This window comes from Hypanus sabinus, unplaced genomic scaffold (assembly GCF_030144855.1).
Source record: "Hypanus sabinus isolate sHypSab1 unplaced genomic scaffold, sHypSab1.hap1 scaffold_746, whole genome shotgun sequence".
In the NCBI taxonomy this organism is placed as follows: Eukaryota; Metazoa; Chordata; class Chondrichthyes; order Myliobatiformes; family Dasyatidae; genus Hypanus; species Hypanus sabinus.
Window position 1 is genome coordinate 42,569 of NW_026781597.1, and position 144,179 is coordinate 186,747.

At 45.3% G+C, this 144,179-nt stretch overlaps 1 protein-coding gene across 6 annotated transcripts; it reads left to right on the plus strand.

Moving 5' to 3' along the window:
- Nucleotides 1-17,906: 17,906 nt before the first annotated feature.
- On the plus strand, nt 17,907-112,432 carry LOC132390040 (NACHT, LRR and PYD domains-containing protein 3-like). Of its 6 annotated transcripts, none has more exons than XM_059962627.1 (11): nt 17,907-17,948; nt 82,151-82,318; nt 84,304-84,405; nt 86,727-87,374; nt 87,953-88,119; nt 89,669-89,840; nt 89,941-90,006; nt 93,462-95,196; nt 111,219-111,305; nt 111,463-111,633; nt 112,115-112,426. In XM_059962627.1, exons 3-11 carry the CDS (start codon nt 84,396-84,398, stop codon nt 112,284-112,286), a joined length of 3,228 nt encoding a protein of 1,075 aa, XP_059818610.1. In that variant the 5' UTR covers nt 17,907-17,948; nt 82,151-82,318; nt 84,304-84,395; the 3' UTR covers nt 112,287-112,426. The 6 variants fall into 6 exon arrangements, with proteins under 6 accessions (XP_059818610.1, XP_059818608.1, XP_059818612.1 ...); XM_059962625.1 differs by lacking the exon at nt 17,907-17,948 and adding an exon at nt 63,143-63,356; XM_059962629.1 differs by lacking the exon at nt 17,907-17,948 and adding an exon at nt 68,768-68,918 and having other exon boundaries at nt 87,959-88,119; nt 112,115-112,432.
- Nucleotides 112,433-144,179: the final 31,747 nt, after the last annotated feature.

Here is a 144,179-nt window from a genome sequence, read left to right on the forward strand (position 1 = left end):
CCACTTCCTCCAAACTAAGGGTGTAGCCATGGGCACCTGCATGGGTCCTAGCTATGCCTGTTTTTTTGTCGGCCATGTGGAGCAATCTATGTTCCAATCCTACACCGGTATCCATCCTCCTCTTTTCTTACGTTATATCGACGACTGCATCGGCGCTGCTTCCTGCACGCATGCTGAGCTCGTCAACTTCATTAACTTCGCCTCCGACTTTCACCCCACCCTCAATTTCAGCTGGTACATTTCCGACACCTCCCTCCCCTTTCTAGATCTTTCTGTTTCTATCTCTGGAGACAGCCTATCCACCGACGTCTACTACAAACCAACTAACTCCCACAACTACCTAGACTATTCCTCCTCCCACCCTGTCTCCGGTAAAAATGCTATCCCTTTCTCTCAATTCCTCCGCCCCCGCCGCATCCGCTCTTCGTCCACTATCAACTCTTCCCTCCACCGCGTCTCACGTATTTCACGCACCTCTGCCCTCACCCCATCCCACGGCCAGCCTACCAGGGATAGAGTCCCCCTGGTCCTCACCTATCACCCTACCAGCCTACAGATCCAACGCATAATCCTCCGTAACTTCCGCCACCTCCTACGTGATCCCACGACCAACCACATCTACCCGTCTCCCCCCACTCTCGGCTTTCCGCACGGATCGCTCCCTACGCGACTCCCTTGTCCATTCATCCCACCCATCCCTCCCCACGGACCTCCCTCCGGGCACTCATCTTTGCAAACGGAAGAAGTGCTACACCTGCCCCCACACATCTTCACTCACCACCCTCCCAGGCCCCAGAGAGTCCTTTCAGGTGAGGCACCACTTCACCTGCGAGTCAACTGGGGTGATATACAATATCCGGTGCTCCAGATGCGGCCATTTATACATCGGGGAGAACCGCCGCAGACTGGGAGACCGTTTTGCCAAACACCGGCTCAGTCCTCCAGCAGTGGCGGGATCTTCCTGTGGCCACACACTTCAATTCCACAGACCACTACCTCTCCGACATCTCTGTCCATGGCCTCTTCTACCGTCAATAAGAGGCCACACGCTGGTGATGGAGCTATGCCTTATCTTCCGCCTAGGCAACCTCCTTCCTGCCGGCATGAACATCCAATTCACCCACCCTTACCCCCATCCTTATATATTACTTTAGTCCGGTTCTCTTTCTCTCTCTTCCCCCCCCCTCACTATAATCTCTCCCCCAGCCCTACCTTTCTTTCTCTTTTATTTCCCATAATTCTGCACCTTCCCGTTATTCCATTTCCCTCCAGCCTATCACTTCCAAGCTTTCCACTATATTCCTCCCACCACTTCTTATCCACCCTCGACCATCCCATGTTACTTCACTCCTGATGAAGTGTTTCGGCCCAAAACGTCGTTGTTACCTCCTCACATGGATGCTGTCTGGCCTGCTGAGTTTTGTCAGCATTTTGTGTTTTTTTTTATATACTGAGCACGTTAGCTACCCAATAATATAAACAGAAGTTAGGTAAAGCCATACCATCTTCTTTTTCAGATTTTTGGTGGTAAACTTAGTTAAGTCTAGAACGTTTACCCTTCCATAAATAGGACAAATAATAGAATTTCTGGAGTACTAAAAACTTCAGAAATAAAATATTGAAATAGACTGAAGTTAGTATAAACATTTAGGAAGGATATACATTTTAATAACATGAATTCGACCCACTAGAGACATAGATAATGGTGACAATTGCGTCAAACTCCGTTTTGCAGAATTTAAAAGACTAGCAAAATTTTCACGGAAAATATCCTTGAAGTTCCTTGTGACTGTAATATCAAGGCAGGTCAATTTAAAAGGAAGGTCGTGAAATGCTAAAGCTTCTGCTTCTCTGTTAATTGGGAAGATTTGAGGCTTATGTAACTTAAGTTTGTAGCCAGAATGCTGGCTAAATTGATCAAGAAGTAAAAACATTGGGCACAAGGAAGTGGACGGATTTGATAGGAAATGTAACAGATCGTCAGCATTAAGAGAAACTTCATGCTCACCCCCCCCCCTCTGAATCCCCGTTAGTTCAGGACAAATTCAAAACGCAATCGCCAGGGGCTCTCGAGCCAAATCAAAAAGTAAGGGATTTAATGATATCCTTGACTGGTTCCATGTTGAAGACTAAAAGACAAGGATTGCTGATAGTAAAAACAGAATCGGCAGGACTTTATTATAACAATTTAATCCATGAATTTAAACTTTTTTCCGCTATCGAATTTTTCTAAAGCGGAAAAAAGGAAATTTCACTCTACACGATCAAACGTTTTCGCCGCTTCAAGGGAACTAACACGTTCTAGAGTCCCATTTGAGGGTGAATATAAAATATTAAATAAACACCGTATATTAAGAAAGGCAAGACGATTTTTAATAAAACCGGCTTGGTCTTCAGAAATAATAAAGGTAAAAGGTCTCCAATCTATGAGGCAAATCTTTAGCCAAAATTTTAAAATCAACATTTAACTAGGAATTCTGCCTGTACGAAGAACACTCTGTTGGATCTTTAGCTTTTTTAGTTGAAAGAATAATACATAACTCATGAAATGATGGTGGCAATTTTCCATGTTTAAACAAATCAGATAGAACTAAAATAACTGAGATGAAAAAAGTGAGGAAAATGATTTATAAAATTCTGCAGAGAACCCATCAGGTCAAGGAGATTTGCCCGATGGCAGTGCAGAAATGGCAGAGGATACTTCTTCTAGTGATATTCGCTCTTGAGTTTTGTTTTATCGTCAGAGGAGAGCGAAGGAATATTCAGACTATTTAACAGAAATATTATCATTTGAAGGTTCGGAATTAGAAAGTCAATAGCAATAGTTAAATAAATCGCGTATTTCCGAATAATTCGAAGTAATGATCCCATTTTCCATTCGAATCTTTGTACTATGTTGTTTAGATTTGGAGTGTCTTAATTGCTTAACTAAAAAAATTGCCGGATTTATCAACATGAATATGAAATCAGTTTTTGCTTTCAAGAAGTTGAGTGGAGATTAGATGAAACTCGCTTCTTGTACAGTGGATCTATTACTTTAATCTGAATGATAAAACCTAATCGGTCTAAACGAGTCTTTCTGTTATGATTGGCTGTATATGAAAATATTTGACCCCTAAAATATGCTTTCATAGCTTCGCAGACAATCTGGGATGAAATGTCAGATGACGTATTAGTGTTAAGAAAAAAATTATCTAGTCCTTCATAGATTTTACAATATCATCACCCGATAACAAAGTCGGATTAGAACGTCGCTGTTTATTTATTTGAGGAAGACTAGGAAAATTTATGGACAAGTTAACTGGGGCATGACCCTAAATCAATATACTCTGATAATCACAAGAGTGAACTGACGGAATCAGCTGGTTATCCATTAAAACTAATCAATTCCAGTAAAAGTATGGTGGACATGAGAAAAAAAGGAGTAATCTCTTTCAGTAGAATGGAAAAAGAGCGCTACACATCAGAGACACCATAGTTAGAAAGGAAAGAATGAATAGATAAATCAGATTTACTGGGTAATCTAGGAACAGAGGACGATCGATTTAAAACTGGATCTAACCAACAACAGAAGTCACCGCCCAATATAGGAAAATATAACTTATGATGAGGCAATAAAGGAAAAACAAAACGTTCAAAATTTTCACATCATCCAAATTAGGAGCAGACAGGTTACCAAATACTGCCCTAGTTTTAAACAATTTCCCAGAGATAATAATAACACGACCATTTGTGTCAGACACCTTACCATGGAGTTCGAAAGGAACATTTAGATTAATGAGGATAGAAACTGGCTTTGGCCGGGAAGGAAGAATGGAAAATCTGACCCACCCATCTTGACAAAAGACGAGAATTATCTTTTTAAATATTGTTATTAGTTTTAAACAAACATAAATGAAACATGAATACAAAATGTTTGAGAGTACATTCAGATATGTAATAATAATATGTAATAATAAACATATATAACCTCTCAAACCCAGAACAAAAATGAACAAAGGAGTAAAAAGAAAAAAAAAGAAAAAAAATCCCCAAAAAAGTGAAAATAAAACAAAAAAAAGCACTAACCAACATGGGCCATTGAATAATATTTACATATACAGTAGTGCCAATAACTCCGAACCTCCATCCATTCGATTAAGGATAATATAAGTAAGGTTTAGGAAAAGACAATTCAACTCATGTGAAAATGTTGAATCAAAGGTCTCCAAGTTTCTTCAAATTTAACTGAAGGTTCAAAAACCACACTTCTAATCTTTTCTAAACTCAAACAAGAAATAGTTTGAGAAAACCACTGAAATACAGTTGGAGGATTAATTTCTTTCCAATTCAATAATATAGATCTTCTAGCCATTAATGTAACAAATGCAATCATTCGTTGAGATGAAGCAGATAAACGATTTTTATCCGACATTGGTAAACCGAAAATTGCAGTGAGGATGTGGTTGAAAATTATTTTTTAAGACTTTTGAAATAATACTGAAGATATCTTTCTAATAATTTTGTAAACAAGGACAAGACCAGAACATATGAGTCAATGAAGCAACATCAGAATGACATCTATCACAGGTTGAGTTAAGATGAGAGTAAAATCGAGCCAGTTTATGCTTAGACATATGAGCTCTATGTACAACCTTAAATTGTATTAAGGCATGTTTAGCATAGATAGAGGACGAATTTACCAATAATAACTTTTTTTCCCATTGCTCAGAAGATATAAGACAATGCAACTCTTCTTGCCATTCCTTCTTAATTTTTTTCTGATACATCTAACTGTAAATTCATGATCATCTGATAAATGATGGCTACTAAAGCCTTTTGATAAGGATTAAGAGCTAAAATTCTATCTGTAATGTCCAATGGACATGCTTTCGAAAAAGACTGTAACTCATTATACAAAAAAATTCTAACTTGCAAATATCTAAAAAATGGGTTTCAGGTAAATTATATTTATTAGATAGATGTTCAAAGGACATAATGTTATCATCCAGAAACAGATCACGAAAACATGTTATACGTTTTGTTTTCCATAAAAGAAAAGCTTGATCCATAGATGAAGGCCGAAAAAAATAATTAGATATTATAGGACATGATAAAATAAATTTATTCAAACCAAAAAATTTACCAAATTGAAACCAAATTCGTAATGTATATCTGACTATAGGATTAGTTATCTGTTTATTCAATTTGAATAATGAAAAAGGAAGTGAAGATCCTAAGATTGAATTCAATGAAAAATCTTGCACAGATTTACATTCCAAATTTACCCATTGTGGGCAAGTAGCTATAGTCAATTCTTGTGTCCAGAATATTGAATACCGTATATTGACTGCCCAATAGTAAAATCTTAAGTTTGGTAAAGCCAAACCGCCCTCCTTCTTAGGCTTCTGTAAATATTTTTTACCCAATCTAGGGTTTTTGTTCTGCCACAAATAAGAAGATATTTTTGAGTCAATAGTATCAAAAAAGCTTTAGGAATAACAATGGGTAATGCTTGAAATAAAATTAAGAATTTAGGTAGTATCATCATCTTAATAGCATTAACTCTACCAACCAATGACAAAAATAGTTGAGACCACCTAATAGCAAGTTACTTAATTTGATCAATTAAAGGTAAAAAGTTAACCTTAAATAGATCTTTATGTTTTTTTAGTAATTTTAATGCCTAGGTAAGTAAAATAATCTATAACAATTTTATATGGTAAATGTTTATAAATTGGAACTTGCATATTTAATGGAAATAGTTCACTCTTGTTAAAATTCAATTTATAACCAGAAAAATTACTAAATTGAGCAAGCAAAGACGAAATAGCAGGGATAGATTTTTCCGGGTCAGATATATATAATAACAAATAATCAGCGTACAATGATACTTTATACATCCTCTCCCCACGGGTAATACCCAGAATATTAGGTGATTCCCGAATAGCTATAGCCAACGGTTCTAAAGCAATGTCAAATAGTAAAGAACTTAAAGGGCAACCTTGCCTCGTACCACGAAATAACTGAAAAAAGGGATCATTGATTATTGGTAAAAACCGAAGCTAAAGGTTTATGGTATATTAATTTAATCCATGATATAATTTTTGAACTAAAATTAAATTGTTGCATTGCAGTAAATAAATATGGCCATTCAACTCTGTCAAATGCTTTTTCAGCATCTAAAGATATAACACATTCTGGTATTTTAGATGAAGAAGTATAAATAATATTAATTAATTTTCTAACGTTAAAGGATGAATAGCGATTTTTAATAAATCCAGTCTGAAGACGAGAATTATCAAAACTTCGAATTTGAGCTTCCTGCAGAAAATAACAATATCAGCTTTACGTTGCTTAAGTTGTGAAAACACCTTCTTTCTTTTAACAGGATGGTTCAATCCCAATACATTTCAGTTCATTAACTTCAACGAACTAATTGTCATTTAATAGAACGTCAACAATGGTAGGCATAAAGAAGATCAATCATTCAAATAACTGTTCTGGAGCAAAGGTATGAGTCAAGGAGTCAGGACAGAAACGTGTCCTGAACAACAGAGAATAATAATAAAAACATAACAAACAATGAATAGTGTTGGCACTAGAGAACCCACCCCTCCCTTCAATTGCAAAGCAAGACACTTACCAAGAAACGCAGCAAGCTCTTCGAAAAGAAAGACACTCCAAAATCCGCCTTCCGGATTCATAACTTTGTCATCCATCAACTTGAGAACAGTGCACACCACAAATCAAAATTATACGTAATGAAAAACAATACCATCAAAAATATTAAGCTTAATAGAAATTAATACTACAGAATAGTTTACCGACGAGTAACGATGAAAAAAATACATAACTTAAAAAAAAAAACAGACTGAAAAAATAACGGAAAGTACTTAACGGCCATTTTCGAAAATAAATCAAACCGAGTCTGATATAGTAAAATGGCTGGGAGACCTTCAATATCTTTTGAGCCTCCATAACCTACTTAAAGTATTTGTGGTCCCCAGTCTAATGAGTTATTTCTAGATGGGCAGGGGTGCAGAGCGAGGGTCTTTATCCACGATTATTAAACTCTTTCGTAACATCTTTATACTCGGCGCGCATCTTCCACACTTGAAGAGCATAATCTTCAACGATGCGAATGTTGTTACCCCGAAGATCCAGTTTTGCCCTCCGGCCTGCTTCCATCATCAGGGGGCTTTTCACTTGTTATCGATGAAAGCAGCGAATCACTGTCCGTGGCCTCGAGCTGCCACCAGCTCTGATTGCAACGGGGGGAGGGGGTTGGAGACGTCTTGACTTCCTGATTTGCTTTCACCCATGACACCATAGTTGTCTCGCATATGCAAGTGAAGTACAAGAATGTCGTCCTTATGAACACATTACATGAGGTTGCAGAGGTCAGCGCTGAGGAGGACAGAAAACCAGCCATCATCCTTGACTACAATGCCAACAAAGGAGGAGTGGACAACTTTGACAAAGTAACAGTCTCATCCAGCTGCAAGAGGAGAACAGTCCGCTTGCTTCTCGCCATTATCCATAACATAATTGACATATCGACCTACAACGCCTTTGTCTTATGGAATGAGCTGAACACTAACTGGAGGGTAAGCAAGAAGAACAGTAGGAGGTTTTTTTGGAGGAGCTTGGAAAGGCCCTTTGGACTCATTTTATGCAAAGGCGACACCACCTTCCCGGCACAGCAGCCTCAGCAGCACTGGGAAGGGCAGTGCCGCGATCTGAAACTGGCCTTGATCAACAACAAGTCGCACAAGAAGACAAAACAAGGGGGCAATAGAGATGGAGATGGAACTTCTGTTCTGCAGAAAATGACTGTAATACAGGAACAACTTGCTGCAAATGTAGGAAACAAATATGCAAGGGTCACACACGCAAAGTATCCGAAAGTATCTCAACTGCTTTGCATGCCAGGACTAGTTTTTAAATAACATTTATTTTTCTATGTTTGTTAAATATTAGTTAATGTTGATTAGATAGTTAGTAGCTGTAATGACATAATATTATGAGGATATTTTATAATACAGCAGTGAGGATAGTGTTTGATGGTTGTAAGGGTTATAAATGGTTATATAATAAACCCCACAGTTGCAGAATGTTCTTTCCTTTTTCAGTTTCAACAATTATAATTAAATCGTTATGTCCGTCATGTTTTCATGTATTTGGTAAAAATAGGACATGATATTGTGTGATAGTAGATGCTTGTTCTCCATAAACGATTTTTTCTCTTAAAATACACTTTGCCTGCTGTCTGCAACATTAATTAATGATTGATCGTACATTTATTCATGCCAAATTGGCTATTTATACATTCTAAAATAACAGTGGTTCACATTTGGTACAGACATTTGTTTTGAGGGAATTCCTGCCCGGATCAAACTTGACCCAGACCCTACTGTGAAGGAATAGAATATGAACAATATGTAATGGTTAATTCAGCAAATTTTAGTGATTTAAAGCATTGATTTCGGTATGTTTTGCGTGCTAATAATGGCTTTATTTATTGAATATGTTGTTGTTGTCCTTTATCTATAGAATAAGTTGAATAAGTCCTCTGTTACTGTATCCAGATGGTTATTATGGATTGTCCCATCGGTAATTACTGCCCGGTAGTTATATAATTTGTTGCAACTTGACAATTGTATTGACAGTAAGTTGTTGTGCCTTTTTCTGTTTCTGAGTAGCTTGTAAAACCGCATGACCAGACACAGCCAATTACGCTCATTTCTCATTCGCTCAGAACTTTCAGACTATCCTGGTGGAGTTTAATATTGTAGCCTTCTGGAGTTGTTCTTTACTGATTGTATGGCGGTGAACAGTGAACTTCCGAAGCAATCGGTACCGGGACCGCTTCTTATCGCGTTGTACGTCAATGATTGAAGGAAGGATTTGGTTACTTTATAGCAGGATTTGAGACCCATGCAAAGGTAGATGGAAGAGCTGGCAGAATTGAGGAAACAGGGTGCTTGCAGAAGGAACTAGACAGACAGGAGAAGAGGCAAGGAATTATGAAGGAATATAATGTAGGAAAGTGTCCAGTCTTACTGTTTGGCAGAGGGAATAAAGGCGTGGACTATTTTGTAAATGGGAATAACATTTGAATTGAAAAATCAGAGCTGCAGAGAGACAGGAACATCTGCAGATTGATTCAGTGGTGAGGGAGCCAAATGCATGTTCCAATCCATTTTCCGAGAACCTGTATATAAAACCTACTCTTTCGCCATGGAACAAACTGCATAAGCTCTGTTTAGGCCTAGCCTATATTAACAAAGTAGAGAATCACTGAACCAAGCAGAGGTACAGATCCTTTTGGGAAGATTCCCTTCAGGAATATTTGCAGAACGGAGGGGAAGCCAAATGCAATGTTAGCATCCATTTCCGGAGAAATGGGATAGACAAACATCTCTTTAGCAAACCATTAATCTCAACAGTTTTCCTGCTTCCGGCGTCATAAGCCCGGTGCACCAATAGCATATCCGGGAAGGCCCTGCCTTTTGACTCGCTCTGAACTCCCGGAACTGGCGATGCAGTACTTGGTCACACAAAGTGCCCATGTCATTGGTAACTCAATGGCCAAACATTTCCAGCTGTTCACACACCCAGTTCAGAATGGTGAGGACTCCATCTGAGATGTCCCTAACGTTGTCGCCGACATAACCACCTGTCCGCACCACTAACGAATATCCGATCAGCGCAGCATGACTTTCATGCTGCCGCCCCCACCACCACCAGACACTCAAGGTCACCACACAACGCCCACTTCCCTTCTGAGTCACAGAGGTGATTAACCCGCCTCGAAACCCAGCGATGCGAACCAAAATGTTGAAGAAAATGGCCACATGGAAACTCTGCCTTGGCCCCTTCAGCCTTTTCTCATTCATGACTATCACAAAGTCTCCCGTGCCTGCGCCCTGGGTGTAATTCCCTATCTATATATCCTGTCCATCACCACTTCAGAGTCCCGAATGTTCTGGAGCTCGCCCAGTTCCACTCCACCTCCAGCTCTTTACGGACGGACAGACAGACAGACAGACAGACAGACAGACAGACATACTTTATTGATTCCGAAGGAAATTGGGTTTCGTTACAGTCGCGCCAACCAAGAATTGTGTAGAAATATAGCAATATAAATCCATAAATAATTAAATAACAATAAGTAAATTATGACAAGTGGAAATAAGTCCAGGGCCAGCCCATTGGCTCAGGGTGTCTGACACTCCGAGGGAGGAGTTGTAAAGTTTGATGGCCACAGGCAGGAATGACTTCCTATGATGTTCAGTGTTGGATCTCGGTGGAATGAGTCTCTGGCTGAATGTACTCCTGTGTCTAACCAGTGCGTTATAAAGTGGATGAGAGACATTGTCCAAGATGGCATGCAACTTGTACAGCATCCTCTTTTCAGACACCACCATCAGAGAGTCCGGTTCCACCCCTACAACATCACTGGCCTTACGAATCAGTTTGTTGATTTTGTTGGTGTCTGCTACACTCAGCCTGCTGTCCCAGCGCACAACAGCAAACATGATAGCACTGGCCACCACTAACTCGTAGAACATCCTCAGCATCGTCCGGCAGTGGTTAAAGGACATCAGTCTCCTCAGGAAATAGAGACGGCTCTGACCCTTCTTGTAGACAGCCTCAGTGTTCTTTGACCAGTTAAATTTATTACTGGAATACCAGATCACTTTTATGAATTCCTTGTAGTTTCCACAAGACTCGGTGATATTTTTTCTGGTAAAATCCTGGTTGCAAGATTGAACATTTGCAGTCAAAACAACAAAAACAACTGAAGAGTTTAATTAACAAGTATAAAGATCTACTCCCTGACATTCTAAGGCTGTGGAGCATGACGTAATTGTAGATTAAGCTGATTCCATTAAGCAACAACCTTACAGAATGAACCAAGACAAATAAAATTATTGAAAAAGTAAATTTAGTACATGCTACCTGCCGGCATAATTACGCCATCCACTTCAGACTGTTCGTTACTGTGCGAGAGATGGGAGTATGAGATTCTGTACTGACCACAGGAAAGTTGACTCAGTAACAAAGACAGATGCTTATCCCATCCCCAAAGTGGATGACTGTATTGACAGAGTAGGGAAGAGTAAATACCTTAGAAAGATTGATCTGCTGAAAGGTTACAGGTGTGTTCCTTTAACAGAAATGGCTGAAGAAATACCTGCATTTGTGGCACCATCTGGATTGTTTGAGTACAATGTTTTACCGTTTGGGATTAAAAAAAAATGCTTCAGGGACGATCCAAAGGATGCTGAATTCAGTGATTCAAGGTTTAGAAAATACAGGCTCTTATCTTGATGACTTGATTGTATGGAATGACACCTGGGAGGAGCATATCTCTGCAGTAGAGACTGTGCTGTCTTTACGACAGTTATTTAGTTTATAATATTTTCGCTTAGTAATTCATTTGATAGTATCTTCTAGTTAGAATTAGAAGTGTTTAAAGTATATTCATTGCATGTAAAATATATCGGCATGCGATGACATCACATCCGGTTTCGCCGCGTCTTGTGGGAAAGTACCGGTTTGAAATTAACGCGAGGGTGGGGGCTCACCACGAGGCACACCTGAGCAGAAGTTGTTTTGCAAGCATTAGAAATCACAGTGAGAGCAACACTGTAAGTTAATAGATAATCGATATAGTGAACTAAGGTGTTAATGCCGATCCTGTTAAAAGTAACGACGGTCGATAATGTTTATGCTTTCGTTAGTTAAAGAGTTGCGGATAGTTTGCATGGAAGTGTATTTAAAGTAGTCAATGGAGCAGATAAACTCTCCCTGTATGCTGCACCTTAATGTAATGTAGTTATAGTCACCTTTGCAAGTATTTACAATTGAAATGTGATATTAAGGAAGGAACAAATACTGTATCAATCTTGTATTGTTTTATCAACAGTTTTCACCATATGTTAATGTGAAGAGTGAACAGTAAATGGTTAATCATACTGCGATCTGGTTTCATTGACTGTGGTTTATCTCGACGTTGAATTCGGCGTTTTTAGTACACGCGAAGGAGAACGTTACAGAGACACAGTTTGAAACTGTCCAAGGCAAATATCACTGTAAACCTTGCTGAACGTGAATTTGGACACGCCACTGTCACGTATCTTGGCTATGTGGTAGGCCGGGGCCATCTGGCACCTGGGCAGGACAAGGTTTAGGCTGTTGTTGAGGTTCCCGCTACGACAGGCAAGAAAGCGTTAAGACAGATTTAAGGAATGGTTGGATAGTACCGTAAGTATTGTAAGAACTTCGCAGACATTGCTCTCTCCCTAAGGAATCTCCGAGGGAAGAGCGACATATTTCTGTGGACTGACCTTTCCCAAGAGGCATTTGACCGGCTGAAAACCTTCCTGTGTTATCAACCTGTGCTCAAAGCACCTGATTTCAATAAACCATTTTCAGTCGCGATAGACGCCAGAGATGAAGCTGCTTGAGCAATATTGTTGCGAAAGGACGATGATGAAATTGAACATCCGGTAGCTTATCTCTCAAAGTAATTTAATGTGCATCAGAAAAATTACTCCACTGTTGAAAAAGTGTTGCTGGTACTCGTTTTAATTTTAAAACATTTCGATGTCTACATATGCCCTGCCCAGGAACCACTTGTGATTTACACGGACCATTATCCATTGTTTATTGGGGGTCAAGGGATATGGGGAGAGGGCAGAAACGGGGTACTGATTGTGTACGATCAGCTATAATAACAGTGAATGGCGGTGCTGGCTAGAAGGGCCGAATGGCCTACTCCCTCACCTACTGTCTTTTGTCTATTGTCTATTGTTTCTGAGTCAAATGAAGGATAATAATAGAAGGGGACTTAACTGGAGTCTGATCTTGCACGAGCATGACAAGGAAATAAAACTGCTTCCAGTTCCTCGTGATGGTGAGGGCAGGAACAGGGAGATATGGGATCTCAATGTGTGGCTGAGGAGCTGGTGCGGCAAACAGTGTTTCAGATTCTTAGACCACTGGGATAAGGATGGGGTAAGGATGAATCGTACAAAAGGGATGGGTTGCACCTTAACAGGCGGGGGACCAGCATTCTGGCAGGCAGGTTTGCCACTGCAACACGGGTGAGTTTAAACTAATAAGTGGGCGGGGGGGGAGGAGGAGACGAACTAGAAATATAATAATGGAGTAAAAGGGAAACAGAATAAGAAATGTTAAGAAGGACAACAGATTTGATGGGACCGAAAGCTCAGGAAGGGATTGGAGAGTATGGCCAAGTGCAATAGGGACCGATTTGAGAAGCGAGAGGAGTAATGGATTAAAAGTATTGTACATGAATGCACGGTCTAAGAAATAAAGTAGAGAAGTTTGAAGCTCAGTTGGAAGCTGGTAAGTATGATGTTGTAGGAATAACAGAGACATGGCTGCAAGAGGTCCAGGACTGGGAAGTGAATACTTAAGGATATACATCCTATCGAAAGGCCAGACAGGTGGGCAGAAGGGGTGGGGTGGCTCTGCCGGTGAGCAATGAAATTCTGTACCTTGCGAGGGGTGACGTAGAATCCGGAGATGTGGAGTCAGTATGGACAGAACTGAGATATTGTAAGGGCAAAAAGACCCTAATGGGAGTTATCTACAGGCCCCCAAATAATAGCCTGGTTATAGGGTGCAAGTTGAAACAAGAGTTACAATTAGCATGTCGCAAAGGTTGTAATGGGGGATTTCAACGTGCAGGTAGACTGGGAAAATCAGGTTGTTACTGGACCCCGAGAAAGGAAGTGTTTGGAGTGCCTCCGAGATGGATTCTTAGAGCAGCTTGTACTGGAGCCGACCAGGGAGAAGACAATTCTCGATCTAATATTGTGTAATGAACAGGATTTGATAAGAGAAATCATGGTAAAGGAGCTATTAGGAGGTAGTAACTATAATATGGTGTTTTAATCCACAATTTGAGAGGTAGAAGGGAAAATCGGAGGTGTCAGTATTACAGTTGAACAAAGGGGTCTATGGAGCCAGGAGGAAGGAGTTAGCCAAAGTTGAATGGAAGGATACCCTCGCAGGGATGACAGTGGAACGACAATGGCAAGTGTTTCTGGGAATAATTCAGTAAGTGCAGGATCAGATCATTCCAAAGAGGAAGAATGTTTCTAAGGGGAGTAGGGGGCGACCGTGTCTGACAAGGAATCTCAAGGACAGTATAAAAATAAAAGAGAAGTATAACATAGCAAAGATGAGCGGGAAGCCAGAGGATTGGGAAACTTTTAAAGAGCAACAGAAGATTAACAAAAATGACAACACGGGGGGGGGGGGGGGAAGATGAGGTACGAAGGTAAGCTAGACAAGAATATAAAGGAGTGTAGTAGAATCTTCTTTAGGTATGTGAAGAGGAAAAATATATATAGTTAAGACAAAAGTTGGGCCCTCGAAGAAGTTGATACGGGGAGAAAAGATGAGGTACGAAGGTAAGCTGAACAAGGATATAAAAGAGGATAGTAGAATATCCTTTCGGTAAGCGAACAGGAAATATATATATAGTTAGGACCAAAGTTTGGCCCCTGAAGGCAGAAACGGGTGAATTTATTATTGTGAAAAAGAAAATGGCAGACGAGTTGAACTGGTACTTTCCATCTGTCTTCACCAGGGAGGACATAGACAATCTCCCGGATGTTATAGTGGCCAGAGGACCTAGGGTAACGGAGGAACTGAAGGATCATTTCCTGAGGATTGGAGGGTAGCTAATGCTATCCCACTTTCTATAAAAGGAGGGAGAGGGAAAACAGTGAATTATAGACCAGTTAGCCTGATATCAGTGGTGGGGAAGATGCTGGAGTGGAGTCAAATATAAAATATGAAATAGCGGCACATTTGGATAGCAGTAGCAGGATCGGTCCGAGGCTGCATGGATTTACGAAGGGGAAAGCATGCTTGACTGATCTTCTGGATTTTTTAATGATGTAACTACGAAAATGGACAAGGGAATGCCAGTGGATTTAGTGTACCTGGACATTCAGAAAACCTTTGATAAGATCCCATATAGGAGATTAGTCAGCAAAATTAGTGCACATAGTATTCGGGGTAGTGTACTAACATGGATAGAAAATTGTTCGGCAGACAGAAAATAAAGAGTAGGATTAACGGCTCCTTTACAGAATGGCATGCAACGTTTAGTGGGGTACAGTATGGCTCAGTGCTGGGACTGCAGCTATTTACAATATATGAATTAATGATTTAGATGAAGGGACTAAAAGTAACATCAGCAAATTTGCAGATGACAGAAAGCTGGGTGGAAGTGTGAAATATGAAGAGGATGTTATGAGAATGCAGGGTGACTTGGACAGTTTGGGTGAGTGGGCAGATGCATGACAGATGCAGTTTAATGTAGATAAATGCGAGGTTATCCACTTTGGTGGCAAGAACAGGAAAGAGGATTACTATCTGAATGGTGTCAATTTAGGAAAAGGGGACGTACAGCGAGATCTAGGTGTCCTTGCTCATCAGTCACTGAAAGTACGCGTGCAGGAACAGCAGGCAGTGAAGAAAGCTAATGGCATGTTGGTCTTCATAACAAGGGGAGTTGAGTATAGGATCAAAAAAATCCTTCCGTATTTGCACAGGGCCCTGGTGAGACCACACCTGCAGTTTGAGAACGGATATTCTTGCTATTGAAGGAGTGCAGCATAGGTTCACGGGGTTGATTCCCGGGCATGGCGGGACTGTCATTTGCTGAGAGATTGGAGCCGGCTGGCTTTGAAACTGGAATTTAGATAGATGAGTGTGTATCTGATTGAGACATATAAGATTATTAAGGGATTGGACACGCTAGAGGCAGGAGATATGTTCCCAATGTTGTGGTAGTCCAGCACCAAAGCCCACAGTTTAAGTATGACGGGTTCTATAAACGGTCTACTCCTGCAGCTATTGTCCATTGTCCATAAAACTGCACCCTCTGGCACCAACAAACATTCCATTCTCAAAATCACTGAGATCACATTTCTTCTGCATGGTGATGTTTCTTGGAGACAGAACGTACCCTATACTAATGAACAGTATAGTGAGAGAACCACTGATAAATCTGTGGGTTTAGGTAATGATTATCACCAAGAGCTGACTGAGCATTAATCAGGCTGTGTTCAGTATTTACAGAAGGCGTAACACAGCTGTAACAGAACCCGGGTCCGCTGAACTAGTTAAGAAGCTCTATATACTGAATTATAAACATCACAAAGGCATTCAGCCACTTTTATGAACAATTGAATGAGATTGTTAACGTATTGTGTTGATCGATGTTGGAACTGTACCGAATCGCTTTTAAATGAATTAATAATTCCCTTCATCTAACTAAATATATCGGCTTCCTTTGCATGTCCCGCGGGGAACCGGTGCAGTTGGCGGTGGTATTAGAAACGCCGCACTTTCAACCCAGCTCCGAATCATCAGCAAAGGCTCGGGAGGTGCGAGCTTCCCGCATCCCGAAACTATCCCCGGGATACTGCTTGCAGTAACAGGAAGCCTATCCGCCCACACTCGGGGCTTTACCAATCCCTGACCGAGGAAACTGAGGATTCGCATTGTTTATTCCTTCATTAGCTTGATCGACACTATCTGTCCATCATGGACGGCATTTCGTTTGGTGGTCAAAAGCATGGAACCACCCACATTGGAGATTACAGCCGGGGCGGGGTGGGTGTCGTGGGGGAAGGCGGTATAAGGAGTTGATGGTTCCATTATATAGTCGGTTGGTGAGGGCTGTTGTGGATCACCGTCTACAGTGCTGTTTCCCTTCTGTCCGATGTGAGAGGGTAGGTGGGAAACCGATAGAAGGTTTAGCAGACGCATATCTGCCCCGGTGAGTTTTTCTGTGAGGAATCTCTTGTGAACTTGACCTGCGGTGTTACGTAAAACAGGGGAGACCTGCTTGTATGTATTACAGTTTTTTTTTTAATTAGCAACGTACTTGATTGCATCCGCGGAAATTTGGTAAAATGGGTGGGAACTTCAATGAGACATAAATTGTCCCGAGGAGTTTGACAGGGACGTGGACAAAATAGTTCCTGTTGTGTGAGGATCTGAAACCAGGCACCGCAAGCTGAAGACAGTTGAGATGTTTTTTTCTCTCTCTCTCTCTCTGGGTCTAGTGTGTCATGGGAATGACCACCCTCAATATTCAGGAGAAGGAGAGTCTTTCAGTTAATATTGTAATCCTGCAGGGTAGTGACCCTTGATAAACAAATGAGTGAGATGTTACAGGTGAGAGGCAGGATTGATGAGCCGACATCACAGTCAGATCTGCGATGGTCACAGAGAATGCGGGATGCCAATGTAATTAAATCTCCCATCAGCAACTTCTGGCTGACAAAAAAACATATCAATGGGCATTGTACTGTGCACGTCCCGTAACTAATACTGCGGCCACTGATAGTATGTACGTGGTTTTCTACATCTGTAGCCCGTCCGTTTCAATGTTCGACATGTTACACGTCCAATGACGCCTCTCTGCACAATGCATTTGCAGCGTGGTTATTTCAGTTACTGTCGCTTTTCCGACAGATTGAACCAATGTCGCTTTTCTCATTCGATCTCTCTCACTAACAGGGCGTTTCTGCTCTCAGAACGGCCGCTCACTGATCCTCTTCCGCGTCATTCTCCGCAAAACTGCGACTGTTGAACGGGGCAGTCACAGGAGTTCAGCAGTTCCTGCGATAGTCAAACTGCACCCTAAGGCACCGACAAACCTTCCACTCTCAAAATCACTGAGATCACATTTCATCTCCATGGTGATGTTTGTTTGGAGACAGAACATACCCTGTAGCAAGGAACAGGACACGCAGAGACTCGCTGATAAAGCTGTGGGTTTAGTTAATGATTATCACCCGGAGCTGACTGAACATTAACCAGGGTGTGTTCATTTATTACAGAACCCGTAACACAGCCTCACTGGGGCAGGGTGGTAACTGAATCTTGAGCCGCGGTGCAAGGTAAGAAGCTCTTTTTACCGAAATGTAAACATCACGAAGGCTGTTAGCCACTTTTATGAGCAATTGAATGAGATTGATAGCGTATTGTGTTGATCGATATTAGAACTGTAGCGAATCACTTTTAAATGAATTAATAATTCTCTTCAGCCAATTTCATGCATCGACTTCCTGTGCATGTCCCGCGGGAAAGCGGTGTAGTTGGATGTATTATCGGAAACGCCGCACTTTCAACCCAGCTCCGATTCATCAGCAGAGGCTCGGGAGGTGCGAGTTTCCCGCGTCTCGGAACTGTCCCCGGGCTACTGCTTGCAACGGCAGGAGGCCGGTCTGTTCACACTCGGGGTTTTACCGATCCCCGACAGAGGGAACTGAGGATTCGCTTTGTTTATTCCATCGCAGGCGGGATCAACATTATCTGTCTAACCTTTACGAAATTTCGATAGGTAGCTACTGTGAGAAGGCGAAATTATGATAACTACTCACACTGCAGTTTATAGCGGAGTAGGGGACGGCGGGCAGGGGTGTAAAGATGTGATGGTTCCATAAAAGAGTCGGTTAGTGAGACCTGTTGTGGATCACTGCAAGCAGTGTTGATCCCCTTCTGTCAGAAGTGTGTAGGTCGGTGGGAGATCAAAAGAAGGTTTAGCAGAGAGAGGACTGCACCGTCTGAGTTGTCCTGTGAGGAAACGTCTGTGATCTTGGCTTTTTTTAGTGATTGAAAAGAATTCGACATGACCTACACGATGGTGTTTACATTGCAGTTTTCATTTAAACAATGTACTTGATTGTATCCGGAGTAGTTTGATAAAATCAGTGGGACATTTGATGAGAAATAAATTATCCTGCGGCGTTTTGATAGAGACGTCGATAAAATACTTCCTGGTCTGAGAGGAACTGAAAGCAGTTGAAGACAGTCTCCCTCACTCTCTTTCCCCCTTCCCCCTTCCTCTATCTACCCCACCCTCTCTCTCCCCTATGTCTACCCCTTCTCTCTCCGCCTCTCTCCCCACTATCCCCTCTCTCCCTCCCACTTTCTGCCCTCTCTCCCCTCCACAACTGGACAAAGTACTCCAGGTGTGGCCTAATTTAAGTTTTATAAAGCTGCATCATTACGTCGTGACTCTTAAACACTATCCCTCGACTTTTGAAATCTAACATCACATAAGCTTTCTTAACTACCCTATCTACCTGTGAGGCAACATTCAGGGATCTGTGTACATGTACCCCCAGATCTCTCTCCTCCTCCACACTACCAAGCATCTTGCCATTTACTTTGTACTCTGCCTTGGAGTTTGTCTTTCCAAAGCTTACCACCTCACACTTCTCCAGTTTGAACTCCATATGCCAATTCTCAGCCCATTGCTGCATCTTATCAATGTATCTCTGCAATCTTCAACAATCCTCTACACTGTCTACAACAACCTCTGTGTCGTCTTAAAACTTGCCAATCCACCATTCTAACACGACATCCAAGTCGTTAATAAAAATCACGAAAAGTAGAGGTCCCAGAACAGATCCTTGTGGGACACCACTAGTCACAACTCAAATCTGAATATACTCACTCCACCACGACCCTCTACGTTTTGCAGGCAATCCAATTCTGAATCCACTTGGCCAACCTTCGCTGGATTACTTGCCTTCTGACTATCTGAATAAGCCTACCGTGTGGAACCATGTAAAATGACTTACTAAAATCGTTGTAGATCACATCCACTTGTTAGACACGATCTGCCCTTCACAAAGCCATGCTGACTGTCCCTGATCAGACCATGATTCCCTAAATGCCTAAAGATCCTATCTCTAAGAATCTTTTCCAACATCTTTCCCACCACAGACGTAAGTCTCACTTGTCTATAATAACCCGGACTATCCCTACTAACTTTTTTGAACCAGTGGACAACTTTCGCATTCCTCCAATCCTCCGGTACCATTCCCGTGGACAACGAGGACATAATGATCCCAGCCGGAAGCTCAGCAATACGTTCCCTCGCATCGTGGAGCAGCCTGGGGAGTACCCCGTCAGTCCCCGGGGACTCATCCGTCCTAATGCCTTTTAACTCCAACACCTGCTCTCCCATAATATCAACATGCTCCAGAACATTAACCTCACTCATATTTTCATCACCGTTATCAAGTTCTCCCTCATTGGTGAATATCGAAGCGAGGTATTCATTGACGACCTCGCTCACTTCCACAACCTCCAGGCACATCTTTCCACTTTTATCTCTAATCAGTCCTACCTTCACTCTTGTCATCCTTTTGCTCTTCACATAATTGAAGAATGCCTTGGTGTCTTTCCTTACCCTACTCGCCAAGGCCTTGTCATGCTCCCTTCTTCCTATTCTCAACCCCTTCTTAAACTCCTTTCTTGCTACCCTATATTCCTCATGAGACACATCTGATTCTTGCTTCCTAAACTTCATGTATGCTGCCTTCTTCCACCTGACTAGATTTTCCATCTCACTATTTACCAATGGTTCCTTCACCTTCCAATTCTTTATCTTCCTCTCCGAGACAAATTTATCCCTAACATCCTACAAGAGATCCTAAAACATCGACCACATGTCTATTGTAAATTTCACTGCAAAAACATCATCCCAATTCACACCCGCAAGTTCTAGCCTTATAGTCTCATATATTGCCTTTCCCCAATTAAAAATGTTCCTGTCCTCTCTGATTCTCTGATCCTTTTCCATGATAATGTTAAAGGCCAGGAAGCGGGGATCACTGTCCCCCAGATGCTCACCCACTGACAGATCTGTGACCTGACCAGGTTCGTTACCTAACACAAGATCTATTATGGCATTCTGCTAGTCGGACTGTCAACATACTGTGCCAGGAATCCGTCCAGGACAAACTTAAAAAACTCTCTCCAATCTAAACCCTTGGAACTAATCAGGTGCCAATCCATATTAGGGAAGTTAAAGTTGCCCATGATAACAACCCTGTTACTTTTGCACCTTTCCAAAATCTGTCTCCCAATTTGCTCTTCTGTATCTCTGCTGCTACCATGGGGCCTATAGAATACCCCCAATAGAGTAACTGCTCTCTTCCTTTTCCTGACTTCCAACCATACTGACTAAAAAGAGGATCCTGTTACATTACCTACCCTTTCTATACATGTAATAGTATCCCTAACCAGTTATGCCACCCCTCCTCCCTTTTCTCCCTCCTCTCCATCAATTTTAAAGTACTGAAAACAAGGAATATTGAGAAAACATTTCTGCCCTTGTGCCAGCCAAATCTCTTTATTGGACACTACATCATAATTCCATGTATGTATCCAAGCTCTCAGTTCATCACCTTTGTTCCTGATGCTTCTTGCATTGAAGCAAACGCACTTTATCCCTTCTACCTTACTACCTTTACATCCATTTATTCTGCATCTCTTTCCTCAAATCCTCCTTATATGTTTGATCTGCCTTTACTCCATGCAGTTCTGTCACTGCTCGATCCCTCCGGGTCCCTCCCCCTTGCAAATTAGTTTAAACATCCAGAACAATGCCAGCAAACCTACCTGCAAGGATATTGCTCCCCTTTGTTACGTACCACGTAACTGGGTTTACAGACCAGCAGTAATATAAGAATGGGTTGGAGACTGGTGGTACCGAAATTTAAAGGTGATTATTAGTAAACTACACAATACAGTATTAAAAATGCAAATATACATATAAAACAGGTTAGCAATAACCATTTAACCATATAATAATCACAGCACGGAAACAGGCCATTTCGGCCCTCATAGTCCGTGCCGAACTCTTAATCTCATCTAGTCCCATCTACCCGCACTCAGCCCATAATCCTCCACTCCTTTCCTGTCCATATACCTATCCAATCTTACCTTAAATGACATAACTGAACTAGCCTCTACTACTTCTACAGGAAGCTCATTCCACACAGCTTTCACTCTCTGAGTAAAGAAATACACCTTCGTGTTTCCCGTAAATCCCTGCCCCCTAACTCTCAAATCATGTCCTCTCGTTTGAATCTCCCCTACTCTCAATGGAAACAGCCTATTCACGTCAACTCTATCTATCCCTCTCAAAATTTTAAGTACCTCGATCAAATCCCCCCTCAACCTTCTACGCTCCAATGAATAGAGACCTAACTTGTTCAACTTTTCTCTGTAACTTAAGTGCTGAAACCCAGGTAACATCCTAGTAAATCGTCTCTGCACTCTCTCTAATTTATTGATATCTTTCCTATAATTCGGTGACCAGAACTGCACACAATATTCTAAATTTGGACTTACCAATGCCTTGTACAATTTTAACATTGCATTCCAACTTCTGTACTCAAAGCTTTGATTTATAAAGGCCAGCGTTCCAAAAGCCTTCTTCACCACCCTATCTGCATGAGACTCCACCTTCAGGGAACTATGCACTGTTATTCCCAGATCTCTCTGTTCCACTGCATTCCTCAATGCCCTACCATTTACCCTGTATGTTCTATTTGGATTATTCCTGCCAAAATGTAGAACCTCACACTTCTCAGCATTAAACTCCATCTGCCAACTTTCAGCCCATCCCTCTAACCGGCATAAATCTCCCTGCAAGCTTTGAAAACCCACCTCATTATCCACAACACCTTCTACCTTAGTATCATCGACATACTTACTAATCCAATTTACCACCCCATCATCCAGATCATTTATGTATATTACAAACAACATAGGGCCCAAAACAGATCCCTGAGGCACCCCGCTAGTCACCGGCCTCCATCCCGATAAACAATTATCCACCACTACTCTCTGGCATCAACCATCTAGCCACTGTTGAATCCATTTTATTACTCCAGCATTAATACCTAACGACTGAACCTTCTTAACTAACCTTCCATGTGGAACTTTGTCAAAGGCTTTGCTGAATTCCATATAGACTACATCCACTGCCTTACCCTCGTCAACATTCCTCGTAACTTCTTCAAAAAATTCAATAAGGTTTGTCAAACATGACCTTCCACGCACAAATCCATCCTGGCTACTCCTAATCAGATCCTGTCTATCCAGATAATTATTAATACTATATCTAAGAATACTTTCCATTAACTTACCCACACTGATGCCACTTTGTGTGGAGGACTTGAGCGTCCGCATTTTTTGGTATCTGCGGGTGGTACCGAAACCAGTCCCCCACGGATAAGGAGGGCCGACTGTATAAATTTTGTAATTAAACATTGACACTGAATTGAACTGTCTATAGCAGGGGTGGGCAAACTTTTTGACTTCTGGGCCACAAAGGGTTCTAAAATTTGACAGGGGGGGCGGACCAGGAGCAGGTGGACGGAGTATTTTGGTAATACACCTCATAAGAGAAAATAAAATATCATGGGATATGTAGAAAACATGTGCTTTAATTTCAATTGAAAATGAACAATTGCATTACAACAAAATATCCGTCTTTGAAGTCCCATAGTATTTAGCTATTTATTGAAATGACTTTTAAAACACTGAAAATTAAATGAATAAAATACAGCTTTTTTAATAGTAACAGTTATTACTTTAAAGCACTGAAAATTCTGTTATCCTTCAAGATATTATTATCATCACTCTCCTCCTGACTGTCGTTATTTCAAAAACGGTAGGAGATGCAGGTCTACTTGTTCTGCTCCTTCTTATTCAATTGTCCCCTGTGCCAAAACTCAACAACGACCAGCACAAATACAGAACAGTGACAGCGCGCCAGTATGCGGAGCGCGTTATTTGATCTGGAGCGCATTTTTTTTTTATTTTGAGAATGTACGTGCATCTGCGCACTACTCATGTCCATCACTTAACAGAAATGACATTTAACATGTAAGGCTTATTGAAAAAAATATTTTCGAATGCATTTTTTACATAACACAACGAAGAAACTTATTTTTAATTTCAGTGGGAACAGTGTTGTTTGTCTCCCTTTTTTGCCAGCGCATCAAAGTCTGGATTTAGTTTTGTTGTGGCGATTCTCAGGATGGATCTGAGGTGTTGGTCAGTTGACTTGGATCTGTGGCTGGCTTTGTTGATGTTCATGACGCTGAACGCCTGTTCACACAAATAGGTCGAGCCGAACAGAGAGTAAAGCGCAAATGTGGAGTAATACGCTGCACCTCAACAAAGGTCAATGTATATAGAGTGCGTCATCTACTGGGAAAACGTCAGAATTGCGGGGGAAAACGTTAACAAGGTTTATTAATATAATTTCATGAAGTTCTGCGGGCCGGATTAAAAGGCTTAACGGGCCGCATATGGCCCGCGGGCCGTAGTTTGCCATGGCTGGTCTATAGTATATAAAAGTGTTGACACAGTGTCCTCGGCTTCAAAGTTTATTCCCTCATCCTACACCCCACCCCCCAAAAATAGTCACATGTTTCTTTCAGGAAAGGAGATTAAACTACATTGGTTAACTTTTAGGAAACAAACAGTTCTGCTATGAATGAGAGCTATCTGTTCTAATTTATTCAAATCAATTGCTCAAGTTGGTGGTAAACAACATACACTAGAAGAAAAATTATAGATTTTGTAACATTGGGTGTGAAGATTGTTAAACAGCCATACTGAAGCATAAAACTTCCTATTTGTGCTGTCTAGCTCATCTGTTGGCATTGATGTCAGAGGAGTGTCATGGGATTGCTGAATTGTGATGTCAGTTTACAAATAAAAGACTTCTTTGGGTTGTGGTTGCATAATTTTTTAAAAAAATGGATTACGATAAGAGGGCCAGGGATGTATTTTTGTTGGAGCAGGCTTTACTTGAAATAAGCTAAGAAATCAAGTAACTTGTGCAGCTCAAATAGGGTCAAAGGAATGGTGCCAAGTTAAATGTATTTAAAATAAGCTGTATTTATAACGTGAGTGAATTAATGTCACACAGGTGGAAAAATAGAGTATGACATGATATTCGCAGAAGTATGGTTTTGAGATAATCTGATGGGAACTGAATGTTTTGGGGTTCATCATATTTAGGAAGGTCAGTCCGAAAGCAAAGGATGGGGTTGATTAAAACAATGCATTTAGTGCCATAGTTCAATGGATGAGGATGTTGAATCACTTGGGGTAAATTGAAAGTTACATGGAAATAAATCACTGGAAATGTTAGCTAATAGTCTGCCCAATGGTGGCTACACAAGATAGTGCAAGTCAACAAATAATAGAACTTGTCGGAGAAGTACACGAACAACAGGCAGCAAATTTAATGTTGTAGCTTGAACAACTCAAATTAACAAAAGTGAATTTGAGGATGAGATGAATAAAAGGCCTTTTAGTATGATATTGTAGAACCAATTTTGGAATTAGTTGGATGTGGTCATTTGTATTAAGTGATGAGATCCTCCAAAGAAGATCATTACTTTAAATTTCATAGTTGGAGTGAATGAGAAAATGTTAGAAATTTGCTTTTAAAGGCTGTTAAAGATGAGCGGGAGTTGATCTTGGAAATTAAAGCAAAACTAAGATGAGCAATAATGAACATAGAAGTGTATAAATAATAATCAACAATGATAAAAAATGTCTAGGGGTAAATGAATTGTCATAAGAGAATATTGAGTTCAGTTCAGTTCATGTGTGCTGAGGTAGTTGCGGTTGTTATATTGCAATTTGTTGTCGAGAGAGAGAGCGAACGAGATGTAACAGCTGTAGCAGGCAAACCTTCCGTTGTCTTCTTATTCCTTCGTACCGTTGTGCTCATTCCGTTATGACCTCGACCAGACCGTTCTTCTGTGGTGGACACGTCACTCTGGCATGAGTGGACACACACATGCCCCCATCGGCCCTACCTTCACACTGTGAGCTTTATTGACCGATATCCTGATTCGGTCCTTGAAGCCCCCAACTTCCTGTGGGTGTCGGTCAGTGTCCACTGGTGTGTCTGAGGGGTGTCTCCCCACACCTGTCTTTTATCCCCAGTGACGGGGTATCAGCCATCCATCAACTCAAAATGACCATGTCCATCAAATCAGGCAACTCCTGCTTTCTCCTTAGGAATGTTAACGAGCAAAGTAAAGGCCTTGTAGTGAAAGGTAAACAATCCAGGAAGAAGCCATAATACATAAATCAAATGTGCGTCTCTCTCTCTCTTAACCGTAGCAGATGTCCCTGACTCTCTCTCTCTCTCTCTCTCTCTCTCTCTCTCTCTCTCTCTCTCTCTCTCTCCTGTAGCAGATGTGCCTGCCTCTGTCCTTCATCTCTCTCTCAATCTCATTACAGCATAGCAATAGGATTAGTTCATAATTCTCAAGGGGGGGCGGGAAAATGGTTAACTCTGCACCCCATTTCCATCAGGTCCGTTCAGCCCTCATAACACCTTCGAGTTCAGGTGCAACCTCTCCAATCTGTACAGGTCCCAATTTCCCCAGAAGAGATCGCAATGATCCAAAAATCTAAAACCCTGCCCCTGCACAAACTCCTAAGCCACGCATTCAACTGCCATCTCCTCCGATTCTTACCATCGCTATCACGTAGCACTGCCACCAATCCTGAGAACGCCACCCTTGAGGTCCTGTTCTTCAGCCTTCTGCCTAGTTCCCGAAACTTACACTTCAGGTCCTCTTCCCGCTTCCTGCCTATGTCGTTGGTACCGACATGTATCACGACTACTTGTTGCTTTCCCTCTCGTACCGGAATGTAGTGCACCCGGTCAGAGTCATCCTGGACCCCGGCACCCGGGAGCCAACAAGCCCTGCTGGTTTCCTTCTCACGTCCACAAAATCTCCTGTCTGCTCCCCTGACTATAGAGTCTCCAATGATGACAACTCTCCTTTTCTGGGTCTCACCTTTCTACACCACAGGGGCAGACTCAGTGCCAGAGGCCCTGCCGCGGTGGCTCACAGCTGGCAGGTCGTCCTCAACAACAGTATCCAGGACCCTGAAGTTATTATTCAGGGGAATGGCTGCAGTTGTGCTCTGCACTACCTGTCTACTCACCTTCGCTTTTCCCCCTCGGACTGCCACCCAACGAACTGCGTGCTGCAGCCTTTGTGTGACTAGCTTCCTGTAGCTCTCATCTATGTCTGCCTCATTCTCCCTTATAACCATATAATCATATAAACATATCACAATTACAGCACGGAAAAAGGCCATCTCGGCCATTCTAGTCCGTGCCGAAAGCTTACTCTGACCTAGTCACACTGACCCGAACTCAGCCCATAACCCTCCTTCCTTTTTCTGTCCATATACCTATCAAATTTTACTTTAAATGACAATACCGAACCTGCCTTTACCACTTCTACTGGAAGCTCGTTCCTCACAGCTACCACTCTCTCAGTAAAGAAATTCCCCTTGCGTTACCCCTATACATTTGCCAACTAACTCTCATCTCATGTCCTCTTGTTTCGAAGTTATGAGTCGAAGGTCATTGAGCTGCTGCTCCAGATTCCCCACATGGTATTCCATATCGCCTAGCCGCATGCACCTCTGGCAGATGTGACTCTGCGGGATAGGAGAGCTCCCCCAAGACTGCCACATCTCATAGGAGAGGCACATCACCGCCTCAGGAGGCATTTAAAAGACTAACTGGGAATAAGCTCGCCCACCGCCTCTTCACGTCGAAGCCTCTCGAGTCAAAGCCTCAAAGCTCCACTCCCTCACTGGCCCACTCACTTACCGGCCGCTTTCTCTGTTGCAACCTGTGCTTGTTAGTCTGCCTATCGCCTTCCCGGCAGCTTGAATCAGTCTGGCCATTCTCCTTCAGTCTCTCTCATGCACACGACATTTTCCCGTCCAGGACTGGCACTGGATGTTTGTCTGTTTGAATTTCGCACCATTCTCTGTAAATCGAGACAGTTGTGCGTAACAATCCCAGAGATAATCACACTAATCCGTCTGGAACTAACAACTGTCAAAGTCACTGAGATCACATCCTTCCCCAATCTGATGTTTGTTCTGAACAACACTTGGACCTCCTGACCATTTCTGCATGTTTTTATTAAAGTGACTGGGCTGGTGCCACGTGGTTTGTTGATCAGCATTAACCAGCTGGTGTACAGCTGCACTTCGTAAAATTACCACGGAGTTTATTTCCGAATTGGACAACCCACTCACCCCCATCTCGGTGCTATCTTGAATGTGATCTGGATCTATTTATTCATTCCCCTGTTTCCCACAACCGGATGACGTAGACAAGATTGTGAACTAAACATTGTCGTGGTGACAAGGGTGGGTTAATCTTAAGGGAACATAAAATCCGTGGAATCTATGCATACTAATCGCGAAGAACACAAGCATTTGAACATCGCACAGTATCGCACTTCCCTGCAACAGACGGGATGTTGTGGCTGAAAACAGCAGCTAAAACGTTTTTTTTTTAATTCTGTGTAATTTTGTGAGCAAAGGCGGTGTATATCTGGCAGTGATATTTAAAATAAAAATAAAAATCCTGTAGAAAATCTCACTGGCAGTTGTTAAAAAATTATGGAAGACTACACTCAGTGGGAAATTTTTATCTGCATCCTGTCCCTAATGATATGGTCACTGAGTGTATGTTCGGAGTTTACCGCGGCTGTACCCCGTCCAAATCCAATGCTCGGCGTTCACTGACGCTCTTCCGCACCCCGGCTTTGGGAGCGCAAGGCTATTTAAGTTACTGTCGCCTTCCTGTCGGATTTAATCAGTTTATCCAATCTCCTTGATGTCTCCCATTAACAAGGCGTTTTCACCCTCAGAACTGCTACTCATTGGATTTTCTTTCGTTTTGTCTTCGCACCATTCACTGTAAACCGAGCGAATTGTGCGTGAATTTCCAAGGAGATGATCAGTTTCCGTAATGCTCATGCTACCCTGTCTGGCGCCAGCGGTCATTCCACGGTTCAGGTCACTTAGACCACATTTATTCCAGATTCGGATGTTTGGCCTGAACAACACTGAACCTCTTGACCATATCTTCATGTTTTATCCTTTGAGTTGCTGCCACGCGATTAACAGATTCCCATTAATGAGCGGCTGTGTCTAATAACACGGCCATTCAGTGCATTTAGCATCTAGAATATGGGTGAGATTTGGTGCTGATTTTTGCGATTTTCATGTCTCTAACAACAGGTTGTCGCTGACAAGGCAGTTTGGGGTAACCTGGAGAGAGAGGCTGACACTGTTCCGTCTGAGCTGTGCCAGTGTGCGGCTGCGCTGTAATTAAAATGCTCGCGTCCCGGAGCCTTTGTTGCAGCGCAGATGGATTAACATTCAGCTGGAAAACAGTTCATGAAATCTGAGAGATTTTTCTTCGTTGCTCTATAATTTATCACATCCTTCCATTAATAGATAAAGACAAATGAATGTGTTTTTTGTCAGTCCATTCTAAATATTTATAGATGCGCATTACAAAAGGATCAGATCAGAGATGCAGCGCTTTCTTCAGGCCGTGTGAAAATTTCCGGCTCAGATGAATGGCTGATCCACACAGCGGCAAGAATAGTAATTAGTGGGAAAACGGAGAACGGACCATGTTAGATTCTATGCATATTAATCACATTTGAATATGATGCATCACTGTGCTTCTTTATGATACTTTATTTTGCTATCTTATTTTATATTATTAGCTAGCTTGCCTTCATATTTCACCTTTTCAGCTTATTCCTTTTAAAATAGTCTTGTTTTGATTATTAAAAGCTCCCCGGTTTTCGAGCTTCAACTATTTTTGCTATCTAGGATGACATCTTAAATCAGTATGTAGATAGTCTAATAAAAGCAGGAGCTGTACTGAAACTGGTGTTGGGTAATTATGCTAGCGAGATACCCGACCATTTGGTGGGTGAATGGTTAGGGTAGAACTCCTTAAGTTTAAGAGAGCTATAGTGAAGGAAAGTGTAGACTTTGTGGGACAGTAAAGAATTGGATCAGGGTAAATTACGAATTCAATAAGCAAGACCTATGGACAGTTAATGGGAGACAACTGTTTCTGGCAAGTCCACATCTGACATGTGGAGGGTGTTTAGAGTCCATTGGCACGGACTATAGGGCAGCGACATTCCTGTGTGAAGAAATGACGAGATTGGCAGCGTAAGAGAACCTTAAATGTGGAGAGAAGTGATGAGCTTAGTCAAGCAGGAAAAGGAAAAGTATGTAAAGCTTAGGAAGGTCGAATCAAACAGAGCCCTCCGGGATGTGTGTGATGCCCTTAATGAGTAACTTACATCAGTAGTTAGGGAGGATATGGAGATCAGTGCCGAGAGTACTAGTATGCTCGGGTATTTTGGAGTAAAGGAGGAGACAGCGTTGGGTCTCTTAAAGTGCATTAAGGCGTATGTGTCTCCAGGCCCTGATGAGTTACCGAGAGAGGCAAGGCCCCTATATTGGGGCCTTGACCAATATGCTTGTGTCCTGCCTAGCCACAAGCAAACTCCGGGAGAACTGGCGAGTACCTCATGTTGATCCGTAATTCAAGATATGATCTAGGGAATAATCCTGGTGAGCATTGAAACTGCCGAGATACAGTCTGCTATGAACCAAGTACTGATAAACGGGACCAGTGCAGACAGTGGGTGGATGGTCAGTACAGGTATGGCCGGCCAAAGGCCTGTTTCAGTGCTGTCTGATCCACCACTCCACTAATTTGAAGATCGTGGCACCACAAGGCATTGATTTCAAAACCCCACACTCCTCTCCAAATTAAAAGTAACCAGACGAAACCCCTTTGTCACCACTGCGAGTATCTGTTTCTGTTAAGGTAACATACAAAACTTATTGAATATTTTGAAGAAGTTACGAGGTATGTTGACGAGGGTAAGGCAGTGGATGTAGTCTATATGGAATTCAGCAAAGCCTTTGACAAAGTTCCACATGGAAGGTTAGTTAAGAAGGTTCAGTCGTTAGGTATTAATGCTGGAGTAATAAAATGGATTCAACAGTGGCTAGATGGGAGGTGCCAGAGAGTAGTGGTGGATAATTGTTTATCGGGATGGAGGCCGGTGACTAGCGGGGTGCCTCAGGGATCTGTTTTGGGCCCTATGTTGTTTGTAATATACATAAATGATCTGGATGATGGGGTGGTAAATTGGATTAGTAAGTATGCCGATGATACTAAGGTAGGAGGTGTTGTGGATAATGAGGTGGGTTTTCAAAGCTTGCAGGGAAATTTATGCCTCTTAGAAGAATGGGCCGAACGTCGGCTGCTGGAGTTTAATGCTGAGAAGTGTGAGATTCTACATTTTGGCAGGAATAATCCAAATAGGACATACAGGGTAAATGGTAGGGCATTGAGGAACGCAGTAGAACAGAGAGATCAAGGAATAACAGTACATAGTTCCCTGAAGGTGGAGTCTCATGTAGATAGGGTGGTGAAGAAGGCTTTTGGAACGCTGGCCTTTATAAATCAGAGCATTGAGTACAGAAGTTGGGATGTAATGTTAAAATTGTACAAGGCATGGGTAAGTCCAAATTTAGAATATTGCGTGCAGTTCTGGTCACCGAATTATAGGAAAGATATCAATAAATTAGAGAGAGTGCAGAGACGATTTACTAGGATGTTACCTGGGTTTCAGCAATTAAGTTACAGGGAAAGGTTGAACAAGTTCGGTCTCTATTCACTGGAGCGTAGAGGGTCGAGGGGGGATTTGATCGAGGTATTTAAAATCTTGAGAGGGATAGATAGAGTTGACGTGAATAGGCTGTTTCCATTGAGAGTAGGGGAGATTCAAAAGAGACGACATGATTTGAGAGTTAGGGGGCAGAAGTTTAAGGGAAACACGAGGGGGTATTTCTTTACTCAGAGAGTGATAGCTGTGTGGAATGAGCTTCCTGTAGAAGTTGGAGAGGCCAGTTCAGTTGTGTCATTTAAGGTAAAATTGGATAGGTATATGGACAGGAAAGGAGTGGAGGGTTATGGGCTGTGAGGGCAGGTGGGACTAGGTGAGATTAAGAGTTCGGCACGGACTAGGAGGGCCGAGATGGCCTGTTTCCGTGCTGTGATTGTTATATGATTGTATGGTTATACAGACTGGACGCTTCAGCTAAGCGACTGGCAATTGATAAAGTTTCTTTGTCTTCTTCCATTAATGTTGCTTCCTTACAGTAAAACTATGCCTCTCACTGTGTCAGAATCAGTGATTAAATCCGGCCCTAAACACTGTGCTTTCATCGCTGCACATTGTAACTTGAATCATCTCACTGAGGGTCTGATGGAGACTCAATCCCTGCCCTCAACAGATGCGATCACATCTTCCCTGCTTCTGACATTTAAAGTACCCTCACAATAGTTTTCCGATTCAGTCTGGTTATGGTAAAACCAACTCGTTTTCAGATCTGACAAACCATCTCTTCCCACTGCCTCTTCCACCTCTTTCCTCCACCTCCAGGGAAGCTGCATTTCCATAAGACCATCAGACCTACAGCCAATCAGGCACTGATTTTTCAATGCTGGAATCTTTCCTGTAATTCCATGGGCTCGTAGCTTGTTGAGCAGCCTCATGTGTAGCACCTTATCACAGGAATTTCGAAAATCCAAGTACACAAACTCAACCGCTTGACTCTCTCTGTCCTGCTTGTTACTTATTCAAATGGAAATAGAGAATATCTGCTACTAATTAAATATGCCAGACTGCGCCAGATGGGAGACCCAGAGAATTTAATGTTTCGAGTTATTCCATAACTCACTGATGATAAACGATTGACGTATGTGTAAAGTAAATGAGATTTCAGGCCAATTCACCAGTGGGAAATGGACTAAATTATTATTTTAAATAAATGAACTGACCCCTTGCTCGGGACATTGAACATCACGCGGAGCTTGACAGGAATGTGGAGAACACGTTTGCTGCTGTCGGGGTAGGTGAAGAAGGGGAAGATAGATGAGGTGATTTTTCTGAGGTGGAACTAGTGTACCTTTGAAATTCGCTTCCTCAAAGGACAAGAGTAACAGAGCTTTCTTTCAATTGGCGCTATCATCCTGCAATTTGTTTCCAGTAAGTGAGCAATAAACTGAAGGAGTAGGGCGTTCTTATCTTGCTGTCGATTTTGACTGGGGGATGGTAACCCTGGCACAGCCGCTCCCGGGTTGCCCATTACCCAAATGTTACAACTGCGGACGACTGTTAAAGAGGGCTCTTTAATAGGCCAACTTAAATTCAGTTCAAATCCAGGCTACGGGGGCACAGTTAAATCTGCAGAAAGGGGATGTCCACTGTTCAACAGAGAGCGCCTTTCCTTCTCCTGTCTCTGTGAAATAAACCCGCAGCGATCTTTGCCCTCAGCTGTTGCTGGAGTTTATAATGTGACAATAAACTGCTCCCAAGGTGAACAATACCTCAAAGCGACGTCACCAACGGAACGGAACCAGGATGCGGTTCATGATTCCTCTCTGCAGGTGGTAAAATTTCGCGCAGTGAAGTATCAATTCTGGTTCGGACCGCAAGTTATAAACACGCATTGAACCAAGGTGAGTCTTTGTGTGGTTTAACACAAGCGTTGTGCAAAAAGGTATGGTGTAACATGCTGAATAGGGTGACGTTCAGGTTTATGAGCGTGCTATCAACTGAAATTTGCTCAGGGTGTGTTTACTTACTGTTAGGGACAATAAAATTCAGATACTCGGATTCCCTGAAACCAGACCTCGGAGTTTTGCATCAGGTAGGAACATGGACTGTACACGGCAGTGTTATGGTGTTCTAATAAGCCCTCTTGTAACGGCAGTATTTTTCATATTTCTACCATATCAATATCATCATTGAAAGGCTCATTCAAGCAAAATGAGTCTTTGCGTTTTTCACTACAATTGTTGTGGAACAGGGTGTGGCGTTACGCGCTGAATAGGGTGAAGTTCAGCTTTATGAGCGTGTTATCAACTGAACGTTGCTTAGGGTGTGTTCACTTACTGTTAGGGGCAATAAAATTCAGATACTTGGATTTGCTGAAAACAGACTCAGGAGTCCAGCACCAGGTAGGAGCAAGAACTGTACTGGGCTGTGTTATGGTATTTTAATAAGCCCCCTTGTCACGGCATGTATTTCTTCCATTGCTACCATATCAATACTACCATTTGCTGCTTTAGAGGAAGCTGAAACTGGTGAGAACAGATGAAGTTAATTTTATAATGTTGAACTCTTTTGTAAGGAAAATAGAAGCAGAGTTTTTTTTTATTCCAATCTGTTTAATTCCGCAAAACACTGAACCTTCAGAGTCAAGGGAGTAAATTATTGTAGGCGGTGTCACTGAGATGGAACATAGTGAGGGGAAATGGTGGAACAGAACTGAGGGGGCGAAAGCCCTGTTAACTATTCAACATTGCTGCAGCGCACACGGACAAATAAGGGACCCAGTGAATTTAAAGTTTGGTGGTTTTTTTTTCCCCATCGTTTTCTGACGAGCAACGTTACATCTATTGGTAAAGTAAAGGCGATGTCGGGCAAATTCGCCAGCGGGAAATGATCACAATTTCATATGATTACTCCGGTGATGTTGTAACCAGTTTCCAGTAAGAGAAAATTAAACTGAAGGAGATGGGCGTCCTTATCTTGCTGTCGACTTTGACCGGTTGTAATCTCTATGCAGCTATGCTTATCTCGTCACAGTTGCTGCCCAATCGGCCCATTACCGTACTGGTCCAAACGCGGGCAACTCTTAAAATTGGTTCTTTATAAGCAGGCTAAGCTTGAAATCAGTGCGGCTAAAGTTAATGGGGACATGGTTAAATCTGGACAAAGTAAATGACCAGACTTCAGAAAAAAGTACTTCACAGGCATAATATTTCATCGGAGGTCACTGCTCCCTTCCGTCTGCTGTCAATGTCAAATAAACTCAAAGCGATCCCGGCACTGAACTGTCGTTTGAGTTGTTTAATAGGCATCCGTTAGTCTCGTGAGACTAGGATTTGTGCCTTGGAAGGTTTCCAGGGCGCAGGTCTGGGCAAGGTTGTATGGAAGACTGGCAGCTGCCCATGCTGCCAATCTCCCCTGTCCACGCCACCGATGTTGTCCAAGGGAAGGGCACTGGAACCAAGCAGCTTGGCACCGGTGTCGTGGCAGAGCAATGTGTGGTTAAGTGCCTTGCTCAAGGACACAGCACGCCGCCTTAGCTGAGGCTCGAACCAGTGATCTTCAGATCACTGGATGAACGCCTTAACCACCTGAGTTTGAAATCTCACAATAAACTGGTCCAAAAGCGACGACGCCGATAGAACCGGAACTCTTTGCAGGTTGTGCCATCTCTCAGGAGCAAGTGAAACTTTCTAGAGAAACGTAATCATTGCCAACAGCACTGCTGAATTGATTCTGTCTCGAGCTACATGTTAGAAAGACTCATTCACGCAAAAGAAAATAAAACTTACTCGAAACTACTCTCGCCTCTGCCTGTTCACGCCGATGCCTGTTGAGCCAAAACCGTCTCACTCTGACTCAGTTCAGTCTGCCGATGGCCGCTGTATGTGGCGGTCTTCATTTTAAACCTTAGGCGTGCTACGTCACGAGCCTGCGCTGTCTAGCCTCTTTTCCCCAATCAATTAGGAAAAATAGTTTCTGTCCGAGATATCTTTACTTCTTCACTCTCCGACACGTGCTTTGATTTAAAAACAAGGATTTAAAAGAGAGGTAAAAAGTGAACAGAGTGGACAAAACTGTTTTAGCGGGAGCATCTCTGTATCCAGGAAATAGAAATGAATAACGCAAAAGAATAAAAATAAAATAAAAGATTCGCCCTGTCCAAGGGAGTGCACTGTGCGGCAATGAAGCTCAAGTGCTGAACAATTCGGAACTAATTTTGAGCAGCGAATATCTAGAAGGTCCAACTACTATCAATTTAAGAGCCTTTCATTACCCTTTCTCGAACGATCACGATTTATGCACCGATAATCACTTTTACTATCTTTTCAGAACACTGGATGTCGTACCTTCCCATGAGAGAGCAGAGCAGAAGTCATAGGGGATTCGATAGTTCGGGGGACAGATAGGAGTATCTGTGGATGAGATCGATAATCCTGGATGGTCTGTTGCCTCCCTGGTGCCAGGGTCCACGATATCTCAGATCGAGTCCTCAGTATTCACAATAGGGCGGGGGAGCAGCCGGATGTCGTGGTCCATGTAGGGACCAATGACGTGGGTAGGAAGAGTGAGGATGTCCTGAAAGGTGAGTTTAAGTTTTTAGGCGACGTTAAAGGACAGGACCTCCAGAACTGCAAACACAGGTTTGCTACCAGTGCCACGTGCAGGCGGGATTAAAAATAATAAGATAGCGCAGATGATCACGTGGCTGAATATATGGTGGAGGAGGGAGGGCTTCAGATTTGTAGATCATTAGGCAGTTTTCCAGGGAAGGTGGGACCTGTTCCGGCGGGACAATTTACATCTGAAGTGGAGGCGGACATATATTTTTGCAGGTCGGTTTGCTAGACAGGCTCCAGTGGATTTAAACTGGATACAAGGGGCGAGGGGAACCAGAACGTAGGAACAGATTGTATAGGAGATGGAAGAAAAAAGAAGACAGTAAAGTTGTTTTCACCGTTAGTGATAAACAGAGAGTAAGAGGTGGAGAGTATCATAAATGCAACTACTTTAATGGTAGGAGAATTGTAAGAGAGATGGAAGAGCTTCGAGCATGGATTGAAACCTGGAAATATGATGTTGTAGCTATTAGTGAAACAAGGCTCCAGGAGGGGCGTGATTTGAAACTAAATATTCCTGGGTTTCGTTGCTTCAGGTGTGATAGAATCGGAGGGACAAGAGGGGGAGGTGTTGCATTGCTTGTCCGATAAAATATTACAGAGTCAGTCTGGCAGGATAGATTAGATGGCTCGTCTAGGGAGTCTATTTGGGTGGAATTGAAGAATAGGAAAGGTTTTGTAACACTTATAGGGGTGTACCATAGATCACCTAATGGGGAGAGAGAATTGGAGGAGGATGTCAGTATGGAGACAGCAGATATTTGTAGGAAACTCGGGTTTGTGATTGTGGATGATTTTAATTTTCCACAGAGAGACTGGGAATCCCATTCTGTAAACGGGCTGGATGGTTTGGAGTTTGTAAAATGTATGCAGGATATATTTTTTTTCAGTCATTACAATTCCATTCGTTTCAATATAATTATGGAGAGGCATTGGACTGGAACAAGGGTTGAGATTTTTGATTGGAGAAAGGCTAACTTTGGGGAGAAGGGAAAGGATTCAGAAGGAATCGATTGGGACAACTTGTTTTATGGGATGGTTGTAATAGAGAAATGGAGGTCATTTAATGGTAAAACGTTGAGGGTACCGAATTTTTATGTTCCTGTTAGGTTGAAAGGAAGGGTTAAAAGTTTGATAGAGCCATGATTTTCAAGGGATGTTGGAAACTTGGTTCGGAAAAAGAGGGAGATCTACAATAAATATAGGCTGCATGGAGAAAGTGAGGTGCCCGAGGAATATAATGAATGTAAAAAGAATCTTAAGAAAGAAATTAGAGAAGCTAAAATAAGATATGAGGTTGCTTTGGCAAGTAAGGTGAAAATAAATCCAAAGGGTTTCTGCAATTATATTAATAGCAAAAGGATAGTGAGGGATTAAATTGGTCCCTTAGAGAATCAGAGGGGACTGCTATGTGTGGTGCCGAATGAGATGGGGTGATTTTCAAATATTTCTTTTCTTCGGTATTCACTAAATAGAAGGATATTGAATTGTTTAACGTAAGGGAATCAGGTAGGGAAGTTATGGAAACTATGATGATTAAAGAAGAGGAAGTACTGGCAGTTTTAAGGAGTATAAAAGAGGGTAAGTCCCCGGGACATGACAGGGTGTTCACTAGAACCTTGAGGGGAGTTACTGTAGAAATAGCATGGGCTCTGACAGAAATATTTCAAATGTCATTAGAAACGAGGATTGGCGTACTGCTCATGGTGTTGCATTATTTAAATAGGGTTATAAGAGTAAACGTAGCAACTCTACCCCTGTATGTTTGCCGTCAGTGGTGGGTAAATTGATGGAAAGTATTCTTAGAGATCGTAAATATAATAAGCTGCATAGACAGGGTCTGATTAGGACCGGTCAACATGGAGTAGTGCGTGGAAGGTCATGTTGAAATATCATTGAAATTTTTGAAGCGCTTACTAGGAAAGTTGGCGAGGGTAAAGCTGTAGATGTTGTCTATATGGACTTCAGTAAGGCCTTTGACAAGGTTCCACATGAAAGGTTAGTTCGAAAGGTTCAATGGCTGGATGAGATATGTCAGCGAGGAATGGTGGGTAACTGTTTGCCAGGTTGGAGGCCGGTGACTAGTGGTGTGCCTCAGAAATCTGTATTTTGTACAATATTGTTTGTCATATACATTAATGATCTGTATGATGAGGTGGTAAATTGGATTAGTAAGTAGGCAGATGATAACAAGATAGGGGGCGTTGTTGATAATGAAGCAGGTTTTCGAAACTTGCAGAGAGATTTAGCTCAGCTGGAAGAGTGTGCTGGAAGATGGCGGATGGGGTTTACTGCTGATAACTGTGAGTTGCTACATGTTGGTAGGATTCATCAAAATAGGACATACGTGGTAAATGTTAGGGCATTGAAGAATGCAGTAGAACAATGATCTAGGAATAATAGTGCATAGTTCCCTGAAGGTGGAATCTCACGTGGATAGGTTGGTGAAGAAAACTTTTGGTATGCTGGTCCTGATAAATTAGATTACTAATTATAGGAGTTGGGATGTAATATTGAAATTGTACAAGACACTTGTAAGGACAAATTTGGAGTATTGTGTACAGCTCTGGTCACCGAATTACAGGAAAGATGTCAACAAAATAGAGAGAGTACAGAGAAGATTTACTAGAATGTTACTTAGGTTTCAGCACCTAAGTTACAGGGAAAGGTTGAACAAGAAAGGTCTTTATCCTTCGCAACGTAGAAGGTTGAGTGGGGGACCTGATAGAGGTATTTAAAGTTATGAGAGGTATAGATATAGTTGACTTCGATTGGCTTTTTTCCATTGAGATTAGGGGAGATTCAAACAAGGGGACATGAGTTGATAGTTAGGGGGCAAAGGTTTAGGGGTAAAACGAGGGGGAACTTCTTTACTCAGGTTGGTAGCTGTGTAGAACCAGCTTCCAGTAGAACTGGTAGAGCCGGGTTCGATATTGTCATTTAAAGTAAAATTGGATATGTATAACAGCAGGAAAGGAATGGAGGGTTATTGGCTGAGTGCAGGTCAGTGGGACTGTTGAGAGTAAGCGTTCGGCACGGACTCGAAGGGCCAAGATGACCTGTTTCCGTGCTGTAATTGTTATATTTTATATTATACGTGTGAGAAAGGATAAGATTTGGGCGAAATTGCGCAATTAATCGTTCAATAGATTGGACAGCATCTTGGACAGTCACTGTTCTGATACTGGCTCTTCCATAGTTTCTCTCTCCACACATCCAATCAGATGTACCGATTTTCCAGCCTTTTAATTTCAATTTTATATTGAATGCATCGTTTCTTTATTCAGTTACGGGATGTGGCCGTTGACATCTCTGTCAGCCAACCCCAGTTACCCTTGAGAATTTGGTTAATAGCTGCCATCTTGAACCGCTGCAAACTCTGGTGTGTAGGGATACTTAAAGTGCTGTTAAGGAGGGAATTTCATGATTCCGACCCAGCGAAAATGCAGGATCGGTGTTATGTTACCAAGTCAGAATGGTGAGTGACTTGGAGTTGATTTCCAACTATTGGTGTTAATCCTTTTATCCGGCTGGATATGTGGCGGACGATTGTACCGGGCAATATCTCATTTAAGAAAAAGATAATGATAATATCTGTTGAATTTAGCTGCTGGAGACTATGTGAAACGCATCCTCCCCACAGTAACTATGCAGCTTGTCACCGGCAGCACAGAGTCCGGGAAGAGCTTGTACTTGGACCATAATCCTGCGAAGGGGATCTCTGAAATACGGAGCAGTCAGAGATTGAGATTTGGCTCATGCATGAACTGCTACAGATGGGGCTGGATGTTCCTCCTGGACATTGGTTGGGGCAAATTACTGACTACACCACTCGGTGTGAGATATTGTGCAAGGAATCTGTGGTGGGTATTTGACGGATTCAGATGTTTCCCTGTGAGGTTGGTCCAGGGCTATGACTGTTTTCGACCCAATTAAAGTGGACCCAGTGTTCATCCACCCGGGTTTACGATGTTCTGAGGAAATGCTGCATGTGCTCCGGGCTCATATGTTTTTTTTTTTTTCCGAGATTTCTTTGGAAGCACTGATTGGCAATCTGAGGAGGGAATGAATTCCCATTTCTTCCTTCATCGAGAGAGACGGCGATTGAATGCACTGTTCCATTTTTACAACAGTAGAATTGGATCCTGTGGTTCAGTGTGCAAACCCTGCGTGGAAATTCCCCCTCAATGTCACTTGTCCGTCAGGCAGTGGAAGTCAAACGGAAAATCAAGATGCTGGAGATCTGCGCTAAAAAAATTAAAAATGTTTGAATTTTTTAACGAAATATTCTGAAACTGAACTTTGCTTCTCTACTGACGGCTGCTCCTTACTTGCTGAGCGTTTCTAATATTCCCTGTTTCTATTTATTAGATTCACCTTGGAAGGGTTTAAGTTTTCTGGAAATGGACCTGCGCAAAGGCTCTCGCTTTGTTGATAGTTTGTAGAGCTGTAGAGCGATCACATCTTATCACATTAAAATATCCCGATCACACAACGTAAAATGCTGGAGGTACTCAGCTGGTTGGGCAGTGTCTATGGGAAAGGGTACAGTCAACGTTTCTGGCCGAGACCCTTCATCAGGACTGGCCCGAAACGCCAGATATACTCTTTTGCATAGATGCTGCCTGGCCTGCTGAGTTCCTCAAGAGTTTTGTGTGTGTTGCTTGGATTTCCATTATCAGCAGATATTCCCATGTTTGAAATTATCCTGGTATCAATTTGCCGTTTTATTTTCTGGAAATGTGTTCAGTAAAGTGTTTCGCAACAAGACACAAGAATGGGAATTACAGGATTTGTGAATGAGCAGCACTTGCTGGCTCTGGACCTGTGCACAGTGGAGTTCAGAGTGACGGTGGTGGAGGGATGTATGGTTAAGTAAACCAACCGAATGCTGAAGATCCTGGTGACAGTAGACATGGAGAGGATTCGATACGGAGAGTCCAGAATCTGACAGCACAGTCTCAGAATAAAGATGCTTTCCTTTAAAACGGAGATAAGAAAAATAAAACTCTGTCAAAGCTTGGCTAATCTGTGGAATTTGATACTATGCAGCATCAGATGTAATGAGAGGAAGTCAGGAATGTGGCATTGGGGAGAAAAAGAATCAGCCGTGATTGATGTTGAAGCAGACTCGATGGACCGAATCACTTCATTCTGCTCCCATATCTTATGTCTTACCATGACAGAATGATGAGTCCTTCATATCCCGTATCAAGATGTGTTTTTTCGTGTGAGCGACTATTACAGATTTGTTCACTGAGATCATTTTATTTGACCTCAGCATTTAAATTTCAGTTAGATATGCATTTTGGAAGATTGAACAGAAATATTTTGTTTTCCTTCGTATTGTTAATGTGCTCCATTATCTCTCTGGTTAAAGTTAGACCTGCGGTGAGAGATTTATTGGAAGAAAAGTCCGCAACTGTAAGCCAACCACGACTGATAACGAGGGATCAGCGAACAGTGACAGCATCAACTGGAGAGAGACCTCTGACTCAGAGTTTCCATTGGTTCAGTCCGGAGAAAGTTTGGTGAGTCTCATTTACTCGAAACTCTGGCCCCTTACACATTACATATCTGGAAAAAGGAAGGTAAGGAATAGGCGGAATGGACTGAATGTGCCCGGAAATACCAGTTATGCCTCTGTGTGACCCAGTTGTATTCACTGCAGGTCTGGCAATGTGCTTTCAGAAGCCCAGCTCTTTAACGTCACTCACATACCCTCAGTGTTTGCTCATTTGAAGGTCTTGCACCATCTGAAGTAGCTTTTGGTCAGGTGTGACGTTTCACGTTTCGTCATAGTCATCTCAAAATACGTTGACAATTTCCTCTCTGTATGGGTCATGCTGTTGTGATTGTATAAATGTAGAATTGCCATGAACTGCAGCAACATGCCATTGATTCCTCTGACTCTTGCAATCTGCAATGACATACTTACCCTCGAATATATTGTCGTGTGGACCTCTGCTGAGAACGGACCTTTTTTAAAGCAAGATGTCCCAATCCTGCATTTTATTCAGTCCTCACTGGCAAATGGCAACCCGTAATTTACATTTACATACCTTGGCCTCGTCAAGTACTTTTCTACTAATTACGATGTCGGAACCTGTGAACGTAACATTAAACATAGGTGGAAATTCAAAGTTATTTTCACGTATACGAGGCACACTGGATTTCAGCAAAGCCTTTGACAAGGTGTCACGTGACAGCTTGGTCTCGATTATCAGGTCTCATGCTGTCCGCAGAGAGCAAGCTGGATGTATTCAAATTAGCTGCAAGGTGACAAGCTCGTCCTCCGCCTCTACTCGTCGAAGCCTCTCGAGTCAAAACCTCAAAGCTCCACTCCCTCACTGGCCGCTTTCCCTGTTGCTACCTGTGCTTATTAGACTGCCTATCGCCTTCCCGGCAGCTTGAATCAGTCTGGCCATTCTCATTGGGTTCTTTCATACACACGACATTCTCCCATCCAGGACTGACACTGGATGTTTGTCTGTTAGAATTTCGCACCATTCTCTGCCAATCGAGACAGTTGTGCGTGACAACCCCAGAGATAATCACAATAATCCGTCTGGAACCAACAATCATTCCACTGTCAAAGTCACTGAGATGACATTTTTCCCCAATCTGATGTTTGTTCTGAAGAGCAGCTGGAACTCCTGACCATTTCTGCATGTTTTTTTTAAAGTGAATGGGCTGCTGCCACGTGATTTGTTGATCAGCATTAAAGAGCTGGTGTCCAGGTGCACTTCGTAAAATACCACCGAGTTTATTTCCGAATTAGACAAACCAATCACCCCCATCTCGTGTGTTATCTTGAATGTGATCTGGATCTATTTATGGATGACGTAGACAAGATGGTGAACTAAACATTGTTGTGATGATAAGGGTGGGTAAATCTTAAGGGAACATAAGGTCCTTGGAATCTATGCATACCAACCGCGAAGAACACATACATTTGAACATGGCACAGTATCGCACTTCCCTGTAACAGACGGGATGTTAAGGCTGAAAAGAGCAGATAATTTTATTTTTATTCTGTGTAATTTTGTGAGCAAAGACGGTGTATATCTATCTTGCAGTGATATTCAAATTAAAAAAAAAAAATCCTGCAGTAAATCTCACTGGCAGTTCTTATAATTATGGACGTCTACACTCAATTGTTATCTACATCTTGTACTTACTGATATGGCCACTGAGTTTACCGCGGCTGTACCCCGTCCAAATCCAATGCTCAGCGTTCAGGGTGTGTTCACTTACATGAAATTCAGATGCTCGGATTCACTGAAACCAGACTCAGGGTGTCCAGCACCCAGGTTGGAGCAAGAACTGTACTGGACTGTGTTATGGTATTTCAATAAGCCCACTGGTCTCGGCAGTATTTCTAGTTTTACTACCATTTCAATACCATCATTTGCTGTTCCAGGGAATCCCAAAAAAGTGGAGATAGAGGAAGCTAATCTGATGAGTTGAACTCGTTTCAAAGGAAAATAGAGGCATTTTTTTCACTGTGTTTAATTCCACTGGACACAGATTCTGGACCGGAAAGCGAGTGAATGTTGCAGGCGGTCGCAGGGATGCGTCAGTGAGATCACAGTCCAGCTGTGATCATGGAAGAATGGCCGTAAAGCTCTGATAACATGTCCTGTTGTTAATTCACTATACCAGCAGCACACAGAAACCAAATAGATCTCATGTGTTTGTTTTTCATCACTCTATGAACGGTACATGTATTTGTAAAGTAAGGGCGAACCCTGTTGGTGTGTGTGTAAAGAAAATAGGACGCCAGTTAAATTCGACAGAGGGAAATGGCCATAATTTCAGATGACGGCTGCTGAGACATGGTAACTCGTTTCCAGTAAGTGAGCGAGAAGCTGAAGGAGACGGGCGTCCTTATCTTGACCGGTTGTTATCCATGGGAGATAGTTATCTCGGCACAATTGTTCCCCATTACTGCAATGGCCCAAATGGGGACAGCTGTTGAACAATGCCTCTTCACAAAGAGACTGACCTTGAAGCCCGTTCCTGACACCTGGGGCACAGTTAAATCTAGAGAAAGAGAATGTCCAGAGTTCAGAAGAAAATAATATACTCCAAATGCATAATATTTCATCGGAGCTCACGGCCCCCTTGCGTCTGCTGTCAATAAACACACAGCGATCCTGGCCGTGAGCTGTCGTTTGAGATGTTTAATAGGCATCCGTTAGTCTGGTGAGGCCATGATTTGTGCCTTGAAAGGTTTCCAGGGCGCAGGCCTGGGCAAGGTGTATGGAAGACTGGCAGCTGCCCATGTTGCAATTCTCCACTGTCCACGCCACCGATGTTGTCCAAGGGAAGAGCACTAGGGCCGATACAGCTTGGCACCGGTGTCCTCGCAGAGTGGTTAAGTCCCTTGCTCAAGAACACAACACGCTGCCTCAGCTGAGGCTCGAACTATCGACCTTCAGATCACCAGACCAAAGGCTTAACCACTTGAGTTTGTAATCTCACAATAAACTGGTCCAAACGCGACGACGCCGACAGAACCAGAAAACGATGGAGGTTGTGCTTTCACTCTGGAGCAAGTGAAAATTTCTAGAGAAACGTAATCATTGCCAACAGCACCGATGTATTGATTCTGCCTCTATGCACCTGAGGTGGGGGATAGAGGTATGTTAAATGCTTCTGACATTTAAAGTACCCTCACAATGGTTTTCAGATTCAGTCTGGTTATGGTAAAACCAACTCGTTTTCAGATCTGACAAACCATGTCTTCCCACTGCCTCTTCCACCTCTTTCCTCCACCTCCAGGGAAGCTGCATTTCCATAAGACCATCAGACCTACAGCCAATCAGGCACTGATTTTTCAATGCTAGAATCTTTCCTGCAATACCATGGACTCGTAGCTTGTTGAGCAGCCTCATGTGTAGCACCTTATCACAGGAATTTCGAAAATCCAAGTACACAAACTCAACCGCTTGTCTCTCTCTGTCCTGCTTGTTACTTATTCAAATGGAAATAGAGAATATCTGCTACTAATTAAATATGCCTGACTGCGCCAAATGGGAGACCCAGAGAATTTAATGTTTCGAGTTATTGCATAACTCACTGATGATAAACGATTGACGTATGTGTAAAGTAAATGAGATTTCAGGCCAATTCACCAGTGGGAAATGGACTCGAGTATTATTTTAGATAAATGAACTGACCCCTTGCTCGGGACATTGAACATCACGCGGAGCTTGACAGGAATGTGGAGAACACGTTTGCTGCTGTAGGGGTAGGTGAAACAGAGGAAGATAGATGAGGTGATTTTTCTGAGGTGGAACTAGTGTGCCTTTGAAATTCGCTTCCTCAAAGGACAAGAGAAACAGAGATTTCTTTCAATTGGCGCTATCATCCTGCAATTTGTTTCCAGTAAGTGAGCAATAAACTGAAGGAGTAGGGCGTTCTTATCTTGCTGTCGATTTTGACTGGGAGATGGTAACCCTGGCACAGCCGCTCCCGGGTTGCCCATTACCCAAATGTTACAACTGCGGACGACTGTTAAAGAGGGCTCTTTAATAGGCCAACTTAAATTCAGTTCAAATCCAGGCTACGGGGGCACAGTTAAATCTGCAGAAAGGGGATGTCCACTGTTCAACAGAGAGCGCCTTTCCTTCTCCTGTCTCTGTGAAATAAACCCGCAGCGATCTTTGCCCTCAGCTGTTGCTGGAGTTAATGATGTGACAATAAACTGCTCCCAAGGTGAACAATACCTCAAAGCGACGTCACCAACGGAACGGAACCAGGATGCGGTTCATGATTCCTCTCTGCAGGTGGTAAAATTTCGCGCAGTGAAGTATAAATTCTGGTTCGGACCGCAAGTTATAAACACGCATTGAACCAAGGTGAGTCTTTGTGTGGTTTAACACAAGCGTTGTGCAAAAAGGTATGGTGTAACATGCTGAATAGGGTGACGTTCAGGTTTATGAGCGTGCTATCAACTGAAATTTGCTCAGGGTGTGTTTACTTACTGTTAGGGACAATAAAATTCAGATACTCGGATTCCCTGAAACCAGACCTAGGAGTTCTGCATCAGGTAGGAACATGGACTGTACACGGCAGTGTTATGGTGTTCTAATAAGCCCTCTTGTAACGGCAGTATTTTTAATATTTCTACCATATCAATATCATCATTGAAAGGCTCATTCAAGCAAAATGAGTCTTTGCGTTTTTCACTACAATTGTTGTGGAACAGGGTGTGGCGTTACGCGCTGAATAGGGTGAAGTTCAGCTTTATGAGCGTGTTATCAACTGAACGTTGCTCAGGGTGTGTTCACTTACTGTTAGGGCCAATAAAATTCAGATACTTGGATTTGCTGAAAACAGACTCAGGAGTCCAGCACCAGGTAGGAGCAAGAACTGTACTGGGCTGTGTTATGGTATTTTAATAAGCCCCCTTGTCACGGCATGTATTTCTTGCATTGCTTCCATTTCAATACTACCATTTGCTGCTTTAGAGGAAGCTGAAACTGGTGAGAACAGATGAAGTTAATTTTATAATGTTGAACTCTTTTGTAAGGAACATAGAAGCAGAGTTTTTTTTATTCCACTCTGTTTAATTCCGCAAAACACTGAGCCTTCAGAGTCAAGGGAGTAAGTTATTGTAGGCGGTGTCACTGAGATGGAACATAGTGAGGGGAAATGGTGGAACAGAACTGAGGGGGCGAAAGCCCTGTTAACTATTCAACATTGCTGCAGCGCACACGGACAAATAAGGGACCCAGTGAATTTAATGTTTGGTGTTTTTTTTTCCCCCATCGTTTTCTGACGAGCAACGTTACGTCTATTGGTAAAGTAAAGGCGATGTCGGGCAAATTCGCCAGCGGGAAATGATCACAATTTCATATGATTACTCCGGTGATGTTGTAACCAGTTTCCAGTAAGAGAAAATTAAACTGAAGGAGATGGGCGTCCTTATCTTGCTGTCGACTTTGACCGGTTGTAATCTCTATGCAGCTATGCTTATCTCGTCACAGTTGCTGCCCAATCGGCCCATTACCGTACTGGTCCAAACGCGGGCAACTCTTAAAATTGGTTCTTTATAAGCAGGCTAAGCTTGAAATCAGTGCGGCTAAAGTTAATGGGGACATGGTTAAATCTGGACAAAATAAATGACCAGACTTCAGAAAAAAGTACTTCACAGGCATAATATTTCATTGGAGGTCACTGCTCCCTTCCGTCTGCTGTCAATGTCAAATAAACTCAAAGCGATCCCGGCACTGAACTGTCGTTTGAGTTATTTAATAGGCATCCGTTAGTCTCGTGAGACTAGGATTTGTGCCTTGGAAGGTTTCCAGGGCGCAGGTCTGGGCAAGGTTGTATGGAAGACTGGCAGCTGCCCATGCTGCCAATCTCCCCTGTCCACGCCACCGATGTTGTCCAAGGGAAGGGCACTGGAACCAAGCAGCTTGGCACCGGTGTCGTGGCAGAGCAATGTGTGGTTAAGTGCCTTGCTCAAGGACACAGCACGCCGCCTTAGCTGAGGCTCGAACCAGTGATCTTCAGATCACTGGATGAACGCCTTAACCACCTGAGCTTGTAATCTCACAATAAACTGGTCCAAAAGCGACGACGCCGATAGAACCGGAACTCTTTGCAGGTTGTGCCATCTCTCAGGAGCAAGTGAAACTTTCTAGAGAAACGTTATCATTGCCAACAGCACTGCTGAATTGATTCTGTCTCGAGCCGCATGTTAGAAAGACTCATTCACGCAAAAGAAAACAAAACTTACTCGAAATTACTCTCGCCTCTGCCTGTTCACGCCGATGCCTGTTGAGCCAAAACCGTCTCACTCTGACTCAGTTCAGTCTGCCGATGGCCGCTGTATGTGGCGGTCTTCATTTTAAACCTTAGGCGTGCTACGTCACGAGCCTGCGCTATCTAGCCTCTTTTCCCCAATCAATTAGGAAAAATAGTTTCTGTCCGAGATATCTTTACTTCTTCACTCTCTGACACTTGCTTTGATTTAAAAACACGGATTTAAAAGAGAGGTAAAATGTCAATAGAGTGGACAAAACTTTTTTAGCGGGAGCATCTCTGTATCCAGGAAATAGAAATGAATAACGCAAAAGAATAAAAATAAAATAAAAGATTCGCCCTGTCCAAGGGAGTGCACTGTGCGGCAATGAAGTTCAAGTGCTGAACAATACAGAACTAATTTTGAGCAGCGAATATCTAGAAGGTCCAACTACTATAAATTTAAGAACCTTTCATTACCCTTTCTCGAACGATCACGATTTATGCACCGATAATCACTTTTACTATCTTTTCAGAACACTGGATGTCGTACCTTCCCATGAGAGAGCAGAGCAGAAGTCATAGGGGATTCGATAGTTCGGGGGACAGATAGGAGTATCTGTGGATGAGATCGATAATCCTGGATGGTCTGTTGCCTCCCTGGTGCCAGGGTCCACGATATCTCAGATCGAGTCCTTAGTATTCGCAATAGGGCGGGGGAGCAGCCGGATGTCGTGGTCCATGTAGGGACCAATGACGTGGGTAGGAAGAGTGAGGATGTCCTGAAAGGTGAGTTTAAGTTTTTAGGCGACGATAAAGTACAGGACCTCCAGAACTGCAAACACAGGTTTGCTACCAGTGCCACGTGCAGGCGGGATTAAAAATAATAAGATAGCGCAGATGAACACGTGGCTGAATATATGGTGGAGGAGGGAGGGCTTCAGATTTGTAGATAATTAGGCAGTTTTCCAGGGAAGGTGGGACCTGCTCCGGCGGGACAATTTACATCTGAAGTGGAGGCGGACATATATTTTTGCAGGTCGGTTTGCTAGACAGGCTCCAGTGGATTTAAACTAGATACAAGGGGCGAGGGGTACCAGAACGTAGGAACAGATTGTATAGGAGATGGAAGAAAAAAGAAGACAGTAAAGTTGTTTGCACCGTTAGTGATAAAAAGAGAGTAAGAGGTGGAGAGTATCATAAATGCAACTACTTTAATGGTAGGAGAATTGTAAGAGAGATGGAAGAGCTTCGAGCATGGATTGAAACCTGGAAATATGATGTTGTAGCTATTAGTGAAACAAGGCTGCCGGAGGCGTGTTATTTGAAACTAAATATTCCTGGGTTTCGTTGCTTCAGGTGTGATAGAATCGGAGGGACAAGAGGGGGAGGTGTTGCATTGCTTGTCCGATAAAATATTACAGAGTCGGTCTGGCAGGATAGATTAGATGGCTCGTCTAGGGAGTCTATTTGGGTGGAATTGAAGAATAGGAAAGGTTTTGTAACACTTATAGGGGTGTACCATAGATCACCTAATGGGGAGAGAGAATTGGAGGAGCATATCAGTATGGAGACAGCAGATATTTGTAGGAAACTCGGGTTTGTGATTGTGGGTGATTTTAATTTTCCACAGAGAGACTGGGAATCCCATTCTGTAAACGGGCTGGATGGTTTGGAGTTTGTAAAATGTATGCAGGAGATATTTTTTTCAGTCATTACAATTCCATTCGTTTCAATATAATTGTGGAGAGGCATTGGACTGGAACAAGGGTTGAGATTTTTGATTGGAGAAAGGCTAACTTTGGGGAGAAGGGAAAGGATTCAGAAGGAATCGATTGGGACAACTTGTTTTATGGGATGGTTGTAATAGAGAAATGGAGGTCATTTAATGGTAAAACGTTGAGGGTACCGAATTTTTATGTTCCTGTTAGGTTGACAGGAAGGGTTAAAAGTTTGATAGAGCCATGATTTTCAAGGGATGTTGGAAACTTGGTTCGGAAAAAGAGGGAGATCTACAATAAATATAGGCTGCATGGAGTAAGTGAGGTGCCCGAGGAATATAATGAATGTAAAAAGAATCTTAAGAAAGAAATTAGAGAAGCTAAAAGAAGATATGAGGTTGCTTTGGCAAGTAAGGTGAAAATAAATCCAAAGGGTTTCTGCAATTATATTAATAGCAAAAGGATAGTGAGGGATTAAATTGGTCCCTTAGAGAATCAGAGGGGACTGCTATGTGTGGTGCCGAATGAGATGGGGGTGATTTTCAAATATTTCTTTTCTTCGGTATTCACTAAATAGAAGGATATTGAATTGTGTAACGTAAGGGAATCAGGTAGGGAAATTATGGAAACTATGATGATTAAAGAAGATGAAGTACTGGCAGTTTTAAGGAGTATAAAAGAGGGTAAGTCCCCGGGACATGACAGGGTCTTCACTAGAACCTTGAGGGGAGTTACTGTAGAAATAGCATGGGCTCTGACAGAAATATTTCAAATGTCATTAGAAACGAGGATTGGCGTACTGCTCATGGTGTTGGATTATTTAAATAGGGTTATAAGCGTAAACTTAGCAACTCTACCCTGTATGTTTGCCGTCAGTGGTGGGTAAATTGATGGAAAGTATTCTTAGAGATCGTAAATATAATAAGCTGCATAGACAGGGTCTGATTAGGACCGGTCAACATGGAGTAGTGCGTGGAAGGTCATGTTGAAATATCATTGAATTTTTTGAAGCGCTTACTAGGAAAGTTGGCGTGGATAAAGCTGTAGATGTTGTCTATATGGACTTCAGTAAGGCCGTTGACAAGGTTCCACATGGAAGGTTAGTTCGGAAGGTTCAATGGCTGGATGAGATATGTCAGCGAGGAATGGTGGGTAACTGTTTGCCAGGTTGGAGGCCGGTGACTAGTGGTGTGCCTCAGAAATCTGTATTTTGTACAATGTTGTTTGTCATATACATTAATGATCTGTATGATGAGGTGGTAAATTGGATTAGTAAGTATGCAGATGATAACAAGATAGGGGGCGTTGTTGACAATGAAGCAGGTTTTCGAAACTTGCAGAGAGATTTAGCTCAGCTGGAAGAGTGTGCTGGAAGATGGCGGATGGGGTTTACTGCTGATAACTGTGAGTTGCTACATGTTGGTAGGATTCATCAAAATAGGACATACGTGGTAAATGTTAGGGCATTGAAGAATGCAGTAGAACAATGATCTAGGAATAAAAGTGCATAGTTCCCTGAATGTGGAATCTCACGTGGATAGGGTGGTGAAGAAAGCTTTTGGTATGCTGGCCCTGATAAATTAGATTACTAATTATAGGAGTTGGGATGTAATATTGAAATTGTACAAGACACTTGTAGGGACAAATTTGGAGTATTGTGTACAGTTCTGGTCACCGAATTATAGGAAAGATGTCAACAAAATAGAGAGAGTACAGAGTAGATTTACTAGAATGTTACTTAGGTTTCAGCACCTAAGTTACAGGGAAAGGTTGAACAAGATAGGTCTTTATCCTTCGCAACGTAGAAGGTTGAGTGGGGGACCTGATAGAGGTATTTAAAGTTATGAGAGGTATAGATATAGTTGACTTCGATTGGCTTTTTTCCATTGAGATTAGGGGAGATTCAAACAAGGGGACATGAGTTGATAGTTAGGGGGCAAAGGTTTAGGGATAACACGAGGGGGAACTTCTTTACTCAGGTTGGTAGCTGTGTAGAACCAGCTTCCAGTAGAACTGGTAGACCCGGGTTCGATATTGTCATTTAAAGTAAAATTGGATATGTGTAACAGCAGGAAAGGAATGGAGAGTTATTGGCTGAATGCAGGTCAGTGGGACTGTTGAGAGTAAGCGTTCGGCACGGACTCGAAGGGCCAAGATGACCTGTTTCCGTGCTGTAATTGTTATATTTTATATTATACGTGTGAGAAAGGATAAGATTTGGGCGAAATTGCGCAATTAATCGTTCAATAGATTGGACAGCATCTTGGACAGTCACTGTTCTGATACTGGCTCTTCCATAGTTTCTCTCTCCACACATCCAATCAGATGTACCGATTTTCCAGCCTTTTAATTTAAATTTTATATTGAATACATCGTTTCTTTATTCAGTTACGGGATGTGGCCGTTGACATCTCTGTCAGCCAACCCCAGTTACCCTTGAGAATTTGGTTAATAGCTGCCATCTTGAACCGCTGCAAACTCTGGTGTGTAGGGATACTTAAAGTGCTGTTAAGGAGGGAATTTCATGATTCCGACCCAGCGAAAATGCAGGAACGGTGTTATGTTACCAAGTCAGAATGGTGAGTGACTTGGAGTTGATTTCCAACTATTTGTGTTAATCCTTTTATCCGGCTGGATATGTGGCGGACGATTGTGCCGGGCAATATCTCATTTAAGAAAAAGATAATGATAATATCTGTTGAATTTAGCTGCTGGAGACTATGTGAAACGCATCCTCCCCACAGTAACTATGCAGCTTGTCACCGGCAGCACAGAGTCCGGGAAGAGCTTGTGCTTGGACCATAATCCTGCGAAGGGGATTTCGGAAATACGAAGCAGTCAGAGATTGAGATTTGGCTCATGCATGAACTGCTACAGATGGGGCTGGATGTTCCTCCTGGACATTGGTTGGGGCAAATTACTGACTACACCACTCGGTGTGAGATATTGTGCAAGGAATCTGTGGTGGGTATTTGACGGATTCAGATGTTTCCCTGTGAGGTTGGTCCAGGGCTATGACTGTTTTCGACCCAATTAAAGTGGACCCTGTGTTCATCCACCCGGGTTTACGATGTTCTGAGGAAATGCTGCATGTGCTCCGGGCTCATATGTTTTTTTTTTCCGAGATTTCTTTGGAAGCACTGATTGGTAATCTGTGGAGGGAATGCATTCCCATTCCTTCCTTCATCGAGAGAGACGGCGATTGAATGCACTGTTCCATTTTTACAACAGGAGAATTGGATCCTGTGGTTCAGTGTGCAAACCCTGCGTGGAAATTCCCCCTCAATGTCACTTGTCCGTCAGGCAGTGGAAGTCAAACTGAAACTCAAGATGCTGGAGATCTGCGCTAAAAAAATTAAAAACGTTTGAATTTTTTAACGAAATATTCTGAAACTGAACTTTGTTTCTCTACTGACGGCTGCTCCTTACGTGCTGAGCGTTTCTAATATTCCCTGTTTCTATTTATTAGATTCACCTTGGAAGGGTTTAAGTTTTCTGGAAATGGACCTGCGCAAAGGCTCTCGCTTTGTTGATAGTTTGTAGAGCTGTATAGCGATCACAGCTTATCACATTAAAATATCCCGATCACACAACACAAAATGCTGGAGGTACTCAGCTAGCTGGGCAGTGTCTATGGGAAAGGGTACAGTCAACGTTTCTGGCCGAGACCCCTCATCAGGACTGGCCCGAAACGCCAGATATACTCTTTTGCATAGATGCTGCCTGGCCTGCTGAGTTCCTCAAGAGTTTTGTGTGTGTTGCTTGGATTTCCATTATCAGCAGATATTCCCATGTTTGAAATTATCCTGGTATCAATTTGCCGTTTTATTTTCTGGAAATGTGTTCAGTAAAGTGTTTCGCAACAAGACACAAGAATGGGAATTACAGGATTTATGAATGAGCAGCACTTGCTGGCTCTGGACCTGTGCTCAGTGGAGTTCAGAGTGACGGTGGTGGAGGGATGTATGGTTAAGTAAACCAACCGAATGCTGAAGATCCTGGTGACAGTAGACATGGAGAGGATGTTTCCTTGATACGGAGAGTCCAGGATCTGACAGCACAGTCTCAGAATAAAGATGCTTTCCTTTAAAACGGAGATAAGAAAAATAAAACTCTGTCAAAGCTTGGCTAATCTGTGGAATTTGATACTATGCAGCATCAGATGTAATGAGAGGAAGTCAGGAATGTGGCATTGGGGAGAAAAAGAATCAGCCGTGATTGATGTTGAAGCAGACTCGATGGACCGAATCACTTCATTCTGCTCCCATATCTTATGTCTTACCATGACAGAATGATGAGTCCTTCATATCCCGTATCAGGATGTGTGAAGTGTGAGGGACTATTACAGATTTGTTCACTGAGATCCTTTTATTTGACCTCAGCATTTAAATTTCAGTTAGATATGCACTTTGGAAGATTGAACAGAAATATTTTGTTTTCCTTCGTATTGTTAATGTGCTCCATTATCTCTCTGGTTAAAGTTAGACCTGCGGTGAGAGATTTATTGGAAGAAAAGTCCGCAACTGTAAGCCAACCACGACTGATAACGAGGGATCAGCGAACAGTGACAGCATCAACTGGAGCGAGACTTCTGACTCAGAGTTTCCATTGGTTCAGTCCGGAGAAAGTTCGGTGAGTCTCATTTACTCGAAACTCTGGCCCCTTACACATTACATATCTGGAAAAAGGAAGGTAAGAAATAGGCGGAATGGACTGAATGTGCCCGGAAATACCAGTTATGCCTCTGTGTGACCCAGTTGTAATCACTGCAGGTCTGGCAATGTGCTTTCAGAAGCCCAGCTCTTTAACGTCACTCACATACCCACAGTGTTTGCTCATTTGAAGGTCTTGCACCATCTGAAGTAGCTTTTGGTCAGGTGTGACGTTTCACATTTCGTCATAGTCATCTCAAAATACGTTGACAATTTCCTCTCTGTATGGGTCATGCTGTTGTGATTGTATAAATGTAGAATTGCCATGAACTGCAGCAACATGCCATTGATTCCTCTGACTCTTGCAATCTGCAATGACATACTTACCCTCGAATATATTGTCGTGTGGACCTCTGCTGAGAACGGACCTTTTTTAAAGCAAGATATTCCAATCCTGCATTTTATTCAGTCCTCACTGGCAAATGGCAACCCGTAATTTACATTTACATACCTTGGCCTCGTCAAGTACTTTTCTACTAATTACGATGTCGGAACCTGTGAACGTAACATTAAACATAGGTGGAAATTCAAAGTTATTTTCACGTATACGAGGCACACTGGATTTCAGCAAAGCCTTTGACAAGGTGTCACGTGACAGCTTGGTCTCGATTATCAGGTCTCATGCTGTCCGCAGAGAGCAAGCTGGATGTATTCAAATTAGCTGCAAGGTGACAAGCTCGTCCTCCGCCTCTACTCGTCGAAGCCTCTCGAGTCAAAGCCTCAAAGCTCCACTCCCTCACTGGCCGCTTTCCCTGTTGCTACCTGTGCTTATTAGACTGCCTATCGCCTTCCCGGCAGCTTGAATCAGTCTGGCCATTCTCATCCGGTTCTTTCATACACACGACATTCTCCCATCCAGGACTGACACTGGATGTTTGTCTGTTAGAATTTCGCACCATTCTCTGCCAATCGAGACAGTTGTGCGTGACAACCCCAGTGATAATCACAATAATCCGTCTGGAACCAACAATCATTCCACTGTCAAAGTCACTGAGATGACATTCTTCCCCAATCTGGTGTTTGTTCTGAAGAGCAGCTGGAACTCCTGACCATTTCTGCATGTTTTTATTAAAGTGACTGGGCTGGTGCCACGTGATTTGTTGATCAGCATTAACCAGCTGGTGTACAGCTGCACTTCGTAAAATTACCAGGGAGTTTATTTCCGAATTGGACAACCCACTCACCCCCATCTCGGTGCTATCTTGAATGTGATCTGGATCTATTTATTCATTCCCCTGTTTCCCACAACCGGATGACGTAGACAAGATTGTGAGCTAAACATTGTCGTGGTGACAAGGGTGGGTTAATCTTAAGGGAACATAAAATCCGTGGAATCTATGCATACTAATCGCGAAGAACACAAGCATTTGAACATCGCACAGTATCACACTTCCCTGCAACAGACGGGATGTTGTGGCTGAAAACAGCAGCTAAAACGTTTTTTTTTTAATTCTGTGTAATTTTGTGAGCAGACGGTGTATATCTGGCAGTGATATTTAAAATAAAAATGAAAATCCTGTAGTAAATCTCACTGGCAGTTGTTAAAAAATTATGGAAGACTACACTCAGTGGGAAATTTTTATCTGCATCCTGTCCCTAATGATATGGTCACTGAGTGTATGTTCGGAGTTTACCGCGGCTGTACCCCGTCCAAATCCAATGCTCGGCGTTCACTGACGCTCTTCCGCACCCCGGCTTTGGGAGCGCAAGGCTATTTATGTTACTGTCGCCATCCTGTCGGATTTAATCAGTTTATTCAATCTCCTTGATGTCTCCCATTAACAAGGCGTTTTCACCCTCAGAACTGCTACTCATTGGATTTTCTTTCGTTTTGTCTTCGCACCATTCACTGTAAACCGAGCGAATTGTGCGTGAATTTCCAAGGAGATGATCAGTTTCCGTAATGCTCATGCTACCCTGTCTGGCGCCAGCGGTCATTCCACGGTTAAGGACACTTAGATCACATTTATTCCAGATTCGGATGTTTGGCCTGAACAACAACTGAACCTCTTGACCATATCTTCATGTTTTATCCTCTGAGTTGCTGCCACGCGATTAACAGATTCCCATTAATGAGCGGCTGTGTCTAATAACACGGCCATTCAGTGCATTTAGCATCTAGAATATGGGTGAGATTTGGTGCTGATTTTTGCGATTTTCATGTCTCTAACACCAGGTTGTCGCTGACAAGGCAGTTTGGGGTAACCTGGAGAGAGAGGCTGACACTGTTCCGTCTGAGCTGTGCCAGTGTGCGGCTGCGCTGTAATTAAAATGCTCGCGTCACCGAGCCTTTGTTGCAGCGCAGATGGATTAACATTCAGCTGGAAAACAGTTCATGAAATCTGAGAGATTTTTCTTCGTTGCTCTATAATTTATCACATCCTTCCATTAATAGATGAAGACAAATGAATTTGTTTTTTGTCAGTCCATTCTAAATATTTATAGATGCGCATTACAAAAGGGATCAGATCAGAGATGCAGCGCTTTCTTCAGGCCGTGTGAGAATTTCCGGCTCAGATGAATGGCTGATCCACACAGCGGCAAGAATAGTAATTAGTGGGAAAACGGAGAACGGACCATGTTAGATTCTATGCATATTAATCACATTTGAATATGATGCATCACTGTGCTTCTTTATGATACTTTATTTTGCTATCTTATTTTATATTATTAGCTAGCTTGCCTTCATATTTCACCTTTTCAGCTTATTCCTTTTAAAATAGTCTTGTTTTGATTATTAAAAGCTCCCCGGTTTTCGAGCTTCAACTAGTTTTGCTATCTAGGATGACATCTTAAATCAGTATGTAGATAGTCTAATAAAAGCAGGAGCTGTACTGAAACTGGTGTTGGGTAATTATGCTAGCGAGATACCCGACCATTTGGTGGGTGAATGGTTAGGGCAGAACTCCTTAAGTTTAAGAGAGCTATAGTGAAGGAAAGTGTAGACTTTGTGGGAGAGTAAAGAATTGGATCAGGGTAAATTACGAATTCAATAAGCAAGAACTATGGAGAGTTAATGGGAGACAACTGTTTCTGGCAAGTCCACATCTGACATGTGGAGGGTGTTTAGAGTCCATTGGCACGGAGTATAGAGCAGCGGCATTCCTGTGTGAAGAAATGACGAGATTGGCAGCGTAAGAGAACCTTAAATGTGGAGAGAAGTGATGAGCTTAGTCAAGCAGGAAAAGGAAAAGTATGTAAAGCTTAGGAATGTCGAATCAAACAGAGCCCTCCGGGATGTGTGTGATGCCCTTAATGAGTAACTTACATCGGTAGTTAGGGAGGATATGGAGATCAATGCCGAGAGTACTCGTATGCTCGGGTATTTTGAAGTAAAGGAGGAGACAGCGTTGGGTCTCTTAAAATGCATTAAGGCGTATGTGTCTCCAGGCCCTGATGAGTTACCGAGAGAGGCAAGGCCACTATATTGGGGCCTTGACCAATATGCTTGTGTCCTGCCTAGCCACAAGCAAACTCCGGGAGAACTGGCGAGTACCTCATGTTGATCCGTAATTCAAGATATGATCTAGGGAATAATCCTGGTGAGCATTGAAACTGCCGAGATACAGTCTGCTATGAACCAAGTACTGATAAAGGGGACCAGTGCAGACAGTGGGTGGATGGTCAGTACAGGTATGGCCGGCCAAAGGTCTGTTTCAGTGCTGTCTGATCCATCACTCCACTAATTTAAAGATCGTGGCACCACAAGGCATTGATTTCAAAACCCCACACTGCTCTCCAATTTAAAAGTAACCAGACGAAACCCCTTTGTCACCACTGCGAGTATCTGTTTCTGTTAAGGTAACATACAAAACTTATTGAATATTTTGAAGAAGTTACGAGGAATGTTGACGAGGGTAAGGCAGTGGATGTAGTCTATATGGAATTCAGCAAAGCCTTTGACAAAGTTCCACATGGAAGGTTAGTTAAGAAGGTTCAGTCGTTAGGTATTAATGCTGGAGTAATAAAATGGATTCAACAGTCGCTAGATGGGAGATGCCAGAGAGTTGTGGTGGATAATTGTTTATCGGGATGGAGGCCGGTGACTAGCGGGGTGCCTCAGGGATGTGTTTTGGGCCCTATGTTGTTTGTAATATACATAAATGATCTGGATGAAGGGGTGGTAAATTGGATTAGTAAGTATGCCGATGATACTAATGTAGGAGGTGTTGTGGATAATGAGGTGGGTTTTCAAAGCTTGCAGAGAGATTTATGCCTCTTAGAAGAATGGGCTGAACGTTGGCTGATGGAGTTTAATGCTGAGAAGTGTGAGGTTCTACATTTTGGCAGGAATAATCCAAATAGAACATACAGGGTAAATGGTAGGGCATTGAGGAACGCAGTGGAACAGAGAGATCTAGGAATAACAGTACATAGTTCCCTGAAGGTGGAGTCTCATGTAGATAGGGTGGTGAAGAAGGTTTTTGGAACGCTGGCCTTTATAAATCAGAGCATTGAGTACAGAAGTTGGGATGTAATGTTAAAATTGTACAAAGCACTGGTAAGTCCAAATTTAGAATATTGCGTGCAGTTCTGGTCACCGAATTATAGGAAAGATATCAATAAATTAGAGAGAGTGCAGAGACGATTTACTAGGATGTTACCTGGGTTTCAGCAATTAAGTTACAGGGAAAGGTTGAACAAGTTAGGTCTCTATTCACTGGAGCGTAGAGTGTTGAGGGGGGATTTGATCGAGGTATTTAAAATTTTGAGAGGGATAGATAGAGTTGACTTGAATAGGCTGTTTCCATTGAGAGTAGGGGAGATTCAAAAGAGACGACATGATTTGAGAGTTAGGAGCAGAAGTTTAAGGGAAACACGAGGGGTATTTCTTTACTCAGATAGTGATAGCTGTGTGGAATGAGCTTCCTGTAGAAGTAGTAGAGGCCAGTTCAGTTGTGTCATTTAAGGTAAAATTGGATAGGTATATGGACAGGAAAGGAGTGGAGGGTTATGGGCTGTGCGGACAGGTGGGACTAGGTGAGATTAAGAGTTCGGCACGGACTAGGAGGGCCGAGATGGCCTGTTTCCGTGCTGTGATTGTTATATGGTTGTATGGTTATACAGACTGGACGCTTCAGCTAAGCGACTGGCAATTGATAAAGTTTCTTTGTCTTCTTCCATTAATGTTGCTTCCTTACAGTAAAACTATGCCTCTCACTGTGTCAGAATCAGTGATTAAATCCGGCCCTAAACACTGTGCTTTCATCGCTGCACATTGTAACTTGAATCATCTCACTGAGGGTCTGATGGAGACTCAATCCCTGCCCTCAACTGATGCGATCACATCTTCCCTGCTTCTGACATTTAAAGTACCCTCACAATGGTTTTCCGATTCAGCCTGGTTATGGTAAAACCAAATCGTTTTCAGATCTGACAAACCATCTCTTCCCACTGCCTCTTCCACCTCTTTCCTCCACCTCCAGGGAAGCTGCATTTCCATGAGACCATCAGACCTACAGCCAATCAGGCACTGATTTTTCAATGCTAGAATCTTTCCTGCAATACCATGGGCTCGTAGCTTGTTGAGCAGCCTCATGTGTAGCACCTTATCACAGGAATTTCGAAAATCCAAGTACACAAACTCAACCGCTTGACTCTCTCTGTCCTGCTTGTTACTCATTCAAATGGAAATAGAGAATATCTGCTACTAATTAAATATGCCAGACTGCGCCAAATGAGAGACCCAGAGAATTTAATGTTTCGAGTTATTCCATAACTCACTGATGATAAACGATTGACGTATGTGTAAAGTAAATGAGATTTCAGGCCAATTCACCAGTGGGAAATGGACTAAATTATTATTTTAGATAAATGAACTGACCCCTTGCTCGGGACATTGCACATCACGCGGAGCTTGACAGGAATGTGGAGAACACGTTTGCTGCTGTCGGGGTAGGTGAAACAGAGGAAGATAGATGAGGTGATTTTTCTGTGGTGGAACTAGTGTGCCTTTGTAATTCGCTTCCTCAAAGGACAAGAGAAACAGAGCTTTCTTTCAATTGGCGCTATCATCCTGCAATTTGTTTCCAGTAAGTGAGCAATAAACTGAAGGAGTAGGGCGTTCTTATCTTGCTGTCGATTTTGACTGGGAAATGGTAACCCTGGCACAGCCGCTCCCGGGTTGCCCATTACCCAAATGTTACAACTGTGGACGACTGTTAAAGAGGGCTCTTTAATAGGCCAACTTAAATTCAGTTCAAATCCAGGCTACGGGGGCACAGTTAAATCTGCAGAAAGGGGATGTCCACTGTTCAACAGAGAGCGCCTTTCCTTCTCCTGTCTCTGTGAAATAAACCCGCAGCGATCTTTGCCCTCAGCTGTTGCTGGAGTTTATGATGTGACAATAAACTGCTCCCAAGGTGAACAATACCTCAAAGCGACGTCACCAACGGAACGGAACCAGGATGCGGTTCATGATTCCTCTCTGCAGGTGGTAAAATTTCGCGCAGTGAAGTATCAATTCTGGTTCGGACCGCAAGTTATAAACATGCATTGAACCAAGGTGAGTCTTTGTGTGGTTTAACACAAGCGTTGTGCAAAAAGGTATGGTGTAACATGCTGAATAGGGTAACGTTCAGGTTTATGAGCGTGTTATCAACTGAAATTTTCTCAGGGTGTGTTTACTTACTGTTAGGGACAATAAAGTTCAGATACTCGGATTCCCTGAAACCAGACCTAGGAGTTCTGCATCAGGTAGGAACATGGACTGTACACGGCAGTGTTATGGTGTTCTAATAAGCCCTCTTGTAACGGCAGTATTTTTAATATTTCTACCATATCAATATCATCATTGAAAGGCTCATTCAAGCAAAATGAGTCTTTGCGTTTTTCACTACAATTGTTGTGGAACAGGGTGTGGCGTTCCGCGCTGAATAGGGTGAAGTTCAGCTTTATGAGCGTGTTATCAACTGAACGTTGCTTAGGGTGTGTTCACTTACTGTTAGGGCCAATAAAATTCAGATACTTGGATTTGCTGAAAACAGACTCAGGAGTCCAGCACCAGGTAGGAGCAAGAGATGTACTGGGCTGTTTTATGGTATTTTAATAAGCCCCCTTGTCACCGCATGTATTTCTTGCATTGCTACCATTTCAATACTACCATTTGCTGCTTTAGAGGAAGCTGAAACTGGTGAGAACAGATGAAGTTAATTTTATAATGTTGAACTCTTTTGTAAGGAAAATAGAAGCAGAGTTTTTTTTTATCCCAATCTGTTTAATTCCGCAAAACACTGAGCCTTCAGAGTCAAGGGAGTAAATTATTGTAGGCGGTGTCACTGAGATGGAACATAGTGGGGGGAAATGGTGGAAAGCCCTGTTAATTATTCAACATTGCTGCAGCGCACACGGACAAATAAGGGACCCAGTGAATTTAATGTTTGGTGTTTTTTTTTTTCCCATCGTTTTCTGACGAGCAACGTTACATCTATTGGTAAAGTAAAGGCGATGTCGGGCAAATTCGCCAGCGGGAAATGATCACTATTTCATATGATTACTCCGGTGATGTTGTAACCAGTTTCCAGTAAGAGAAAATTAAACTGAAGGAGATGGGCGTCCTTATCTTGCTGTCGACTTTGACCGGTTGTAATCTCTATGCAGCTATGCTTATCTCGTCACAGTTGCTGCCCAATCGGCCCATTACCGTACTGGTCCAAACGCGGGCAACACTTAAAATTGGTTCTTTATAAGCAGGCTAAGCTTGAAATCAGTGCGGCTAAAGTTAATGGGGACATGGTTAAATCTGGACAAAGTAAATGACCAGACTTCAGAAAAAAGTACTTCACAGGCATAATATTTCATCGGAGGTCACTGCTCCCTTCCGTCTGCTGTCAATGTCAAATAAACTCAAAGCGATCTCGGCACTGAACTGTCGTTTGAGTTGTTTAATAGGCACCCGTTAGTCTCGTGAGACTAGGATTTGTGCCTTGGAAGGTTTCCAGGGCGCACGTCTGGGCAAGGTTGTATGGAAGACTGGCAGCTGCCCATGCTGCCAATCTCCCCTGTCCACGCCACCGATGTTGTCCAAGGGAAGGGCACTGGAACCAAGCAGCTTGGCACCGGTGTCGTGGCAGAGCAATGTGTGGTTAAGTGCCTTGCTCAAGGACACAGCACGCCGCCTTAGCTGAGGCTCGAACCAGTGATCTTCAGATCACTGGATGAACGCCTTAACCACCTGAGTTTGTAATCTCACAATAAACTGGTCCAAAAGCGACGACGCCGATAGAACCGGAACTCTTTGCAGGTTGTGCCATCTCTCAGGAGCAAGTGAAACTTTCTAGAGAAACGTAATCATTGCCAACAGCACTGCTGAATTGATTCTGTCTCGAGCCACATGTTAGAAAGACTCATTCACGCAAAAGAAAACAAAACTTACTCGAAACTACTATCGCCTCTGCCTGTTCACGCCGATGCCTGTTGAGCCAAAACCGTCTCACTCTGACTCAGTTCAGTCTGCCGATGGCCGCTGTATGTGGCGGTCTTCATTTTAAACCGTAGGCGTGCTACGTCACGAGCCTGCGCTGTCTAGCCTCTTTTCCCCAATCAATTAGGAAAAATAGTTTCTGTCCGAGATATCTTTACTTCTTCACTCTCTGACACTTGCTTTGATTTAAAAACACGGATTTAAAAGAGAGGTAAAAAGTCAATAGAGTGGACAAAACTGTTTTAGCGGGAGCATCTCTGTATCCAGGAAATAGAAATGAATAACTCAAAAGAATAAAAATAAAATAAAAGATTCGCCCTGTCCAAGGGAGTGCACTGTGCGGCAATGAAGTTCAAGTGCTGAACAATACAGAACTAATTTTGAGCAGCGAATATCTAGAAGGTCGAACTGCTATAAATTTAAGAGCCTTTCATTACCCTTTCTCGAACGATCACGATTTATGCACCGATAATCACTTTTACTATCTTTTCAGAACACTGGATGTCGTACCTTCCCATGAGAGAGCAGAGCAGAAGTCATAGGGGATTCGATAGTTCGGGGGACAGATAGGAGTATCTGTGGATGAGATCGATAATCCTGGATGGTCTGTTGCCTCCCTGGTGCCAGGGTCCACGATATCTCAGATCGAGTCCTTAGTATTCGCAATAGGGCGGGGGAGCAGCCGGATGTCGTGGTCCATGTAGGGACCAATGACGTGGGTAGGAAGAGTGAGGATGTCCTGAAAGGTGAGTTTAAGTTTTTTGGCGACGTTAAAGGACAGGACCTCCAGAACTGCAAACACAGGTTTGCTACCAGTGCCACGTGCAGGCGGGATTAAAAATAATAAGATAGCGCAGATGAACACGTGGCTGAATATATGGTGGAGGAGGGAGGGCTTCAGATTTGTAGATAATTAGGTAGTTTTCCAGGGAAGGTGGGACCTGTTCCGGCGGGACAATTTACATCTGAAGTGGAGGCGGACATATATTTTTGCAGGTCGGTTTTCTAGACAGGCTCCAGTGGATTTAAACTAGATACAAGGGGCGAGGGGAACCAGAACGTAGGAACAGATTGTATAGGAGATGGAAGAAAAAAGAAGACAGTAAAGTTGTTTGCACCGTTAGTGATAAAAAGAGAGTAAGATTTGGAGAGTATCATAAATGCAACTACTATAATGGTAGGAGAATTGTAAGAGAGATGGAAGAGCTTCGAGCATGGAGTGAAACCTGGAAATATGATGTTGTAGCTATTAGTGAAACAAGGCTGCAGGAGGGGTGTGATTTGAAACTAAATATTCCTGGGTTTCGTTGCTTCAGGTGTGATAGAATCGGAGGGACAAGAGGAGGAGGTGTTGCATTGCTTGTCCGATAAAATATTACAGAGTCGGTCTGGCAGGATAGATTAGATGGCTCGTCTAGGGAGTCTATTTGGGTGGAATTGAAGAATAGGAAAGGTTTTGTAACACTTATAGGGGTGTACCAAAGATCACCTAATGGGGAGAGAGAATTGGAGGAGCATATCAGTATGGAGACAGCAGATATTTGTAGGAAACTCGGGTTTGTGATTGTGGGTGATTTTAATTTTCCACAGAGAGACTGGGAATCCCATTCTGTAAACGGGCTGGATGGTTTGGAGTTTGTAAAATGTATGCAGGATATATTTTTCAGTCATTACAATTCCATTCGTTTCAATATAATTATGGAGAGGCATTGGACTGGAACAAGGGTTGAGATTTTTGATTGGAGAAAGGCTAACTTTGGGGAGAAGGGAAAGGATTCAGAAGGAATCGATTGGGACAACTTGTTTTATGGGATGGTTGTAATAGAGAAATGGAGGTCATTTAATGGTAAAACGTTGAGGGTACCGAATTTTTATGTTCCTGTTAGGTTGAAAGGAAGGGTTAAAAGTTTGATAGAGCCATGATTTTCAAGGGATGTTGGAAACTTGGTTCGGAAAAAGAGGGAGATCTACAATAAATATAGGCTGCAGGGAATAAGTGAGGTGCCCGAGGAATATAATGAATGTAAAAAGAATCTTAAGAAAGAAATTAGAGAAGCTAAAAGAAGATATGAGGTTGCTTTGGCAAGTAAGGTGAAAATAAATCCAAAGGGTTTCTGCAATTATATTAATAGCAAAAGGATAGTGAGGGATTAAATTGGTCCCTTAGAGAATCAGAGGGGACTGCTATGTGTGGTGCCGAATGAGATGGGGGTGATTTTCAAATATTTCTTTTCTTCGGTATTCACTAAATAGAAGGATATTGAATTGTGTAACGTAAGGGAATCAGGTAGGGAAGTTATGGAAACTATGATGATTAAAGAAGATGAAGTACTGGCAGTTTTAAGGAGTATAAAAGAGGGTAAGTCCCCGGGACATGACAGGGTGTTCACTAGAACCTTGAGGGGAGTTACTGTAGAAATAGCATGGGCTCTGACAGAAATATTTCAAATGTCATTAGAAACGAGGATTGGCGTACTGCTCATGGTGTTGCATTATTTAAATAGGGTTATAAGAGTAAACGTAGCAACTCTACCCCTGTATGTTTGCCGTCAGTGGTGGGTAAATTGATGGAAAGTATTCTTAGAGATCGTAAATATAATAAGCTGCATAGACAGGGTCTGATTAGGACCGGTCAACAGGGAGTAGTGCGTGGAAGGTCATGTTGAAATATCATTGAATTTTTTGAAGCGCTTACTAGGAAAGTTGACGAGGGTAAAGCTGTAGATGTTGTCTATATGGACTTCAGTAAGGCCTTTGACAAGGTTCCACATGGAAGGTTAGTTCGAAAGGTTCAATGGCTGGATGAGATATGTCAGCGAGGAATGGTGGGTAACTGTTTGCCAGGTTGGAGGCCGGTGACTAGTGGTGTGCCTCAGAAATCTGTATTTTGTACAATGTTGTTTGTCATGTACATTAATGATCTGTATGATGAGGTGGTAAATTGGATTAGTAAGTATGCAGATGATAACAAGATAGGGGGCGTTGTTGATAATGAAGCAGGTTTTCGAAACTTGCAGAGAGATTTAGCTCAGCTGGAAGAGTGTGCTGGAAGATGGCGGATGGGGTTTACTGCTGATAACTGTGAGTTGCTACATGTTGGTAGGATTCATCAAAATAGGACATACGTGGTAAATGTTAGGGCATTGAAGAATGCAGTAGAACAATGATCTAGGAATAATAGTGCATAGTTCCCTGAAGGTGGAATCTCACGTGGATAGGTTGGTGAAGAAAACTTTTGGTATGCTGGTCCTGATAAATTAGATTACTAATTATAGGAGTTGGGATGTAATATTGAAATTGTACAAGACACTTGTAAGGACAAATTTGGAGTATTGTGTACAGCTCTGGTCACCGAATTACAGGAAAGATGTCAACAAAATAGAGAGAGTACAGAGAAGATTTACTAGAATGTTACTTAGGTTTCAGCACCTAAGTTACAGGGAAAGGTTGAACAAGAAAGGTCTTTATCCTTCGCAACGTAGAAGGTTGAGTGGGGGACCTGATAGAGGTATTTAAAGTTATGAGAGGTATAGATATAGTTGACTTCGATTGGCTTTTTCCCATTGAGATTAGGGGAGATTCAAACAAGGGGACATGAGTTGATAGTTAGGGGGCAAAGGTTTAGGGGTAAAACGAGGGGGAACTTCTTTACTCAGGTTGGTAGCTGTGTAGAACCAGCTTCCAGTAGAACTGGTAGAGCCGGGTTCGATATTGTCATTTACAGTAAAATTGGATATGTATAACAGCAGGAAAGGAATGGAGGGTTATTGGCTGAGTGCAGGTCAGTGGGACTGTTGAGAGTAAGCGTTCGGCACGGACTCGAAGGGCCAAGATGACCTGTTTTCGTGCTGTAATTGTTATATTTTATATTATACGTGTGAGAAAGGATAAGATTTGGGCGAAATTGCGCAATTAATCGTTCAATAGATTGGACAGCATCTTGGACAGTCACTGTTCTGATACTGGCTCTTCCATAGTTTCTCTCTCCACACATCCAATCAGATGTACCGATTTTCCAGCCTTTTAATTTCGATTTCATATTGAATGCATCGTTTCTTTATTCAGTTACGGGATGTGGCCGTTGACATCTCTGTCAGCCAACCCCAGTTACCCTTGAGAATTTGGTTAATAGCTGCCATCTTGAACCGCTGCAAACTCTGGTGTGTAGGGATACTTAAAGTGCTGTTAAGGAGGGAATTTCATGATTCCGACCCAGCGAAAATGCAGGAACGGTGTTATGTTACCAAGTCAGAATGGTGAGTGACTTGGAGTTGATTTCCAACTATTGGTGTTATTCCTTTTATCCGGCTGGATATGTGGCGGACGATTGTGCCGGGCAATATCTCATTTAAGAAAAAGATAATGATAATATCTGTTGAATTTAGCTGCTGGAGACTATGTGAAACGCATCCTCCCCACTGTAACTATGCAGCTTGTCACCGGCAGCACAGAGTCCGGGAAGAGCTTTTGCTTGGACCATAATCCTGCGAAGGGGATTTCGGAAATACGGAGCAGTCAGAGATTGAGATTTGGCTCATGCATGAACTGCTACAGATGGGGCTGGATGTTCCTCCTGGACATTGGTTGGGGCAAATTACTGACTACACCACTCGGTGTGAGATATTGTGCAAGGAATCTGTGGTGGGTATTTGACGGATTCAGATGTTTCCCTGTGAGGTTGGTCCAGGGCTATGACTGTTTTCGACCCAATTAAAGTGGACCCTGTGTTCATCCACCCGGGTTTACGATGTTCTGAGGAAATGCTGCATGTGCTCTGGGCTCATATGTTTTTTTTTTCCGAGATTTCTTTGGAAGCACTGATTGTAATCTGAGGAGGGAATGCATTCCCATTCCTTCCTTCATCGAGAGAGACGGCGATTGAATGCACTGTTCCATTTTTACAACAGGAGAATTGGATCCTGTGGTTCAGTGTGCAAACCCTGCGTGGAAATTCCCCCTCAATGTCACTTGTCCGTCAGGCAGTGGAAGTCAAACGGAAACTCAAGATGCTGGAGATCTGCGCTAAAAAAATTAAAAATGTTTGAATTTTTTAACGAAATATTCTGAAACTGAACTTTGCTTCTCTACTGACGGCTGCTCCTTACTTGCTGAGCGTTTCTAATATTCCCTGTTTCTATTTATTAGATTCACCTTGGATGGGTTTAAGTTTTCTGGAAATGGACCTGCGCAAAGGCTCTCGCTTTGTTGATAGTTTGTAGAGCTGTAGAGCGATCACAGCTTATCACATTAAAATATCCCGATCACACAACGCAAAATGCTGGAGGTAATCAGCTGGCTGGGCAATGTCTATGGGAAAGGGTACAGTCAACGTTTCTGGCCGAGACCCTTCATCAGGACCGGCCCGAAACGCCAGATATACTCTTTTGCATAGATGCTGCCTGGCCTGCTGAGTTCCTCAAGAGTTTTGTGTGTGTTGCTTGGATTTCCATTATCAGCAGATATTCCCATGTTTGAAATTATCCTGGTATCAATTTGCCGTTTTATTTTCTGGAAATGTGTTCAGTAAAGTGTTTCGCAACAAGACACAAGAATGGGAATTACAGGATTTGTGAATGAGCAGCACTTGCTGGCTCTGGACCTGTGCTCAGTGGAGTTCAGAGTGACGGTGGTGGAGGGATGTATGGTTAAGTAAACCAACCGAATGCTGAAGATCCTGGTGACAGTAGACATGGAGAGGATGTTTCCTTGATACGGAGAGTCCAGGATCTGACAGCACAGTCTCAGCATAAAGGTGCTTCCCTTTAAAACGGAGATAAGAAAAAAAAAACTCTGTCAAAGTTTGGCTAATCTGTGGAATTTGATACTATGCAGCATCAGATGTAATGAGAGGAAGTCAGGAATGTGGCATTGGGGAGAAAAAGAATCAGCCGTGATTGATGTTGCAGCAGACTCGATGGACCGAATCACTTCATTCTGCTCCCATATCTTATGTCTTACCATGACAGAATGATGAGTCCTTCATATCCCGTATCAGGATGTGTGACGTGTGAGAGACTATTACAGATTTGTTCACTGAGATCCTTTTATTTGACCTCAGCATTTAAATTTCAGTTAGATATGCATTTTGGAAGATTGAACAGAAATATTTTGTTTTCCTTCGTATTGTTAATGTGCTCCATTATCTCTCTGGTTAAAGTTAGACCTGCGGTGAGAGATTTATTGGAAGAAAAGTCCGCAACTGTAAGCCAACCACGACTGATAACGAGGGATCAGCGAACAGTGAGAGCAACAACTGGAGAGAGACCTCTGACTCAGAGTTTCCATTGGTTCAGTCCGGAGAAAGTTCGGTGAGTCTCATTTACTCGAAACTCTGGCCCCTTACACATTACATATCTGGAAAAAGGAAGGTAAGGAATAGGCAGAATGGACTGAATGTGCCCGGAAATACCAGTTATGCCTCTGTGTGACCCAGTTGTAATCACTGCAGGTCTGGCAATGTGCTTTCAGAAGCCCAGATCTTTAACGTCACTCACATACCCTCAGTGTTCGCTCATTTGAAGGTCTTGCACCATCTGAAGTAGCCTTTGGTCAGATGTGACGTTTCACGTTTCGTCATAGTCATCTCAAAATACGTTGACAATTTCCTCTCTGTATGGGTCATGCTGTTGTGATTGTATAAATGTAGAATTGCCATGAACTGCAGCAACATGCCATTGATTCCTCTGACTCTTGCAATCTGCACTGACATACTTACCCTCGAATATATTGTCGTGTGGACCTCTGCTGAGAACGGACCTTTTATAAAGCAAGCTATTCCAATCCTGCATTTTATTCAGTCCTCACTGGCAAATGGCAACCCGTAATTTACATTTACATACCTTGGCCTCGTCAAGTACTTTTCTACTAATTACGATGTCGGAACCTGTGAACGTAGCATTAAACATAGGTGGAAATTCAAAGTTATTTTCACGTATACGAGGCACACTGGATTTCAGCAAAGCCTTTAACAAGGTGTCACGTGACAGCTTGGTCTCGATTATCAGGTCTCATGCTGTCCGCAGAGAGCAAGCTGGATGTATTCAAATTAGCTGCAAGGTGACAAGCTCGTCCTCCGCCTCTACTCGTCGAAGCCTCTCGAGTCAAAGCCTCAAAGCTCCACTCCTTCACTGGTCCACTCACTCACTGGCCGTTTTCCCTGTTGCTACCTGTTCTTATTAGACTGCCTATCGCCTTCCCGGCAGCTTGAATCAGTCTGGCCATTCTCATCCGGTTCTTTCATACACACGACATTCTCCCATCCAGGACTGACACTGGATGTTTGTCTGTTAGAATTTCGCACCATTCTCTGCCAATCGAGACAGTTGTGCGTAACAAACACAGAGATAATCACAATAATCCGTCTGGAACCAACAATCATTCCACTGTCAAAGTCACTGAGATGACATTCTTCCCCAATCTGATGTTTGTTCTGAAGAGCAGCTGGAACTCCTGACCATTTCTGCATGTTTTTATTAAAGTGAATGGGCTGGTGCCACGTGATTTGTTGATCAGCATTAAAGAGCTGGTGTCCAGGTGCACTTCGTAAAATACCACCGAGTTTATTTCCGAATTAGACAAACCAATCACCCCCATCTCGTGTGTTATCTTGAATGTGATCTGGATCTATTTATGGATGACGTAGACAAGATGGTGAACTAAACATTGTTGTGATGATAAGGGTGGGTAAATCTTAAGGGAACATAAGGTCCTTGGAATCTATGCATACCAATCGCGAAGAACACATACATTTGAACATGGCAGAGTATCGCACTTCCCTGTAACAGACGGGATGTTAAGGCTGAAAAGAGCAGATAATTTTATTTTTATTCTGTGTAATTTTGTGAGCAAAGACGGTGTATATCTATCTTGCAGTGATATTCAAATTTAAAAAAAAATCCTGCAGTAAATCTCACTGGCAGTTCTTATAATTATGGACGTCTACACTCAATTGTTATCTACATCTTGTACTTAATGATATGGCCACTGAGTTTACCGCGGCTGTACCCCGTCCAAATCCAATGCTCAGCGTTCAGGGTGTGTTCACTTACATGAAATTCAGATGCTCGGATTCACTGAAACCAGACTCAGGAGTCCAGTACCCAGGTAGGAGCAAGAACTGTACTGGACTGTTATGGTATTTCAATAAGCCCACTGGTCTCGGCAGTATTTCTAGTTTTACTACCATTTCAATACCATCATTTGCTGATCCAGGAAATCCCAAAAAAGTAGAGATAGAGGAAGCTAATCTGATGAGTTGAACAGTCCAGCTGTGATCATGGAGAATGGCCGAAAAGCTCTGATAACATGTCCTGTTGTTAATTCACTATACCAGCAGCACACAGAAACCAAATAGATCTCATGTGTTTGTTTTTCATCACTCTATGAACGGTACATGTATTTGTAAAGTAAGGGCGAACCCTGTTGGTGTGTGTCTAAAGAGAATAGGACGCCAGTTAAATTCGACAGAGGGAAATGGCCATAATTTCAGATGACGGCTGCTGAGCCATGGTAACTCGTTTCCAGTAAGTGAGCGAGAAGCTGAAGGAGACGGGCGTCCTTATCTTGACCGGTTGTTATTCATGGGAGATAGTTATCTCGGCACAGTTGCTCCCCATTACTGCAATGGCCAAAATGGGGACAGCTGTTGAACATTGCCTCTTCACAAAGAGACTGACCTTGAAGCCCGTTCCTGACAGCTGGGGCACAGTTAAATCTGGAGAAAGAGAATGTCCAGAGTTCAAAAGAAAATAATATACTCCAAATGCATAATATTTCATCGGAGCTCACGGCCCCCTTCCGTCTGCTGTCAATAAACACACAGCGATCCTGGCCGTGAGCTGTCGTTTGAGATGTTTAATAGGCATCCGTTAGTCTGGTGAGGCCATGATTTGTGCCTTGGAAGGTTTCCAGGGCGCAGGCCTGGGCAAGGTGTATGGAAGACTGGCAGCTGCCCATGTTGCAATTCTCCACTGTCCACGCCACCGATGTTGTCCAAGGGAAGGGCACTAGGGCCGATACAGCTTGGCACCGGTGTCCTCGCAGAGTGGTTAAGTCCCTTGCTCAAGAACACAACACGCTGCCTCAGCTGAGGCTCGAACTATCGACCTTCAGATCACCAGACCAAAGGCTTAACCACTTGAGTTTGTAATCTCACAATAAACTGATCCAAACGCGACGACGCCGACAGAACCAGAAAACGATGGAGGTTGTGCTTTCACTCTGGAGCAAGTGAAAATTTCTAGAGAAACGTAATCATTGCCAACAGCACCGATGTATTGATTCTGCCTCGGGCCACATGCTAGAAAGACTCATCCTCGCAAAACAAAACAAAACTCACGGGAACCTACCCTCGTTCTGCCTGTTCACGCCGAAGTCTGTTGAGAAAAACCACCTCACTCTGCCTCAGTCCACTCTGACGATGGCCGCTGTATATGGCGGTTTTATTTTAAACCTTTTGCGTGCTACGTCATGAGCCTGCGCAGTCTAGCCTTTTTTCCCCGATTAGTTACAAAAAATGGCTTCTCTCTGAGATGCCTTTACCTCTTCACTCTCCTCCTCTTCTCTCCAAATGTTATCCACATCTACGAGCTCTACCCGCCCCGATGTGTTCGTTCACCATGTCCACTCGCCGCATCCAAGGTCCCTCTCAATCTTCTCATGGCTTTTCACTCTACCCCATCATTCTCTTTCTTGTCGCAGCACCCCGCCCCGGTCTCACTCTCTTCAGCACTTCAGTCACCCAGTCACTCTCTTCCGGATGTTCTCCATCCTCATACCCTCCGTCTCTCCAGTCTCTCTCTCTCTCTCTCTCTCTCTCTCGCTGCTCCCAGTCACTCTCTCCCTGACTACTCCGTCTCTCCCACAATCTCTCCGAAACAAATTCTTCCCAGTCTAATTCTCGTGTCCGACTCTCGGTCCCCGCGTCTCTCTCTCCCAGTCTCCCTTCCCACTAGTGTCTCCACCCCCTTGGTCTTACTCTATCCAAAGTCTCTTCTCACCCATGTCTGTTCTACCAGGCTTTCCCATATTCCCCACTATGCCTGCGTCGGTCGCTCTCTCACATCAGACTTCTTTTCACCTCCGATTCTCCCCATTCCTCCGTTTCTTTCTCTGTAACCCTAGTCTTTCAACCCCTCGTCGGGGTTAAGTGGTGGTGTTCGAGAGGGGAAGTGGGCTTCGGGATTTTTATTACGTGACTGTGCTGTTGTGTGTGCTCTCTGTGTGTGTCTGTTGGGTATGATCATCGATTCCTCAAACTTCTGGATCACCGATTCACTCTTTGGACACTGTCGGTGGTCGGGAGGAGAACTGCTCCACAATGCCGCGGTGTCTCCCAGCAGGTGTTCGGGGACCGTGGAGAAATGATATCGGTAGGCTGGGCTGTCCGGTACTAAACTATATCAATCCCGCGTTGTTGTATTTTTACTGCTGTTCTATGTGGGTGTGATGACGTATGCTTGCAGCTACGGCGTCACCGGGGTAGGGCGGTGGGCGGGGGGAATATGGATTGGGAAGGTGGATGTCGAGACTGTTATTACGTCGTTATGATCTTGTGTCTGCTCACTGGGTGTGAGTGTTGGCAACGCGTCTTCTCGCTTTGTCTCCGTAGAAACGCTGTCTCGTCTGTCTGCACTCATGAGCGTTCATATATGGATAAATGGCAACTCGTGACTATAATTACGAAGAAAGCCTGGCAGCATCTCTACTTCCTTAGAAGTCTGCAAAGAATCGGCACGACATCTAAAACGTTGACGGAATTCTCTAGAGGTGTGCTGAAGTGTAGATTGGTAGCATTAGGGTCTGGAAACTGAAAATGCTGAATGTGAATTCCTAATAATAATAGACAATATGGCCCTGTCCATCTCGGGTAAAGCGTTCCCCACCACTGAGCAAATCTGCACGGGGTGCTGTCGAAAGAAAGCAGCATACATCATCAAGGATTTTCACCACCCAGGTCATTCGCTCTTCTTGCTGCCTCCATCAGTTACAGCGAAGGTACAGGAGCCTCAGAAACCCCGCCGACAAGGTCAGGAGCAGTTATTGATCCTCAACTAATAAGCCCTTGAACTGGTAGAGATACTTACAGTCAGTTTCCCTCGCCCCATTGCTGAAATGTTTCAGAAGGTGTGGTTCAACTTTCAACGACTCAGTGCGTCATTTACTCGATTTTGCTCCAAAATTCCAGGGACGTGCGTCTCGGTTGGTTATTTGGCAAATCAGGTTGTTGTTCAGGTTCCAATCGGATGTCATCTACTTCCTGGTCAGGTATATTATCAGCTGCAGATGGGACATCACAGGAACATAAGGGCCGTGTGGTCTTGTGCCATATGAGCACTTCACAGTTTTTGGGAGTGCAGGGTACGATGTTAATCTTTATCCTCTCCGAAATTATTCTTGTTGTTGCATTGTCCCATTGTCTGTCATGGACATCATTCAAACTGACAATGCTCATTTGTACTCATTGTACTCAGTCAGTTCTTGTGAACGATCTCTGGTCTGTGTCCGCCGAACAACATATCATCAATGTAGTCAAAAACTGGGGCGTCACGTGTAAGATTGCACTTTGCCGACTCGATGGTTAATGGATCGCGAGATTCCAGTGGGCCTTTGTAAATGCCCTTGAAGTGACCTTGATTAGTGAAATGACGTCACATTTCAGAGCAAATTCAGCTCATTTATATCGATCCAGTGAGAACAAAACACTTTCATCTGCAAAACTGATTCTCATTGTCCATCTCCTTGTGAAATCCACTCGATCGAGCACTCAATATACTGTGGACGGTATACTTCGAAATATCGATGTTCACGCCATACGTTTGGAGGTTACCCAGGCGGAATATAAGGTGCAATTGCCCCAGCCCGAGAGTGGGCTCATTGTGAAACAAAGAGCGGAAGTGGACTGACATGTCAGACCGGAAATTAGGATGGGAATTGAAATGGCTGTCTGCTGGGAAATTCCTCTTCTCTTGTGAATGGAGCTCAGCTGCTCAACGAAGGAGGGTCGCGTCCAGAAACGTCGACTGCTTATTCGTTTCCCTACAAGTTCACTTGGTGAATTCATCCAGCATTTTATGTGTGTTGAAATTAATTTGACCAACTGTTGGCTTCTGCTCAGTCTCTTCGTAAGCCCAAATGCTATTTTAGTCGAAGTCTCCACACATATTTTATTTTTGTATTTACTTCTAATACAAGATCTAAAACCGAGACAAATCCCAGCGTGAAACAGAGCAGCCCCATGTCAGTAGAGCATTGGTCTATGATGACGAAGTCTATGGAGCCTCGGAATGGACAAGATTAATACCAATCATGAAACCGAGACGTCAGCCCGAGAGAGTTTCGTAACATTCACTGACTTACCGAATCGTCAATTCTCCGTCTTTGAGATTTTGTAATTTCGTGTCAAGCTATCCATACCTCTTCACAATTAGGACTTTACTTGAATGACATGACATATGTTTTTGTCCCAGCTCTTACAAGACACGTCGGCCGTGTGTAGTCTTGAATATTTAGTGTGCTTGAGCGAGTATAAATGAATGGCCGTTGAGATTCATCAGCTCAGAGTTGCTTCAGCGAGATCGCGGGCATCTGGAAGTCAGGCTGGATCTCACACAGAATGGCTGAAACATTTCACTGTGTGAAAAAATATGGTGCATGATCATTGCCGCCATTGGTGTTCCCGGTAAGAAGATCGCCGAACTAACATTTTCTGTTCTGTGTGCGCGATCTTCGGACTCTCTCAGTTACCGACAGTGCTGTGATGCCGATGTGTCAGTGAATGTGGTGCAAACATTGTGAAACATCTCTGTGCTCGGTCAGAAGTGGCCTTGCAGTTTAATCCGTGGCCCCGGGGAAAAGAAACCGGCAGTGGAAACAGGCGCAGAAAGAATTCACCTTGTGAATTCACGGCACGCTATTTTGATTTATTCACTCATAGACGTTGTCGAAGTAAATTCCCATAATCGAGCGCACTTGACACCTTTACGGGATAATTGCTCTCATCCATGTGGCATGTTTTGAATTAGAACACGTGCTTTAAATCCAAGTTGAAGCTCACTGCTTTGGATTGATAAATATTGTGGCGGCGAGTTTGAAGGAAACGCGGAAACGAATCGCCGTTGAGATTCAGCAGAGTGCGGTAGACATCACTGATGAGCTATACGCTGTATCACTGGGGATCTGGCAAAATTCAGGAAAGGTTCTGGGCTGTGTTTTAGTATCCCAGAGCACGTTACCGCGCCCTATTATCTGTGGAGTGATGAAGAAATGAAAAGCCAGCCCAGCGCTGCTCCTTAGAGGTCAAAAGAGGTAACGTTTATGTGATACTCCACTTTGGAACAATAAGCATTGAAGCATTTAGAACAATGTTCCCGCAATTCGGAGCAAACCCTGAAAGAGGCAGATGATTCCAAGTACCTGTATCCTCCTTCATGTATTGTTGAAGCAATAACAGGGAAAATACCCGAAACTTTCAGCGGGTCAGGCACATTTTTACCAGCGGATACTTGAAACTCTCTGATCCAATACCTTGACATAGAGCGCAGGAAACTGCCAGGAGTAGTTGCGGAATTGGAAAGAAGTGTGCAAGGCGGGGCCCCTGTGGCCGGGTGACAAATGAGAGCCGAGGAAGATAATAAGACATGTAAGCGGGTGAAGTAAATTTGCCTTGAACTTCGAAACGTGTATATGTACAGAGCGGTAGGGAGCGGGCCTTCTCTGTCTGGGGAGAGTGCCAGAGCAACGTGACAGGAACGCGGCAGTCACCATCGCTGAGAACGTTGCCGAGGTACCAAGGCCTTGCACAAACTGATGGTGGGAGATTGAAATTGTTTTCACCAAAGTGTCCTCGGCGATCCTCCTGCTAAACACTGTTCGTCTTACGGTACCGTGTACCAGAACTTTTCTCCCGCATGGAGGCGTTTCAGGCATCAGCGAAACCGGCTTTACACTTTTAATCGCGCAGAAATGAACTGTATGCAAAGTTTGATTATTCTCAATTCCCAGTCTATCTCTTCCTGAGACCCACTGATCGGCGAGGCAGTATTTTGATTATTTAAGAGTTAACTAGGGAGTTGGGTGAAGTTTGCAAGTGATGTTGTTTTTCTGAACTTTGGTAAAGTCTGTAACAAAATCCCTCAAGGCAGCTGATCGGGGAGGTTCGGTCACGAGGAAGTCACGGGGAGCTGGCGAGGATGATTCTCTCCGGGCTCGAGAACAAGAAGCAGAGGGAGATGATTGAAGATGGTTTTAGCCAATGGAGGCCTGTGACGAGTGGGGTGTGTGTGTCTCACTGTTAAGACCTCTGTAGTTCACTATTCATACCATTGATTTGTATATGAATCAACATGGCTACACAGAGTATTATGTACAGTTGTGTTCACCCTACTGTAGTAAATATATTTGAAGCTGGAGAGGGTGCGGAAGAGATTGCTGAAGATATTTATTCCAGAGAAGAATGAGGGTGACATTGTAGGAGCTGATGGAATCAAGAGGGAGTTTAGATAATGTGGATGGTCGTGGTATTTTCCCCAGTGTTTAAGATCCAAAATTGTTTTATGTCATTCCAGTACACAAGGGTGAAGCTGAACAAAATAATTGTTACTCTGGATCCAAACCAAGACAGAAAAGAAAAAAAAAACAACAACAAAATGATGGAGACCGCAATAATAAACAAAAGACAATACATAAAGTATGATTGTTTAAAAATATTGATTGTCTGTCCATAAAGTGACGTTAATCACAGGAGGGTCTGGACATATGAGACTTTCATTGATTCTTCTGCTGCATGTGACTTGCGCCTTACATGCCTGGCCGATCATGGCTCTCCACATCCAATGATCTGTTAGATCTGTTAGTTTTCTCACAGTGTCCATATGTTTTCTTCTTTGCCTTCCTCTACCGCGTTTCCCAGGCATACGGCCTTGTAATGTAAGGCATTCTATTGCTCCCTTTTTGATGTGATGGGCCAGGAATTTAACTTTCCTCTAATTTAATGTTTTCATTAAAGATCTTTTTGTCTGGGCATGTTGGAATACTGTCTCATTAGTTACCCCATCTCTATATGATATTTTCAGAATTCTTCTAGGAAACCACATTTCTGTTGCTTCTAAGTTTCTTTGTCATAGTTTCATGTCATAGTCCATGTCTCGGAAGCATACGGCAAGATTGCCGAGATGTAACACGTTAGTAGACTAAGTCTTTTTGACACAGATTTTTTATTCTATTGGGAAAAATGGGTTTCATTTTTTGGAAGTTGTTTTTGGCAATGCCAATTCTTATTTTTATTTCTACTTTACGTCTAGCATCTTGCGATATAAAGCTCCCATGGTAATTACAGCTGGTCTTTTGTTCAATCTCTTTTGTTACCGATGGACAAATGGCACTTGAGAGAATTCTGCTCTTTTGATGTTACGATATATTTGGATTTGTTGACAGTTGATTTTTAGACCAAAATCTACACTTGTTTGTACTACTTTGTCTAGGAGGATTTGTAGGTCTTCTGCAGCACGTGCAGTTAGGGTGGTATCGTCTGCATATCTCATATTTTTGCTGTAAACACCTTCAATTTTTATCCCATCTCTGTCTTCTATTTATCGGTTATTTGTCCTTCCGTCAATGTTTAGAATAGTGAGAATTTGAAATAATTTTTCATGTTGCACTTTGTCGAATGCTTTACTGAAATCAATAAAACATAAAAGACATCATTTTAATATTCAATTGCCCTTTCTGAAAGTATTCGCATTATGAAAATTGTGTTCCTAGCTTCTCTATCCTAAATAGACCCATATTGCCGTTGAGAAATTTCAGGCCTTAACATTTTTTAAATTCGACTCAGAACTATTCTCAACAAAATCCTTATTATGTAATTCATGAGACTGATTGTTCTATAATTTTCACAGCCAATACTTCCAGGAATTTTAGGCAGAGTTTTAAATGCTGATTTCAAGAGATCGTCAGGGAATAGACCAGACTCATATATGCCATTAAACATTTCAGAAAGAATGTCTATGCCCAGATCTTCTAAGACTTGTATCATTTCCATTTATATTTCATCAGGTCTAGTGGCTTTACCATGTTTCATGCTTTTCACTGCTTCAGTTATTTCTTCTTTGGCAATCGGTGGGCCAGAATTAGGGTGTTTAATATCTGTTATCTTCAGAAAAAGCTACTCTATATACTGAATCCAGCTCTCACATACGTTATTGATCTGTTATGCATCCTGCAGAGGAGGTTTCCTTAATTCCAGTAATTTCCTTTTTTTGTCCATATCTTTGCTGTTGTTAATATAGCCTTCTCCTTGATTGCATTTTTGATTCAGCCGTTCTTCCATTGCAATATTGCACAACTGTTGGGTCTGTGACATTGATCATATGTCCATAAAGTGACATTAGTCACAGGAGTGTCTGGACATATGAAGTCTGACATTGATTGTCTGTCCATACAGTGACGTTAGAGAACGAGTCCCCATTCCATCCCTCACAGGGAAAGTCTCTGATTAAATACGCTGATTTGTGTTTGCAACAGAAGCAGACCGGGGTTTCAGAATTCAATTCGCATTTGGAAATTCCCCCTGATTGTCACGTCTATCTGCCGGTGTGAGTCAAAGAGAAATTCAAGATGTTGAAGAAAGAACATAACATGGAACAGTACGTCACAGGAACAGGCCTTCCCGCCACAATGTTGTGCCATACCAGCTGAAAAGAAAATCAACACACCCCGAAAAAAACTAATGACTCACTCCTACATAAGGTCCATATCCTCTCCATCTTCCTCACACCCTTGTGCCTATCTAAACGTCTCTTAAAAAGGCTCCAGTGTATTTGCTTCCACCACCATAACAGACAGGGCAATCCAGGCATCCACATAAGTCTGAGTAATACCTCATATTTCCTTTGCATCTTCTCCCTCACACCTTCATTGCATTTCCTTTAGTATTAGACATTTCTAACCAGCGAAAAGATGCTCCCTGTCTACTCTGACTATGTCATTCATAATCTTATAAACCTCTGTCAGATCTTCCCTCAGTCCCCACCGTTCCATGGAGAACAACCCAAGAATTTTCACTAAAACCTGAAAGAATTTGGATCCATTCTGACGGAAGAAATGGAAATTGGAATCGCTAACGATTTCCGTCTCCCCACAGCTGTTCCTTACCTGCTGAGCGTTTCTGGTAATTCCAGTATCACTTTATTACATTCACCCTGGAGAACTTTAAATCTCCTGCGAATCGACCAGTGCAGCAGCGCTCGTTTTGTGAGAGTTGATAGAAGAGTAAAGAAACGAGAGCTTTTTCCGGGACATTATCCTGGTACCAATTGTCTTGTTTTCCCCGGAAATATATTCAGTACAGTTGTTGCTAACAAGGTTCAAAGAATAATCTGAGGAATGATAAGCATTATAGAAGCATAGAAAATAGGTCTAGGAGTAGGCCATTCGGCCCTTCGAGCCTGCACCGCCATTCAGTATGATCATGCCTGATCATCCAACACAGAACCCTGTACCTGCTTTCTCTCCATAACCCCTGATCCCTTTAGCCACAAGGGCCACATCTAACTCCCTCTTAAATATAGACAATGCACCGGCCTCAACTGTTTCCTGTGGCAGAGAATTCCACAGATTCAGCATTATCTGTGTGAAGAAGTTCTTCCTAATCTCGGTCATAAAAGGCTTCCCCTTTATCCTTAAACTGTGACCCCTCGTTCTGGACTTCCCCAACGTCGGAAACAATCTTCTAGCATCTAGCCTGTCCAATCCCTTTAGAATTGTATACGTTTCAATAAGATCCCCCCTCAATCTTATAAATTCCAGTGAGTATAAGCCTAGTACATCCAGTCTTTCTTCATATGAAAGTCCTGTCATCCCAGGAATCAATCTGGTCAACCTTCTCTGTACTCCCTCCATGGCAAGAATGTCTTTCCTCAGATTAGTGGACAAAACATGCACACAATACTTAAGGTGCGGTCTCACCAAGGCCTTGTACAACTGCAGTAGAACCTCCCTGCTCAGGTACTCAAATCTTTTTGCTATGAATGCCAACATACTATTTGCCTTTTTCACCACCTGCTGTACCTGCATTCCCACGTTCAATGAATGGTGTACAATGACACCCAGGTTTCGTTGCACCTCCCCTTTTCCTAATCAGCCATCGTTCGGATAATAATCTGTTTTCCTGTTCTTGCAACCAAAGTGCAAGAACATTTATCCTCACGTTTATCTACATTAAATTGTATCTGCCATGAATTTGCCCACCTCACCCAACCTATCCAAGTCACCCTGCATCCTCCTAGCATCATCCTCACAGCTAACACCGCCGCCCAGCTTCGTGTCATGTGCAAACTTGGAGATCCCTGCATTTAATTCACTCGTCTAAATCATTAATATATATTTTAAACAACTGGGGTCCCAGCACTGAGCCTTGATTTGCCCCACTAGTCACTGCCTGCCATGCTTGTGGAGCATTTGATGGCCCTGGGCCTGTGTTCAGTGGAGTTCAGGGGGATTGTGATTGGGGTTGGTGGGGGGGGGGATAGTACGAGCGGGGATGATTATTTACACCAACTGAATAACAACAAGTGTGGACGCAGTGGGAATGGAAGGGATGTCTTGTTTAGACGGAGCGTCTGGTATCTGAGAGTGCCGCCTCAGAATAAAGGAGGTTCACTTTAAAACTGGGACAAGAGCAAATACTTTATCCAAGTGTTGGTGGATCTGTGGACTTTGAAGCCACAGAGGGTGGTGGAGGCTATCGTAGAGCCATAGAACATTCCAGCACAGAAAGATGCCTTTGGTCCTTCTTGGTTGTGCCGAACCATTTTTCTGCCTCGTAGCACTGACCTGCACCTGGACCATAACCCTCCATACACCTCACATCCATGTATCTGTCCAAGTTTTTCTTAAATGTCAAAAGGGAGCCCGCATTCACCACTTCATCTGGCAGATCATTCCACACTCCTACCACACTTTGTGCGAGGAAGCATCCCCCCCATGTTCCCTTTAAACTTCCCCCCTTCACCCTTAACCCATGTCCTCTGTTTCGTTTTTCTCCCCTGGCCTCAGTGGAAAATAGTTGAGTATATTCGTGTAGATGGCTAAATAGGTTGAGTGTTACAGCAGGGAAGCAAGAATACGGTGTTGGAAACATAATCATCCATGACTGATTCTGGAGAAGACTAGAGTCACCTAATTCTACTTCTATGTATCATGACTTGTATCTTCTACCATTACTGAATGATGACTTATTTGTATCCTATCACAGGAGAAGAGATAATCTGCAGTTTCTGGAAATCCAAGCAGCACACACACAATGCTGGAGGAACTCAGCGTCTATGGAAGAGATCAGAGTCGACGTACAGATGCTACCTGGCCTGATGAGTTCCTCCAGCATTTCTGTCTGTTCTTTTGCATCCCCTGTCAGGTTTTGTAAAGTGTGAGGAGCAGTCACCTATTTCTTCACTCGAATCATTATATTTACGTTCAATATTTAAATTCAATGCTTTGTTCTAATTTGTATTATTAACACTCTTCATTATCTCTCTGCTCAAAGTTAGACCTGTGTTGAGAGATTTATTGGAAGGAAAACCCACGCCTGGAAGAAATCACAACTGACGACGAGGGAACAGCAACAAGTGAACCAGTTCGGGAACTGAGGGCACCAACTGGAGAGAAACCGTCTGAATCAGAGTTTCCATTGACTCACTCAGGAGAAAGTTTGGTGAGTCTCATTTACTCAAACATTAGTCCTTTAAGACATTACATTTATGTACCAAGGAAGGCAGAAAATAGCTGGAGTGAGACTGAATAAGCCTAGAAATACAATTTATGTCCCTATCAGTCCCAGTTGCAATCATTCCAGATCTGTTAATGTGCTGTCAGCATCAGCTCTATGAAGCCGCCCACATTCCCTTACATTGTTTGCCCATTTCCAAATTATCTCTTCTGATGTCTCCTTCCTTTTCTGTTATGTCACAATTATCTCAAAATACGCTGAGAATTTCCCCTCTTTAGAAGGTGCCGCATTTCTTTCCTGCTGTAGTGATTGCAGAGAAGTGGAATCACCATGAACTACAGCAACATGTCATTGACTCCTCTGTCTATTGCAAGCTGCAATGATATATTTGCCCTCGGGTATATCGTCGTGCAAGCCTCTGCTAAGTGCAAACGCCCCTGAAGCCAAATGTCCCAACACCACATTTCTTTCAGTCCTAACTAGCAAATTCCAAATAATAATTTATATTTGCATACCCTGACATCATGAAGTACTTTTCTATTAATAAATGGTCAGAACCTACTGTTACGTATTCAGGCAACAATAAATATATGAGTTCGGCAAGGGTATTTTTTATAACAAAAAACACGTTTATTAAACACAGAAAACAAACCCCCCAAAAGTAAACAAACACTAACGTAACCGGAAAGAGCTGCTGTGCGGCAGCCCAAACAGTTCTTAAAGCGATACTGCAAAAACAGTTCTTTAAAGTGGTATTGCTTAAAGTTCGATATGCTCACAGACCATTTAAAAGGAGAGACTTTATAAGACGATTCAAATTCTCTTTCACGTCGCTTGGCTTCGATCCCCGACGTCGAACTTTTCCCACGAATAATTTACGAAACGAGACGGCTTAAAGGCACTGACCTTTCCTTCCTCACTATCTTCAATCCTTTCTGGTTAAACCCCAGGGATTAACGCGAAGATAGTCAATGAAATCCTTCCAAATAAGGATCAAACAAAGGTCAAAACCCGTTTCACCGTAGAAAGCGATTCTCCTCGATCTTTAACTCCCGAACTTCGATCTTCACTCTCCACTGTCTCGAACTACTAGCAGAATCGTAAAGAACTTGCTGGCAATGACCTTTTAAACTTCAGGCATTACATAAAACTTCATACTTCAACTAAACTGCGTCATCACTTAAAACACGCAGTGGCATGAAGTCAACTTGGCAAATCCAGCCACGAACTGTCCCTCCTCACAGGGTGGGGTCCAACCTGTAAAAAAAAACCTGTCACATGATCTCTACTGGCGGGAAATGACGTCACTCCGCCATCACAAGACCATTACCTCAAGTCCAGTAAAGCGTCAAGCCCAGTCACGTGACAGGGGCACCACTGTCATGTGTCACGAGTATGTAACACTACGGATCTGTGATTAAGCAGAAGTAGGTTTTACAAGCAAGTTATGTTCCCATTTGACACTGTACAAAAGGATTGGGATAAATCTGTACTGGAGATAACAAATGTTCTTGCAGCCAGGACTGCAGGAGCTGCGGGGGTCGGTTTAAACTCGGTCGTTGTGGGATGGGAACCAGAGTGTTTGTCAGGTGATAGGAGAGTTGATATAAAGGCAGATGCAAAGTTCACAGAGACTGTGGAACGATTGGATGTGAACAGGGCATCATATAGTCTGCTGGAAATGTGTTTAATTCAATACTATAAGTATTAAGAATAAAAGCAATTTAGAACAGGAGGGAAACGGATCCAACTTAGAAAATTAGGACCATCTCAGTTTAAACTGTGTGTCAGCATTGTCGCAATGGGCTGAAGGGTCAGTATCTGTGCTCTGTTGCTCTGTGATTCAATCAAAATGATGCTCCAGGTATCACAGGACGGACATACAGACATGGTGTGGGAGTTGATGTTTGGTTCCTAATTTGCAAAGTAATCCTACTCTCTCTGTCTCGCTGTCTGCTTGTTCTGTGTAGCTCAGAGCATCACCAGAAGGCGGCGCTGTCCTGCACCGGGATCAGAGTGTAAACAAGAGGACGACAATCAGCAACCTTCAGTCAGAATCGGAATGGCTACAGGTATGTTCACCTGGATCTTTATAACTAAACTTCTGCCCTGTTGGTGCACAATAGTTCAGATGAAGAAACTTACACAGCCAGAGAAAAAGTTACATCGAGCAGTGTCACTGATCCCACTGGTAAAGTGCCTTTGTGTAATCGATCGGTCCCACAGTTCCAGCGCAGGGACCTGACACCAGAAATGGTCGAATGACTCCGCTCACCAGACAAAGATTCACCTGAGTGAAAGGAGCCGGAGACCCTGAATCAGCAGGTTGAGAGTGAAACACCAACAGGAATATGACATTGGTGTTGTTTGTTACAGAAAAGTCTACAGACAGACAGACAGACTTTATTGATCCCGAGGGAAATTGGATTTCATTACAGCCGCAACAACCACGGATAGTGTAGAAATATAGCAATATAAAACCATAAATAATTAAATAATAATAATTTAATCATGCCAAGTGGAAATAAGTCCAGGGCCCGCCTATTGGCTCAGGGTGTCTGACACTCCGAGGGAGGAGTTGTAAGGTTTGATGGCCACAGGCAGGAATGACTTCCTATGACACTCTGTGTTGCATCTCGGCGGAATGAGTCTCTGGCCCAATGTATTCCTGTGCATAACCAGAACATTATGGAGTGGAGGGGAGCATTTTCCAAGATAGCATGCAACTTGGACCGCATCCTCTTTTCAGACACCACCGTCAGAGAGTCCAGTTCCACCCCTACAACATTATCTAAGTTCAGGGTTTGTTGCACAACAGGGCCTGTTTAGAGGTGAAAGGCATCTTCAACTTCCATTTACAAAATTCAGAGGCAGGTGAGAAGGGCATTTCCGGGATTTCAAAGATTGTGCGATAATACAACATTTCAGGTTTTGTCAGGGCAGCTCTCAACTCCCCCCTCGCTGCGCAAAGTAGATGAGGGGAGTTTTCCGAACTCTGTTTTCTGTAGCCGAGCCGTGAACATTGCCAGCATTGGAAATGGCTGAGGATCAGGGGACACTTCATTTGTGGTCTGCATCGGTCTGTCACTGTCTGGTATGGAGGGGCTACTGCACAGGGCAGAGAGAAGCTGCAGGAAGTTGTAAATCTTCAGGGAGCGGTGTCTCAGAAAGGCAGCATCCATTATTAAGGACGTCCAGCACCCAGGGCATGCCCTTTTCTCACTGTCACCATCAGGGAGGAGGTACAGAAGCCTGAATGCACACACACAGCGATTCAGTAACAAATTTGTCCTCTCTGCAATCCCATTCTTAAATGGACATTGAATCTTTGGACACTACCTTACTTTGCTCAAAATATACAGTCTTTCTGGTTTTGCAAATTTAAAAAAAATCCATTCAATATACGTAATTGGTTTACTTGTTTACTTTTTTCAAAATTTTATTCATTATTAATTTTTCCCTGCTAGATTACCTATTGCATTGAACTGCTGTTGCTAAGTTAACAAATATCACGTCACATGCCGGTGATAATAAACCTGATTCTGATTCTGTTTTACGTGTGGAAATTTACCCTTCAAGCTCCCGTGTTCCGGGGCAAACTGTCCCAGCTGAACCTGATAACAAACAACCCCTTCCGGTAACGTACTTGTGAATCTCCCCGACACTCTTCCCAGCTGAATTACATCCATCCTGTAGATTGATAGCAACTGCATCCTTAGCAAATGCAAAGCTCTCTCAGCGAGACTTTGTTTAGCTACTAGAACTGCACGCAAGACTCTCTCTTTGCCAATGACTTGTATAGTTGCTACTTGACAATTATTATCCAGGAGACGTGATGGGACCCAGGGGACCAGGCATCATGGGCTTCAAGGTTATGTTCAATCTGTAACCCAGGGGACTGGACGTTGTCCATCTCAAGGCAGTGGTCAGTCTTTGACCCGGGGGACAAGACAGTGTGTGACAAAGCAACCGGAGAACGTGGGATCTGGAGGATCGGACCACGAGTAATCCAGTGGCTTGTCTGTCAGTGATACACGTGACTGGACAGTTTGTGATCCAGGGAGATTTACGTTCGTGGGAGATAATCCCCGTGATAATTCCCGGTATAACCTAATGCCTTTCCATTAATAACCACTGGTTATTGGTGTGTTCAGCTAATGCGTAGTCGGTGATCAGTATTACTGTGTCTATCCAGTTCTTTTTTCGGGGAGTGGATGTGTCCACTTACTGGCTTATCGGGATGGTCACCTAGCAGGAGGTGTGGTTCACATTCACCAGCACAGTCCCGCTCCAAATCCGGTCAGCCGGAGTCCCGGCTCCATTGCAGACACTCATTGTGAATCCTTGTTCGAGTATAAATCACTCTAAACCTGCAATTCATCATTTCCTGCAGGTGGGAAATTAAATCGGGTACCGAAAGTACTCAAGAGGCTTTTACCAGGCAGCTCATCGAGGGAAAATGATCGGGATACGGGAAGCAAGGTTCCAAAGCAGGGTCAGATTGAGAGCAATGTCCCAATGGAATGCGGTCCGGCTGCAGAGGAGGAGAAGCAAATTCAGCCCAGAGACAGTGACGTCAGAGACACAGAGCAGGACCCTGGAACCGGCACAAGTGAGGCGACAGCCTGTCAGCCCAGAGACAGTGACGTCAGAGACACTGAGCAGGACCCTGGAACCGGCACAAGTGAGGCGACTGCCTGTCAGCCCAGAGACAGTGACGTCAGAGACACTGAGCAGGACCCTGGAACCGGCACAAGTGAGGCGACTGCCTGTCAGCCCAGAGACAGTGACGTCAGAGACACTGAGCAGGACCCTGGAACCGGCACAAGTGAGGCGACTGCCTGTCAGCCCAGAGACAGTGACGTCAGAGACACTGAGCAGGACCCTGGAACCGGCACAAGTGAGGCGACTGCCTGTCAGCCCAGAGACAGTGACGTCAGAGACACTGAGCAGGACCCTGGAACCGGCACAAGTGAGGCAACTGCCTGTCAGCTCGGAAACTCATTAAACACGGAATTGTCGAGTGCCCAACAGGGAGTGGGTGAGTGAAGCATGAGGGTGATGTGTTCGAAGAATGTGGTGGGAAGCGGGTAAATGTGATTCCTTGTTGGAGGGTTGGTCAGAGAGGGGAAAAGTGTGGGCGTGGTGCAGGCGGTGTAGTGTGGCACCGGTTACCGCACTACAGGAAATGTCCAACCTGCTCTGAGGATTTCCAGGATGTGTATCGGAGGAAATGCAGCTATCCGGATAAGAGAGTATTTCCAGGATATGTGTTATGGGAAATATATTCGCCAGGAAAGAGAGAGTATCTCTGGGAAGCGACTAACATTGACAGTCTTAACATTTATTGCCCATTTTAAACTGAAATCGGTGAGTGGGTGGGACGGTGGGAGAGATAGGATTCTGGTGAATGAGTTTCTTCTGGGAACGTCTAGCACAGCGCATTGATGGGTCGGTTTTTTAAGGCCAGTGTTGGAGATTAGGGCAAAATACGTGTTTCCAGCTGAAAGCAGGTGAAGATTGAGGTTCAAGACATGACTGGTTTGTTAGGGCTGGGTGAGAGCGGTGGAGACAAGTGATATTTGAGTTTGTGACTACATTCTCATTTTATATTCGCAGAGCCAGAGTTTACAATCTCCGACCTCCTGGCAGAGGGGGGCGAGTATCGACTGTACCAACTGACCAAGTTCTACAGGGACAGACTCAAATATGCAATTGAAGAGAAAGTTGAACGACTCGGTTGGATGTTGACAAAGGATGGACATTTCAGTCGAGAAGAAAATGAGGTGAGTGTACTTAGTGTATTGTCACTGAACTGCTGGTATCAGAGGGAATAGTGATCAATATTAATCTCCTGCACGTTCTAGGAGTTCTACATGGCAATGGAGACTTTGATCTCTGACTTGTCCTCAGTAGATTTGTTTCAGCTGTTCCGGTGGGGAGCACTGGGAACTGCAGGTTCAGCGTCACCTTTTCGTCTCACACCTGCTGTATTTATCAGTGTACCGTACCTCAGTAAGACCTGTGATGAGGTTCTGCACGGAAGGTGAGTTAGGAAGGTTCAATCACTAGGTATTAATATTGAAGTAGTAAAATGGATTCAACAGTGGCTGGATGGGAGATGTCAGAGAGTAGTGGTGGATAACTTCGTCAGGTTGGAGGCCGGTGACTAGTGTTGTGCCTCAGAGATCTGTACTGGGTCCAATGTTGTTTCTCATATACATTAATGATCCGGATGATGGGGTGGTACATTGGATTACTAAGTATGCAGAGGATTCTAAGATAGGTGGCGTTGTGGATAATGATGCAGTTTTCAAATTTTACACAGAGATTTAGGACAGTTAGAAGAGTGGGCCGAAAGATGGCAGATGGAGTTAAATGCTGATAAGTGTGAGGTGCTATAGTTTTGTAGGACTAATCAAAATAGGACATACATGTTAAATGGTAGGGCATTGAGGAATGCAGTAGAACAGTGTGATCTAGTAATAATGGTGCATAGTTCCCTGACGGTGGAATCTCGTGTGGATAGGGTGTTGAAGAAAGCTTTTGGTATGCTGGCCTTTATAAATCCGAGCATTGAGTACAGGAGTTGGGAAGTAAACATAAATTGTACAAGGCATTGGTAAGGCCAAAATTGGAGTATTGTGTACAGTTCTGGCCACCAAATTATAGGAAAGATGTCAACAAAATATGGAGAGTACAGAGGAGGTTTACTAGAATGTTACCTGAGTCTCAGCAGCTAAGTACAGAGAAAGGTTGAACAAGTTAAGTCTTTATTCTTTAGAGCGTTGAATTTTGAAGGTGGGGGGGGGAGCTTGATAGAGGCATTTAAAATTATGAGGGGATAGATAGAGTTGACGTGGATAGGCTTTTTTCCATTGAGAGTAGGGGAGATTCAAACAAGGGGACATGAGTTGAGAGTTGGGGGCAAAAGTTTAGGGGTAACACGAGTTTAGGGGTAACTTCTTTACTCAGAGAGTGGTTGCTGTGTGGAACTAGCTTCCAGTAGAATTGGCAAAAGCAGGTTCAATATTGTCATTTTAAAAACTGATATGTATATGGACAGGAAAGGAATGGAGGGTTATGGACTGAGTGCAGGTCGGCACGGACTGTGTTAATGTGCTGTAATCGTCATATCGTTCTATGACATAATTGCAAGGTCTGCATATCTGGACTGTTGAACAGGCATTCAGTCTAAAATTAATTTTGCATCTTATCAGGACCGTCGGTCAAATTCACCTCAACTCATTAAACCCGAATGAATATTAAACTGTGAGATTCGCCATGTCTGTCCATCTACTCCACAATAAATAAATTAATTGTTTTATTTTATAGAAAGTTACTGAACTGACAGAGAAGGGAAACCGGACAGAGAGTTCCAGACTCTTCCTCAGTTTGGTGAATGGCAAAGGCTCCCGGGCCCGGAGGGCGATGTGGGAATCCTTTGTGATGTGGAGGACTGAGTTACCGAAGTTGGACAGGATACTGAGGGAGATACAGGAGCTCGGTATGTTAAAACCACACACTGAACACAAAGGCACATTGAACTAAATAGTTATAATTATTTTAGTTCGGTTTTCATGAATTATTTCTTTTTATTTAAACAGGTCCTGACCCAGAGGAATACATGAACATCGCACAAGGGTTGTCTGAGTTACCCACTGAACTGACAGGTGAGTGATGAAATGCTCCGTTCAAACCACATCTCAAATGTTAGAATGTGACTTGTCAGAATCTGGGAACGAAAATCCACCAACAATCATTCGCCGATCTCTGGTTTCAGGTTACAATTCAGATCATCTCTCGTTGTAGCCTGAACATTGTAAAATGTATTTTTCCAGCTGTTCCAGCTGCTACTGTATTAATCCAGCCCTTGTGTCTCTGAACCCTCCACTCCAGGTCCCAACGCTCTGGGAATCCCCACACACCCCAGACATGCTCCTGACACACAGTATGACCCAGTCCAGGTGACCGTTCAGATTCCGAAGCACCTTCTCCTTCGTAATAGCAGCTACACTCAGTCCAAGTTTCTCAAAACTCTACTTGCCTCACATGCCACCTAATCCAAGCAACATCCTGGTGAACCTGTTCTACACCCTCTCCAATCATCCCCAGTGCTGGACAATCAGAAGTGAACACAATACTCTAGATACTCCCTAAAACCATCAGACTTAGGCAGATAATTAAGCCATCCAGCTCAGTGAATTTGCTCGGCAATTCCTCTCAACCCCATTATCCTGCCTTCTGTAAATGTTGACGCTCTTCGGAATCAGAAACATATACATAGACCTGCATTTTAGTATACCCATTGACTTGTCTTCCTCTGCCAACTATGACAATAATTTCACAGATTGACCACCCGTCAGCGAAAGCAATTTCTCGCAATATGGTTCCCCGCCAGCCAGGACAATTCACCACAGTTCCCAGGCATGTTAACCTTGTGTATGAGCCTCCCCTGTGGGAACCTTGTCTTAGATTCTGCCAATATCCAATATGGTTCCCCGCCAGCCAGGGCAATTCATCACAGTTCCCAGGCATGTTACCATTGTGTATCAGCCTCCCCTGTGGGAACCTTGTCAAAGATTCTGCCAATATCCAATATGGTTCCCCGCCAGCCAGGGCAATTCATCACAGTTCCCAGACATGTTAACCTTGTGTATGAGCCTCCCCTGTGGGAACCTTGTCAAAGATTCTGCCAATATCCAATATGGTTCCCCGCCAGCCAGGACAATTCACCACAGTTCCCAGGCATGTTAACCTTGTGTATGAGCCTCCCCTGTGGGAACCTTGTCAAAGATTCTGCCAATATCCAATATGGTTCCCCGCCAGCCAGGGCAATTCATCACAGTTCCCAGGCATGTTAACCTTGTGTATGAGCCTCCCCTGTGGGAACCTTGTCAAAGATTCTGCCAATATCCAATATGGTTCCCCGCCAGCCAGGGCAATTCATCACAGTTCCCAGGCATGTTAACCTTGTGTATGAGCCTCCCCTGTGGGAACCTTGTCAAAGATTCTGCCAATATCCAATATGGTTCCCCGCCAGCCAGGGCAATTCATCACAGTTCCCAGGCATGTTAACATTCTGTATGAGCCTCCCCTGTGGGAACCTTGTCAAAGATTCTACCAATATCCAAGTAGACAACATCCATCTGTGACTTCATCCATCACCTTTGTCACCTCCTGGAGGAACTCAGTTAAGTTAGTCAGACACAAGCCCCACCCAAAGCCTTGCTGATGAAACCTAAATCATTCTCCCTTTCATACTCCCATGCGGCAGAAAATATAAAAAGCTGAAGGTATGTCCCACCAGCCTCAAGGACAGCTTTAATTCTGCATTTATGACTATTGATTGGTCACCTACTATGTTATTACTGGCTCCTAAAAATAAGAACATTTTATATATAAAATTGTAACATTATGTATCTCATAAATGATAACCACTTATTTAGATAACCATAATACATACAGAAAAGCAAAAAGAATACCTGCAGCTTATGAACGAATTTAAGGAACAACTGATAATCAATTATGTAATTCTATGTCAAACACTGGGGAAAGAAGACATCTTTCAATATTATACTGTATCAAAAAACATTTGATTCTCTCCCTTGGTTGGTTAACAGAAGTTCCAAGTTCCATAAGAACAGTAGTGTGTGTGTGTGTGTGTGTGTGTGTGTGTGTGTGTGTGTGTGTGTGTGTGTGTGTGTGTGTGTGTGTGTGAGAGAGAGAGAGAGAGAGGAAAACGGGCAGCTGGGATGCAGGCGTCTGGCTCAGCCACTATGCCCGGTGGAAGCGTTTCTTCCGACAGGAGAAGGGGTAAAGGCGGGTTACTGGCTCCTTACAACCGGTCCCTTTGGGCAGATGGGTCTGGTCGGCCGTGATTGGCAGCTCACCCAGCAAAAGGAAAGCTCTGACCTCAAACAACCACTGCTCTGTGACTGTACCCCTCATGGGGAAGAGTTTGGGAGTAAACCCAGTGGATCTAGAGCCCCTGAGGCAGACTTAAATGGTGTTCAACGCAGACTGGCATCTCCTGAAACACCTCTGGTGCCAAGCTGTGTCAGTCTCTGCCGTTCCTTTGCGTACATCAGATGCAGGGAGAGAGGGAGCTTGCAACATCGGCAGAAGCTTCCTCTCCATATCGGAGTGTCCCGGCTTGCAGGGACAGGACATCCTCGGTCGACTCTGACAGACGGAGGCCTCATTAGACAGAGCCCCACACCCCCTCAGCAAGACTGATGAGTAGCAGTTGCCAAGACTTCACCACCCTCTCCCACAGACACGACGTACACCACTGAGACAGACGGAGGCCTCATTAGACAGAGCCCCACACCCCACAGCAAGACTGATGATTAGCAGTTGTCTAGACTTCAACAGCCTCTCCCACAGACACGACGTACATCACTGAGACAGACGGAGGCCTCATTAGACAGAGCCCCACACCCCCACAGCAAGACTGATGAGTAGCAGTTGTCAAGACTTCACCACCCTCTCCCATAGACACGACGTACATCACTGAGACAGACGCTTCTGGTTTCTTCCATTAACAGAGATTCCATCTTTTCACCAATCCTCCATCACTGTGACTGCAAACTAGGCAGTTTCTTTCTTGCCATTCCGAAGGGTTATCGACCCACAAGTTCACTGCGATTGTTCCCCAGGCACTGCCAGACTTGAGCATTTCCGGCATATTCTGCTCTTGTTTTGATGCAAGAGCAGTGGACACCCGTGACACCCCAGTGTGTAGCTTTGCCAAAATGCACGTTGTCCTGCTCTCCATATTTCCACACCAGATCAACATTAACATCATCTGTTAATGATGCAACAATGCTTTAAATATAGTGAAATGTTGTAACGGGAGTGCAGTCAGGATTGCAATAGGATATCAGGGGAATGTTCAACTTCATCAGTAATTAGTGTCAGAATATGAGGATTGGATATTTTTCTGGGACAATCATCGCTCTTAGTTCCAGTGTCTGTGGACAGAATTTTACTTTCTGTCCTAATATCCATGGAAGCATTGAATTAATTCATGTAATCTCAAACACAGAATATTGGAATGTAATTATAAAGTTCTTTGTCAGTTGAGCTAGTTAACATTTTGACCATGTTATCTGTTCCCATGAAGATGTTCAACAGAAACACAAGGAGACTCTGCGGGCACAAACTGAAACACTGAGAGTGAACACGATCCTGATGAGGGAGAAGGTGAAGGTTTTCCAGCTGATTGATCGATACACAAAGCTCACGGTCATTTCTACTCTTCGAGATCGGAGACTGGTGGAACACGAGCTGCTGGCAAGAGGCAGAGACCACGAGGATTATAGAGAGAAACATCTCCGTGGAGCGTTAGAAAAAATAGAGACTGCTCAGTTATTCCACAGCAGTTTTTCCCGGAGAAAATCCAAATCTGGCAGTTCTGCAGCAGTAGCCGGAGTGCCAGGAATCGGGAAAACAACAATGGTACAGAAGATTGTTCATGACTGGGCCGCGGGGAATATATTCCAACAATTCCAGTTTGTCTTCAGTTTCAAATTCCGGGATTTAAACTCTATTAACTGCAGAATAAACCTGAGGGAACTGATTCTGGATCAGTATCCTTACTTTGGGAATATCCTGAGAGAGGTCTGGAAGAACCCAGAGGCATTGCTGTTTATATTCGATGGTTTGGATGAATTCAAGCACACAATCGATTTTGCGGACAGTCGGAGAGATACAGAACCCAAGCACCAGTGCCCAGATCCCGAGTGGTGGTGTGAAGTGTCGGACATTGTGTACAGTTTAATCCAGGGCAAGCTGCTCCCAGGGTGTTCAGTGCTGGTGACCACCCGCCCCACTGCGTTACATTTATTGGAAAAGGCAGAGATCAGTGTCCGGGCTGAAATCCTGGGATTTGTTGGTGAGGAACGGAAGGAATATTTCATCAAGCATTTCGAAGATCAGATGGTGGCAGCAGCTCTTTTCAAACACGTGCAGGAGAATGAGATCCTGTACACCATGAGCTACAACCCCTCCTACTGCTGGATCCTCGCTCTGACACTGGGCCCCTTCTTCACACAAAGAGTCAGGGACCCGCAGAGAGTTCCCAAGACCATCACCCAACTGTACTCCTACTATATTTACAATATCCTAAAAAATCACGGCCGTGAGATTGAGAGACCCCGTGATGTGTTACTTCAGGTTGGTCAGATGGCCTACAGAGGAGTGTCCGAGAAGAAGATTGTGTTTGCAGACGGAGATTTGATCAAGTTCAATCTGCAGCCTTCTCAGTTCCTGTCCGGGTTCCTGATGGAGCTTTTGGAGAGAGAGGATTCTGCCCACAGCGTGGTGTACACATTCCCACACCTCACCATCCAAGAGTTTGTAGCTGCAGTCGCACAATTCCTGACTGTACATCCCGAGGATATCCTGAAATTCCTCAATGAAGCCCACAAGACAAAAGATGGGCGATTTGAGGTATTTCTCCGATTTGTTGCTGGTCTCTCCAACCCAATGACAGCTCGGGGCTTGGAGGAGTTTCTGGGTCCATTTCCTCATCAAACAACCTGCCGGGTGATTGACTGGTTGAAGAACAAGGTTAAAGACCAGAGTAGAAACACTGGTGAAATTGGGAGAAGGAGACTCCTGAACACATTGCACTACCTGTTTGAGTCTCAGAATCGTGGACTGGCTCAGGCCACACTGGGATCTCTGAAAACACTTTCATTCAGTGGAATGACACTGACCCCGGTTGACTGCGCGGTCCTGTCTCATGCCATCGGACTCTGTGATACTATAAAAGAACTCGACCTGCAGGGCTGCCACATTCAGTGTGAAGGAATCCAGCGGCTGGGACCCGGGCTGAACAAGTGCCAGGAGTTGAGGTAACTAGGTTTATCTCTCACTCAGAACTCTAAAACTGTTCCATTGTGCTGTTTCCAAGTAAACGGATTTGGGTAAAGCTGCAGTAAATCAGATTGAGATGTATTGTGACAAATGCCACCCCCTTCATCCTGTGCGATCACTCTTCCCCATCCCGATTATTCCTGTTGGATTTCTCTTAGCCATTACCCTTCCTCTAGTCAGATTTCTCTTCCACACACCCGTTCCTGCTGTGGGATCTCTCTTTCCTATCCACTTCCTCCTGTGGGATCTCTCTTCCCAACCCCTTCCTCCTGTGGGATCTCTCTTCCCGATCCCCTTCCTCCTGTGGGATCTCTCTTCCCAACCCCTTCCTCCTGTGGGATCTCTCTTCCCGATCCCCTTCCTCCTGTGGTATCTCTCTTCCCCATCTCCTTCCTCCTGTGGGATCTCTCTTTCCGATCCCCTTCCTCCTGTGGGATCTCTCCCCGATCCCTTTCCTCCTGTGGGATCTCTCTTCCTGATTCAGCTTCATACTGCGGGATCTCTCTTCCCAACCCCTTCCTCCTGAGGGATCTCTTTTTGCGATCTCCTTCCTCCTGTGGGATATCTCTTCCCCTTTCTCCTTCTGCCTGTGGCATCCCTCATCGCCATCTCTTTCGTCCTGTGGAATCTCTCTTTCCCATCCCCCTACCTCCTGTTGGAACTCTCTTCCTGAATCTGCTTCCTACTGTGGGATCCATATTCCCCATCCACTTCCTCCTGCCGGAAATTTCTTCCCCATCCCACTTCCTCCTGTCGGATCACATCACCCGTTCTCCTATAGGATCTCTCTTTCACATCCCCCTTCCTCCTGTGTGATATCCCTTCCCGATCGCTTTCCTCCTGTGGTATCTCTCTTCCCCATCCCGTTCCTCCTGACGGATAACTTTCCTCATCCCCCTTACTGTGGGATCTCTCTTCCCCATTTCCATCCGCCTGTGGGATTTCTCATCCCCATCACTCTTCTTCATGAGGGATCTCTCTTCCCAATCCCCTTTCTCCTGTTGGATCTCGATAACCCATCCCCTTCTTCCTGTGGGATTTCCCCATCCCCCTTCCTCGTGTGGAACCTCCTTCACCCATCCCCCTTGCTCCTGTGGGATCTCTCTTCCCCATTCCACTTCCTCCTGAAGGAATTCTTTTCCGAATCCCCCTTCCTCCTGTGGGATCTCTCTTCCCCATCCCCCTTCCTCCTGTGGGATATCTCTTCCCCATCCCCCTTCCTCCTGTGTGATCTCCTTTACCCATCGCCCATCCTCCGAAGCGATCATTTTCCCCATCTCCCTTCCTCCTATAGGATCTCTCTTCCCCATCCCTCTTCCTCCTGTTGGATCTCCCTTCACCATCCGCCTTCCTCCTGTGAGGTCACTCCTTCCCACCCCCTTTCTCCCGTAGGATCTCTCTTTTCTATCCCCCTTTGACGTGTGGGAACTCTGTTCCCCATCCCACTTCTTCCTATGGGAACTGTCTTCCCCATCCCCCTTCCCTCAGTGGGATTTCTATTCCCCAGCCCCTTCCTCCTGTGGGATCTCCCATCCCCATCCGCCTTCCTCCTGTGGGATCTTCCCATTCCCATTCCTCCCGGAGGATCACTCTTTCCTATCTCCCTTCCTCGAGTGTGATCTCTCTTCCCCAAACCCCCAACACCTATGGAAGCTCTTCCCCATCCTCCTTCCTGCTGTGAGATATGTCTTCCCAGTCCCCGTTCCTCCTATGGGATCACTTTTACAAATCCCCTTTCCTCCTGCAGGATGTCTCTTTCCTATCCCCCTTCCACCTGTGGGATCTCTCTTCCCCATCCCCTTCATCCTGTGGGATATCTCTTCCCCATCCCCCTTCCTGTGAGGTATTTCTTCCCCATCCCCTTCATCCTGTGGGATATCTCTTCCCCATCCCCCTTTTTCCTGTGGGATATCTCTTCCCCATCCACCTTCTTCCTGTGGGATATCTCTTCCCCATCCTCCATCCTCGTGTAGAATCTCCTTTACCCATCCCCCTTCCTCCCAAGCGATTATTTCCCCTATACCCCTCCTCCTATAGGATCTCTCTTCCCCATCCCTCTTCCTCCTGTTGGATCTCACTTCACCATTCACCTTCCTCCTGAGGGATCTCTTCGTGATCTCCTTCCTCCTGTGGGATATCTCTTCTCCTTTCTCATTCTGCCTGAGGAATCTCTCATCCCCATCTCTTTCGTCCTGTGGAATCTCTATTTCCCATCCCCCTACCTCCGGTGGCATCTCTCTTTCCCAATCTCCTTCCTCTTGTGGGATCTCTCTTCCCCATCTCACTTCCTTCTGTGGGAATTCTCTTCCGGATCCCCTTCCTCCTGTGGTACCTCTCTTTCCCATCCCCCTACCTCCTGTTGGATCACTCTTCCTGATTCTGCTTCCGACTGTGGGATCCATATTCCCCATCCACTTCCTCCTGCCGGAAATTTCTCCCCCATCCCCCGTCCTCCTGTGCGATCTCTCTTCCACATCCCCCATCCTCCTGCGGGATCTCTGTTCCCCATCCCCCTTCCTCCTATAGGATATCTCTTCCCTATCCCTTTACTCCTGTGGTATCTCTCTTCCCTATCCCCTCCCTCCTGTTGGATCATTTTCCTCATCCCGTTTACTGTGGGATCTCTCTTCCCCATTCCCATCCGCCTGTGGGATCTCTCATGCCCATCAGTCTTCTTCATGAGGGATCTCTCTTCCCCATCCCCTTTCTCCTCTTGCATCTCGATAACCCATCCCCTTCCTCCTGTGGGATTTCGCCTCCCCATCCCCCTTCCTCGTGTGGGATCTCCTTTACCCATCCCCGTTCCTCCTGTGGGATCTCTCTTCCCCATCCCCCTTCCTCCTGTGGGATATCTCTTCCCCATCCCCCTTCCTCCTGTGGGATACCTCTTTTCCATCCCCCTTCCTCTTGTAGGATCTCCTTTACTCATCCCCCTTCCTCCCAAGCGATCATTTTCCCTACCTCCTTCCTCCTATAGGATCTCTCTTCCCCATCCCTCTTCCTCCTGTTGGATCTCACTTCACCATCCACCTTTCTCCAGTGGGATCTCACTTCCCCATTCACCTTCCTCCTGAGGGATCTCTTTTCGCGATCTCCTTCCTCCTGTGGGATATCTCTTCCCCTTTCTCCTTCTGCCTGTAGGATCTCCAATCCCCATCTCTTTCGTCCTGTGGATTCTCTCTTTCCCATCCCCCTACCTCCGGTGGCATCTCTCTTTCCCATTCTCCTTCCTCTTGTGGGATCTCTCTTCCCCATCTCACTTCCTTCTGTGGGAATTCTCTTCCGGATCCCCTTCCTCCTGTGGTACCTCTCTTTCCCATCCCCTTACCTCCTGTTGGATCTCTCTTCCTGATTCTGCTTCCTACTGTGGGATCCATATTCCCCATCCACTTTCACTTGCCGAAAATTTCTTCCCCATCCCCCGTCCTCCTGTGCGATCTCTCTTCCACATCCCCCATCCTCCTGCGGGATCTCTGTTCCCCATCCCCCTTCCTCCTATGGGATATCTCTTCCCTATCCCTTTACTCCTGTGGAATCTTTCTTCCGCATCCCCTTTCTCCGGTCGGATCACTTTCCCCATCACCCTTCCTCCTATAGGATCTCTCTTTCCCATCCCCCTTCCTCCTGTGTGATCTCTCTTCCCGATCCCTTTCCTCCTGTGGTATCTCTCTTCCCTATCCCCTCCCTCCTGTCGGATCATTTTCCTCATCCCCCTTACTGTGGGATCTCTCTTCCCCATTCCCATCCGCCTGTGGGATCTCTCATCCCCATCACTCTTCTTCATGAGGGATCTCTCTTCCCCATCCCCTTTCTCCGCTTGCATCTCGATAACCCCTCCCCTTCCTCCTGTGGGATTTCGCCTCCCCATCCGCCTTCCTCGTGTGGGATCTCCTTTACCCATCCCCTTTCCTCCTTTTGGATCTCCCTTCACCATCCGCCTTCCTCCTGTGGATTCTCTCCTTCCCATTCCCTTTCTCCCATTGGATCTCTCTTTTCTATCCCCTTCGACGTGTGGTAACTCTGTTCCCCATCCCTCTTCCTCCTGTGGGAACTGTCTTCCCCATCCCCCTTCCTTCTGTGGAATTTCTTTTCCCCAGCCCCTTCCTCCTGTGGGATCTCCCATCCCCATTCGCCTTCTTTCTGTGGGATATCTCTTCCCCATCCTCCTTCCTCGTGTCGGATCTCCTTTACCCATCGCCCTTCCTCCCAAGCGATCATTTTCCCTACCCCCTTCCTCCTATAGGATCTCTCTTCCCCTTCCCTCTTCCTCCTGTTGGATCTCACTTCACCATCCACCTTCCTCCTGTGGGATCTCACTTCCCTATTCACCATTCTCCTGAGGGATCTCTTTTCGCGATCTCCGTCCTCCTGTGGGATATCTCTTCCCCTTTCTCCTTCTGCCTGTGGGATCTCTCATCCCCATCTCTTTCGTCCTGTGGAATCTCTCTTTCCCATCCCCCTACCTCCAGTGGGATCTCTCTTTCCCATTCTCCTTCCTCTTGTGGGATCTCTCTTCCCCATCTCACTTCCTTCTGTGGGAATTCTCTTCCCCATCCCCCGTCCTCCTGTGGGATCTCTCTTCCACATCCCCCATCCTCCTGCGGGATCTCTGTTCCCCACCTCCCACCTCCTATGGGATAGCTCTTCCCTATCCCTTTACTCCTGTGGTATCTTTCTTCCGCATCCCCTTCCTCCGGTCGGATCACTTTCCCCATCACCCTTCCTCCTAGAGGATCTCTCTTTCCCATCTCCCTTCCTCCTGTGTGATCTCTCTTCCCGATCCCTTTCCTCCTGTGGTATCTCTCTTCCCTATCCCCTTCCTCCTGTCGGATCATTTTCATCATCCCCCTTACTGTGGGATCTCTCTTCCCCATTCCCATCCGCCTGTGGGATCTCTCATCCCCATCACTCTTCTTCATGAGGGATCTCTCTTCCCCATCCCCTTTCTCCTCTTGGATTTCGATAACCCATCCCCTTCCTCCTGTGGGATTTCGCCTCCCCATCCCCCTTAATCGTGTGGGATCTCACTTCCCCATCCCCCTTCTTCAGTGGGATTTCTCTTCCCCATCTCCTTCCTCCTGTGGGATCCCTCTGCCCCATTCTCTTCTTCCTGTGGGATCTCTCTTCCCCCGCCCCCTTCACCATGTGGTATCTCTCTTGCCAAGCCACGTTCCGCATTTGGGATCCCTCTTCTCTTTTCTCCTACCGCCTGTGGGTTGTCTCTTCCCCATTCCCTTCCTCCTGTTGGATATCTGATTCCCATCCTCTTCCTCCTGTGAGATCTCTCTTCCCCATCCCCCTTCCTCATGTGTGATCTCTCTTTCCCATTCGCCTTCCTCGTGTGGTATCTCTCTTCCCTATCCCCATTCCTCCCGTGGGATCTCCTTTCCCCAGCCCCTTTACTTCCGTGGGATCTCTCTTCCACATTGTCCTTCCTCCTGTGGGATCACTCTTCCCCATTCCCCTGTGGGATCTCTCTTCCCCCGCCCCCTTCCTCCTGTGGGATCTCTCTTACCCATTCTCCTTCTGTAGGATCTCTCTTCCCCATCTCCCTTCCTTCTGTGGGAATTCTCTTCCGGATCCCCTTCCTCCTGTGGTATCTCTCTTTCCCATCTCCCTACCTCCTGTTGGATCTCTCTTCCTGATTCTGCTTCCTACTGTGGGATCACTCTTCCTCATCCATTTCCTCCAGCCAGAAATTTCTTCCCTATCCCACTTACTCCTGTGAGATCTCTCTTCCCCATCCCCCTTCCTCATGTGTGATCTCTCTTTCCCATTCGCCTTCCTCGTGTGGTATCTCTCTTCCCTATCCCCATTCCTCCCGTGGGATCTCCTTTCCCCAGCCCCTTTACTTCCGTGGGATCTCTCTTCCACATTGTCCTTCCTCCTGTGGGATCACTCTTCCCCATTCCCCTGTGGGATCTCTCTTCCCCCGCCCCCTTCCTCCTGTGGGATCTCTCTTACCCATTCTCCTTCTGTAGGATCTCTCTTCCCCATCTCCCTTCCTTCTGTGGGAATTCTCTTCCGGATCCCCTTCCTCCTGTGGTATCTCTCTTTCCCATCTCCCTACCTCCTGTTGGATCTCTCTTCCTGATTCTGCTTCCTACTGTGGGATCACTCTTCCTCATCCATTTCCTCCAGCCAGAAATTTCTTCCCTATCCCACTTACTCCTGAGGGATCTCTCTTCCCCATCCATCATCCTCATGTGGGATTGCTCTGCTCCAGCACCCTTCATCCTGTGGGACAATAGACAATAGGTGCAGAAGTAGACCATTCGGCCCTGCGAACCTGCACCGCCATTTTGAGATCATGGCTGAGCATCTACTGTCAATACCCGGTTCCTGACTTGTCCTCATATTTCTTGATTCCCCTACCCATAAGATACCTATCTAGCTCCATCTTGAAAGCATCCAGAGAATTGGCCTCCACTACCATCCGAGGCAGTGCATTCCAGACCCCCACAACTCTTTGGGAGGAGTTTTTCCTTAACTCTGTCCTAAATGACCTACCCCTTATTCTCAAACAATGCCCTCTGATACTGGACTCTCCCAACATCAGAAACATATTTCCTCCCTCTGTCTTGTCCAATCCCTTAATAATCTTATATGTTTCAATCAGATCCCCTCTCAATCTCCGTAATTCCAGTGTGAACAAGCCCAGTCTCTCTAATCTCTCTGCGTAAGACAGTCCAGACATCCCAGAAATTAACCTTGTGAAACTACGCTGCACTTCCTCCACAGCCAGGATGTCCTTCCTTAATCCTGGAGACCAAAACTGTACACAATACTCCAGATGTGGCCTCATCAGGGCTCTGTACAAATGCAAGAGGATTTCCCTGCTCTTGTACTCAATTCCCTTTGTAATAAAGGCCAACATTCCATTAGCCTTCTTCACTGCCTACTGCACTTGCTCATTCACCTTCAGTGACTGATGAACATGGACTCATAGATCTCTTTGTATTTCTCCCTAACCTAACTCTACACCGTTCAGATAATAATCTGCCTTCCTGTTCTTACTCCCAAAGTGGATAACCTCACAGTTATTCACATTAAACGTCATCTGCCAAGTATCTGCCCACTCACCCAGCCTATCCAAGTCACCCTGCATTCTCCTAACATCCTCATCACATGTCACACTGCCACCCACCTTAGTATCATAAGCAAATTTGCTGAAGTTATTCTCAATGCCTTCATTCATATCGTTGATCTAAATTGTAAACAGTTGTGGTCCCAATACCGAGCCCTGTGGCACCCCACTAGTCACCACCTGCCATTCTGAGAAACACCCATTCACCACTACCCTTTGCTTTCTATCTGCCAACCAGTTTTCTATCCATGTCAATATCTTCCCCCCGATGCCCTGAGCTTTGATTTTACCCACCAATCACCTATGTGGGACCTTATCAAATGCCTTCTGAATATCGAGGGACACTACATCCACTGGATCTCATCCGTCTAACTTCCTGGTTACATCCTCGAAAAACTCCAACAGATTAGTCAAGCATGATTTACCCTTGGTGAATCCATGCTGGCTCGGCCCAATCCTATCACTGCTATCTAGATATGCCACTATTTCATCCTTACTAATGGACTCTAGCATTTTCCCCACCACCGATGTCAGGCTGAAAGGTCGATAGTTCTCTGTTCCCTCCCTCGCTCTTTTCTTAAAAAGTTGGATAACATTAGTCATTCTCCAATCCTCAGCAACTGATCCTGAATCTAAGTAACTTTGGAAAATGATTACCAATGCATCTGCAGTTTCCAGAGCCACCTCCTTTAGTACCCTAGGATGCAGACTGCCTGGACCTGGGGATTTGTCAACCTTCAGTCCCATCAGTCTACTCATCACTGTTTCCTTCCTAATGTCAATCTGTTTCATTTCCTCTATTACCCTATGTCCTTGGCCCATCCATACATCTGGGAAATTGCTTCTGCCTTCCTTAGTGAAAACAGATCTAAAGTATTCATTAAATTCTTCTGCCATTTCTCTGTTTCCCATAACAATTTAACCAAATTCATTCTTCAAGGGCCCAACATTGTTGTTAACTATCTTCTTTCTCTTCACATACCTATGAAAGCTTTTGTTATCTTCCTTTATATTCCTGGCTAGCTTGCGTTCGTACCTAATTTTCCTCCCCGTATTGCCTTTTTAGTTAAGTTCTGTTGTTCCTGAAAAACTTCCCAATCATCTGTCCTCCCACTCACCTTAGCTCTGTCATACTTCTTTTTTTTTTAATGCTATGCAGTCTCAGACTTCCTTTGTCAACCACTGTGGCCTCTTTCCCCCCTTTGAATCCTTCCTTCACTGGGGGATGAACTGATTATGCACCTTGTGCATTATTCCCAAGAACACCTGCCATTGCTGTTCCACTGTCTTTTCTGCTGGGATATCCGTCCAGTCAACTTTGGCCAGCTCCTCCCTCATGGCTCCATAGTTTCCCCTGTTCAACTGCAACACTGACACCTCCGAGCTGCCCTTATCCTTCTCAAACTGCAGATAAAAACATATCATGTTATGGTCACTACCTCCCAATGGCTCCTTTACTTCAAGATCGCTTATCAAATCGGGTTCATTACCCAAGACTAAATCCAGAGTAGCCTTGTCCCTGGTCGGCTCTCGTACAAGCTGTTCCAAGAATGCATCCCGTAGGCACTCTACAAACTCCCCATCCTGGGGTACAGCACCAAACTGTTTCTCCCAGTTCACCTGCATGTTGAAATTCCCCATCCCCCTTCCTCCTGTGGGATCTCTCTTCCCCAGCCCCCTTCCTCCTGAGGGATCTCTCTTCCCCATCCCCCTTCCTCCTGTGTGATCTCTTTTCCCCATCCCCCATCCTCCTGTGGGATCTCTTTCCCCATTCCCCTCCCTCCTGTAGGATCTATTTTCCCCATCCCCCTTCCTCTGTGGGATCTCTCTTCCCCAGCCCCCTTCCTCCGGTGGGATCTCATTATCCCATTCTCTTTCCTCCTGTAGGATCTCTCTTTCTCATCCCCCGACCTCGAGTGGGATCTCTCTTTCTCATTCTCCTTCCTCTTTTGGGATCTCTCTTCCCCATCTCCCTTCCTTCTGTGGGATCTCTCTTCCCCCGCCCCCTTCCTCCTGTGGGATCTCTCTTACCCATTCTCCTTCTGTAGGATCTCTCTTTCCCAACCCCCTACCCCCTGTGGGATCTCTCTTCCCCATCTCCCTTCCTTCTGTGGGATCTCTCTTCCCCCGCCCCCTTCCTCCTGTGGGATCTCTCTTACCCATTCTCCTTCTGTAGGATCTCTCTTTCCCAACCCCCTACCCCCTGTGGGATCTCTCTTCCCCATCTCCCTTCCTTCTGTGGGAATTCTCTTCCGGATCTCCTTCCTCCTGTGGTATCTCTCTTTCCCATCTCCCTACCTCCTGTTCGATCTCTCTTCCTGGTTCTGCTTCCTACAGTGGGATCACTCTTCCCCATCCACTTCCTCCAGCCAGAAATTTCTTCCCCATCCCCCTTCCTCCTCTGGAAACTCTCTTCCAAATCCCCCATCCTCCTGTGGGATCTCTGTTCCCCATTCTCAGAAGTAGATCATTCGGCTCTTCGAGCCTGCACTGCCATTTTGAGATCATGGCAGATCATCTACTATCAATACCCGGTTCCTGCCTTGTCCCGATATCACTTGTTTCACCTATCCATAAGTTACCTATCTAGCTCCTTCTTGAAAGCATCCAGAGAATTGGCCTCCACTACCTTCCGAGGCAGTGCATTCCAGACCCCCACAACTCTCTGGGAGAAATCTTTCCTTATATCTGTCCGAAATGACCTACCTCTTATTCTCAAACCATGCCCTCGGGTACTGGACTTTCCCAGCATCTGGAACATATTTCCTGCCTTTATATTGTCCAATCCCATCATAATCTTATATGTTTCAATCACATCCCCTCTCAATCTCCTTAATTCCAGTGTGTACAAGCCCAGTCTCTCTAACCTCTCTGCGTAAGACAGTCCAGACATCCCAGGAATTAATCTCATGAATCTACTCTGGACTTCCTCTACAGCCAGGATGTCCTTCCTTAATCCTGGAGACCAAAACTGTACACAATACTCCAGGTGTGGTCTCATCAGGGCTCTGTACAAATGCAAAAGGATTTCCTTGCTCTTGTACTCAATTCCCTTTGTAATAAAGGCCAACATTCCATTAGCCTTCTTCACTGCCTGCTGTACTTGCTCATTCACCTTCAGTGACTGATGAACATGGACTCCTAGATTTTGTATTTCTCCCTTACCTAACTCTACACCGTTCAGATAATAATCTGCCTTCCTGTTCTTACTCCCAAAGTGGATAACCTCACACTTATTCACATTAATCGCCATCTGCCAAGTATCTGCCGACTCACCCAGCCTATCAAAGTCACCCTGAATTCTCCTAACATCCTCATCACATGTCACACTGCCACCCAGCTTAGTATCATCAGCAAATTTGCTGTCATTCTCAATGCCTTCATCCAAATCGTTGATGTAAATTGTAAACAGCTGTGGTCCCAATACCGAGCCCTCTTGCACCCCACTAGTCACAGAGAAACACCCATTCACTGTTACCCTTTGCTTTCTATCTGCCAAGCAGTTTTCTATCCATGTCAATGTCTTCCCCCCGATGCCCTGAGCTTTGAGTTTACCCACCAATTACCTACGTGGGACCTTATCAAATGCCTTCTGAAAATCGAGGTACACTACATCCACTGGATCACACCCGTCTAACTTCCTGGTTACATCCTCGAAAAACTCCAACAGATCAGTCAAGCATGATTTACCCTTGGTAAATCCATGCTGGCTCGGCCCAATCCTATCACTGCTATCTAGATATGCCACTATGTCTTCCTTAATAATGGACTCTAGCATCTTCCCCACCACCGATATCAAGCTGACTGGTCGATAGATCTCTGTTTTCTCCCTCCCTCCTTTCTTAAAATGCGGGATAACATTAGCCATTCTCCAATCCTCAGGAACTGATGCTGAATCTAAGGAACATTGGAAAATGATTACAAAGCATCCGCAATTTCCAGGGCCACCTCCTCTAGTACCCTAGGATGCAGACTATCTGGACCTGGGGACTTGTCAGCCTTCAGTCCCATCAGTCTTCTCATCACCGTTTCCATCCTAATGTCAATCTGTTTCATTTCCTCTGTTACCCTATGTCCTTGGCCCATCCATACATCTGGGAGATTGCTTGTGTCTTCCTTAGTGAAAACAGATCTAAAGTACTCATTAAATTCTTCTGCAATTTCTCTCTTCCCCATAATAATATGGTCACTACCTCATAATGGCTCCCTAACTTCAACATCGCTTATCAAATCCTGTTCATTACACAAGCCTAAATCCAGAATAGCCTTGTCCTTGGTCGGCTCTCGTACAAGCTGTTCCAAGAATGCATCCCGTAGGCACTCTACAAACTCCCTATCCTGGGGTCCAGCACCAAACTGTTTCTCCCAATTCACAGGTTGAAATTCCACATCCCCCTTCTTCCTGTGGGATCTCTCATCCCCAGCCCCCTTCATACTAAGGGATCTCTCTTCTTCATCCCCTTCCTCCTGTTGGATCTCTCTTCCCCATTCTCGTTCCTAATATGTGATATCTCTTCCCCATTGCCTTCCTCCTATGGGACCTCTTCCCCATCCCCCTTCCTCCTGTGAGATCTCCCTTCCCCATCCGCCTTCCGCCTGTGGGATCTCTCATTCCCATTCCCATTGCTCCCGCAGGATCTCTCTTTCCTATCCCCCTCCCTCCTGTGGGATGTTTCTTCCGCATCCACCTTCCAACTGTGGGATCTGCCTTCCCAGTACCCCTTCCTCCTCTGGGATCTCTTTTCCGCATCCCCCATCCACATGTCGGATCTCTGTTCCCAGTTCTTCCTCTTTCTGTCGGATCTCTCTTCCCCATCCCCGTTCCTCCTGTGGGACCTCTCTTCCCCATTCTCCTTCCTCCTGTGGGACCTCTCTTCCCCATTCTCCTTCCTCCTGTGGGACCTCTCTTCCCCATTCTCCTTCCTCCTGTGGGATCTGTCTTCCCCAACGCCTTCATCCTATGGGACCTCCTTTCTATATGCGCTTCCTGCTCTGGGACCTCTCTTCCCCATCCCGCTTCCTCCTGTGATATCTCTTTTTCCCATCCCACTTCCTCCTGCTGGATCTCTCTTCCCCAGCCCCCTTCCTCCTGTGGGATCTCTCTTCCCCATCCTCTTCCTCCTGTGGGATCTCTTCCCCATCTCCTTACTTCTGTGGGAGCTCTCTTCCCCATCCCCTTCCTCCTGTGAGATTTCTCTTCCCAATCCCCCTTCTTCATGTGGGATCTCTCTTCCCCATCCACTTCCTCCTGCCGGAAATGTCTTCCCCATCCCCCTTCTTCCTGTGGGATCTATCTGCCGCAACCCTCTTCCTCCAGTGGTAACTCTCTTTCCCATCCCCCTTCCTCCGATGTGATCTCTCTTCCCAACTTGCTCCTGTGGGATCTCTTATCGCCTTCCACTTCTCCTGTAGGATCTCTCTTGCTGATTCCGCTTCTGACTGGGATATCTCTTCCCCATCCTCGTGTGGGATCTCCCTTCCCATCCGCCTTCCTCCTGTGGGATCTCTCTTCCCCAATCCCCCGTCCTGTTGGATCTCTGTTCCCCATCCCCCATCCTACTGTGGGATCTCTACTCCCCATCTCTCTTCCTCCCGTAGGATCTCTCTTCCCCATCCCCCATCCCGCAGTGAGATCTATCTTCCCCAGCCCGCTTCCTCCTGAGGGATCTCTCTTCCCCATCTTCTTCCTCCTGTGGTATCTCCCTTCCCCATCCGCCTTCCTCCTGAGGGATCTCTCTTCCTCATCTTCTTCTTCCTGTGGGATCTCCCTTCCCCATCTGGCTTCCTCCTGTGGGATCTCTCCTTCCCATTCCCATTCCTCCCGCAGGATCTCTCTGTCCTGTCCCCCTCCCTCCTGTGGGATGTTTCTTCCCAGTACCCCTTCCTCCTCTGGGATCTCTTTTCCGCATCCCCCATCCACATGTCGGTTCCCAATTCTCCTTCTTTCTGTCGGATCTCACTTCCCCATCCCCGTTCCTCCCGTGGGATATCTCTTCCCCATCCCCCTTCCACCTGTGGGATCTCTCTTCCCCATCTCTTTCACCCTGTGGGATCACTCTTCCACATCCCCTTTCCTCATTTGGGAACTCTCTTCTCCATTCCCTTTCTCTTGTGGGATCTCTCTTCCCATCCGCCTCCCTCCTGTGGGATATCTCTTCCCCATCCCCCTTCCTCCTGTGGGATCTCTATTACCCATCTCTCTTCCTCCTGCGGGATCTCTCTTCTCCATCCGCCTTGCTCCTATGGGAAATCTCTTTCCCATTCCCCTTCCTCCCGTAGGATCCCTCTTCCCCATCCCCCATCCCCCAGTGAGATCTCTTTTCCTCAGCCCCCTTCCTCCTGTGGGATCTCTCTTCCCCATCCCCTTCCTCCTCTGAGATTTATCTTCCCAATTCCCCTTCCTCTTGTGGGATCTCTCTTCCCCATCCCCCTTCCTCCTGTTTGATCTCTCTTCATGATTCTGCTTCCTACTGTGGGATATCTCTTCCCCATCCACTTCTTCCTGCCGGAAATTTCTTCCCCATCCCCCTTTCTCCTGAGGGATCTCTCTGCCGCTTCCCTCTTCCACCTGTGGTAACTCTCTGTCCCATCCCCCTTTCTCCAATGTGATCTCTCTTCCCAACTTGCTCCTGTGGGATCTCTCATCGCCTTCCCCTTCTCCAATGGGATCTCTCTTCCCCATCCCCCTTCCTCCTCTGAGATTTCTCTTCCCAATCCCCCTTCCTCTTGTGGGATCTCTCTTCCCCAGCCTCCTGTTGGATCTCTCTTCCTGATTCTGCTTCCTCCTGTGGGATCTCTCTGTCCCATCCCCCTTTCTCCAATGTGATCTCTCTTCCCAACTTGCTCCTGTGGGATCTCTCATCGCCTTCCCCTTCTCCAGTGGGATCTCTCTTCCCCATCCCCCTTCCTCCTCTGAGATTTCTCTTCCCAATCCCCCTTCCTCTTGTGGGATCTCTCTTCCCCATCCTCCTGTTGGATCTCTCTTCCTGATTCTGCTTCCTCCTGTGGGATCTCTCTTTCCCATCCCCCTTCCTCCGATGTGATCTCTCTTCCCAACTTGCTCCTGTGGGTTCTCTCATCGCCTTTCCCTTCTCCTGTGGGATCTCTCTTGCTGATTCCGCCTCTGACTGGGATATCTCTTCCCCATCCTCCTGTGGGATCTCTCTTCCCCATCTCTTTCACCCTGTGGGATTGCTCTTCCAAATCCCCTTTCCTCATTTGGGAACTCTCTTCTCCATTTCCTTTCTCTTGTGGGATCTCCCTTCCCATCCGCCTTCCTCCTGTGGAATCTCTTTTCCCCATCCCACCTCTTCCTGCGGGATCTCATTTCCTCATACCCTCTCTCCTGTGGGATCTCTCTTCCCCATCCCCCGGCCTCCTGTGGGATCTCTATTCCCCATCTCTCTTCCTCCTGCGGGATCTCTCTTCTCCATCCGCCTTGCTCCTATGGGAACTCTCTTTCTCATTCCCCTTCCTCCCGTAGGAACTCTCTTTCTCATTCCCCTTCCTCCCGTAGGATCTCTCTTCCCCATCCCCCATCCCCCAGTGAGATCTCTCTTCCCCAGCCCCCTTCCTCCTGTGGGATCTCTCATCCCCAGCCCCCTTCCTCCTGAGGGATCTCTCTTCTACATCCCCGTCCTCCTGTTGGATCTCTCTTCCCCATTCTCCTTCCTAATATGTGATCTCTCTTCCCCATTGCCTTCCTCCTATGGGACCTCTTCCCCATCCCCCTTCCTCCTGTGAGATCTCCATCCGCCTTCCGCCTGTGGGATCTCTCCTTCCCATTCCCATTCCTCCCGCAGGATCTCTCAGTCCTGTCCCCCTCCCTCCTGTGGGATGTTTCTTCCCAGTACCCCTTCCTCCTCTGGGATCTCTTTTCCGCATCCCCCATCCACATGTCGGATCTCTGTTCCCAATTCTCCATTTTTCTGTCAGATCTGTCTTCCCCATCCCCCTTCCTCCTCTGAAATTTCTCTTCCCAATCTCCCTTCCTCTTGTGGGATCGCTCTTCCCCATCCCCCTTCCTCCTGTTGGATCTCTCTTCCTGATTCTGCTTCCTCCTGTGGGATCTCTTTTTCCCATCCCCCTTCCTCCGATGTGATCTCTCTTCCCAACTTGCTCCTGTGGGTTCTCTCATCGCCTTTCCCTTCTCCTGTGGGATCTTCTTGCTGATTCCGCTTCCGACTGGGATATCTCTTCCCCATCCCCCTTCCTCCTGTGGGATCTCTCTTCTCCATCTCTTTCACCCTGTGGGATCACTCTTCCACATCCCCCTTCCTCCTGTGGGATCTCTCTTCCCGATCCCCCTTCCTCCTGTGGGAACTCTCTTCCCCATTCCCCTTCCTCCTGTGAGATCTCTCTTCCCCATCCCCCTTCCTCCTGTGGGAACTCTCTTCCCCATCTCTTTCACCCTGTGGGATCACTCTTCCCCACCCCTTCCACGTTTGGGATCTCTCTTCCCTATCTCCCTTCCACCTGTGGGATCTCTCTTCCCCATCCCACTTTCTCCTGTGGGAACTCGTTCCCCCATCCTTTTCCTCTTGTGTGTTTCCATCCGTTCCCTCAGGTGGGAATTTCCCGATTCCCGATTCCCGATTCACAAAGCTTCCTCACTGTGGGGCTATATCACCTTTATCCCTGCCCCTTCTGACACTCTGTGGTCAGTAACCCTTCTCTAGCCAACGGAGAACGAGACAGAATATGTGGAGTTCACAGGGTCACAGCAACAGACTAAATGACTGACATTGGGTGAATACCGTGGAACTGGGCAGTGATGGACATTGACAGTGATGGGAACTCCGATTAGTGACTTACGGAAGGATTTAATGTTTCCTGAAATATCAGCGTGAGAGAATTACCCTCAGACCCACGGTTTGATTCACTTTGTTCACCAATTTCTCTGTTTGTGTTTAGACTCGGGGAGAATGACCTGGGAGATTCAGGAGTGAAACTGGTGTTGTCGGCTCTGAGGAACCCGGAGTGTAAAATACAGAAACTGCGGTAAGTCCCAGACTGTGGCAGATTGTGTTTACAGTCACTGGGTGTCTGACATTGAACATTAATGTGATCAGTAATTGTGTTACTGATAAACACTGAGGATTTGTACTGTCTCCTGTCTCTCTGTGTCCTTCACCCTCACTCTCTCTCTCATCTCCAGGCTGAACCAAGTCGGTCTCACAGATTCTGGGGCCGAGGATCTCGCCTCCGCTCTCAGTACAAACTCATCACTGACGGAGCTGGACCTGAGTGGTAATAAACTGGGGGATTCAGGAGTGAAACTGGTGTCTGCGGCTCTGAGGAACCCGGAGTATAAAATACAGAAACTGTGGTAAGTACAAGACTGTGGGAGATTGTGTTTACAGTCACTGGGTGTCTGACACTGAACATTAATGTGATCAGTAATTGTGTTACTGATAAACACTGGGGATTTGTACCGTCTCCTGTCTCTCTGTGTCCTTCACCCTCACTCTCTCTCATCTCCAGGCTGAACAATGTCGGTCTCACAGATTCTGGGGCCGAGGATCTCGCCTCTGCTCTGAGTACAAAACCATCACTGACGGTGCTGGACCTGAGTAATAATAAGCTGGGAGATTCAGGAGTGAAACTGGTGTCTGCGGCTCTGAGGAACCCGGAGTGTAAAATACAGAAACTGGAGTAAGTACCAGACTGTGGGAGATTGTGTTTACAGTCACTGGGTGTCTGACACTGAACATTAATGTGATCAGTAATTGTGTTACTGATAAACACTGGGGATCTGTACCGTCTCCTGTCTCTCTGTGTCCTTCACCCTCACTCTCTCTCATCTCCAGGCTGGGGGATGTCGGTCTCACAGATTCTGGGGCCGAGGATCTCGTCTCCGCTCTCAGTACAAACCCATCACTGACGGAGCTGAACCTGGGATACAACTCTCTGACAGACCGATCTGTCCCCGCTCTCCGCCGCCTCATACTGACCCTCCCGAGTCTGGAGTGGATCTGGTGAGTGTTTGTGTTAATGTTCAATGTGATAAAATGTCAGCGGATCCGCGGGTTTTCTGGTGATATTTGTCTGTGAGTGTTGTTGAAACATTAACCCCGGTCCCCTGTTACTGACACTGTTGTGTAATCTGTTTATTCCATCTTCATTCTCCATCTGTTTCAGGCTGGGGTCGAATCGGTTCAGTCAGACCGGGAGGAAGGAACTGAGATCTCTGCAGGAAGTCAGACCCGGACTGACAGTGGAGACCGTGAACATCTGAATGTGTGAACATCCCCGCCCGCGGGATGGAGCCGATTCCCCCCCTCCCCTTTAAAACCACCTCAACTTTAATTCCGCCTCCCCTTTAACAACCCCTCCCCTTTAACTCCCGCCCTTACCTTTAATGGCCGCGCGCCGGGGCAGATTCCCAACGGTTTTAACGGAACTGTCTCCGGTCTCGAGCTCGGTGAGATCGGAAGCGCTCCCGCAGTGACGTATTTCCGCCCGTTGTCCAGCGGCGCCACTTCCGCCGGATGTGCGGGTCCGAGACTCTCCCGCGTGACACCCCGGGGAATTACCCGGACGGGAAGAGCCCGGGGGGGCCGGGGCTCAGTCTGGGACACCGGTGTCCCGGGAGAGAATCCTTTTGCCCCCTCTGCTGAGGACGGTGCATTCGGCTGTCTGGCCGATATAATGGTGTTAAATTGACAAATACCTCGGCAATGACCTTGGATCCGCAGCGATCCCGGACACGGCCCCGGAGTGTGATTGGATGCAGAGTGACGGGGAGGAACGGGACTGATTAATCTACCGGTCACCCGTTGTCGCCGGTCAGTTAATTGTGAGTGACTGTGAGCGAGGACGGTGCATTCGGCTGTCTGGCCGATATAATGGTGTTAAATTGACAAATACCTCGGCAATGACCTTGGATCCGCAGCGATCCCGGACTCGGCCCTGGAGTGTGACTGGATGCAGAGTGACGGGGAGGAACGGGACTGATTAACCTACCGGTCACCCGTTGTCGCCGGTCAGTTAATTGTGAGTGACTGTGAGCGAGGACGGGGCATTCGGCTGTCTGGCCGATATAATGGTGTTAAATTGACAAATACCTCGGCAATGACCTTGGATCCGCAGAGATCCCGGACACGGCCCCGGAGTGTGATTGGATGCAGAGTGACGGGGAGGAACGGGACTGATTAATCTACCGGTCACCCGTTGTCGCCGGTCAGTTAATTGTGAGTGACTGTGAGCGAGGACGGTGCATTCGGCTGTCTGGCCGATAGAATGATGTCAAATTGACAAATACCTCAGCAATGACCTTGGATCCGCAGCGATCCCGGACACGGGCCTGGAGTGCGATTGGATGTAGAGCGACGGTGAGGAACGGGACTGATTAATCAACCGGTCACCCGTTGTCGCCCGTCAGTTAATTGTGAGTGACTGTGAGTGAGTCGGGAACAGTGTGGCGACCCACTCTCTGCGCAGGCGAACCGGCTCACAAATACCCAGGGATCAAATGCCAGCGCCGCGAAGTTTGAATAAACTAGTCTGGAACAGACTGACCGACTGTGTGTCGTTGTCTCTCGCTCTGTATGTAGTACATCGCTACAACAGCTTATTTACTCCCGCAAGTCAGCTGCTCACATACTGTTTAATTTGCATTTATCATGATGAAATCAATAAACCGCTGTAACTTCCTGCCTTGGGTCGGACTTGAGTTTGTTTGAGGTTTCTGCTGCCCCCCTCATCCTGTGCACTGTAACAGTGGGTCGGAGCTCCTCACACTGACACAGTAGCGTCTCAGCTCCAGGCTGAGGGAGGTCGGACTGGCAGAGTCTGGGTGCCCAGTATCTCGTCTAAAATTAACCCCCTTCCTGGCTAACCGACCCCCTCCTGTACCCCGCAGACAGTTATTATCGTCTAGAGTATCAGACGTGAGTCACTGAGGTCCCGAATACCAGACGGATGGAGGATGGAATACCGGCGTGAAACATAGAGTGAAGCTCCCTCCACACTGTCACATCACACACTCCCGCAGGAAGACGCAGAGTGAATCTCCCTCTACACCGTCACATCACCTAGTCCCGGGGTCAGACACAGAGTGAATCTCACTCCACACCGTCCCATCACATACTCCCGGGGTCAGACACAGAGTGAATCTCCCTCCACACCGTCCCATCACACAGTCCCGGGTTCAGACACTGAGTGAATCTCTCTCCTCATCGTCCCATCACAAACTCCCGGGTTCAGACAGAGAGTGAATCTCCCTCCACACCGTCCCATCAGGCACTCCCGGGGTCAGACACAGAGTGAATCTCCCTCCACACCATCCCACCACACAAACGAGATCCCACTCCTTGGCGTTCTGTCTCACCGTCCCAACCCATAACGCATCGCCTTCCCTTCCGGTCCACTCACACAGGCCTCGCTCTCAATCAAAGACCATCTTCTCTCATTCATTCCCACCACCCGCAATCCTAACAGGATGCACCACTACGTATTCGCTGCTCTCGTCCGAGCACTGTCTGCATTCCAGATAGGATCCACCTCTTCCCATTCATTCTCACAGTCCGCACTCCCGATATACCCTACCACTTCCCATTCACTGCTTCCACTTGCATCTCTAACGAGACGCACCCCCACCCATTCGCTCCAGTCGTCCGAACATTCCAACTGGATCCCACTCTTCCCAGTTCGCTCCCAATGTGATCCAGCCCTTCCTGTTGTCTCCCAATGGGACCCAGCCCTTGATGTTCACTCCCAATGGGACCCAGCCCTTCCTGTTGTCTCCCAATGGGACCCAGCCCGTCCCTTCCACTCCCAATGGGACCCAGCCCTTCGTGTTGTTACGTATTCAGGCAACAATAAATATATGAGTTCAGCAAGGGTTTCTTAAACGTTTCAACACGTTTATTAAACACAGAAAACAAACCCCCCCAAAAGTAAACAAACACTACCGTAACCGGAAACAGCGGCTGAGCGGCAGCCCAAACAGTTCGAAAAGTGATATTCCAAAAACAGTTCTTTAAAGTGGTATTGCCAAAAGTTCGATATGCTCACAGTCCATTTAAAAGGAGAGACTTTATAGGACGATTTAGGTTCTCTTTCACGTCGCTTGCTTCGATCCCCGACATCGAAACTCTCACGAAGAATTCACGAAACAGAACGGCTTAAAGGCACTGACCTTTCCTTCTCCACTACCTTCAATCCTTTCTAGTTAAACCTAGGGATTAACACGAAGATAGTCAACGAAATCCTTCCAAATAAGGATCAAACAAAGGTCGCCCCCGTTTCACCGTAGAAAGCGATTCTCCTCGATCTTTAACTTCCAACTTTGAATCTTCACTCTCCTCTAATTTCCTCGAACTAACAGAATCATAAAGAACCTGCTGGCAATGACCTTTTAAACTTTAGCGTTAAATAAAAACTTCATCATTCAGCTAAACTGCCTCATCACTTCAAACACGCAGTGGCATGAAGTCAAACTGGCAAATCCAGCCACGAACTGCCCCTCCTCACAGGGTGGGGTCTACCTTTTATAACCTGTATAAAAAACCCGTCACATGATCTCTACTGGCGGGAAAATGACATCATTCCACCATCACAAGACCATCACCTCAAGTCCAGTACAGCTTCAACCCCAGTCACATGACAAGGGCTCCACTGTCATGTGTCACGAGTACGTAACAGTGTTTTTAGGACGGCTTCAAAATTTGGGATCCTTGTGTTTTTTTTTTCAAAGGAAGTTAGGATCTATACAGAGAGATGGCGGACAGTTTACACCTAAGCTGGAGGGGATCTAAATTTGAGCTGGAAAATTTGCCAGGACTGTGCAAGAGGGTTTGGTGCAGAGTTGTTGAACCCGAGTTGCAGGGGTTGGGGTTTAAAGCTTCAGAGCAGGCAGCGAGTTGGTCTGGAGTCAGATGTTGTAAAGAGCTCAGACAGAGGCAGGAATCAGAAGGTTGAGCTTGATGCCCCAACTGTCCCGAGCTGCGGGTATTTCAAAGGGCAGGCTGCGATTTGGTCTGGAGTCAGATGTTGTAAAGATCTCAGACAGAGGCAGGAATCAGAAGGTTGGACATGATGCCCCTACTGTCCCGAGCTGCGGGTATTTCAATGCTGGAAGTTAAAGAAAGGGAGGTGAGCTGAGGGCACGAATCAACACTTTGAATTATTACATTGCAGCCATTATTGAGAATTGGTGGCAAGAGTAAAAAAACGGGACAGTACAATATTTCTGCGATCCTTATTTTTGACGTCTAAAAGCGGAAGGAATGAAAGGAAGATGGCTGACATTACTGGACAGAGAAAATGTTACCGCAGTGCAGAGTCGGGATAGACAGGAGAACTCGTCCAATTGTCGAATTGTGGGTGGAGATGAGGAATAGGAAATGTGTGATCATGTTCATGGGGCTACATGAGAGACCAGACAGCAGTCCGCTGGAGAACCCGTCCAATTGACGAATTGTGGGTGGAGATGAGGAATCAGAAATGTATGACCATGTTCATCGGGCTACATGAGAGACCAGACAGCAGTCCGCTGGATTAGAAGGAATAAATCAGTCGAGAGATCGCAGATTGTTGCAGGAAACATTTAGATTGTGATAGCAGGTGATTTCAGCTTCCCACCTATTGACTGAGTCCCATACAGCAAAAAGACCAGTTGGATGGATTTTCTGAAAAATATTCAGGGCAGATTCCATGATGAGCACATAGAAGTCCAACGGGAGAAAAATCAGTACTTGATCCCCTACTTCGGAATGGGACAAGGCAGGAGTCAGAGGTTTGTATGTTACCTTTCTGAGTGAAGAGGGAGGAAGGCAGGAGAGTGGAGCGCACAGACAGAGTGTTCAGATTGCAAACTTTAGAGCAAGTGGTGTCGGTCCACACGACCAGTGCACTTAGAGCGCACTGAGAACCGAGAGACTGTTAACCGGTGGAAGGGGGCAGGTGTGAATGCCGGGGAAGGGCAGTTGTGCAGGGCAGGCCATTGTTTGCACTTTTTGTATCTACTGATCATAACACCATTTGTCTCAAGGTAATTATGGAATTGCATAGGGCCAGGACTCGGGATTAGACTCTCAGCGGGATCAAGGCCAAATTTGTTGGGATCAGAAAGGAATGGGAATGTGTGGATTTGGAAAAGCTGTGTTCTGGTAAATGTGCTTTCGGTAATGTTGAACCCAGGCGCTGTTTTATCTCAGTGTCGAAGGGAGCGGACTATACTGTGAATAGCGGGAAATGTTGAAGGTCAGAGGGAGTTATGTGTATAAGCCTGGGGTACACACACTGTGAATAGGACAGGGACCCAGTGCCCACAATGGGAAGCTGAAAAACGCATGCGATGATACTGTCATACACCCCGCAGTGACAGCGACACGTCTTTCATCGTGAAACCAATATACAAACATGCCCCGCATCTTAATACTGTCACTCCCCACCCCATCTTCATTATTCCCTTCCCCTCATAAACACCTCCGATCACCGTGAGACACGGCCTGCCCTGCACAACTGCCCTTCCCCGGCATTCTCACCTGCCCCCTTCCACCGGTTAACAGTCTCTCGTTTCCGAGTCTCTCCAGAGCTCTAAGTGTACAGGCCGGTCGTGTGGACCGACACCACTTGCTCTAATGTTTGCAATCTGAACACTCCGTCTGTGGGCTCCACTGTCCTGCCTTCCTCCCCCTTCCCTCAGAAAACCATCGGGTCACATGCATAGACAATCCCCGGGAGGCACAAACAATTCGGGACCACTGAATGCCGAAACGCTGGGTATTGATGAGAGGGGAGAGTCGGGACTGGAGGGTTTTCGCCCATTTTTGACTCCGGTAGAGTGTGAGGCGATGAATCGGCGTTTAATCAGGCTGCAGACAGCGGCAGGGAATGAGAAATTGGGAACTCACACATTCTGCGGTGTGCATGGAAAACGGTACTTTACCGAAGTTACGGCCTTTAAGCAGCGACCAATCACGGAATCGGATTCATCAGCAAGTGGAAACAAACACAAGGCAGCGGCAAGCGGAGCGGCCATTGCTGGAGAGGACAGTATCGGACTGGACAATTGAGGCTTTATAACTTCGATGCTTCAGCGAGGAGAGGCTTGAGAGAGAACTGACTTCAAACTTCAGAAGTATATATATATATATATATATATATATATATATATATAGTGCCGTTTATTGATTGCTTCCTTCTCGATTATGCTTAAGATGATGGGTAGGCAACTGCAGGTCATGGTCCACGTACGGACCAATGACATCGGTTTGAGTAGGGAAGTGGTCCTGCAAAGTGAGGTCAGGGATTTGCCGGTGAATTTAATGCCCCGGTCCATTACCGTCCCAGTGAGACAAGACTAAGACTAAGGTTTTCTTTGTTCGGGGAACAGAGAAAAGGTTCTGCGGACGAGAAGGAGATTCCTCGATGGTATGCGGCCGTTATAGGAACCTGTATTACAGGTAGGAAGAGAGAGTCGGTTCTGTACGTGCTGGCGTGGGCAAAAAAAAGTAGAATGAACATACCGTTTAGCAGGTGGATGGTTCGAAACGAGGGCTTCAAATATGTGGATCATTGGGCTTTCTGACAAGGAAGATGCGCCCTCTACAGGCGGAACGGTGTCATTTCATCTCAATTCAATTTAAGGTGATGAGGTCAAAAAGCGGAAGGAATTAAAGGAGGATGGGTGACATTACAGGGCAGAGAATCTGTCATTGCAGTGCTCAGTCAGGACAGACATGAGAACTCGTCATAATCAGGCCCTTATGGGTGGAAATGAGGGATAATAAATAAATGACCATGTTCTTGTAGATAACTCTATATAATTATGAGAGACACAGGTAGACCAGACAGTCGGCATGTATTTGTTTTCCCGGAGCGGCGTGGGCTAAGAGGAGAACAGATAGAAGTCAAACCATTTCGAGAGACAGAAATAGACGAAATTCCTGTACATTCCTCCCTGAGGATGGAAATGTCGAATATGTCAGAGTTTAAGTGGAGAGAGGCTATGCTGATAGGAGCTGTGTTGGCCATGGTCTTGATTACACAGAGACCGTTCTTGACAGGAATGTGCTGCCAAGGTTTGTGCATGAGACAGATCGATAGGGGTGTTTAAGTGCTTCTTTGAAAGGCGCGTGGATGTACAGGGAATGGAGGAAGATGGACATTGCGCAGGAAGAAAGGATTTAGTTTAATTGGTTTTGCACAGGATTGCGGGCAGCAGGTTCTCCTTTCATCTGTTGTATCATTTAACTGCTCTGCAGGAGGGTAAGAGAGAGAGATCTGAACTCAGAGGACGGGAAGAGCGGGGCGGGGAAGTATGATAGATCAGGGGATAGACCATGTCTTTTGTTTTGTTCACATTAAGAGACAGATTGCTGGCTCTGCACCAGTCCGTTGGCCGCTGTACCACCTCTCTGTAAGCTGAATCGTCACTATGAGCTGATTCACCGGGATACCAACTCATCTGCTCACATAGAAATGGACACTAAAACGTTTTATAATTATATAAAGCGAAAGGGGAGATTGGAGGTGTTTATGGAGGGAAGGGGTTAATGGAGGCGGGGAAGATGGTGTCAGTGCTTCGAGGCAGGGAGAGTTGATCCACTGGAGTCACGGTGAAAGACGAGTCGCTGTCATGGTGGGGTGTGTGGCTGTGTCACCGTAAGCGCATTGGCAGTGTCCAATTGCAGGCGCCGGCGCCCTGTCGCATTCACAGTGTGGACTCCCGAGCCTTGTGCAACATAGTCCCTCTCTCCTTCAAATCTTCTAACTATTCACAGAACAATCCGTTCCCCTTTACAATGAGGTTAATCAGCGCTTGGGCTCCATTTTTCCAAGTACATCTTTGCCAGAACACAGCTTGTCCAAAGCCTAAATATTATCGCGTCACACTCCCGGGGTAGGACATGTGAAGTACCTCCCGCACCATCGCAGCACACTCCACTGGAGTCAGAAACAGTGCGCAGTTCCCTCCCTTCCCCGGTCTCGCCACTCACCAATACCCAGCCCTTCGGCGGTCCAGTGCTCTCGAACTCTGTGTGACTCTCGGAGATGGTGTGTGTGTGTGACTGGATTCTGTGCTGATGGAAGAGGGAAGAAGAGGAGAAGAGGGGAGGAGAGGGAAAGTGAGGTGAGATTGTAGCCACTGAGTCAAGTGGTGCTGGAACCATACGGCCGGTCTGTGCATGCGTATTTGTGGAGACGCCCAGGACCTGGTGATAGATACATGGCGGAAGTCAGGGGGTGCAGCAACAGACGTCATCTGTACCTCATAGTCCCCACAATTGCCTGTGAACGCAGTAAGGGAGGCGAATGGACCACCGACCGTGATGGAGATAGTTTTAGGAGATTGAGGAGGTAATGGATACGTGGGAGGTGCCACAGGAAGGTAGGGGATAAGGGAGACGGGGTGTGTGCAGCGGAGGGACTAGGTCACGGCGACGTAGTAGCCTGTAAAGGGGGGAGGCTGAATGAATGTGAATCGGTGTTGTGTAAGGAGTGTGTGACAGAGACAGGGAGTAGTGCATGAGAAGGAGAGGTTGAGGAAGACGGGTTGGGGTTTAAGGGAATGGGTGGGTCACGTGTAGTGAATGTTGGGCAAGACCCAGACGGAGAATGTGTGCAGGGTAGAGACTGTGTCACGGAGACGGGGTAGATTGTCAGTGAGGGGCGGTTGACGGAGACGGGAGTGGAGTACTGCAGGGAATGTGTGACGGGGACGAGAAGTAGTGTTGGAAAGGGAGTGTTTTACGGATTCGGGGAGGGGCTTTGTGGAGGGAGGGTGTAATGAAAACAGCGAGGAAGTTTCCTTGTTTCACTGCAGGGTCTGTCAGTGTGTGGGTCTGACTGTGAGGGGCGTGTTCGTATCACGACGAGGGTTGTGTCGGAGACACCGAAACACTGTAAGGGTTTTTTTCAGTGTCCCTTTGAAGATGGAGTCGGTGTGCGTCTTTCACAGCCGATGCTATCAGTCGTTCCCTCTGTTTGTCGATAAATCGTCGAGTTCCTTGTTCTACCCAACCCTCTGCTCTTTCCACCCGATGAGCTCAAATCACTCTGCTCCTTCTGCAGAGCAGAGAACGTAAATCACACGACAGAGCAGATCCTTCGGTCCAAGAGCTGTGATATACCAACTAAACCGAGTTTTTTCTGCTTCACAACATCTGTCTCCCTCCATTTCCTGCACACCCAAGTGCCTGATAAAGAGGCACTTAAACGCCTCTATGGATTTCCCTCCACCACCATCGTTGCCAGCACTTTCCAATCACCCGTCCATCTCTGACAACACAAACTTGCCAAACCCATCTCCTTTGAACCCACCTTTTTCACCTTAATGCAGGTCCTCTGGTATTAGCCTTTTCCACCCTGGGGGTGAAAGATTCAAGCTATCTGGTCTATTTTCGTCTTGTACGTCATAAAACAACTAAACTCGAGTTTAAACCTATCCTTTTCCATAATAACCCTATATCTAATGGCATTACCATCACAGAGGGAAAGTGGTCCCATTGCACAATCTTCTGTTCCCTGGCGTGTCCGATTCGATCGGATGAGATTAAGTTTTGCACTCTCTCATTGGGACTTTCTATCCACTGATTCAGGAAACATTATTAACAGATTAAGAAGACTATCCCAGTTGCACTTTCACAGTATGAGGCTCACAGTCAATATCAAGAAATTTAAACTCACCCGATTTCGCAACCTAATGTCTCTTACAACAGACTCCGAACTCTCCAAAGGTTTGGTCCTCTAAATCCCCAGACTGTCGGTGGTCGATAATGAAGCCCCATGAATGAGTTCATCATTTTCCATCATTTTCATTTCCCTTGGGTCCACCTGAATCCACGAGGAATACCTCGCCTCAGCCTAAATTATACAAATATAACCACGACAAAAACAGCGGTTAACTGGAAGGTTGAGCTAACAGAACTGCCCCTCCAGCAACCAAGTCTTACTAATGGCTAAACTATCGTTCTTCCAGACGTTGACCCCCAACCTGAGCTCATGTGCCTTTCATACAATACTTCCTGCATTGAAACGTACGCAGTTCAGAACATAAGACCCAGCAGGCGTGTTGACTTCGTCTGAAGTCTTAACAACATTTGTCCCAACAATGTCTGAACTATCTGTTCAATCATTCTGGTCATAATCCCCATGCAACTCTAGCTGAAACACCACAACAACCCCTTTTTTAATGGCAAACCTTCCCGCTGGGATATTAGTTCCAATCCGGTTCAAGTGTAATCTGAGAGCGTTGCTCGATGGCGGAGAAAATGAAGGAGCTGCACAAAGTGGGGCATTGTGGCGCGGCTTCCCGGCAGGACTCTGTGCTGCCCGCAGTGTCCGCTCGGCAGACGACAAGCTCATCTGTTGTAGCTTGTAGATTTCTGTGGCTTTTCAAGTGCCTAGGACCTCAAGCTGCTTATATAGAAATATGTGCGCGCGTGCGTGCTTGTGTGCGCGTTTGCATTATCCGTGAGAGTATTTCACTGATTTCCCACATATGCTTGCAGTCTTTCGACTTTATACATATTACGAATGCTTTGTGCCGCGTGTGAAAATTGGGATTGTGTTTAGCAGCTTGGCCCTGAACGTCACGTGTGATAGAATTGCAAATAAACTTAAATTGAATTGAATTGAAATGAAATGAAACCGTCTCGTCTGTTGAGGTCGCACTTTCCGAGGAAGAGAGCCCAGTGATTCACACATCCGAAGACCTCGTTCCAACCCTAACATTTTAGCCACATTTTAAACTGAACGTCCTTTCTAATTTTGGATACATCTGCACATACATAAGCTTGCAGAACCGGTTCCATTTTCCTACCAATATACTGGGGACGATACGGAACGCATCCCATCGAGGAAGCTCGTTCTTGTACCACAGTAGATTTTTTCCACTCCCCTAACAAAGGCAACTCTATCGACACAACTCGCCATGTTTCACTCACTTCCCTGCAGAGCCACAGAATCATAATCAGTGCCAGAGACCTGACCGGTGAGACTTTCCCCTGCTTGGTCATTAGCACCTCTCTCCTCCCATCCAGACGTATCCAACGTGGTCTACCTGTTATTGAGCGGGTTGGCCGAAGGGGTCATTGCACTGGCTCTGGCTGTTTAACACCTTTCACCTTCCTGACTGTCACCCAGTTTCCTGTGTCCTACGCATTGTGTGTAAATGCATCTCTATATGTCCTGCCTATCACCGCCTCGGCTTCCTGAATGATACCGAGTTCATTCAGTTCCAGTTCCGACTCCGTAACGCAGAGTGTTAGAAGGTACAGCTGGGTGACCTTCTTACAGGTGAAGTTGTCAGGAACTCTTGAGGTATCCCTGCCTTCCCACATTTCGCAAAGGAGTATTCAACTCTCCTTCCAGACTTTGCTACTTCTCTGATTTTGCGATTATAAAGAAAGAAACAATAATTAAACTGAAAACAAATCAACAAACAGTTCTGTGCCTTCTCACACCCAAGAATCTCCTCCTTGAAGATTCAAAGAGATAAACCCTCATACTTCCACTCAAATCCAAATTTCCGTCACTCTTTCCCTCTTATCGCTCATTTGGCTCATCTTACACACACACACACACACACACACACACACACACACACACACACACACAGACAGACAGACAGACACACACACACACACACAGACACACACACACACACACACACACACACACACACACACACACACACACAGACACACACACACACACACACACACACACATTCAAACACTGAGTGAAAATCTCTCCACACTCCACACCGTCCCAACACACACTCCCATTGTAGGACACAGAGTGCATCTTCCTCCAGATCGTCATGCCATACACTTCCGGAGTCAGACGCTGAGTAAAACTCCCTCCACACTTTTCAATCACACACTCCCGTGTTCAGACACAGTGAAGCTTCTTCCACACTGACCCATCACATACCCCCGGGGTCAGGCACAGAGTGCACTCCCTCCACACAGTCGCATCACACTGTTCTGAATTTAGACACTGGGTGACGCTTTCTCCGGACCGCCCTATCGCACACACCCGGGTTCAGACAGAAACCGAAGCTTACTCCCCCGGGTCACTTCAGAAACTCCGATATTCCGAAGCTCCTTCACTATCAGCAATCCCCAAAACTCCGCCCATCCTGAAGTCTTGAACTGTGAGTCAGGCTCGGAGAATGTGCGTGTGTTTGTGTTCAGAGGATGTGCAGGGAACAGGAGAGAATTGGAAGAGGGTGTGGTTTTGGTTGGAGTAAGGCCTTGGAGGTGAGATATCACTCACGGGGAAGAAGTGTCATCGAACCAAACGATGACCTTGTTCACATTGAACAGGGCAGAGGCTCAGAAATCAGAGATCTATATCCGGTGGAAGGGGGCTGGGTGGTGTAATTACAGACGTCACCTCCCCCCCCTACATAATTCCATATCAACAGAGAGAGAGGGCGACGTGTGGAGGAGGAGGAGAGTTAACGGAATCATGGAGGACCTGCAGGGGATATTTCGGGTCAGGGAGAAGGAGAGCCGAATTGGGGAAGGAGGAGACAACGGAGACAGGACGGAGTATAGGGGACGGAGGGGTCATAGTGCGGATCGATACAGCGGTGGCGGAAGCGGGGGGGACTGTAGGGGAAGTCGTGTATGACGGTGACGAGGATGGTCGTCCGGGAAGGAGAGTTGACGACGAACAGGAGACTGAAAACTCAACGAACCAGGAACACCTTCTTCCCCTCCGACGGCATACTCTTGAACGCATCAGCACCGCCTTCACATTTCAGCGGCATTTATTAGCTTTTTGCATTTGACGTTAATTTTACATATTTGCGCCCTGCTGATTCTTCATAAGAACAAATCTCAGGTGGTCTACGTCACAGATAATAAAACAGGCCGTGAATCCGGTAGAAAAGATGCGACACAGATGGACAGGACATTTGACACACTGGCCTTCATCAGTTAGGACACTGAGTACGGGAGTCGGAGGTCACGTTGCAGTTGCAGATGACGTCGGTCAGGCCGCACTTGGAGTATGGAGTTCAGTTCTGCTTGCCTTGCTCTGAGAAAAATCTCAACGAAATGGAAAGATTGCAGAGGGGGATTTCCGAGGATGCTGCCGGGACAGGAGGGGCTGAGTTATGGAGCGAGGTTTGGAATTCTGAGACTTTTTACGGTGACCTTACAGCGGTGTAAAAAACTACGAGAGCACAGATAAGGCGAATGCGGGCACTCTATTTCCCCAGGACTGGGGTATCGGGAGCATTAACGCACATGATTGAGTTTAGAGTACCTAAAGACAGAAGCCTGGAGCGAGTTGGTTTAGAATAAAAGGGACACAGTGTGATGGGGAGAGTGGGTAGAGATAGAGTAGATAATAGATGGAGAGACCGGGAACAGAAGTGGTATTGGGAGAAAGGGTGGCAAGAAAGGGGGGGTGAGGAAAAAGGGGATGAAGATTTGGAAGCGGGAGTAGAGAGGGATGGGAGATAGACTTTAGATGGACGAGGGTAAAGAGGGGGCAAGATGGTGAGTAAGATTGTGATGGAAGAAGAGAATAGGGTAAGGGTGAGGAGCAGCGGTACGGAAGGGGTAGTGTGAGTGGTTAAGAGAAATGGGGGAGAAAGAGGATTTTATCTCTATATTCAAGTCGGTCCCACCGGTTGTTGACAGAGATCCTTTATCATTTCATAAATATCCGGATACAAAAATTCGGACTTCTCACAGATGAAGCGTGCACGACCCTGACCGCAATTTAACCTCAGTGTCATTTGAACATTTACCGCATTCGAAGTCTCCACCGTTCATCCGCAACACGACATTCGAAGCCACTTTCCTGTCAAAGAGTGGTAAACAATTTCAAATCACGTCAAGCACTCAGTCCCCAAAAACAGTGATACTGTGTCTCGCCATAGACTCTTGGCACCTAACAACCCCACTTTCCAAGCACAGCCCCGTGTCAGTCTCCAGAATACTCCGACTGACCCACTCTCTCCCTGAAGCCCTGTGTCAGTCACCAAAGTAATCCCATGTCCCTCTCTCTACCCAAAGATCGGTGTCAGTGACCAGAATAATAACAGTACCCAACCTTCCCCTCACAGGCCCGTACCATTCCCCAAAATATTCCCACAGCACTAGGGTCTTCGAAGGCCCCATGTCAGTCCTCAAAATGCTCCCACTTCTTTGGTGTCTCTCCACAGGCCTGTGTTTTCTGCCTAAGTACTCACACTCACCACTCCCACCCCACAGATCAGTGTCAGTCCAAACTACGCCCACTGTCTGACTCTCTCCCCACAGCCCCGTGCCGGTCCCCGAAATAATCCCACTGCTCAACCTTCTTCTTAGAGACCTGTGTCAATCACCCAATCATCTCCCGCTTCTCATGCTCTCCCCACGGGCGTGTCTCAGTCCCCAGAGTACTCTCACTGAGCCATTCTCTCCCCACAGATCTGTGTCTGTCCCCAAAGTACACCCCTTCCCTCATTCTCCGCTCACAGACATGTGCCAAGGACTGAAGTGCTCCCACTGCCTCACCCTCTCCCACAACCTTGGTCAGTTCACAAAAGATCTCCATAGCTCCACTCTCGCCCCACAGCCCCCAAAATACTTGCACTTCCCACTCTTGCAAGTCCCCGTAATAATCCCACTGGCTAGCCTTCTCCCTAAAGATCTGAGTCAACCACCAGAAGACTCCACATCGCCCTCTCTTCCCACAGCCCATGTCAGTACCCGCATTTGGAGAAGGAAGTCTGAGGATCAGAACGGGAGTGCGGCGGGAGCCATTTTGATCTTTTCTTCTTCTCATCTGAGTTAAGAGAGGCGGGACTGCGCAGGCGTGTGACGTTGGGCAGTGACGTAGGGAAGATTTGAAAGGAACACAGCTTTATACAGCGGGCAGCGGTGTGAGCCGGGAGCAGAGTGAAGGCTTAAGGGCTTTGCCTCAACGGGCTTAGGCGGAATCGGGCGAGGCAAATTAGGTTCAGCTTTTAATTTTCCTGCTATTTGAGGAAAGGGGGGAATTATGAGTGTCAGGGCAGCTTGTCGTTCTCGGTGTTCGGATGTGGGAGGTCCCGGAGACTCTTAGCCTCCTGGACGTGTACAGCTGTGTCAGCTGCGCAGAACTGCAGCTTCTAAGGGATCGTGTTAGGGAACCGGAGCTGTTGCTCCATGACCCTCGTCTGGTCTGGGAGAGGAAGAAGATGATAGAGATGAGTTACAGGCAGGTGGTCACACCAGGGCCACGGGAGGCAGACGTGGGTTACGGTTAGGGGAGGAAAGGGGAAGAGTCAGGCACTGGAGAGTACCCCAGTGGCGGTACCCCTTGACAATAAGTACTCCAGTTTGAGTACTGTTGGGGGGTTGAAGCAACCTACCTGGGGGAAACGACAGGGGCATTGCCATTGGCTCAAAGAGTCTGGCCCTGTAGTTCAGAAGGGTAGGGAAAGGAAAAGGAAGGCAGTATTAATAGGGGACACGACAGTTAGAGGGTCAGTTAGGCGATTCTGTTGACGCAGTCAGGAGACCTGAATAGTAGTTTGCCTCCCTCGTGCCAGGGTCCGAGATGTTTCTGATCGCGACCAGGATATCCGGAAGTGCGATAGTGAGTAACCAGAGGTCGTGGTACATATCGGCACCAATGACATAGGTAGGAAAATTGAAATTGTTCTGAAAGGCGAAGATAGGGAGAAAGGAAGGGAGTTGAGAAGAAGGACCGCAAAGGCAGGAATCTCGGGAAAACTGCCTGTGCCACGCGACTGTGACAGTAGGAATGGAATGAGTTGGAGGATAAATGCGTGGCAAAAGTACTGGAGCGGGGGCAGTGATTCAAGTTACTGGATTACTCGGTCCTCTTTTGGGGCAGGCGTGACCCGTACAAAAAGGATGGGTTACACTTGAATCCTCGGGAGGCAAATATCCTGGCCGGGAGGTTTGCTAAGGCATCCGGTGAGACTTTAAACTAGAATGGCTGGGGGTGGGAATCAATTTGCAGAAACTAGGAGAGAAGAGGTTAGTTCACAAATAGAGCAGGCTGGTAGCCAGTCTGTGGGAAGGATAAGCAGGTGATAGAGAAGAGGACCGCACAGACCAAGGATATAGGGGAGAAGGAAGAAAAAAGATAATGAAGTTGTTTGTACTGTTGTGTATAAACAGAGAGGAAGAGGTGGAGAGTTTCTTAAATACATCTATTTTAATGCGAGCAGAATTGTAAGAAAGGTGGATGAGCTTATATTATGGATTGATACCTGGAAATATGATGTTGTAGCAATTAGTGAAAAATGTTTGCAGGAGGGGTGTGATTGGCAACTAAATATTTCTTTGGATTTCTTTGCTTGTCGTGTGATTGAATCGGGGGGGGGGGGCAAGAGTGGGAGGTGTGGCATTGCTTGTCAAAGAAAATATTACAGAGGATAGACTCGAGGATTCGTCTAGTGAGACTATTGAGGATTTGAGGAATGGGAATGGTGTAGTAACAGTTACAGTCCACCTAATGGGGAGCCAGAATTGGAGCAACAAATTTGTAAGGAGATAGCAGGTATTTGAAGTGATTGTAGGAGATTTTAATTTTCCACACATAGACTGGGAAGCCGATTCTGTTAAAAGGCTGGATGGTTTGGAGTTTTAAAAATGTGTGTTGGATATATTTTTTTTTAATTACATAGAGGTACCAACTGGAGAAGGGGCAGTGTTGGATCTTCTGTTAGGAAATGAGATAGGTCTGGTGACCAAGCTATGACATCGGGTCCAGTGATCACAGTACAATTAGTTTCAATATAATTATGGAGAAAGATAGAACTGGACCCAGAGTTGAGATTTTTTATTGGAGAAAGGCTAACTTAGGAGATGCAAATGGATTCAGATGGAGTGGATTGGGACGATTTGTTTTATGGAAAGATACTAATAGAGAAATGGAGGTCATTTAAAGTTGAAATCTTGAGGGTACAGAATTTTTTATGTTCCTGTTAGGTTGAAAGGAAAGCTTAAGAGTTTGAGAGAGTCATGGTTTTCAAGGGATATTGAAAACCTTATTCGGAAAAAGAGAGATATCTACAATAAATATAGGCAGTATGGAGTAAATGAGGTGCTCGAAGAATATAAAGAATATAGAAAGAATCTTAAGCAAGAAATTAGTAAGCTAATAGAATATTTGAGGTTTCTTTGCAAGTAAGGTGAAAATAAATCCGAAATGTTTCTGCAGATTTCTTAACAGCAAAAGGATAGTGAAGGATGAAGTTCATCCCTTAGAGAATCAGTGTGGACAGCTACTTGTGGAGCCAAAAGAGATGGGGGAGATTTTGACCAATTTCTTTTCATCATTATTGAATGAGGACGATATTGAATTATCAAAATAAGGCAAACAATTAGGGTAGTTATGGAAGTTATGATGATTAAAGAAGAGTAAGTACTGAAGCGTTTAAAGAATACAAAAGGTGGATAAGTCTCCGGGCCCTGATAAGTTAGTGTAGAAATAGCAGGGACTCTGAGAGAAATATTTCAAACTTCATTAGAAAACAGGGATGGTTCCGGAGGACTCGCGTATTTCTCATGTGGTTCCATTTTTAAATATAAATTTAAGAGTAAACCTAGCAATTATAAGCGAGCAGGTTTGACGTCGGTGGTGGGTAAACTAATGGAATATCGTCTTCGAGATGGTATATATAATTATCTAGAGAGACAGGTTCTGTTTAAAAGCAGTAAACATAGATTTGTGCTTAAAAGGTCATGTTTGACAAATTTTATTGTATTTTTGAAGAGGTTACGAGGAAAGCTGACGAGTGAAAAGCAATGGGAATTGTCTATAAGGGCTTCAGTAAGGCCTTTGACAAGGTTCCACACGGAAGGTTAGTTAGGAAGGTTCAATCGTTAAGTATTAATAAAGAAGCGGTAAAATTGATTCAACAGTGGCTGGATGGGAGATGCGTGAGAGCAGTGGTGGATAACTGTTTGTCAGGTCGGAGGCCGGTGACTAGCGGTGTGCCCGAGGGATCTGTACTAGGTCCAATGTTGTTTGTCATATACATTAATGATCTGGATGATGGGGTGGTAAATGGGATTAATAAATATGCAGACGATGCTACGATAGGTGCCGTTGTAGACAATGAAGTAGGTTTTCAAAGCCTGCAGAGAGATCTAGGCCTAAAGAAGGAGTATGCTGGAAGATGGCAGCTGGAGTTTATGCTGATAAGAGTGAGGTGCTAAATTTTGGTAGGACTGATCAAAATAGAATATACATGGTAAATGGTAAGGCATTGAGGAATGCAGTAGAACAGAGTGATCTAGGAATATTGGTGCCTTTTTCCCTTGAAAGTGGAACCTCATGTGTATATTATGGTGAAGAAAGCTTTCGGTATGCTGGCCTTTATAAATCAGAGCAATGAGTATAGGAGTTGGGATGTAATGTTAAAATTGTACAAGGCATTGGTGAGGCCAAATTTGGGGTTTTGCGTACAGTTTTGTCACCGAATTATAAGAAAGATGTTACCAAAATAGCTGGAGTACAGAGGAGATTTACTAGAATGTTACCTGTGTTTCAGCACCTGTTACAGAGAAAGGTTGAACAAGTTAGGTTTTTATTCTTTGGAGCGTGGAAGGGTGAGAGGGGAATTGATAGAGGTATTTAAAATTATGAAGGGGAAAGGTTGAGTTGACGTAGATAGGCATTTTGCATTGAGAGTATGGGAGATTCGAACAAAAGGACATGAGTTGAGAGTTAACAGGCAAATGTTTAAGGGCAACACTTCTTTACTCAGAGAGTGGTAGCTGTGTGGAACGAGCTTCCAGTAGAAGTGGTAGAGGCAGGATTGATTCTGTCATTTGAAAGAAAAATAGATAGGTTTTGTACAGTAAGCGTTCGGTTCGGACTAGCAGGGCCGGGATGGCTTGGTTCCGTGCTGTAACTGTCATATGGTTATATTAGTTTTACTGCAAACTCTCTACCAACTGTCCATCTCGATCCCGAAACAAATCCAATTGCTCACTCTCTCACCGCAGAACTTCCTCTCTCCAAAACGCCCCGATTTCCCACTCTCTCCCCACAGCCCTTGTCAGAGCCCTAACTCGTACCAATGCCTACTCCCTTTAGCAACTCGTGTTTGACCACAATCTAATCCCACTGCACACAACCTTCCCGCAGCCTGTGCCAGTCCCCAAAATCAATCCACTGCCCACTCGCCTCTCGCAGCCTGTATCAATCCGACGACCCACTTTCTCTCAGAAACATGCACGATCCCAAGTCTCACCCGTCTTTGCATTTTCCAATCCAGTATGAACTGTCTTGTTCGCTGATAGCTTTGTTAACAAAGTTCTGTGAAATTAAATTGTTATCATTAATGACCGAATTCGCGCAAAATGTCAGGAGCATCACTCTCTGTCTGAGCCCTGGGGAGTTTGAAGAGATGTTATTGAAGGAGCTTAATTCTGTGTCTCACCACAGGAGAATGTGATGCCACGGTGTGGATGGAGCCTCACTCTGTGTCTGAAACCGGGAGTGTGTGATGAGACCGTATGGAGGGAACTCTCTGTGTAGGACCTCGGGTATATGTGAGGTGACGGTGTGGAGGAAGCTTCACTCTGTGTCTGACCCCGGAAATGTGTGACGGGACGGTGTGAAGGAAATTCACTCCGTTTATGACACCGGGAGTGTGTCCTGGAACTAGAAGGAGGGAGCTTCACACTGTGTCTGTCACCGGAAGTGTGAGATGAAACGGTGTTGAGGGAGCTTCACTCTGGTGCGGATTTATCTTCCGTCAATCTGACACGTACCGCTTCTTCGTCTGAATTTATTTCAAGAAGTTTAGAATCAGAGTCCCAGCAATACTGCATCGCTTTATCGTAGGAACGTTTCAACGTGGTTATAAAATAACAGCCGCCTTCATTTCCGATCCAGTACTGGAGACACTCTTGCTCTGGAAAACAGGAAGAAGGAACAGTGAATCTCCCTGCGTACGGTCCATTGCATCCACTGTCAGTCAAACATAGAAAGAGGATCCCTTCACACCGTCCCATCACGCACACCTGGTCAAGCACAGAATGAAACCCACTCCTTACCGGTCCCTTATCACTACCAGATCACACACAGAATAAGGATCGCTCCTCACCGTCTCATCACACACTCCCGGGGTCAGACATAGAGTGAAGCTCCCACCACACCGTCCGATCGCACAATCCCGGGGTCAGACCCACAGTAAAGCTCCCTCGACACCCTCCCATTACACATTCCCGGGTTCAGACACAGAAAGGAGCTCTCTCCACATTGTTCCATCACACACTTTCGGCGTCAGACACTGTGAAGCTTCCTCCACCCCGTCATAACGCATACTCCAGGGGGGAAACACTGCAAGAATCTCCCTCCACTCTGTCCCATCACACAATCCTTGGATCGGTCACAGTGGAGCTCCCACCAGAACGTCCCAGCACACACTCCTGTTAGAAACAGAGTGAAGCTTCCTCCACACCGTCCAAACACATACTCCTGTGGTCAGACACACAGTGAAGCTCCTTCCACATGTTCACGTCACACACTCGCAGTGTGAGACACACAGTGAATCGCCCTCCACACCGCCCCATCACACACTCCAGAGGTCAGATATAAGCGATGATCCCTCCATAGAATTGCATCACACTCACACAGTGTCAGTCACAAAGTGAAGCTCCTTCCAGTTCATCCTGTCACAGTGGACAGAGGTCAGACGCAGAGTGACACTCCCTCCATACAGTCCCATCACACTCCCAGGGGTTTCACCCAGTGTGAGCTCCGTATTGCACGGTCCCATCAGACACTCCGGTAAAAGACAGAGTGAAGTTCCCTCCTCACTCTCCCAATGCTCATTCCTGGGGTTAGACACAGAGTGACACTCCCTCCATACAGTCCCATCACACTCCCAGGGGTTTCACCCAGTGTGAGCTCCGTATTGCGCTGTCCCATCAGACACTCCGGTAAAAGACCGAGTGAAGTTCCCTCCTCACTCTCCCAATGATCATTCCAGGGGTTAGACACAGAATGATGCTCCCTGCATAGCTCTCATCGCAAACACACTGTGTCAGACGCAGAGTAAAGCTCACTCCACACTGTCCCATCACACTCTCCCGGCGTCAGAAACATGGTGAGACTCCCTCGAATCTGCCCCATTATACGTTCCCGGGGTCAAATACAAACTACCCTCACTCCCTTCTATCACATGTTTCCGTCGTCAGAATCAAACTGAAGCTAGTTCACTCCGTCCTATCACACTCAACTGCTGTCAGGCACAAATTGAAACTCCTGCCACGGCACCCAATTACACATTCGAGGGACTCCTGACCAGGTGTAGCTCCCTCAATTCCGCCCCATCACAGACCTCAGGTGTCAGTTAAAAGCTCATTTCCGCCATACTATGACAGAGATCCTGAGGGACAGACAGAAATAGAATTTCACACCATACTCTACCGTCACACACTTCCGTGGTGAGAAATATGAATTAGCTCCCTCCGCAATTTCCAATCACGGAACCCTTTCCCAGACACTGAGCGACTCTCCTTCAGCACTGTCCCGTCAGGGAATCCATGATTAAACATACAGTGGAAATCCCATAGACTATCACATCATACACACCCGGGTTCAGACACAGAGTGAAGCTCTCTCATGCTACGGCCCCATCACACACTCATGGATTCGGACTGCACGCTGCTTACTGTCAAATCACACTCTCTTACCGATAGACACAGAGTGAATCTCCCTCCACACCATCCCACCACACACTCCCGGGGTCAGACCCAGAGTGAATCTCCCTCCACTCCGACCCATCACACACTCCCGGGGTCAGACACAGAGTGAATCTCCCTCCACACCGTCGCATCACACACTCCCGGGGCCAGACCCAGAGTGAATCCCCCTACACGCCATCCCATCACACACTCCCGGGGTCAGACACAGAGTGAATCCCCCTCCACGCCATCCCATCACACACTCCCGGTGTCAGACACAGAGTGAATCTCCCTCCACTCCGACCCATCACACACTCCCGGGGTCAGACACAGAGTGGATCTCCCTCCACACCGACCCACCACACACTCCCGGGGTCAGACCCAGAGTGAATCTCCCTCCACTCCGACCCATCACACACTCCCGGGGTCAGACACAGAGTGAATCTCCCTCCACACCGTCGCATCACACACTCCCGGGGCCAGACCCAGAGTGAATCCCCCTCCACACCGTCCCATCACACACTCCCGGTGTCAGACACAGAGTGAATCTCCCTCCACACCGTCGCATCATACACTCCCGGGGCCAGACCCAGAGTGAATCCCCCTCCACGCCATCCCATCACACACTCCCGGGGTCAGACACAGAGTGAATCCCCCTCCACGCCATCCCATCACACACACCCAGGGTCAGACACAGTGAATCTCCCCGAGCACCATCCCATCACACAATCCCGAGGTCAGAATCGCAATGAAACTACCTCGGCACCATCCCATCACACACTCCCGGGGTCAGTTACAGAGTGAAGCTCCCTGCAGACCATTCAATATCACACTTCCTGATTGGGCAGACTGCAATTTGAGTTCCATCAAGAAAGTCACGTCACACACTCTCAGGGATAGATGAAGAATGAAGCTGTTGTCTGACGATCCCATTATACTCTCCCAGTGTCAAACACAGAGTGATTCTCCTGTCCCATCACACAAGACCGGGGTCAGTCTCCGACTGAAGCTTTCTCTCCACCACACTATCACACACTCCTTGGGTCAAGCATGTAGTGAAGCTCCCTGCATGCTCTCCCATCACGTAGTCCTGCGGACAAACACAGAGTAAGCCTCCCTCCGCCCTTCCCCAAAACACTCCCTGTGGTCAGATAGGAAATGAAACACTCTCTGCACGATCCCGCCGCATAATCCCGTGGTCAGACACAGTATGATGCTCTTTCCACCTGGTGACATCACACAGCACAGGGGTCATAAAACGAGCGAAGCTCCCTACACACCGTCCAATCACACACTCCCGGGGTCAGACACCGAGGTAAGCTGCCTCCACATCATCCAAGCACACACTTCAGTGACTATCACAGTGTACATCTCCCTCCTTATGCCCTCCTTACATCACACACCTCCCGCCGAGTCACAGAATGAAGATCTCTCTCAACCGTCCCATCACGCTCAGCTGTGCTCACACACAAAGCGAAGTTCCGCCCCCGCTCTCCCATGGCACACTGACGGATTCAGACTCGCTCCACAACATCCAATCACACAATCCGGTGTCACGTAGAATGAACGTCTCTCTGCACTGTCCCCTAACACAGTCCCGGAGCCAGACACAGACGGTCTCCTTCTGAGATCCAATTACTCATTCTGAGATTCAGACACAGAGTGATGCCCCCGCTACATCGTCTCGTCACACACCACGGTTCCATAACATACTTCAGGGGTCAGACATTGAGTATATCTCTCTGGGCAGTGTCCCATCACAGTCTGCCGCTGTCAGACACAGAGTGAAGCTGGATCCACACTGTCCCATCAGACATTCCCAGAGTGAGTCATCGAGTGATGCTGTAATGTTACGTCTTACAATCCCGTGTTCAGACACAGAGTGAATCCACCTCCACAACGTCCCATCACACTCTCCTGGATTCAGTGACAGATTGAAACTCCCTCCACGCAGTCCCATCGTTCTCGCCGGGTCCAACACAGAGTGAATCCATCTCCACGACGTACCATCACACTCTCCTGGATTCAGTGACAGATTGAAACTCCCTCCACGCAGTCCCATCGTTCTCGCCGGGTCCAACACAGAGTGAATCCACCTCCACAACGTTCCATCACACTCTCCTGGATTCAGTGACAGATTGAAACTCCCTCCACGCAGTCCCATCGTTCTCGCCGGGTCCAACACAGAGTGAATCCATCTCCACGACGTACCATCACACTCTCCTGGATTCAGTGACAGAGTGAAACTCCCTCCACGCAGTCCCATCGTTCTCGCCAGGTCAAACCCAGAGTGAATCCATCTCCACGACGTCCCATCACACTCTCCTGGATTCAGTGACAGATTGAAACACCCTCCACGCAGTCCCATCGTTCTCGCCGGGTCCAACACAGAGTGAATCCATCTCCACGACGTACCATCACACTCTCCTGGATTCAGTGACAGATTGAAACTCCCTCCACGCAGTCCCATCGTTCTCGCCGGGTCCAACACAGAGTGAATCCATCTCCACGACGTACCATCACACTCTCCTGGATTCAGTGACAGAGGGAAACTCCCTCCACGCAGCCCCATCACTGGGTCAAGCACAGAGTGAATCATCCTACATACATCTTTTCACACACTCCCGATGTTAAGCACAGAGTGAAGCTTCCTCTCTCCATGTTTGCCCTGTGATGAGGAGCCGGTGAAAGAGGGGGATGATGCCTCACCTTTTATGCTGGACAAAAATTCACAGATTTGAGCCTTGGTTTCGTTGACAGATCTGTACTTCGTTTCCATCTCAGTGAACTGGTGACGGAGATCGCTGAGCCTTCGTTTGAGATCGGACAGATTAGAGTTGAGCGCAGAAAGACTGGATTGAAGGATTGAGGTTAATTCATGGCAGTTCTGCTCGGAGGTGATTTTACACTGACGAATTTGTGATCCTGGGGGAAATGGTGAACGTTGTTTAGACTTCAGGTGAGACAGCGTCACGCTACCGATCCGTTCACAGAGAGAGTTGTGTCAGTGTCACGGTGAATGTTGTCACAGTGAAGGATATTCTTTGAGCACAGTGAGAAGCGTCGGCGCCACCATGAGGGCCGGGTCTGTGTCACGCTGGGGGGTGGGGAATGGGGTGAAGGTTTAGTTGTTATCATTGGAATCTAAGTCAGTATCGTGCGGGGCGTGTCCGAGTTGCTGTGAGGAACGTGTCGGTGTGACTGTGATAGGAGTCTCCGTTCCCCGGTGAGGGGTCACAATGACGTGTCACGGTGTCATGGTGTGGGGTGAGCTGCTTGCAAAGTGCCACGGTGAGAGACATGTCATGGCCACGGTGTGTGTGAGAGTGACACGCTGAGGTGTGTGTTGTTGCAACGGAGAGTTTGATGTCGATGACATTGTGACATTGTGAATTTAGCTGTCGGTATCTGTTAAGGGATTTGCCTGTGTCAGGGTGAGGTGAGGGTAACTGCCTCAGTGAGCGGTGCATCGGCGTTATGTTGAGGGGTGATATTGACTCGGTAAAGGGTGTTACCGAGACGTGCGAGTCTTTGTCACGATGCGGTGCAGAGCGAATCACGCTGAAGAGTGGAAAGGTGTCACGGCGTACGGTACCACAGTGTCACGGTGAAGAGCGTGTCGGTGTCACTGTGAGGTGTGTGTCGGTGTCGCTTTAGCAGTTTAACGGTAACACGGTCAGGGGCTTGTCGATGTTAGTGAGGGCTACTTTACGGTCAGTGCGAAAGCCATGTGCGCGTCACGGCGATAGTCCTGTCAGTGTCGCGGTCGGGAGTGTATCTGAGTCTCGTTGAAGGTCGTGATCGTGCTACGATAACAGCATGGTTGATGTTACGGTGACTGGCGTGTCGGTGTCAGCATGAGTCCTGATTGTGTTACGGTAAAGTCCGTGTTTTATCACGGTTTGAGGTGTGTTCGTGTTATAGATCATACGACGCAGTGTAATACACTGTGTTATACACACAGTACAGGCCCTGCGGCCCACAAAGTCATGTCGACCCCTTAAACGCTGCCTCGCATATAACCCACCACTTTGAACTCCTCCATATACCTGTCTGGTCGGCTTTTAAATATCACTAGTGTATCTGCCACCACTACTGACTCAGGAAGTGCATTCCACCCAACAGCCATTCTTTGCGTGAAAAGCTTACTGCTAATGCCCCCCTTGAACATCCCACCCCTTACCTTAAAGCCATGTCCTCTTGTATTGAGATGTCGTGCCCTCAGCAAGAGGCGCTGGCTGTCCATTCTATCCATTCCTCTAATTATATTCTATATCATATATCCTCTCATCCCCCTTCTCTCCAAATAGTAAAGCCCCAACTCCCTTAATCTCTGAGCATGATGCATACACTCTTAACCAGGCAGCATCCCGGTAAATCTCCTCTGTACCCTCTCCAATGCTTCCACATCCGTCCTATAGTGAGGAGAGCAGAACTGGACACAGTACTCCAAGTGTGGACTAACCAGAGCTTTATAGAGATCCATCATTACCTCGCGATTCATAAACTCAGTTCCTCGACTTCTGAATGCTACAAGCCATAAGCTTTCTTTACTACCCTATCAACCTGTGAGGCAATTTTCAGGGATCTCTTCCACACTACCAAGTATCTTGTCATTCATTTTGAACTCTGTCTTGGAGTTTGTCCTTCCAAAATGTACCACCTCACACTTATCCGGGTTGAACTCCCATCTGCAACTTTTCAGCCCACTTCTGCATAGTGTCAAAGTCTCTCTGCAATCTCTGACAATACCCAACACGATCCACTAGACCACCAACTTCGGTGTCGTCTACTAAAAAGCCAACACGCCCTACTACCCCCACTTCCATGTCGTTACTAAAATCACGAAATGCACAGGTACTAAAACCGATCCTGGTGGAACACCACTAGTCACGGCCCGCCAATCCAAATATATTCCCTCCACCACGACACTCTGGCTTTCTCCAGGCAAGCCAATTATGACTCCTCATCTATATGCCTGGTCACCTCCTCAGAGAATTCTATCAAGCTTGTTAGACAGGATCTGCCTTTCACAAACACATGCTGACTGTCCCTGTGCAGACCATGATTCTTTAAATGGCCATAGATTCTATAACTAAGAATATTTTCCAACAACATTCCCACCACGGACGTCAGGCTCACTGGTCCCTAATTTCCTGGACCATCTCTCCTACCTTATTTGAACAAGAGGACAACATTCACCTCCCTCCAATCCTCCCGTACCATTCCCGTGGACAACGAGGATACAACGATCCTAGCTAGAGGCTCAACAATCTCTTCTCTCCCTTCGTGAATCAGCCTGGGGAATATTCCGTCAGGCCCCGGGTATTTATCCGTCCTGATGTATTATAACCACTCTAACACCTCCTCTCACTTAATATCAACATGCTCCAGAACATCAAACTCCCTCATATTGTCCTCACCGTCATCAGGTTTCCACTCAATTGTGAATACCGAAGATAAGTATTCAGTGAAGACCTGGCTAACTTCCACAGTCTCCAGGCACATCTTCCCACCTATATCTCTAATCTACATACACTCCTGTCATTATTTGGTTCTTCATATAATTGAAGAATGCCTTGGGGTTTTCCTTGACCCTTCTCACCAAGGACTTCTCTCGCTCCATTCTTTCTCTCCACAGCCCCTTCTTCATCACTTTCATTGCTACCCTATGATCCTCAAGAAACACATCTGATCCTTGCTTCCTAATCCTCATGTATACTGCCTTCGTCCATCCGTGTTACGGTAAGGGGGTGTTGGTTTCACTGTTGTGTTTTGCAATCTCAATATATCCCACTCTCTTTATTTCCGGTCTGACTCCATCCGGAGCCCGTTCCACTCACCATAGATCGAGAGACGGGCCACAATCACGATGAGGGCGGCTATCACTATGCAGGGTAGGAAGATCAGACGGCACGGTCTATTACCGATCTTCGCTTTCGACTCCCGTTCTTGCGCAGCTGTGGAGATACCATACGACCATATGATCACAATAAATATTTAATAACACCATAGGAGCTACTTAATGAATACCTTACTTCAGTATCTTAGTGATTGTAGTGATGACTTGTAGCGGACTGAAAAGCCTGAGCATGTAGATGTTACGAAAGAGGATGTAATGGAGCTGTTGGAAGGCATCAAATTAGATAAGTCGCCGGTACCAGACGAAATATATCCCAGGCTAATGTGGGAGCCGAGGGAAGAGATTTCTGAGGCTCTGGCGATGATCATTGCATCATGAATGGAAACGTGGGAGGGTCCGGTGGATTGGAGGGTTGCGGATGTTGTTCCTTTATTCAAGAAAGTGAGAGGAGATAACCCATGAAATTGTAGACCAGTTTGTATTACCTCAGAGATTGGTAAGTTGATGAAGATCTTGAGAGGAAGAATTTAGGAACTTTTGAAGAGGTATAATATGTTTTGGAGTTGTCAGCATGGCTCTGTAAAGGGCAGAACGTGCCTTACGAGACTGATTGAATTTTTGTAGAGATGTGAATAAAGAAAGAAAAAGTGATGAAGGAAGAACAGTAAATATAGTGTACATTGATTTCAGCAAAGCATTTTATAAGTTTCTCCATGCAAGGCTTACTGAGAAAGTAAGGAGGAATGGGATCCAAGGGGATATTGCTTGGTAGATGCACAAGTGGCTTACCCACAGAAGGCAAAGTGTGGTTGTAGACAGGTCATACTCTGCACGGAAGTCGGTCACTAGAGGAGTACATCAGGGATCTGTGCTGGGACCCTTATTCTTCCTGACTTTTATAAATGAACTGAATGAAGATGTGGAGAAATGATGCAGAAAGAAATGAAATGGAAATGAACGCTGTATTCCTCCATTAAAGGCTATTGTCCCACGTTGGCAACGTGTTGGAAATTCAATGTGTTGATTTCACAGTCAGCATATACACGGTAAATTGTTACAGCCCTATTCTCCCCCTTAACCTTTACTTTTATTCTTTCAATGGTACTTTTTTAATATTAGAACATCACATGCAACTGTAGAACACAGAAGTATGTGCGTAAGTAGATAGCGTAAGGGACACAAATACTACAATAAATATTATGTTCAAGAGGCAAGATATTTCCAGATAAAGAAGAAACTATTTTGAATACAGCATGTATCACTGACAGTTTACAGCAATAGCTGCTGACAGAGTTTATGGTCCTGGATGTATCTGTGGTTAACTATAGGTTGAACACATGAACTTAAACCAGCTTGACCTCAAGTGAAATCACAAACAAGATTCTCACTTACTAGGTGTCTGACGTTGTTCCATGCACCAAAAATACCTTTTTGGAAAAAAACCTCCAAGCTTGTGGAAATGAAGTCAATCACAACAGATGAAACAATATTTTAAAGCCCATTGGCAATTTTCTCAGTCTGTGTCCGCATCCTTCTAACGATACACACAAAACAATCTGGGGGATCTTAAAATATCAGGCAGCATCACTGATGGGAATGTAGCCGATGACATTTCACGTCAAGGCACTTCATAGGTGCTGTCGGATCTGTTGAGAGTTCTCCTGAATATTATGTGTGTTGCTCAAGTTTTCCAGCACCTCTAGAATCTCATGTTTCTCTGAAGCCAACTAATTTCGTTTCTCTTTTCTCCTTCATAATAATGATTCATAACTTCAAAAGATTAAATTTGTATTACTGTTCCATGAAATGTACACAATTTAGTTCATTAAACAGAGGCCAAATTTTATTTCACTGATTTGGAGAGTTATTTTCTTTCTGAGTAACCTCAGACTTTTTACACGTGATTCTCTCAGAGAGATCAGAACAGTAAACCTAGGAAGAGGCAACTGAAGCACAACTCATCTGGGAGTATGGCTGTCTTCAACTATCTTTCAGTGCTGAATGCTAACATGGGTGATGATCACTTAATGAAATGCGTATTATAGCACATGCAATGCATTATGAGAACAGTATAATACAGAATTGCTGTGGGCAATCTGGGTTTCATAGCCAAAGCAATAGATTATTATTTATGAAACCACTGATGGAAGTACCACAGGAAAGGTGCCCATCTATACCAGAACAATGTGCACCATTTAGAAAGAGCAGAATGTTTTGAGGATTAAAGTTGGTCAGGTCAAATATACGGTCTATATATGGACTAATGACATAGAAAAGAAAAGATTAAGGCCTTTCAACAAAAGGCACTAAAGGTTAGTTTGTGAACGCTGATGCAGGACCTTGACCCTGATTCATACATCATCTTTTTGGCTCGACGAATGCTGCAGGGCCCATTGAGTTCTTCCAGCACTTGCTGTTTCTTCATATTTTAACATGAGCAGTCTTGTTAAAATGTAAAAATGCCAACATACACATGCTAACGATTAAGTGACACAAGTGTGGCTCTTTTATACTCCGCCTTTGAATCTCTCAAAGGGAAGGAAATGGCTATCTACAAAATATTCAATGAAAGCTGAAAGATGGGACAAAAGGAACAAGTAACAACATAGACCCTGGAAATGAATGATATCAGTGGATGGATTTGACATCATCAAGCAATGGGAGCAGATCTATTTGAAGAGAAGAAATAGATAACAAAGAAGAAGCTCCGCTCCCAGAACACTGAGGGACATGGAGGCGCAAAACTGCAAGTGAAACTATAAACTTGCCTGTCAACAAAAGATGCAAAAATAATATTTGGAAGGAAATTTGATCATCCTGATATAGACTAAGGAATAAGTCATGGGAAGATGACAGAGGGAGTGGTAACTCCCTCCCTCTGAAATGTGAACATCAGAGCCTTCATTGATCAGTATGTTTTCGTTTCAACAAGAAGGGTGTTACTGTGTAGAGATTTTGGGAGTAAGGGCAGGTGAAGCATCTCCAGTGTACCAGCAGCCTTTTGGGCAGCAATAATCCTAATGAATAATATTTTAGAAAAGATGTGGGAAAGGATGATAAACAGTCAAGTATTAAAACACCTAACCCGAAGGGGGCTAAGTGCAATGAATTGTAAAGGGATTTGGATTCAAGGCAGATAAAAACAATAAGATAATCTCAAAAAAAGGATGGCTTCTTTGAGGACAAAACTTAAGTGTCTAGAAATTCATCTGCTAAAGAAGTCAGACTGCCTATTCTGTAATCCACTCCATTACGGCAGTCAGTCTGACCTTAACATATGTGTCAGCAAAGGTGATGTCTCAAGAAAAAATCAGTATCAGAATCAAAATCAGGAACAGGTTTATTATCATTGGCATGTAATGTGCCATTTGTTAACTTAGCAGCAGCAGTTCAATGCAGTTCATACTCTAGCAGAGGAAAAATTAAATAACAGTAAAAAATAAAAATAAATAAACAAGTAAATCAATTACATATATTGAATACATTTTTAAAAGTGCAAACACTGAAATACAGTACATTAAAAAAGTGAGGTAGTATCCAAAGATTCAATATCCATTTAGAAATCGGATGGCAGAGGGGAAGAAGCTGTTCCTGACTCACTGCGGCGAGTTAAACTTTGAGGTCAAGAATACATCTTGTGGGAACAGTGGGCTGGTCAATTGAGTCATAACAGCGGGGTAGAACCTGTCTTTGAGCCTGGTGAAATGAGACTTCGCATCTTCCTACGATAGGAGGTGATGGGGTGTAAGAGAATTATCCAGGCTGGCTGTCTGCTTTAACGGGAGGTGCAGAGCGAGGCCGTGGAGGTGAGGCTGATGCCCCGGATATGCTGAGATTCGTTCACGACTCTCTGCACATCACTCCGGTCACAAAGGGAATGGTTACCCTCCCAAGCCCAGTTGTATTGTGATCGGATGCTTTCGGAGGTGCATCAACAAAGATGGACGGGGTTCCTCAGGAACGGGCCAATCTGACAGCGGAGACAAGAATGTGTGACGGGGACAGAGCAGTGGGCAGTAGAAAACTGGAACACTAGAACACTACGGCACAGTACAGGTCCTTCAGTCCTCGATATTGTGCCGACCCATATATTCCTTTAAAAACGTTCTGAATCCACACCACAACATAACCCTCTAATTTTCTTTCGAACATGTGCCAGTCCAAGAGGTTCATAAATACCCCTAATGTTTTAGTTTCCACCACCATCCCTGGCAAGTCATTCCAGGCAATCACAAGCCTCTGTGTAAAAAAAAAAATACCCATGATGTATCCCCTAAATTTCAGTCCCTTAACTTTGTACATATGCCCTCTGGTGTTTGCTATTGGTGCCCTGGGAAACATGTACTTGCTATCCACCCTGTCTATGACTCTCATAATCTTGTAGACATCTAT

What these genes read in the sequence shown, in the direction of transcription:
- LOC132390040 (XM_059962627.1), top strand. An exon ending in AACAAGTGCCAGGAGTTGAG is followed by an intron (nt 95,197 to 111,218) that starts GTAACTAGGTTT and finishes GTTTGTGTTTAG; the next exon opens with ACTCGGGGAGAATGACCTGG. An exon ending in TGTAAAATACAGAAACTGCG is followed by an intron (nt 111,306 to 111,462) that starts GTAAGTCCCAGA and finishes TCTCATCTCCAG; the next exon opens with GCTGAACCAAGTCGGTCTCA.